Source organism: Oncorhynchus gorbuscha, linkage group LG25, assembly GCF_021184085.1.
Source record: "Oncorhynchus gorbuscha isolate QuinsamMale2020 ecotype Even-year linkage group LG25, OgorEven_v1.0, whole genome shotgun sequence".
Lineage (NCBI taxonomy): Eukaryota > Metazoa > Chordata > Actinopteri > Salmoniformes > Salmonidae > Oncorhynchus > Oncorhynchus gorbuscha.
The window spans coordinates 19,032,372-19,155,709 of NC_060197.1; the positions used below are offsets into that span (position 1 = coordinate 19,032,372).

The following is a 123,338-nucleotide window of genomic DNA, read 5'->3' on the forward strand; positions in this document are numbered from 1 at the left end:
ACAGCAAAAAATTGGACATCCGGAGTGCATCAAACATGACTTAGTGCTTGCTTATGGAAAAAAAAACGTTTTTTTCTGTATTTAAATGTTGCAACTTGCTGAAAACTGTCCACAATGTTCATTTCATCTCAAATATACAGCACAGCAAGAATTGGACATCCAGAGTGTATCATACATGATTTAGAGTGTGTTTATGGAAAAAAACGTTTTTTTTGTATTTCAATGTTGCAACTTGCTGAAAACTGTCCACAATGTTCATTTCATCTCAAATATACAGCACAGCAAGAATTGGACATCCAGAGTGTATCATACATGATTTAGAGTGTGTTTATGGAAAAAATAGTTTTTTCTGTATTTCAATGTTGCAACTTGCTGAAAACTGTCCACAATGTTAATTTCCTCTCAAATAGACAGCACAGCAAAAATTGGACATACGGACTGCATCAAACATGATTTAGAGCTTGTTTATGGAAAAAATGTTTTTTTCTGTATTTCAATGTTGCAACTTGCTGAAAACTGTCCACAATGTTAATTTCATCTCAAATATAGGGCACACACAAAACAAATTCCCCAAACACGGGGTCTCAAACACTCCGGAGAAAAGCCCACGAACGAAAACACGTCAACATCAAACGTGCACAGTAGCAACACAAAACAATCCCGCACAAAGAGCAGGCGGGATTGGAGAGGGTCCTGGAGAGAGTAGGGCATAGGCCGAAGCTGATGGTGGCCGATATCACCCAGCAACAGTCAACAAAGAGTTATTTGAAAGTTTAATGCGTAAAACCAGTAAATCAGACTTGTTGGAGACAAACGAGCAATGAAGGTGTTCTTTGGTAAAGATTGCCACTCCACCACCTTTGGAAGATCTGTCTTGCTGAAAAAGGTTATAACCAGAAAGGTTAACATCAGTGTTCAAAAACTCTTTCTTAACCACGTCTCAGTAATGACCAGCACATGTGGATTGGAGCTGTGAACCCACACCTTTAGTTGTTACATTTGAGGTAATAAGCTTCTAGTGTTAAGGTGCAGAAAACCCAGGCTTTTACAAGAGCAGAAATCAGTGAAGCACAAAAAAATAATTGTGTCTAGCGACAGAAGATGGGCTAGGATGTACATGCACATTTCCAGATATAATCAGCTGTAATACAATCAGAGCATGGCAGAGGACATTTGGATGTGCATTAGATGGCAACAAGATCATATTGTACAGCAATTGCTTCAGGTAACATGAATACAAAGCCGGCGAGAGGTGGTTGGAATAGGATGGAAGGCCAAGAGCCTGTGTAACCAATAGAGAGTCAGAGTCCTGAGTGTGGGAACAAACATGGTTGGGTAAACAAGCAAGTTCATAGTCAACAAAGCACGCAGAAGTCATGAGGCAAATAGCATAAAGCATAAAAAAATGTAGACCTCCACAAGTCTGGTTCATCCTTGGGAGCAATTTCTAAATGCCTGAAGGTACCACAATAGTATGCAAGTATAAACACCATGGGACCAGGCAGCCATCATACTCCTCAAGAAGGAGACACGTTCTGTCTCCTAGAGTTTAACGTACTTTGGTGCAAAAAGTGCAAATCAATCCCAGAACAACAGTAAAGGACCGTGTGAAGATGCTGGAGGAAACAGGTACAAAAGTATCAATATCCACAGTAAAACAAGTCCTATATCGACATAACCTGAAAGGCTGCCCAGCTAGGAAGAAGCCAAGTTGTAAGTCGCTCTGGATAAGAGCGTCTGCTAAATGACTTAAATGTAAATGTAAAATGTAAAGCCACTGCTCCAAAACCGCCATAAAAAAGCCAGACTGCAGCTTGCAACTGCACATGGGGATAAAGATCATACTTTTTGGAGAAATGTCCTCTGTTCTGGTGAAACAAAAATATAACTGTTTGGCCATAATGACCATTGTTATGTTTGGAGGAAAAAGGGGGAGGCTTGCAAGCTGAAGAACATCATCCCAACCGTGAAGCACATGGGTAGCAGCATCATGTTGTGGGGGTGCTTTGCTGCAGGATGGACTGGTGCACTTCACAAAATAGATGGCTTCATGAGGAAAGAAAATTATATCGATATACTGAAGCAACATCTCAAGACATCAGTCAGGAAGTTAAAGCTTGGTTGCAAATGGGTCTTCCAAATGGACAATGACCCCAATCAAACTTCCAAAGTTGTGGCAAAATAGCTTAAGGACAACAATGTCAAGGTATTGGAGTGGTCATCACAAAGCCCTGACCTCAATCCCATAGAAAAATTGTGGGCAGAACTGAAAAAGCGTGTGCGAGCAAGGGGGCCTACACACCTGACTCAGTTACACCTGCTCTGTCAGGAGGAATGGGCCAACATTCACCCAATTTATTGTGGGAAGCTCTTGGAAGGCTACCCAAAACATTTGACCCAAGTTAAACAATTTAGAGGCAATGCTAACAAATTCAAATTGAGTTTAGGTAAAACACACTGGGAATGTGATGAAAGAAATTTAAGCTGTTATAAATCATTCTCTCTACTTTTATTCTGACATTTCACATTCTTAAAATAAAGTTGTGATCCTGACCTAAAACAGGGAAGTTTTACTAGGATTAAATGTCAGGAATTGTGAAAAACTGAGTTTAAATATATTTGGATAAGGTGTATGTAAACTTCTGCCTTCTACTGTAGATTGGGGGTACCATAAGCCACTTTGGTGTCATCCTGTGGTCATCTGCCTCTGGTGTTGTCTCCCAGATGCCAGGATAATTAGGAAGCCTGAGGCCTTTGTTCTGTTCCTCCAGGCTATCTCTATCTCGGTGACACCCACCACATCTGTTCTATGGAATGCCAGCTGTAGGTTTTTTATCACCAATGCATCACTTAATCAGTTGCCAGCCCAAGATTCAAAAGACTCCTCTCAGTTAACTCAGAAAGGGAGAGAGTCCTAAGAACCTTAGTCTATTTCATAAAACAACCATATGGTGCCTAAATATAACAATATTGTATTCCTGCTACCACTTTCCCCCATTTTGAGAATTCTCTCAACTTAATAGTGGAATTACAAGGTTTAAAAATAAAAATGATCAGTTTAGTGCCTAATGAACTGAACCCAGGATCAGCATCATGATTCCACCATGTATAAGGCATCGCCTGTGGACTCTATGTGCCATTAGCATAAACCCACTATAGTTCCTGAGTATCATCTTTCTCATCAAAAATTTCAATTTGGTAATCGATCAAATAGATTAGGATCAGTTTCACTCTCAGAATCAACTCTCCATTCACCAAGGCATGCTGAGAATAGTCATTGGTCAACATTTTCAGTGCACAACAACCTCTTTACCTATGTCACAATCTGCATAACAACAATCAAAACAGTCAATCCATAATACATTAAATGTTCCACTCATATAGTTAATAACCTACTAAAACTTACTAAAATCCATTTGAATTTTATTCAACTTACTCAAATCAATTTCTGACGTACTCAAGTCAGTTTTAATTCAGCTTCCATATCATAGTTAAAACCTAATTAATTATCCAAACCAAAATGAAGAATGACATTGCTCGGTGATTCACCTTGGTTCTATCACTCAAAATTAAAAACCTCAACTTAACCCACATCAACACTGCAGAATGTATATTTATATTAACATACAATTATATTCATCTCATAATTCTAGTATTAAGTTTCTCATCCGGGTTATAATTACAGAACAGTATCTCAATGCATTCTTAGCCTCAATTACTTTAAATTTAGCAGTGTATAAACCTCAATCAACCTGATACCCCAAATAATAATTTCAGACAAGTCTAAAATGTTTCTTCAGATAGCTTCACAGTTCAAAGTGGATGGCCCATGACAATGTCCCAATTTCATTGTCTCACCTGAACCCCACCACAACCCCTACTATGTCTTGTTCATTTGCCAACCAGGGAACATTTTGTGAATGAATCACTCCACGTGGACATCTTTTGCACTCCTGAGAGAAAAGGCATGAGAGAAAAGGCAGTTGATAACTTCAACCGGTTGCTGTACATTGGTTGCTGGCTCGGACTCAGGTCTCTCGATAGAAGTGGTGCAGGACAGGGCCGTAGTGAATGCAATTTCTTCAGCCGGATAGAGGGGTTTTTGAGGTTCACACCATTTGGTCAAACTATCCCTTACATGCATCTAGATACCATCTCCACCATAACTTTGAGAAAGGACAGGTCTCATCTCTTCAGTGGGTCCTATGATTGAGTGTAGTCTGGCCCAGGAGTGTGAAGGTGAACAGAAAGGCACTAGAGCAACGAACCGCCCTTGTTGTTTATGCCTGGCCGGTTCCCCTCTCTCCACTGGGAATCTCTGCCTCTAACCCTATTACAGTACTGTCCATATGTAGCTCGATTTTGGTCACAGGTCCAGGAATGGCTGAAGAACTGGAACATTTACCTAGAACTAACACTGCAGATAGGATTACCGGCTGATTTGAAAAGTAATAATCAATGAATAATATAATTATTCTTTTTTCAAAATGATTATCTTTAATTTATAATCTGTAGAAGCTATGAGAATATTTTTATTTTTTATTTTACTAGGCAAGTCAGTTAAGAACAAATTCTTATTTTCAATGACGGCCTAGGAACAGTGAGTTAACTGCCTGTTCAGGGGCAGAACGACAGATTGAATTTCGTCTGGAGGAAGAGCAGAAAACCAGTAACAGGATGAGGAATAGGAAGAGGCAGAATCAGGAGGGAGAGATGGTAGGTTTTAAATTGGCCAGATATTTTTCATTAGTGAGGAGGAGAAAAAGACATTAGGACTATTGAGATGTTCCCCTTGTTTGGTTGTCACTCGCCGTTTACTGATGGACATGGTTGAAGTTGCACTCACTGCAGTGATGGTAGGGATGCCATAAGAATATAGCTTTTAAAAAGAAGGGGAACATACTGCTTGTAATTCAGACAATATGCTCATAAAAAAAGTATTGTGCAATGTAAACATGGAAATTATCTGGTTGTCTTGCCTCCTGATGTCATATTTGAAAGCTCAGCTCGCATTTCTGTTGTTTATGTGAGGAAGTTGTTTGACAGAGGCCCACACCATGGCAACCTGGTATGTAACAAGAAAAACAAAGGATAAACTATCATGAATGTAATAATTCAGCAAGAAATCGATTCAAACCTCACTGGATCAGGTTTTCCAATCATCTACTAATACAGGTCCTTCCCCCTAAGCATTTCCCTGGTATAGGCCTGAATAGATAACAGGATGGTCTCTAATAGTAGGTCCAGGTACAATCTGATCAGTCTAATGATAGACCCAGGTATTGGTAATCCCAGGTACAATATGATCACTCTTGATGACCAGAAGATTAATGGAGTTCACCTTTTTCCCATAATATTTTACAGATGATGTAACACTTGTCATAGGCTACAAACATAAATAAAAAAACACAAAACAAAGCTTACTTTAGCTTACTAGCTAGCTAAATAAACAGATTTGGAAAAGTTGTCTTACCTTGCTTGCAAGGTATTCCGAAAAATGTCTGTCTTCATTCTGGTGGCCTCCACCATTTCTCGTTCTTTGGTTTAGTTATTATTTCCGGTTTGTCGGCATTCGCCAGTGAATTCTATTGCACCTCAATCAGGCTATCGCCATTGTGGCTTGTACACAATTCTTACCGATGATACTGTATATACCAGCCTACTTGTATTACAGAAACATACAAAACATATTTTGCCAAGTTCTCTCTGTATTAATCCTGTTACCCAAATATAGCAGGTAACTTGTGTCTGTGTCGAATATGTTGTTGAGTTCAATTTAATATATGCTTTGACTGTTACGCGGAGCAGAGCAGGTGAACCCAAGAGCAGACTTCGACGAGGAGACTGGGATAAGGTGACCAGGGAAATAGAAAAAACAGGGAGAAGATGGGGTGCAGGCCAGGGAAAGCTCGGGCAGGATGCAGGGAGCCAGGTGCTGAGGCTGGAGCAAGGAGAGTTGGGGCTGGGTAGGCAGGTCCGGAGAGGAATCCAAAGAAGCAGTTGAGTGGAGGGTCCAGGACAGTGTAGTAGGACTGACAAGACGTGGGACTGGAGACAGGGACCAGCATCAGAGCTGACAGATCTGTAGCAGAGAGGAAAACAGCATCAGGCAAAGGAAAACAGGAACAACCCAAAAACAGGATCTATGCAGGAGCAAACGGCTAAAAAATGCAGACTGACTGAGCAGAGGTTACGATCTGGCGGCGTGGAAGTGGCAGGGCTGAGTATTTTTAGAGGCCTTGATTATGGAGCTGGTGGGGATCTCTAGCACATCTGTCTCCACCCACACAATCACACACACAGAGAGAAAGAGGGAGAGAGCACTGGGGGAGTGGCGGCAGGTTAGGGGGCGTGGCAGGCACAGATGTAACATTGACCAATTTCAGGTAACCTCAAGATGCTTGACTCACTTCAGGTGCTTTTGAAGAAATGCCCAGTCGTTTGTGCTTTACATTTGACTTTTGAAGTCACTTTATTGGACATAGATAGTAGTGTCTAATAAAAAAGAACAAAATTCTTTAAAGCATGTATTTTGTTATTAAAAACAACTGTGCATTTTTAGGCAGTTTCATTTCACAAACATTTAATCTACATTTCATGGTTTACAATACCAAATAATTTCATGGAGTGTACATATCGTTGTCTCTGATTGAGAACCATACTTAGGTAGCCTGTTTTCCCACTCTTGTTTGTGGGCGGTTATTTTCCGTTTCAGTGTTTTCCCCATACGGGACTGTTTCGGTTTTCCTTTATTCGCTTGTTCGTTTGTTTTCTATGTTCTGTGAAATAAATATGACGAACACTTACCACGCTGCATATTAGTCCGATATTTCCTACTCCTCCTCAGAAGAGGAAGACGACAACCATTACACTTGGTTAAGTCTTGGTGGTTCAAAACTTATTCCATTTAAGAATGATGGAGGCCACTGTGTTCTTCGCGACGTTCAATGCTGCAGAATATTTTTGGTACCCTTCCCCAGATCTGTGCCTCGACACAATCCTGTCTCGGTGCTCTGGAGATAATTTAGCTTGGTTTTTGCCTTTCCAAATCATGTACAATCAATTCAATTTACCACAGGTTTGGCCGAGGACCCAAGTTTTAGGATTACCCCTGGAGAATGGAATGCACAATGAGAATGGACTGTGGACTGTGAACTAGTTGCTGAATTCCCTCCTTTCCCTCAGTGTGCAAATCCCCCTAATATACATTCTCCATTTGTATTCTAGTTGTGCTTTGTGTGTGTGTTTGATTACTGAACTTGTTGACATGGAAAATGAAGAATGTGGGCAAAGCCAACCAAGCTTAATAACTAAACAGACGTGAAGCACAATGGTAGCACCAGTGAAACAGCTGGTGGAGGCGAACATTGCACAGTAGGCTATGCATCAGGAGCTGCTGGAGGAACAGCGTCAGCAGACCGATCTCCTGTGAGCTGAACTCCGCCAGCTGAGAGTCGCTCAGGCCTGCGTGGCTGCAGGTGCAGCAGTCTCTCGTCCCAAACCCAGTAGGTTAATACTGAAGCTGACAGAGCCTGATGACAGCCTAGGGAGAAATGGCCCCATGAGCAATGGACCAGCCTGGTAGCCTCCTTCCTGTCAGGCATGGCACAGAAGACATATCAGGATCTGACGGGTGACCAGGATACGCATTGCGAGGGGCTGAAAAAGGAAATCCTACGCCGGTATGGTTTCATCCTGATTAGCAGGGCACAAAGATTCCATGATTGGCGTATGATGCTACAACATCCCCCCCGATTGCAAATGAATGGTCTAATTAGGCTGGCCAATAACTGCTGAACCACTGATGCTCATGCCCATCGAGACAGTGCTCATTGATACATTTCTACGCTCTCTCCTGGTCAAAGCTAAAAAGTTAGCAAGCCAAGCTAACCCGCAGAGCACAGATCATCTGGGGGAACAAGTGGAAGGTCAACAGGTGTCTTTGGAGGTTCTGCGCGGTGGACAACCACAGAGGACTGAACTCTCCACTCGCCCGATGGAGCGGAGAAGGGTGGAGGATCACGCCGGGACCCCAGCCAGCTCCCTGAGATGAGCTCCCTTCCTGAACGATGCATCCCTGTGGCTTGCTGAAGGCATGCTGGGCTGAGGAGAGTGGTCCTTTCCCTGTCAACCCAGTAAGAGCCAACGGAAAGGACACCACGGCACTTTTGGACTCAGGGAGTATGGTGACCCTGATCCGACCTGACTTTGCCCAGTCCCCAAACCTGACTGACACCATGGCCATCACATGCATACACGGTGAGACCAAAGACTACCCTACCACACTCCTTCACCTACAAGACCACAAAGGGACAATACACAGGGCCAGTGGGAGTCATCCTGAACATGCCTGTGCCGGTCCTTATCGGGAGGATTTCCCGATGTTCCGCCAACTGTGGACCAGTATGTCCACAGACGTGGGGAACAATAAAGGAAGAGGAAGCCAGAGTGGTGGGAGGGATGCCAGAAGGAGGGATGCCTGGATGTGTGGATTCTAGGCGTCAACAAAACCCCACTCGTAGGGTGACTCGAGTGATTTTACTGGACGGGTGTGAAGAGATCAGTGGAGGATTACTGCCGCAATTGCCTGGAGTGCCAGCAGGTGGTGCCAAAACCACACTTTCGCAGCACCTTAATTCCCCTACCCATTATTTCGGTCCCTTTCAGCAGGATTGCAATAGACCTGGTGGGACCTCTACCCAAGAGCAACCGAGGGCACCAATACATCCTGGTGATTCTGGATTATGCCTCTGGGTACCCGGAAGCCATTACCCTGCGCACCATGGCCACCAAGGGAATCGCACGTGAGTTAGTCATGCTGTTCTCCCGAGTAGGCATCCCCTACAAAATATTAACCGACCAGGCAACCCTGTTCATGTCGCGAATCATGAAGGATCTCTGCAAACTAATGAAAATAACCCAATTGCGCACCTCAGTGTATCACCCGCAGACTGATGCGTTGGTGGAAAGATTCAATTGAACCCTGAAGCAGATTCTAAAGAATGTGATGGAGGCCGAAAGAATTGGGACCAGCTGCAACCCTACATGATGATCTTGATCCGAGAAGTGCCCCAAGCTTCAACAGGGTTCTCTCCCTTTGAACTCCTGTACGGGAGACGACCCTGGGGACTGCTGGACGTGGCTAAAGAAGCCTGGACACAGCAACCATTGCCCCATTGAACCATGGTGGAACACATGGAAGACATGAGAGACCGGATGGTAACCCTGTGGCATCTGGTACGGGAACACATGCTGGAGGCCCAGGAGGCCCAAGCGTAGGTGTACAACAGAGGGGCACAGCGGAGAGACTTCCTGCCAGGAGACAAAGTGTTGGTGTTGGTACCCACCTCAGAATGTACTTTTTTGGCCCAATGGAAAGTGCCATATGAAGTCCTCGAGAAGGTGGGGGAAGTTACCTATAGGGTCAGATAGCCAAGACGTAGGCATCTGACCCAGATTTACCATGTGAATTTGTTAGAGAAAAGGAATGCACGGGATATACTTTACTCTATTTCCCAAAGAAGGTTACCACAGAGACCAAGCCGGAGGAGGTGCCACTGGGGGATACAGCTGAGCCAAGTACAGAAGAAGGAGCTGACGGAGTTGGTCGGCCGGAACCAGGACATGTTCTCCAGTTAACCAGGACAAACCGATCTGGTACAGCACAGCATCCTCACCGAGCCTGGGAAAAAGGTGAACCTGAGACCCTACCGCATACCAGAAGCAGGGAAAGAGGCCGTTAGGACCGAGGTGAAAACAATGTTGGAAGATGACATTATCGAAGAGTCTAATAGTGAGTGGTGCAGCCCCATAGTGCTCGTCCCGAAACCAGACGGTACCATTCGCTTCTGTAATGATTTTAGAATGGTAAACGAAATCTCACAGTTCGATGCATACACCATGCCCCGAATTGATTAATTAACTAATCAAAAGGCTAGGGACCGCCCAATTTTTCAGCACGCTCGACCTGAGGAAGGGTTATTGGCAGTTGCCCTTTGCTCCCGAGGCGCGGGAGAAAACTTGTTTCGCCATCCCTGATGGGCTATTCCACTACAAGAAGTGGCCTTTGGGTTACACAGGGCCCCGGCCACCTTCCAGAGGTTCTCCGTCCCCATCGTGAGTACGCGGTGGCCTAACTCGATGATATTGTGATCCATGGCAGCAAGTGGGAGACACATCTAAACCAGGTGAGTGCAGAATTGCAGTCCTTATAGGGGCGGGGCTAACAGCTAACCCAAGGAAATGTTGGCTCGGCCTGCTGGAGGCTGAGTACACAATCGGGAGGGGATGTGTCAAACCCCAGGTGAAGAAAGCGGAGGCGATTCGGGTCTGGAAATGCCGATGCCCTCTCCAGGAGGGATGCTCTAGGGAGTTGGATCGTCCCTGCCTCTTGGTTGGAGCTGGGGGGGGAGATGGCCGGGAGAGGTTGAGGGGAGTGGTGATTGAAGGGAGATATCTTGCAGCCCGCTGGCTCCACCCCCGAGCCTTTAACCTCTAGTGACACCCCATCCCGGATCCGGGAGCGTAATCATCGACTGACACTAATTAGCATAACGCATCGGACATAAATATTACTAGAAAATATTCCTATTCATGAAAATCGCAAGTGAAATATATTGAGACACAGCTTAGCCTTTTGTTGATCACCCTGTCATCTCAGATTTTCTAAATATGCTTTACAGCCAAAGCAAGACAAGCATTTGTGTAAGTTTATCGATAGCCTAGCATAGCATTATTATCGTAACTTGGTCACGAAAATCAGAAAAGCAATCAAATTAAGTCGTTTACCTTTGATGAGCTTCGGATGTTTTCACTCACGAGACTCCCAGTTAGATAGCCAATGTTCCTTTTTTCCCAAAATATTATTTTTGTTGGCGAAAAAAAGCTCAGTTTGTTCTTCACGTTTGGCTGAGAAATCGACCGGAAATTTCAGTAACGACAACGCCGAAAAATATTCAAAATTAGCTCCGTAATATTGACGTTGTTTATAATCAATCCTCAAGGCGTTTTCAAATATCTATTCGATAATATATCCACCGGGACAATTGGTTTTTCAGTAGGACCGATTGGAAAAATGGCTACCTCTGTATTTTACGCGAGAATCACTCTGAGAGCCATCAGGTGACCACTTACACAATGTAGCCGCTTACAGGTAATTCTTCAACATAAAGGCGTAAAACTACGTCACAATGCTGTAGAAAAAGTAATCTGGTTGATAGCCCACTCAATAGGAAGCCATTGGAATGCAGAGCTTTCAAAACATGAGGTACTTCCGGATTGGATTTTTCTCAGGCTTTCGCCTGCAATATCAGTTCTGTTATACTCACAGACAATATTTTTACAGTTTTGGAAACTTTAGAGTGTTTTCTATCCCAAGCGGTCAATTATATGCATATTCTAGCATCTTGTCCTGACAAAATATCTTGTTTACTTTGGGAATGTTATTTTTCCAAAAATGAAAATACTGCCCCCTAGGCACAAGAGGTTAATGGACTTCCTGCCCCAATGAGGCAAGCCTGTGGATCATTAAGCCATGGAGTGCTTGGGGATAAAAGAGGAAGCGGGCTGCGCAAACAAGGAGAGGACTGAGAGGGAAACGTGTGTTATGTAGAATGTGAGAAGAGAGATAAGTATCTGTTTGATTAGCTGTTGTGACCTAGACTGTCTGATTACCCCAACTGAGTACAGAACCGGTTTGGCTGAGGACCCAAGTTTTAGGATTACCCCTGGAGAATGACATGGACAATGAGAACAGATTGTGGACTGTGAACTGGTTGCTGAATTACCCCCTTACCCACAGTGTGAAAATCTCCCTAATAAATTCCCGATATGTATTGTGGTTTGTGTGTGTGTTTGGTTATTGAACTTGGTGACGTGAAAACCACACCCCCTTGAGCCTGCCACAATAGATTTAAATGTACTGTGAATAGTTATATTAAAATGTTTACATGCTTTGCAAGTAGAAAGTCGATACAGCATGACTAATGCCATACTCTGCTTACTGCAATAATCATCAGTTTGAATTATTTTAGTGTGAATGTAAACGTACTTACTGTGTTTTTTGGTGGAAACTGTTGCGTGTGAAAATCCCAGCGGGGTTGCAGTTTTTAACCACAAACTGGTGAGCCTGTAACCTACTACCATATTGCGTTCAAAGGCCTTTGCATATTTTGTATTGCCCATTCACCCTCTGAATGGCACAAATACACAATCTGTGTTTCAATTGTCTCAAGGTGTAACGATCGTCATTGGTGGAATTAGACCAAGATGCAGCGTGGGGTAGGTTAATCATATTCTTTAACAGCCAAAGCAAGACAAGCATTTGTGTAAGTTTATCGATAGCCTAGCATAGCATAGCATTATGCCTAGCTAGCAGCAGGCAACCTGGTCACGAAAATCAGAAAAGCAATCAAATTAAATTGTTTAACCTTTTAGTCCACCAAAACCGTATGCGGGTTTGTGACTAGGGCTCAAGCTCATTAGCATAACGCACAATGCAAAAAAATATACCTAAAAATATTTAACCTCCACACATTAACAAGAAAAATATCTCAAATGAAAGATAAACAAATTGTTTATCTACCCAGCAAGTCAGATTTCTAAAATGTTTTACGGCGAAAACATAGCACATATTTATGTCCAACCACCACTGCAGACATACCTCATTAGCATAGCCAAGTAGGAAAAAATATGCAATCAACAAACGCAGGATTAAAAGAAAAATAATTTCACTAACCTTTTGAAATCTTCATCAGATGACAGTAATATAACATGTTACACAGTACATTCATTTTTTTCCAATAATATGCTATATATATCCATAAATCTCTGTTTACAATTACGCATCATTCAAAAAATGATACTGCAATGTCAGGAGAAATGAAATAGCTCCGGCAGATAACGTCAGCTAACAAGGAATACACATCATAAACTTTGACTAAATATGCATGTTTTACATATGTATAGCAAGATACACTTCTTCTAAATGCAAACGCTGTGTTACATTTAATTTTAACGTTACATTTTGCGTTCACTAGGCTATAATAGGGAGTCGGCGCTCCCACATTAGCATAATGACTCCTCTATCTTGGAGTCGACAGAAACCCAAAATTAACACGTAAATATTCCCTTACCTTTGCTGTTCTTCCATCAGAAGACCTGGAAGGGATTATACTCACCAAATTAGCGTTCAGTTTTCAAGTCTGCATCTTTCGGTTCTCAAAATAGCCACTTTTCTGTCAAAATGTAGGCAAAATTAAAGTGGATGCGCACCAAAACGTCGAAATTATATATTATATGTCGAGTAAACTTGTCAAACTATGTTCATAATTAAGCTTTAACATGTTATAAAGGTCTACAGCAATCTTGAGGGCGAACAGACACACACATGTCTTTTAATCGATCCTGAGGGAAAGAGAGAAAATGTGCAGAGCGCGCAAGGAGGTGCACTGTTTTTTGGCGTGACCGAGACCTTTCGGCACGCTCAAAGTCTCGTGAGCGCGTGATTCTCACAGTTACACGCCTCATTGGAAGCAGGCTTCGCTCTGAACACATACAGACTCTTCCCAGGGTTGTAACTGCTTGGTAAGTGCGTATACGATGACGTCAAAGTGGTGCCAACTTTTTCCATTACAAGAGAGACTTTGGGAGAATGCATGCCCTGACACTTCTGCTTTACATAGAGACAAAATTTAAACGGTTTTAGAAGCTTTAGAGTGTTTTCTATTCGATAATATTTTTTATATGCATATATTAGCAACTTTTGACAAAAATGTATCATGTTTTATATGGGTACCCAATTCCTCCAGAAGGGGCAGTAATCAGGGGTAGGCTTAACAGGTTAATGATAACCAGAAAAACAAGAAAGAGAGAACCAACAAAATGTACAGCCTTGTAGGGCTCAACAGCAACAATACAAGGACAAGATCCCACAACATAGGTGGGAGAAAAGGCTACCTAAGTATGATTCCCAATCAGAGACAGTGGTAGACAGCTGCCTCTGATAGGGAACCACACTCCGCCAAACACAAAGAAATACAACACATAGAATGCCCAACCAAATCACACCCTGACCAAACCAAATAGACATAAAAAGGCTCTCTAAGGTCAGGGTGTGACACAAGGCTTAAAAATCATTCTTTAACCTGTCTCCTCCCCTTCATCTCCACTGATTCAATTGGATTTAACAAGTGACATCAATAAGGGATCATAGCTTTCACCTGGATTCACCTGCTCAGTTTATGTCATGGAAGAGTAGATGTCCTTAATGTTTGTATACTCTGTGTATAAATACTTATGGTAAAATACTGATGTAACCTGGAGTAATTGTAACCAGTAGCAGCATAAATAGAAAAATAGTAATGCCAACAAATAGTCATTGTGGCAGGTAGCCTTAGAGTTATTGGGAGCAGGAGTGATGGTGATCATCTTGAGACAAGTGGGGGTTACAGACTGGGACAAGGAGCGGCTGAAAATGGCTGAAGATTCCTGCCAGCTGGTCTTTGTATCCTCTGAGAATGAGCCAAGGAATACCGTTTGGGCCTGTGGCCCTGCGAGTATTGACCCGATTAAAAACATTACTCACGTTGGCCTCGGAGAGCGAGATCACCCAGTCTTCTGGCACAGAGCGTGCCCTTGTGCACGGCTCAGTGCTGTTTTGTCAAAACGTGCATAAAATGCATTGAGCTCGTCTGGTAGAGAGGCATCGTTGGATAGATCACGGCTAGCTATTCCTTGTAATTCGTAAAGGACAGTAGCCCCTGCCACATGCGTTGCGCATCGGAGATGGTGTAATATATTCCTATTTGCCCTTTTGTCTGTTTGATGGCTCTGAGGAGATCGTAGAGGGACTTCTTGTACGTGTTCGTGTCCTCAGTCATAGCCTTGGGGTTGTCTGCGATAGCCTTGTGTGCAGTAGCTCGGTCCTTTAGTTTGGTGCGTACCTCAGTGTAAATCCAAGGGTTTTGATTGGGGAAGTAGTGAATCTTCACTGTTGGGACAACATCGGCGATACATTTCCTGATGAAGCCAGTGACGGAGTTAGTTAGCTCATTGATTTTGTATTTGTATTTATTACGGATCCCCCTTGGCAGCAGCTAAAGAGTCTGGGTTCCAGCAAAATTAAGGCAGCTATACTATTTTTAAAACATTACAATACATTCACAGAATCCTCGAGCTGACAAGGTAAAAATCTGTCATTCTGCCCCTGAAGAAGGCAGTTAACCCACTGTTCCTAGGCCATCATTGAAAATAATAATTTGTTCTTAACTGACTTGCCTAGTTAAATAAAGGTAAAATTAATGTTTAAAAATAATATCACAAAACGTTGTGTGTCCTCGATGATGCTATTGGCAGAGTCCAAACAGAGCTGTGTATGTAAATATTTTTTTTCCTAACGCCTACACCGTCAGTGTCACACACTGACCTTAGAGAGCCGTTTTATTTCTCTATTTTGTTAGGACAGGGTGTTTATTTATTTTTTATTTATTTTTTATTTCATTTTTTATTTCACCTTTATTTAACCAGGTAGGTGGGATCAGGGAATCGCCCGCAGAAAGAGCAACATCATTGGTATATACAGAGAAAAGAGTCGGCCCGAGAATTGAACCCTGTGGCACCCCCACAGAGACTGCCAGAGGACCGGACAACATGCCCTCCGATTTGACACACTGAACTCTGTCTGCAAAGTGAACCAGGCAAGGCAGTCATTAGAAAAACCGAGGCTACTGAGTCTGCCGGATTCGAGATGGTCAGTGATTTGGGGTGGGCATTCTATGTTGTCTATTTCTTTGTTTTTGGCCGAGTATGGTTCCCAATCAGAGGCAGCTGTCTATCGTTGTCTCAGATTGGGGATCATACTTAGGCAGCCCTTTTTCCCACTTTCTGGTGTGGGATCTTGTCCTTGTATAGATGCCTTGTGCACTACAATACTGCACGTTTGTTATATTCTTTGTTGTTTTTGTTGTAAGTTTCACTATTAAAAAATGTGGAACTCTACGCACGCTGTGCCTTGGTCCGATCCTTTCAACAAATGTAACAGTAAGAGTGAGCATTTCAATGGACAAAGGAGACTCAGGGAAATAAATTATTAAAATGTATATTTTGGAATTATGTTCAGTAAATTAACACACACATTGATTTATTAGACATACAGTGATGATTTAAAAATGTAATTAAAAATACTTCTGGTGGCTATAAGCATATATTAGAACATGGAGATAATAATATTAATATTAAAATACAAAAGAGAGGTAAGACATTGTACACACACACACACACACACACACACACACACACACACACACACACACACACACACACACACACACACACACACACACACACACACACACACACACACACACACACACACACACACACACACACACACACACACACACACACACACACACACACACACACACACACACACACGTGTTGAATAGGGATTAACAGAAAGAAAGAAACAACAGATAGTGTGGGAGAGTTTTGCAAACGTGTGAAGAGCTACGAGACGAGTGCACACACAGGAAATAGAGAGAAAGATTTTTATCTTTTTAACATCTCACTCCCTCAGACTCTTTCTCTGTAGAAATGTGTTTGTATTTATTAAGGATCTCCATTTGCTACTTCCAAGGCAGCAGCTACTGCCTTGGAAGTAGCAAATGGAGATCCTTAATAAATCTCCTAGCATGGTGTATCCAACCTTGGACAGAGGCAACCTCTATGTCCCCACATGCGTCCTCCATTGCCTGGAGAAGCGGCATGCGGGCATAGGGTTGGCGATTGTAATGATATTCGTCTGCTGTTAGAAGAGAGGCAGACCGAAATGCAGCGTGTAGGTTACTCATGACCTTTAATAAAGATAAAGCGGTACATGAAATAATTGAAAATACAAAAACAACAAACAAGTGAAACAAAATACAGCCTATCTGGTGACTAACACTAAGACAGGTACAATCACCCACGAAATACAACGCGCACTCAGGCTGCCTAAATACGGTTCCCAATCCGAGACAACTAGAATCAGCTGACTCCAATTAGGAATCGCCTCAGGCAGCCAAGCCTAACTAGACACACCCCTAATAATACACACTCCCAATTAATACAAACCCTAATACGAAAATACAACATATAAACCCATGTCACACCCTGGCCTACCCAAACATATAACAAAAACACAAGATACAATGACCAAGGCGTGACAGCGATCATACACTTTCATGCGCCAGGCTGAGAATAATTCCTCTGTGGGATTTAGAAAAGGTGAATATGGGGGTAGGTACAAAACTACAAATTGTGGATGGGTGGCAAACCAGTTTTGGACCAGAACAGCCTGGTGAAAACTAACATTGTCCCATAAAACCACAAATCTAGCAGGCTCCTGATCTGGATCAGGGACAAGCATTGTGTAAATTGCATCCAGAAAAGTATATGGCCAGTGTTGTATGGACCCAGTGTGGCATTGTGATGTAGGACCCCATCTGAGTGATGGCAGCACACATAGTTATATTACCCCCACGCTGTCCAGGGACATTGGTAGTTGCCCTCTGTCCTATTACATTTCTTCCGCTGCGCCTGGTTTTGGTGAGGTTGAAACCAACCTCATCCACATAAATAAATTAATGGCGAATTACATGGGCATCTAGCTCCAATACTCTCTGTAACAGACAAAAGGATATAATGATGAGTAAATATGGTATGTCTGAAGTACTGGAAGTAGTGTTGCATACATACCTCTACAAAGTCATGTCGCATATTCTTGACTCTGTCAGAGTTTCTCTCAAAATGGCACCTTGTAAAGTTGTTTCATCGTCACTCTGTGTCGTTGGAGGATGCGTTGTATGGTCGACAGGCTTACAGCATTTATGTTGTTAAATATGGTGTCATTATTCAAGATAGGCTCTCTTATTTCTCAAATCCTAATTGCATTGTTGGCCAAAACCATATTAATAATTGCAGTCTCTTGTAAATCTGTAAACAAGCGTCCTCGTCCTCCGTGATGTCTTTGCCTTCCCACTCTGTACAGAATTCAAACACAGTATGTGTTCAGCATAGAAACTGTAAACAATGTAAATGATAACCAACCTCCTTCATGCAATGCAGTGCAGTAAATGGATGGCTTACAGTTACAAATGTTTATGCAATACTATGCAGTCATACATATTTTACAGTACATTACTGTAATGCTAAAATAGTCATTAGATAGTTGCATACCTGTTCTCATTTCTGAAGGTTCGAATTATGGACGCCACTGTAAATCGACTCAAGTTGGGCTGGACTCTCAGTCCAGCCTCTCTCATGGTCAAACCGTGCCCTAATCTCATCAGAGATGGCTCTCCTTCCTTCTCTTCTTTGCCCTCGTCCTCTTCTTCCTTTTCCTCTCCCTCCTACTCCTCTTGCTCTCTGTCCATTGTTGGCATCCATTGTTCAAAACAGGTCATCTGACCTTTGACCTATTTATAGGCCTATACTACAGAAAAGCAATGATTGGTTAGTGATCAGTTAAGCTATTCGTTTTTGCACATGTGAGGAGTGTGTGTGACCTGGTGAATAAGTGTAGCATTTTGATTGGTTGTGTTTGGAAAAGGAAAGCAAGTTACTTCCTGTTAGATATTTGTGTTTTAGGTAGAGAATTGTGTGTAGTGTTTTGGAAAAAAGTGTTTTATGCAATTGACAACTGAGTCAAAGCCTGAGAAATAGCTTATGGTTTTGGATATTTGGTGTGTAGTTTTGCACTTTGAGTGAGAGGTTTCAAAAATCGTGTGACATGAAATTATTTTGTGTGTAAGCAGTTGGAAAAAACTGTAATGACTAATTTAATTATTGCCACCCATTCTTAAGATAACTGCAGCTCTTTGCTAAGTATTGCATTGATTTCACCTGCTGTAGTAACTAATATGTATAGTGTTGAGTCATCCGCATACATAGAAACACTGGCTTTACTCAAGGCCATTAGTAATGACTCATGTCATTAGTAAAGATTGAAAAAAGTAAGATTATACCTGGATTATGTTGGAGAGGCTTCCAATAAAGAACACCCTCTGTGTTCTGTTAGATAGGTAACTATTTATCCACAATATAGCAGGGGGTGTAAAGCCATAACACATATGTTTTTCCATCAGCAGACCATGATCAATAATGTCAAAAGCCGCACTGAAGTGCTCCCACAATTGTTTAATAATCAAATTCTCTCAGCCAAATATCAGTAATTTGTGTAAGTGCTGTGCTTATTAAATGTCCTTCCTATAAATGTGATGAAAGTATGTTGTCCATTTGTTTACAGTAAAATAGCATAATAGCATTGTATCTGGTCAAGCACAACTTTTCTCAAAAGTTTACCGAGGGTTGATAACAGGCTGATTGGTTGGCTATTTGAGCCAGTAAAGGGGGCTTTCCTATTCTTGGGTAGCATAACACTTTCTAGTAGGTTTAGATTGAAGATATGGAAAATAGGAGTGGCAATATTGTCCGTGATTATTCTCAGTAATTTTCCATCCAGTCAATACAGAGATATAGGGTTAGAGCTAGATTCAAACAGATTCTAGCCGACACCCACATAGTAGTTGTTTTGGAGTTGTCAGAGGTGAATTACATTAGAGCTGTCAAATCCACAAGTCGATCCTTGCATTACGCTATCACAAACACAGCAATTGAATGTAGTGAAACCACACCAGATTTATAATCCGACAAATCCCATGCAGCCGTGTTACAAATTCAAACACAGGATTGCCTTATGTTCTATTGTCTACTGAGGCGAAAGGTAGCCTAGTGGTTAGAGAGTTAGACTAGTAACTGAAAGGTTGCAAGATTGAATCCCTGAGCCGACAAGGTAAAAATCTGTTGTTCTGCCCCTGAACAAGGCAGTTAACCCACTGTTCCTAGGCTGTCATTGAAAATAAGAATTTGTTCTTAACTGACTTTTTATTTATTTTTTATTTATTTTATTTTACCTTTATTTAACCAGGCAAGTCAGTTAAGACTTGCCTAGTTAAATAAAGGTAAAATAAATAAAAAATACTCCTTGATTAAACTGAATGAAAACATGCACTACACTTTCTCTCGACCCGTTGAATTCCTAACCTGGTGGGGACACACAAGACCATCTGACAGCACAAGACTATTTGACAGCTCATACCGCCAAAAACATGCACAATGTGGATGTCGGTCAATGCGGGTTATTAAAGCTTGATCTGAATTAATTAAGGCCTTAGTCTTTACTGGAGATGATGTGGTCCCTGATGAGGTTAGGGTTAGGGATTGTCCATGATGAGGTGCCATGCATGTGTGAGATAGATAAACTTTACAGAAACGTACATATTAACCAATGGCATTTATTTATTAGCATTGGTAACACATTTTCATTTGTCAGTTAGAAATGATTTTACTTTAAAAATAAAGCATACTATTTATCGGCTGACATGAAACTATGTAGTTGAGTTGTAATCGAATATAGCAACAATACTGTCTTACAAATACATTTTAAACACCAATATAGAACATCGATACCACAGATGTAAAGAGATTTAAAGGATCACATTGAAGTTTTGATACTGAAACCAAATGCTATTTTCAAATTAATGACTGGCACAATGACAACATAAGAATACAGGCCCACATCAAGAATGTCTGTCTCTAGCGTAGTCTGTCTCCCTTTGTCTCTAAGCTGTTGTCTACTGTTGGTAATGATTCTCAGTTGTGTGAGTTGGTGGCGGGCTGCTAGGGTGTGCTTTCATGTTGCCAGGCTGTGTATGATTCTCTGTGGTGACAGGGTGCGTGTGACTCTGCATGGTTACGGGGTAGAGGAGAGATGTAGCAATGCCTTGGCCTGGTTTCTGGAAAGCTGTTATCAAGTTCTTCATTTTCCGAAAGTATCGTTTCTCCACACCGGGAGTAGTCTAGAAGAGAGATACAGAGAGGGTGAGGAAGAAAGAGGGGGAGAGAAAGGGAGATGGGGAGATAAAGAGACAGGATGAATCAGGAATAACATCAGTTAGTGTGGTGGTGAGAGCTTGAGAAAGATAGAGAGGGTGAAAAAGAGCGAAAAAGAGAGAGACAGGAGGTCTGGTGTCTTACCTCTGCTGTCCAGGAGCCTCCACCATCCAGGGACAGCCTATATGTGTATACATAGCCTTTATACCTGCACACACACCCACACAGTAAGTTTGACCATGCACATAGCAGACAATCAGTATTACTATGTGTGTGTGTGTGTGTGTGTGTGTGTGTGTGTGTGTGTGTGTGTGTGTGTGTGTGTGTGTGTGTGTGTGTGTGTGTGTGTGTGTGTGTGTGTGTGTGTGTGTGTGTGTGTGTGTGTGTGTGTGTGTGTGTGTGTGTGTGTGTGTGTGTGTGTGTGTGTGTGTGTGTGTGTGTGTGTGTGTAAAGTACTTTAAGTAAAAATAGTAGTTAAGTAGATTTTTGGGGTACAGAGCCTTCCCGAAAGTAATCACACCCATTTACTTTTTCCACATTTTGTTGTGTCACAGCCTGAATTTAAAATATATTAAATTGAGATTTTGTCACTGGCCTACATACAACACCCCACAACATCAAAGTGGAATTATGCTTTTACAAATGAATTTAAAATGAAAAGCTGAAATGTCTTCAGTCAATAAGTATTCAACCCCTTTGTTATGGCAAGCTTAAATTAAAATGCCCTTAACAAGTCACATAAAGTTGCATTGATTCCCTCTGTGTGCAATACTAGTGTTTAACATGATTTTTGAATGATTAGCTAATCTCTGTACCCCCACACATACAATGATATGTAATGTCCCTCAGTCGAGCAGTGAATTTCAAATTCAACCATAAAGACCAGGCAGGTTTTCCAATGTTTTCCAAGTGCACCTATTGGTAGATGGGTAGAAATAAAAAACAGCCATTGAATATCCCTTTGAGCATGGCAAAGTTATTCATTAAACTTTGGATGGTATATCAATACACCCAGACACTACACAGATACAAGCATCCTTCCTAACTCAGTTGCCGGAGAGGAAGGAAGCCGCTCAGGGATTTCACCATGAGGCCAAAGGTGACTTTAACACAGTTACAGAGTTTAATGGCTGTGATAGGAGAAAACGGAGGATGGATCAACAACATTGTTGTTACTCCACAATTAGGGCTGTTGCGGTAACCATATTACCGCCACACTGGCAGTCACGAGTCATGAAAGGCAGTCAAATTCCACGTGACAGTTTAGTCATGGTAATTAAGCTTCTCTAAGCTCTGAAGCTGTTGATCGTCATTAGTAGCCTACCAAACTTACTAACTGCCTGGTACTCAGCACTCTATTGTCCCTCTAATAACTCTGACAGCAATGCAAATGTATTCAAAAATAAAATCAAACACCATGTTTTGCAACATTTCAATAGGCTATGCAATTGCGCAAGAAAACAAGAGTGATGGCCTCCACAAAAAATAGGAGGATCAGCTTTCTATTGGCTAAGCCTACTCTATATATTTCTCAACTTTCCTAATATTAAGCACATTGCATATATTTTCAACAGGAGTATAGCCTACATGGCTGGCATGAAAATAAACCACAGGGAAAAGCGTCCTCCATTCACTATTTAAGCACATAGTGTTCTGATACAGGTGCATGATAATGGTCTATTCTAAATCAAAACTAATTTCACACATATATTATTTAGTATATGTAAAGACAAGATTAAATCAAGAATAGTCGGATGGTGGACAATACTAGCCTATGAATGATATATTATCACTTGTGAATGATGCCCAGCATAAGAAACAATGCCTTTTTTTTGCAACTTTTTCGAATCATAGTCTCATACCTCATGTAGCCTACCCCATAGGCCTATATGTTTTAATAAGGTTTGTAATCACAACTAAAATAGCCACATTTTTGCAACTTTTTCAAATCATAGTCTCACACCTCATGTAGCCTACCCCATAGGCCTATATGTTTTAATAAGGTTTGTATCACAATTAAAGTAGCCAAATAAAATTAGGCACATTAATCTGCTTTACAAGGGGTGTAGAGCCTAAGCAGCGTGTGAATTTCAAGTTTGGGGAAGATAATTGTCAACATAGAAATGCACCTTTATAATAAAAGCATTACATGCATAATTGTATTTGCTGTCACCTTTGATAATGGTGTTTTCCGCTAATGGAACATTTGCGCTTATAGCCTACCACCATATGCACATTGCTGCGCTTATAATGTGAAGAAATAGCCTAATAGTTTATCAAAATTTTAAGCTAAATGTTCTGATCTGTTGCGTCAGCCACATTGCGTTAAAAAAAAATTGATGATAGTGGTTGTATTAATTTGGGATCTTTTGTATCCCACAACTGTCCCAGACTATGTTTGAAATATTAATTTCTTCCACAGAATAGAATAGGTCCGACTTTTGTACTATGGGGGACAGTAGATTGACATAGGTTAGTGATCTTGCTGTTCATTAGGCCTACTAATATTGTTGGCTGACGAAAAGTAAATGTGGACAGTTCTTCCAATATCTTTAATATGCATCTTGGAATTGCATAAGGACAGGTGCAGTTGTGTCCCCGATGTGTTTGTCTTCACTTGTAGCACGTGAAATATACACAATTACATGACGTGCCTAATGGCCTCTTGCCGCAAAAGTCCTGGATTATTTTTAGGGTACATTATTGCCACACAAAGGGGATGCCACTGTGAAATTCTAGGCATTATCTCAGAGTATGCTAGTTTTTTTTTGTAACAGTATTTTTATTGAAATTTCACAATTTTCACCCATATTAAGAGATACAGAGACAAAGCACACAGAACAAAAAGTAAAACAGCCCCCACTTACCCATATTTACGTGCACATACATACATACATACATACATACATACATACATACATACATACATACATACATACATACATACATACATACATACATACATACATACATACATACATACATACATACATACATACATACATACATACATACATACATACATACATACATGCATGCATGCATGCATGCATGCATACATACATACATACATACATACATACATACATACATACATGCATGCATGCATGCATGCATGCATGCATGCATACATGCATACATACATACATACATACATACATACATACATACATACATACATACATACATACATACATACATACATACATACATACATACATACATACATACATACATACATACATACATACATACATACATACATACATACATACATACATACATACATACATACATACATACATACATACATACATACATACATGCATGCATGCATGCATACATACATACATACATACATACATACATACATACATACATACATACATACATACATACATACATACATGCATGCATGCACATACATACACATACATACATACATACATACATACATACATACATACATACATACATACATACATACATACATACATACATACATACATACATACATACATACATACATACATACATACATACATACATACATACATACATACATACATACATACATACATACATACATACATACATACATATACCCATGCATATACACACACCTATGCATACATACACGCACGCACGCACCCACCTATACATACGTACACCATTTCTCTTCCCGCTCTGTGCCTCTCTCACCCCATCACCATCATTGCGTCTCTCAATACATACATTTTAAACAAACTTACAAACAGAAATTTAAACAAAAAAGCTCAGTTTAAACCAAGAGGTTAGGTTCCACACATGGAACGTACAGTGTAGTTCTGAAATACATAGATCCCCGCCATTCTAAGAGAAACCTTGCAGCATAATGGTTGATACCTCAGGTTCTAGATAATTTAGATAAGGTTCCCATACTTTGTAGAACTGGTCTGTTTTAGAATGCAATGTACATGTCAGATATTCCAGAGGCACCCATTCAAATAGTATCTTATGCCAGTCTTTAATAGAAGGAACCTTATCACTAATCCACTGTAAAAGGATGTTTTTCCTCGCTGCGAAGGTAAGGATGTTGTAAAGCCTCCTTTTACAGACAGAAGTAACATGCCTACTAGGGAGACCCAACAGTAAAGAAACTGGGTCCAATTCTAGATCAACCCCTAGGATCTTTTCAATTTCTTGCAGGACACCAGACCAGTATCTTTGTATTTTGGTACATGACCATAAACAATGTGTTAGGGTGCCTGTATCAGTTTTGCATTTGAGACACTGAGGGGAAGAGGAAGTGGGGCTAAAAGCATGTCTGCGATTTGGGGATATATGCAATCTGTGTATTATTCTTAATTGTATTGCTCTAGTACGGTTACATATAGATATTGTTTTTGCATATCTCCAAATGTCCTCCCACATCTCTTCGTCAATAGTAACAGACAATTCTTTCTCCCACACTTGTTTCACCCTCTGTGTGTTGACAGCAGAAAAGGACCTTAAAGTATCATAAAACAGACTTACAGACATCTTCCTTTGTGGGAAAAAAAGCATTCTTTCAATGACAGACACATCAGGGTTACCAATTAAGATGGTGCTCTCCAGAATATAATGTCTTACTTGTAGGAAGCGGAAAAAGTCCTGCTTTGGGAGTCGATATTTCTCAACCATCTGCTCAAATGACAACAAAATCTTATCAGCAAATAAGTCGTTTAGCCTGCGTATGCCCTTATTAAGCCATAAGTTAAAGCCAGCATCCAGCAATCCTGGGCTGAAATCTGGGTTGTTAAGAATTGGGGTAAGAGCAGAGGTTAGTTTGGACCTTCCCAGGAAGCGTTGAACTGACCTCCATACTTTGAGTGTGTTAAGTGTAACTGGATTATTGCAGTGTTCTTCTACAGACTTGAAACTTCTGAAAAATAAAAGATCCTGTAAGGGGTATTTTGAAAGAGAAGTCTCAATGTCTAACCAAATAGAGGAGTCATCATTTGTGATCCAGTCAGAAATATAACAAAGGTGGGCACACCATTGATAGAACTTGATATTGGGCAGGTCCAAGCCGCCCATAGAACTTGGCAGCTGCAATATTGCCATCTTAAGTCTTGGCTTGCGCTTACTCCATATAAAGGAACTTAGCCATCCATTTACATCCTTTATTACCTTATTGGAGAGTAATACTGGGATCATTTGGATTGGGTAAAGTAGTCTGGGTAAAACGTTCATTTTCAAGAGGGATATTCTACCCAACCAAGAAATGGGGAGGGAGTTCCAGCGCTCCAGATCCTGTCTTATTGTATCAAACAAAGGAACAAAATTGGCTTTGTACATTAGCTGGAATTTAGGAGTTACAAATATACCCAGATACCTGAAACCTGAGGGAGACCATTTAAAAGGGTAGGGGGGAGAAGTATTAGGTACAGAATGCAGGCTACCAAGTGGCATAGCCTCTGACTTAGTAAGGTTAATCTTGTAGCCTGAGAATCCGCTGAATAATTCAATAATATTAATAAGAGGTGTAATTGAAGTCTCGGGACTAGAGATGAATATCAGGACATCATCAGCATACAAGCTTATTGTATGGTGAACATCACCAATGAGCAGCCCCTGTATAGCAGGCGTTACCCTGATGGCCTCGGCTAGTGGTTCCATAACGAGTGCAAAGAGGAGGGGGGATAAAGGACAGCCCTGTCTGGTACCTCTGTGTATAGGGAAGCTATTTGACCGTAGCCCATTAGTAAGGACAGCAGCCTGAGGATCATCATATAAAACTTTCACCCATTTTATAAAGTTGTCCCCCAGACCAAATTTATTTAGAGCAAATAATAGGTAAGACCACTCCACACGATCAAATGCCTTCTCAGCATCTAGGGAGAGCACAAGACCATCCACAGCACTTTGTTGGTAGGCTTGAATTACATTAAGAAGCCGCCTGACGTTGTTGCATGACTTACGGCCCCTAATGAAGCCAGTTTGGTCTCCTTTCACAATTAGTGGCAATGAGTCCTCTAATCTTGTGGCTAGAATTTTAGAAAGCAATTTTCTATCCACATTCAGAAGGGAAATTGGTCTGTACGAGGAACAAGACTCTGGACATTTTCCCTTTTTGAGAATAAGTGAAATGTTGGCTTCTCTCAGCGTTTGAGGGAGTTGGTCATTTGAAAATGAGTGGTTAAACATATCACGCAATGGCTCAAGGATCAGGCCATGGAACTCTTTATAGAACTCACTACAAAACCCATCTGGTCCTGGGGCCTTACCATTTTGCAGATTCTTAATTGCGAACATTATCTCTTCCTTGGTAATAGGGGCATTGAGGAGGGACCTCTGTTCTTCGGAGATAGTAGGGAGCTCAATCTTACCAAAGAAGTTCTCCATTAATTTGGGTGCATCTTTTGGCAGTTCTGAGGCATAAAGGTTTGTATAAAATTTCTTAAAAGAGTCACTTATCAATTTATTTTCATATAAATGATTACCATCAGAATCAGTAATAGTAGCAATTGACTGAAAGTCAGCCCTCTTTTTAGCTAGGTATGCCAAGTACTTTCCTGGCTTATCGCCATGTTCATATAGCTTTTGCCTGACAAATCTCATTTTCTTTTCAGCGTCCTGTGTTAGGAGAGAGTCTAACGTTGATCTAATGACTGATATTTCCTTTAATAGGGCAGGAGTGGGCGTTTTAATGTAGTCCTTCTCTTTAGTTCCTAATTCACCCTCTAACATTTTTTGCTTTTCCCGCTTTTTCCGTCTCTTAGTAGCTGTGTATGACATAATCAGACCCCTGGCATACGCTTTACAGGTCTCCCAAAGGAGCGAGGGGTTATCTGTTGATTGAGAGTTAATAGAGAAAAATGCTTTAAACTCTGTTATAAAATATGATGTGAATGTATGGTCTTTAAGAATGGTTGTGTTCAACCTCCAATGTCTTGACCGATTGAATGCCCCGTTGAGTTTTATGTCCAGGATCACCTCAGCATGATCAGATATGACTATGCTTCCTATCCTAGCAGATAAAACAGACTGCAAAGACGTCCTGGGCATAAAAAAATAGTCTATTCTAGTCTGACATCCATGAGGTGCAGAGAAAAAAGTGAACTCTCTGTTGGAGGGATGGAAAGCTCTCCAGACATCCGCATACCCCAGATCATCACAAATAGCTGTAAGTGACTTTGCTTGAGGAGAGAGTGAAGCTATACCGCTGGGAGACTTATCAATAAGGGGTTCAACAAGCAGTTAAAATCTCCTCCAACCACTGCAGTGTCTGAGTTTAATTCTGAAAAGTCTAGAAATGCTTTAGTGAGGAAATCAGGGGGTGAGCAGGGGGAAGTAAATATTCATTATGGAAATGTTCTGCCCTTGTAAAGTACCATTAATTATAACAAAGCGACCAAATTTATCTTTCACACAATTCAAGACCTTAAGTGGTAAGTTCTTTTTCACCAGAATTGCTACCCCTCTACTTCTGGATGTAAATGATGAGAAAAACACTTGACCAAATCCTCCTTGCTGTAATTTCAAGTGCTCCTTATCATCCAAATGGGTTTCCTGTAACAGGGCAATATCAATATTTTATTTTTTCAAAAAAGACAATACTTTCTTCCTCTTAATGGGGTTATGGCTCCCTCTAATGTTCCACGTGCATACACGCAGTCTGTTATCTGCCATTGCATCTTGACCATTCAATATTCAGACTGGATCCTACTGTAAAAGTGGGGTGGTACCTTTTTCCATGTGTTGAACTCTCCTCCATCTCACTGAGCATAAACAAAAAATATGAACCCTGAACTCGAACTATACTGAACCCAAAAATTAAACATGTAAAGATCCAAAAGGGGGTTTTCCCACTAGCTAACATACAGGGGATTTCCACTCTCAAATGTAGACTCTTAAGTCCGCATTGCCGCTCAATAGCCTCATCCTTTATATATATGGAAAATAAAATCAATAGAAGAAGATTGAGGCTATTCCACCTAAAACCAAGCCTGGGCACCAATATGGATTCACACATATCTCAGCCTGAGCTATAGTGGCTATTACTTTAGCAAGAAAAATAATAAAGATATGAATATTACTGAGCTGGAGTACGTGAGGACTCACACCACTGTTTCATGATCAGATTCAACCAAAAATAAACAAAGTTATCCAATGCTGTGGAGGCGCAGCTTAGAGTTATTTACCCGAGAGAGTCAATAAACGCAGCAGCCTCTTCAGGTGTGTAGAGCTTTTAGGTGATCCGTTGACCATAATCTTCAATGTGGCCGGGTACAACAGTGCGTAGTCCATCTTCATTCTCCTGAGTCGAGCCTTCGCCTCATCAAACGCTTTGCGTCTTCGTACAACCGCTGTGGAGTAATCATTGAAGAATGAGACCTTTGGACTTTTATGTTGACTACCAACAGAACCGATGTTTCTAGCCGCATCCATGACGCGCTGCTTGTCGGTGAAGTTGTGGAACTTTATAACCACCGGCCGTGGGCGCTGATTGGGGCCCGGTATCGGTGCTTGAGAGCGATGGGCTCTGTCCAGCTTCACACGACCAGCCTTAGTGTCCATTTGTAGGTAGCCAGGGATCCATTCCTCAAAGAATTTTACTGAACGTGTCCCTTCAGAATTTTCCGGGAGTCCCACAACACGAATATTGCATCTGCGTCCTCGATTATCCAAGTCGTCAATGTGCTCCGCCATTTCGCGCACCTGTTTCTCAAGTGCTTTTATCTTAGCGTCCATAGATGTAGTTGAAGTTTCCACTGCAGCAATTCTTCCTTCCGCCTCAACAACACGTTTCACAACGCTCTGTATTTCGGCTGAATGGCTTGCTATTGCTTCCAAGACCGTTCTTATTTTAGCATCGATCACTTTAGTAATGTTATCAGTCATCTTTTGAATTATCAGGTCCATTGTGCCTGGGTCCGCAATGGTGTTAGCTTCGCTAACGTTAGCTAGCTCCTCGTGCACATCCACAGGGGTGGTGGTTTTGGTCGACTTCTTAGTAGTTCTATTGGGCATGTTGTCGGAGATTTTTGCGAAATAGTCGTCAAGACTCATTATATGGTAACTTATTTAGCCAATTCTACCACTTTTTCAAGCTAGGAGATTAATGTAAGAATATAAATTTACGAATGCCACGAGAGCTCGCTGAAACACCGTGTTCTCTCTACGGCGCCATTTTGTTCCCCCCCAGAGTATGCTAGTTAAACGACTGATGTCGTGTGTACAGTCTGTGCAAAAAAACAAAGCAGAGCTCATGCCTTTCAAGCTACTTTTTTCAAATCATCATTCATCTTCTGCACATCTACCATTCCAGTGTGTAATTGCTATATTGTAATTACTTTGCCACCATGACCTATTTATTGCCTTAACTCCCTTATCTTATCTCATTTGCACTCACTGTATATAACTTTTTGTTTTCTTTTGTTCTACTATATTATTGACTGTGTTTTGTTTATTCCATGTGTAACTCTATGTTGTTTTATGTGTCGAATTGCTATGCTTTCTCTTGGCTAGGTCGCAGTTGCAAATGAGAACTTGTTTTCAACTAACCTACCTGGTTAAATAAAGGTGAAATAAAAAATGTTTTAACAATGCAGCCTTTCAATGTATTAAAAATCAAAACATATTAGCTCAACATTTGTAGAACAACTAAAGTTACATTAATAACTCTAAATTAAGCATATAGGAGTACCCATTTCTTTGTTAACCACTCAATACAGCATGTGTACACTCCTTCAAATCATTTGGAGAAAATATCCTTTCTATTTTATTCAGCATTGTTCAATTGTATTCTTCATAGTATAAAATAATGCCATGTCATGCTAAGATAATCTTGTCTGCTAAATGAACTAGTGTAGCCCATAGCCATTTGACATAGCTAAATCAGGACCTAACATAAGGACAACTCAGAGTATGCTATTCTGTTCTTCTGAAATAGACTACATGTTCTTCATATCATGCTTCTTTAGACCTGTATAAAATAAATAATGGATGTATTGTGAAGGTGTAGGCTATATTACATGGATTTATTAGACTTTTTAAAATGTAGATGTTCCAAAGGTCTGCATCAGTGGCTTGTTTGGAAGTCAGGAGATGCTAAAAGTGTTAATTAACGGTCAATTACCGTGAGATCGACAGTTATTTGCTTGACAATCACCGACTGACAAAATGTTGTGACCACCAGAGCCCTATCCACAATACTAACCTATTTGCCAGAGTGAAAAGAATGAAGCCTGTACAGAATAAAAAATATTCCAAAACCTGCATCCTATTTGCAAACAAGGCAATAAAGTAATACCACAAAAAAAATGTGGCAAAGCAATTCACTTTTTGTCCTGAATACAAAGTATTTTGTTTGAGGCAAATCAAAAACAAGACATTACTGCGCACCACTCTCCATATTTTCATGCATAGTGGTGACTGCATCATGTTATAGGTATGCTTGTAATTGTTAAGGACTGAGGAGATTTTTAGGATAAACAAAAAACGGAATGGAAGCTGCCTTCCAGTTTGCTTTCCACCAGACACTGGGAGATGAATTCACCTTTCAGCAGGACCATAATCTAAAACACAAGGCCAAATCTACACTGGAGTTGTTTACCAAGAAGACTGTGAATCTTCCTGAGAGGCTGAGTTACAGTTTTGACTTACATCTGCTTGAAAATCTATAGCAAGACCTGAAAATGGTTGTCTAGCAATGATCAACAACTAACTTGAAAGAGCTTGAACATTTTTGAAGAGAATAATGGGCAAATGTTGCACAATCAAGGTGTGGAAAGCTCTTAGAGACTTTTACCAGACACTCTTATCCAGAACGACCTACAGTAGTGAGTGCATACATTTCCATACTGGTCCCTCGTGGGAATCACATGTTTTCACTTTGTCATTATGGGGTATTGTGTGTAAATGAGTGAGATACAATTATTTGTTTTATCCATTTTGAATTCAGACTAACACAACAAAATGTGGAATAAGTCAAGGGGTATGAATACTTTCCGAAGGCACTGTATCTGCATTGTCCTATTTATATTTTTTACTACTTTTACAAACTATATTCTGAAAGAATTACTTTTTACTCCATACATTTTCCCTGACCCATACATTTTCCCTGACACCAAAAAGTATTTGTACATTTTAGAATGCTTAGGCAGGATATAATTATGGTCCAATTCACGCATTTACTGTATATGAGGTGTTGTCATCCCTACTGCTTCTGATCAGGAGGAGTTTGTAAATTATATTTGAGTGTTGGAGTGTTAAATGTACAAAATGCTGTCGGTTTGCTTAATATAAGTAATTTGATATATAGCATTTACTTTTACTTTTAAGTAAAACACTTTACTACTTTACCTCCACTGTACTTAAGTACATTTACAAACAGATACTTTGACTTTAACTCAAATAGTATTTTACTGGGTAACTTTTACTTTTACTTGAGTCATTTTCTATTAAGGTATCTTAACTTTACTCAAGTATGAAAATTTAGTACTTTTTCCACCGCTGCATCTTGTATCAAAAGGTTGGCTGGTCCTCATTGAAGTCCTATAGATCACTTCATTACTCCCTTTTTGTTACAAAGCTCTACTTTTTCCACCGCTGCATCCTGTATCAAAAGGTTGGCTGGTCCTCATTGAAGTCCTATAGATCACTTCATTACTCCCTTTTTTGTTACAAAGCTCTACTACACAAGCTTCCAACTGACCTAACTTGCTAGTATTAGAGTATGAGTTACTAAACCCGCTTGCAGGGTTGGTTAACTTCTGGTCTCGACCAATTTAGGTAAATCCTCCTTTAGTTTTAGTGCCCCCCATTGTTGGAATAAACTGCTAAATTACTTGCACCTTGATTCCCTGGTGCCGCCAAGTTTAGGCGGCACCAGGGAATCAAGGTGCAAGTTTAGGAGGTGCGCAGTTTAGGACTCTGATGTTAAATTCATTCCTTGAGGATTGCAGTTGTTTATTTTTTGAAAAAAAAAAACAAGAAAATCAGTTTTGCTTAATATTAAGGAATATAGCATTTTTACTTTTTACTTTTACTCAAGTACTCAAGTAGTACTTTTCTCACCACTGTACTTAATTATATTTAAAACCAAATACTTTTACACTTTTACTCAAGTATTATTTTAATGGGGTAACTACTTTTTGTTGAGTCAATTTCTATTAAGGTGCCTTTTATTTTACTCAAGTGTGACAATTTAGTACTTTTTCCACCACTGTGTGTGTAAGATACTCACAGCACACAGAGGCAGTAGAGCCCAGCTAGACTCTCACTGTTGCGTATCAGGTAGCTGCCGTCCCGTCCTGCTGTCCACAGCCTCATCTCCCCCTCCTCTCTGCTGATGGCTCCGTGGTACATGGCTAGTTTTTCCTGTTCCATGGCTGTGGACCACTCCACACTACTATACTGCTAACACTATCCTCTCAATAGAGTCAACTTTCAGCCTCCTAACCAAGCTCAGAACACCAGCTGACACCTCTCTTTCTGTAATGTCTGTAATGTGTGGATGCTGGCAGATCTCAGTTTCCTCTTATCTGAGTGCAGGCAAGCCAAGTATCTAACCTCTCACCTCTCTCTCTCTCTCTCTCTCTCTCTCTCTCTCTCTCTCTCTCTCTCTCTCTCTCTCTCTCTCTCCATTGCTCTCTCTTTCCCTCTCTCTCTTTCTCTCTCTCACACATTTAATTTCCGTGGTAGGTTTGCAGCTCTCTCAGGAAGTTAAGTCATACTGACAGGAAGCAACATCAAAAGCCTCAAACTGAATATTTCCACAACAATAGAGATAAAGAACAGGGGAAAAGATCAGTTTGACACTTCTGAATGAAAAAACTGATGATGCACTGCGCAGAGGAGTGTTGCCTGCTTAACCATCTCCGTGCAAAACATCTTTAAGGGGAAAGCAGACCGCACCAACAATTATTAGCAGTGGGTTGCCACAGGGAAATTAATATGAAATCCCGGCCAATGTTTTTTGGTCAGAGGTGATAGACAGACACCAGCATTGGTCGGCACGGTATACTTTCACCATTACTGACATGGTACAGCTCTAAAACATCATTAGTAACATCAAACATGTCTATAAAACATCCTTAGTAGTATCACACACACATCTAAAACATCACTACTAGAATCACATACAGATCTAAAACACATTAACATCACACACACCTCCACAACATCCTAAACAACATTATAAATGAATTAGAATTAGAATTATAAATAATGATATAATCAAATATATTTAATGTGCATTGATCCTGTTTGGGACAGGTGTTGGCAAGCTCCTGCTTCATTAATACATGTGTTTTGGTCCTGCTCTTCTCTACATAACTATTTGTCTGCCATCTTTGATACCATATCTCAAGTATTACAAGTGCCTTTTGCTCCTAAGGCCATAACATCATTATTTGGGATAATACCTGATACTATAACACTACCAAAATACATATCTGACTTTGTAGCCTTTGTGAGTTTGTTGGCAAGAAGGTTGATTTTACTTCTGTGGAAATCTCCCTCTCATTTTGTGTGGATTAAAGATGTCTTACACTTTATTAAATTGGAAAAGATAAAATATACACTACAGGATTCTTCTGACAAATTCTACCAAATGTGGCAACGTTTCTTTACCTAATGTAGAGACACTGCAATTTCCCTCTACTTTACAGTAAACTGCCTACCTAAGCTTTGTATTTAATTGATCTCCCTGTGAGTGTTTAATATTAGCCTGTCCTATTATAATTTTTCTATTTGTTTTGAAGACTAGCCATGTTTTTTTGTGCACTTTGTTGTTTCTAAAGTATGTTTTGTTATAAAAGTAATTACTTAAGTATTTTATATTTTCGTATGGGCATATACATTCCTAGCTCATTCAAAAAGCTTGTTGCTATGGTATTTCAAATGTATAAAACCACATGTGCAATGTACTGTATCTCAAGCATTGTTTACTGTAACTGTGAAAGAAAATACCATATATACAGTGCCTTGCGAAAGTATTTGGCCCCCTTGAACTTTGCAACCTTTTGCCACATTTCAGGCATCAAACATAAAGATATAAAACTGTATTTTTTTGTGAAGAATCAACAACAAGTGGGACACAATCATGAAGTGGAACGAATTTTTCAAAAACTGAAAAATTGGGCATGCAAAATTATTCAGCCGCTTTACTTTCAGTGCAGCAAACTCTCTCCAAAAGTTCAGTGAGGACCTCTGAATGATCCAATGTTGACCTAAATGACTAATGATGATAAATACAATCCACCTGTGTGTAATCAAGTCTCCGTATAAATGCACCTGCACTCTGATAGTCTCAGAGGTCCGTTAAAAGCGCATAGAGCATCATGAAGAACAAGGAAACACACCAGGCAGGTCCGAGATACTGTTGTGAAGAAGTTTAAAGCCGGATTTGGATACAAAAAGATTTCCCAAGCTTTAAACATCCCAAGGAGCACTGTGCAAGCGATAATATTGAAATGGAAGGAGTATCAGACCACTGCAAATCTACCAAGACCTGGCCGTCCCTCTAAACTTTCAGCTCATACAAGGAGAAGACTGATCAGAGAGGCAGCCAAGAGGCCCATGATCACTCTGGATGAACTGCAGAGATCTACAGCTGAGGTGGGAGACTCTGTCCATAGGACAACAATCAGTCGTATATTGCACAAATCTGGCCTTTATGGAAGAGTGGCAAGAAGAAAGTCATTTCTTAAAGATATCCATAAAAAGTGTCATTTAAAGTTTGCCACAAGCCACCTGGGAGACACACCAAACATGTGGAAGAAGGTGCTCTGGTCAGATGATACCAAAATTGAACATTTTGGCAACAATGCAAAACATTATGTTTGGCGTAAAAGCAACACAGCTCATCACCCTGAACACACCATCCCCACTGTCAAACATGGTGGTGGCAGCATCATGGTTTGGGCCTGCTTTTCATCAGCAGGGACAGGGAAGATGGTTAAAATTGATGGGAAGATGGATGGAGCCAAATACAGGACCATTCTGGAAGAAAACCTGATGGAGTCTGCAAAAGACCTGAGACTGGGACGGAGATTTGTCTTCCAACAAGACAATGATCCAAAACATAAAGCTAAATCTACAATGGAATGGTTCAAAAATAAACATATCCAGGTGTTAGAATGGCCAAGTCAAAGTCCAGACCTGAATCCAATCGAGAATCTGTGGAAAGAACTGAAAATTGCTGTTCAGAAATGCTCTCCATCCAACCTCACTGAGCTCGAGCTGTTTTGCAAGGAGGAATGGGAAAAAATGTCAGTCTCTCGATGTGCAAAACTGATAGAGACATACCCCAAGCGACTTACAGCTGTAATCGCAGCAAAAGGTGGCACTGCAAAGTATTAACTTAAGGGGGCTGAATAATTTTGCATGCCCAATTTTTCAGTTTTTGATTTGTTAAAAAAGTTTGAAATATCCAATAAATGTCATTCCACTTCATGATTGTGTCCCACTTGTTGTTGATTCTTCACAAAAAAATACAGTTTTATATCTTTATGTTTGAAGCCTGAAATGTGGCAAAAGGTCACAAAGTTCAAGGGGGCCGAATACTTTTGCAAGGCACTGTATATGTGGTATATACTATTTGTATTGGTATTTTCTTTCACAGTTACAGTATATATATATATATATATATATATATATATATGGGCTATTACAGGGAAGTATTGAGTAGAATGGAGTATTGTTTATACATTTATTTATTTATTGACAGTTGTCTCTTTTATATAAACACAAACATATGCAATATACAAAATGACAAAACAGACACATTTATCAACATAGATGTCTCCGATCAATACTATGAACCGACCAAGGGAAACCAGAACATCTAATTTCAGGGAGCTTCTGTAAATTGTTCCACATTAAGGGCCCAAATAAACTTTCAAGCAGCTTTACCCAACTATGTGGAGACCGAAGTGTTAACCAAGCCTGAGACCGGGTTTGGTAATTTGTAAGTCTAAATTGAATTAATGATGTAGTATGGGATAATACAAGGTAAATGGGTAATACAGGGTAGTATGGGTAATTACAGATTAGAATGAGGTAATACAGGGTGCTATGGGGTAATATGGGATAGTACAATGCTCTACTTTCCGGCTACCCGGATAAAGCACTAAATAAACTTCAGTTAGTGCTAAATACGGCTGCTAGAATCCTAGCAGCCGTATTCCTTAGCAAGGAACCACCCTTACTGTCTCTGCCTGGCCGGTTCCCCTCTTTCCACTGGGATTCTCTGCCTCTAACCCTATTACAGGGGCTGAGTCACTGGCTTACTGGGGCTCTCTCATGCCGTCCCTGGAGGGTGTGCGTCACCTGAGTGGGTTGATTCACTGATGTGGTCATCCTGTCTGGGTTGGCGCCCCCCTTGGGTTGTGCCATGACGGAGATCTTTGTGGGCTATACTCAGCCTTGTCTCAGGATGGTAAGTTGGTGGTTGAAGATATCCCTCTAGTGGTGTGGGGGCTGTGCTTTGGCAAAGTGGGTGGGGTTATATCCTTCCTGTTTGGCCCTGTCCAGGGTGTCCTCGGATGGGGCCACAGTGTCTCCTGACCCCTCCTGTCTCAGCCTCCAGTATTTATGCTGCAGTAGTTTATGTGTCGGGGTGCTAGGGTCAGTTTGTTATTTCTGCAATACTTCTCCTGTCCTATTCGGTGTCCTGTGTGAATCTAAGTGTGCGTTCTCTAATTCTCTCCTTCTCTCTTTCTTTCTCTCTCTCGGAGGACCTGAACCCTAGGACCATGCCCCAGGACTACCTGACATGATGACTCCTTGCTGTCCCCAGTCCACCTGGCAGTGCTGCTGCTCCAGTTTCAACTGTTCTGCCTTATTATTATTCGACCATGCTGGTCATTTATGAACATTTGAACATCATGTTCTGTTATAATCTCCACCCGGCACAGCCAGAAGAGGACTGGCCACCCCACATAGCCTGGTTCCTCTCTAGGTTTCTTCCTAGGTTTTGGCCTTTCTAGGGAGTTTTTCCTAGCCACCGTGCTTCTACACCTGCATTGCTTGCTGTTTGGGGTTTTAGGCTGGGTTTCTGTACAGCACTTTGAGATATCAGCTGATGTACGAAGGGCTATATAAATATATTTGATTTGATTTTGATTTGATTACAGTGTTGTATGGGGTAATATTGGGCAATATAGGGTAGTGTGGGATAATACAGAGTGGTGTGGGTAATACACTGAAATACAGGCTAGTATGGGGTAAAACAAGGTGGTATGGTTTAATAAATCAAATTGTATTTGTCACATGCGCCGAAAACAACAGGTTTTCACCTTACAGTGAAACGCTTACTTACAAGCCCTTAACCAACAATGCTTAAAGAATTTAAGATAAAAATAAAAAATAAAATAAGTGTTAAGTAAAAAATAGAAAATAGAAAATGAAAGTAACAAATTATTAAACAGCAGCAGTAAAATAACAAGCAAGGATATATACAGGGGGTACCGGTACAGAGTCAATGTGCTTGGGCACCAGTTAGTTGAGGTAATTGGGGTAATATGTACATGTAGGTAGAGTTAAAGTGACTATGCATAGATTATTAACAGAGAGTAGCAGCAGCGTAAAAGAGGTGTCTGTGTGGCCCTTTGATTAGCTGTTCAGGAGTCTTATGGCTTGGGGGTAGAAGCTGTTAAGAAGTCTCTTGGATCTCGACTTGGCGCTCCGGTTCTGCTTGCCATGCGGTAGCAGAGAGAACAGTCTTATGACTAGAGTGTCTGGAGTCTTTGACACATTTTAGGGCCTTCCTGTGACAGCGCCTGACACAGAGGTTCCAGGAACTTGGCCCAAGTGATGTACTGGGCCATATGCACTACGCCCTGTAGTGCCTTGCGGTCGGAGGCAGAGCAGTTGCCATATACCAGGCAGTGATGCTCTTGATGGTGCAGCTGTAGAAACTTTTGAAGATCTGAGGACCCATGACAAATCTTTTCAGTCTCCTGAGGGGAAATAGGCTTTGCGTGCCCTCTTCATGACTGTCTTAGTGTGTTTGGACAATGATAGTTTGTTGGTGATGTGGACACCAAGGAACTTGAAGGTCTCAACCTGTTCCCCTACAGCCCCAATCATCTCCTTTGTCTTGATCATGTTGAGGGAGGGGTTGTTGTCCTGGCACCACACAACAAGGTCTCTGACCTCCTCCCTATAGGCTGTCTCATCGTTGTCGGTGATCAGGCCTACCACTGTTGCATCATCGGCATACTTGATGATGGTGTTGGAGTTGTGCATATAGCCATCCAGTCATGAGTGAACAGGGAGTACAGGAGGGGATGAGTATGCACCCCTGAGGGGCCCCTGTGTTGAGTATCAGCGTGGCGGATGTGTTGTTCCCTACCCTCACCACCTGGGGGTGGCCTGTCAGGAAGTCCAGGATCCAGTTGCAGAGGGAGGTGTTTAGTCACAGGGTCCTTAGCTTAGTGATTAGCTTGAATGCTAAGCTGTAGTCAATGAATAGCATTATCACATAGGGGTTCCTTTTGTCCTTGTGGGAAAGGGCAGTGTTGAGTGCAACAGAGATTGCATCATCTGTGGATCTGTTGGGGCGGTATGCAAATTGGAGCGAGTCTAGGGTTTCTGGGATAATGGTCACTAATACATATTTTCACCAGCCTTTTAAAGCACTTCATAGCTACAGACGTGAGTGCTACGGGTCGGTAGTCATTTAGGCAGGTTACCTTAGGGTTTGTGTGCACAGGGACTATGGTGATCTGCTTGAAATATGTTGGTATTACAGACTTGGTCAGGGACAGGTTGAAAATGTCAGTGAAGACATTTGCCAGTTGGTCAGCGGATGCTCGGAATACACGTCCTGGTAATCTGTCTGGCCCTGCGGCCTTGTGAATGCTGACCTAGTCTAATGGTTTGCAAGCCCTGTCATATCCAACGAGCGTCGGAGCCGGTGTATTGTACGATTCAATCTTATTCCTGTATTGATGGTTCGTCTGACTGCATAGCAGGATTTCTTATAAGCTTCCGGGTTAGAGTCCCGCTCCTTGAAAGCGGCAACTCTACCCTTTAGCTCAGTGCTGATGTTGCCTGTAATCCATGGCTTCTGATTGAGGTATGTACGTACGGTCACTGTGGGGATGAAGTCATCGATACACTTATTGATGAAGCCAGTGACTGATGTGGTGTATTCCTCAATGCCATCGGAAGAATCCAGGAACATATTCCAGTCTGTACTAGCAAAACAGTCATGTAGCTTAGCATCTGCTTCATCTGACCACTTTCTTATTGACAGAGTCACTGGTGCTTCTTGCTTTAGTTTTTGCTTGTAAGCAGGAATCAGGAGGATAGCATTATGGTCAGCTTTGTACGCGTCTCTATGTGTGGAGTAAAGGTGGTCCAGAGTTTCTTTTCCCTCTGGTTGCACATTTAACATGCTGATAGAAATGAGGTAAAACTGATTTGAGTTTTCTTGCATTAAAGTCCCCAGCCACTAGGAGCGCTGCCTATGGATGAGCCTTTTCCTGTTTGCTTATGGCCGTATACAACTCATTGAGTTCTGTCTTAGTGCCAGCATCGGTTTGCTGTGGACAGCTACCAAAAATATAGACTCTTTTGGGAAATAGTGTGGTCTACAGCTTATCATGAAATACTCTACCTCAGACGAGCAAAGATTTTGTGCACCCCCTGTTGTTTACAAATATGCATATGCCTCCTCCCCTTGTCTTACCAGAGGCCTCTGTTCTATCCTGCCAAATAAGCTTAAAACCCGCCAGCCTTATGTTAATCATGTCATTGTTCAGCCACGACTCGGTGAAACATAACATATTTCAGTTTTTAGTGTCTCGTTGGTAGGATATACGTACTTGTATGTCATCTATTTCATCTTTCAGCTTTTCCTCCTGTGAATGATGGGGATGAGGGCCTTGTCGGGTGTCTGGAGTAAATCCTTCCCATCCAACTCATTGAAGAGGAAGAATTCCTCCAGTACGGGGTGAGTAATTGCTGCCCTGAAATCAAGAAGCTCTTTTCGGTCATGAGACAAGGTGTCAGAAACATTATAACAAAATAAGTTACAAATAACGTGAAAAAACATACACAATAACACAATCTCCTCAGCCATCTTCTTTGGCGCCATTGACTATAACACAGGCTAGTGTGGGGTAATACAGGGTGGTATGGCATAATACAGGGTAGTATGGTGTAATACAAGGTTTTATAGGGTAATGTCAGTAAATACATGGCAGGGTGTAGTAATATGTATTTATTCATGGGAGCTCAATTGAGACCAAGGTATCATTTACAATGGTGCACTGAGTACAAACAATGAAGAAAAGGAAAATTTCAAATAAAACAAAGAATAATAATTTTAAAAATACTACAAGGTACAATTACAATACTACAATTTCAACAAATTAACCATTACAATCAATCAAAACAACTGCAATCCTCAATTAATTTAACACCAGAGTCCCAAACTGCCCTTGGGTCACCAGGGAATCAGGATGCAAGGAATTTTGCAGTTTATTCCAACAATGGGGGGGGGGCCTCTAAAACTAAAGGAGGATTCACCTCAGGAGTTATATGTTCTCTCATACTTTTATACTTTAGCAACGAAGTTAGGTAAGTTGGAAGAATGTGTAGTATAGATTTGTAAATAAAAAGGGAGTAATGAAGTGATCTAGAGGTACTTCAATGAGGACCAGCCAACCATACCTTAATAAAAAATGACTAAGTAAGAGTAAAAGTTACCCAGTAAAATAATACTTGAGTAAAATTCTAAAAGTATCTGTTTTTAAATGTACTTAAGTACAGCGGTGGTAAAGTACTCAATTGTCATACTTAAAAGTAAAACTAAATTCTATATATTATAAGGACAGACAGGGGCACACTCCAACACTCAGACATACAAACTTAGTATTTGTGTTTAGTGAGTCTGTCAGCTAAGAGGCAGTGGAGATGACAACACCTTATATTGATAGGTGCGTGAATTTGACCATAATTCTATCCTGCCTAAGCATTCTAAATGTAAGTGCTTTTTGGTGTCAAGGAACATGTATGGGAGTAAAAATTACATATTTCCTTTAGGAATGTAGTAAAAGTAAAAGTACAGATACCCCCAATAGCTACTTAAAACTTCTTATGGCTGCAGGGGCTGAATAAGGTGCATAAAGTAAACGGCCTGCTCCTCAGTGTCAGTTGCTAATATATGCATATTATTGTTAGTATTGGATGGAAAACACTCTAAAGTTTCTAAAACTGTTTGAATGATGTCTGTGACTATAACAGAACTCATATGGCAGGCAAAATTCTGAGTTGAAATCAAAACAGGAAGTGAGAAATCTGAGCTTTGTATGTATTCACCAGAGTCCCCAATGAAATCCCCTTGAGATATTAATGATGTTGCACTGTCTAGGGGTTCCACTAGATATCAACCATCAATAGAAATTGTAATGAGACTTCTATGGTGTTGTGGGAGTGAATGACAGCAGAATGTATCAGGTGTCCATCAAGCAGCCATTTTCTGATCATGCTTATACCTCATGGTACCCACTTGCGTTCCATTGCCCATGAAGACAAGAATACTCCGGTTGGAACTTTATTGAAGCTATATGTTAAAAACATCCTAATGATTGATTCCGTACTTCGTTTGAAATGTTTCTTCGACTTGTATAACTTTTTGAAGTTTTTGTCCAATGTAACGCTGACCAGAATGAGTGTTTGGATATGTATACCAAACGCGCTAACAAAAGAAGGTATTTGGATATAAATAACGGATATTATCGAACAAAACAAACATTTATTGTGGACCTGGGATTCCTGGAGTGCTTTCTGATGTAGATCATCAAAGGTAAAGAAATATTTATCATGTAATTTCTTGTTTATGTTGACGCCATTGTTGCGGCTGTGGTGATTTTTACTTCTGAGCGCCGTCTCAGATTATTGCATGGGTTTCTTTTTCCGTAAAGATGTTTTAAAATCTGACACAGCGGTTGCATTAAGGAGAGGTATATCTATACTTCCATGTTGTCACGATCGTCATAAGAAGCGGACCAAAGCGCAGCGTGGTGTGAATGCATCATTTAATAGATGACAAAAACACGAAGTAAACTGTACAAAAACAATAAATAAATAACGACCGTGACGCTATCAGAAGAACTGTGCTGACACAAGCAACTAACATAGACAATCACCCACAAACCACAATGACAAAACAGGCTACCTAAATATGGTTCCCAATCAGAGACAACGACTAACACCTGCCTCTGATTGAGAACCATATCAGGCCAAACACAGAAACAGACAAACTAGACATCCAACATAGAATGCCCACCCAGCTCACGTCCTGACCAACACTAAAACAAGGAAAACACAAAAGAACTATGGTCAGAATGTGACACATGTGTATAACTTTTATTATCATCTACATTTATGATGAGTATTTCTGTTGAATCGATGTGGCTATGCAAAATCACTGGATGTTTTTGGAACTAGTGAATGTAAAGCGCCAATGTAAACTCAGATTTTCTGATATAAATATGAACTTTATCAAACAAAACATGCATGTATTGTGTAACATGAAGTCATATGAGTGTCATCTGATGAAGATTATCAAAGTTAGTGATGAATTTTATCTCTATTTGTGCTTTTTCTCTCTCTCTTTGGCTGGTAAAATTAGCTGTGTATTTCTGTGAGTTGGTGGTGACCTAACATAATCGTTTGTGGTGCTTTCCCCGTAAATCCTATTTGAAATCAGACACTGTGGTGGGATTAACAACAAGACTACCCTGAAAACGATATAAGATACATGTATGTTTGAGGAATTTTAATTATGAGATTTCTGTTCTTTTGAATATGGCGCCTGTACTTTCAATGGTTGTTGTCAAATCTCTCCCGTTAAATCTTAAGGTTCTTTGGGTCTCCACCGAATTAGGTAAATCCACTTTTAGTTTTAATGTTAACACTGCTGGAACAATTTGCAAAACTCATTACATTTAGATATTCTGGTGTCACTCGGGCAGTTTAGGGTGTTGATTGTGGATCTAGTCGCTGAGGAATGTAAGAGTTTTTCATAAATGTTGCATTTTGTATCGATTGCTATTTTCTTTTACATTGTATTGGTTGTTGTATTGTTGTGATCAGCACACCCTTGAGAATGAGACCATGGTCTGAATGGGTTTGTCCTGAATAAAAATAATAAAAATAAATAAAAAATCTTCCTTTACAGCTTTCTCAAGCTCTGTTATTAACCCTAATGATGAGGTGCGGGTGTGCGTAATGAAGGTTTCCAGGACCGGTGGTTAGTAGACTGGCGACATCCCTGGATTTACAGGCGAGGCAGAGGGGTGTCGTCGGGGACGGCATTAGCAAGGAGACTAGGAACCACCAACCTGAGGAGGGAAAAGTGAAAAGAGGTCAGGCGGAGCGGGAGACAGACACGATCACCAGGATGGAAAATGTTGCCTCACTGCGGTGGTGGTCCGCCTGCTCCTCCTGATGGCGGACATCGCGCTGGATCCTCACGTGAGCAGCGTCCCAAACCTAATTTGCGTGCCATCAGGGGCTTCGGTCTGGCTTGGGGTCCATGGTGTCAGGGCCGGCTGGTACCTCAGGACACACTGGAAGGGAGTCAAGCCGGTGGAGGAGTGACGAAGTGAGTTCTGGGCTTATTCCGCCCAGGGAAGAAACCGGGCCCACACCCTCTGCCGGTCCTGACAGTGACTGCTCAGGAACCTCCCCAGCTCCTGGCTTTTCCTCTCTACCTGCCCGTTGGACTAAGGCCGGTTGACGTGGCAGTGTAGCTTTGGACATTATCAATCATAGTCTTTCACACAATCCTGTTTTTCAATTCCAACTTAGTATTTTCCAGCGGAGTCTTTTGACTAAGTGTAGTGGCTAAATTATACAATATAATTGTCCCAATACAATTTCCATTCTAGGTGCTTTAGGCACCATGGAGAGTGGTGAAATGTTAGTCTTGACAAATCCAATGTCCAGAGTTTGATTCAACTTGAAAAATAATAATACATTTATTTGTCGCTCTTTTGGATACAGAAATGTATAGATTTCTACCCAAAATAATTCTGATCATTAAACTAAAGAAACAAACAGCATGGTAAACATGGTCTGGTATGGTCAAAAGACTGTGTGCTGCCATTCCAGTCACTCCCAGTAGGCCTTGGAGCATGTATGCCTTTTTTTCTTGACAGAGGATTAATGGCAAACACATACAACAGAAATGTATCATGAATTGGAAACATGCAAATATGATGGTGAAAATGTGGCGAATGTCACTTAATTTTGTGGAACGAGGCAAATAGAGAATTAAAGAATTGGAGAATTAGAGAATCAGATAATTAGTATCATGAGTAGACCTGACATTCCCACAACATTTAGTGACTGTTATAGTGGTTGTGGTTGGGTAGCTCAGAGTGTTTGGTGAATATCTGTTCTACTCCTTCCAGTGCTATAAAGCCCTGGTACTCTAGCTCCTCCCACTCGGGAAGTAGCCCACCCATCTGTATAACCCCACTTGGAGAGGAGGAGCAAGTACCGATACCACACACACACACACACACACACACACACACACACACACACACACACACACACACACACACACACACACACACACACACACACACACACACACACACACACACACACACACACACAGAGTTAAGCCGCTCCCATCATGAGGTGACCCACACAGACAGTTTCTCAAACTGTGTCATACACCTTGTTTCTCTCCAGGCTACTCTCTCTCTCTATCTTGCTCTCCCCCGTCTCTCTCTCGCTTACATACGGACATTGTTTTGTAAATCATGTCTCAGAGGCAGACCAAGCTAACTCAGAACCCTTTAGAGAAGATTTGGATTCCCTCCATGAGTAGCAAGCTGTACCGACGTAGAGGGTGTAAGTACACACATACACACAAATATACACATGTAAACAACAGACACACATACTGGTCGGTCTCTGTGTGGTTCATTACCTGTACAGGACAGGTTGGTGCTCGTAACAAACAGAAATTTGATATTGTTTCAAATTGTGTGTGTGTGTGTGTGTGTGTGTGTGTGTGTGTGTGTGTGTGTGTGTGTGTGTGTGTGTGTGTGTGTGTGTGTGTGTGTGTGTGTGTGTGTGTGTGTGTGTGTGTGTGTGTGTGTGTGTGTGTGTGTGTGTGTGTGTGTTGGGGCCAGGGTATGACTTGCAGTATGGAACACTGTACCTCTCTGAGAGAGACCTAAGGGCCGTTCACCCCTAAGACCAAGGCCATGTCTATGTGTGTAGTTGTGTGCGTACGTCTGTGCGTGTGTGTTACGTGGTCTATCCATTTGTCTAAAACTGATGTGTGTGTGTGTGTGTTCTTTGATCTTTGTATTACTCCAATACATGTGTATGTGTGTGCCATGTCAGTTTTTAATCCATCTGTGTGTGTATGTGTGTGTTTTTCAGCGTCCGTCCCTCAGTTCACTAACTCTCCTACCATGATTGTGATGGTGGGGCTGCCTGCTAGAGGGAAGACCTACATCTCCAAAAAGTTAACCAGATACCTCAACTGGATAGGAGTTCCCACTAAAGGTACCACATACACAAAATTAACCAGATACTTCAACTGGATAGGATTTCCAACAAAAGGTACCGCTACACATCACAATTTAACACAACACAATACCACAACATGTTAACCAGATACCACAACTGGATTGGCGTTCCAACTAAATGTACCATAAGACAACACGTCACACAACAAAACACTAAGTCTCAAACTCACTCAGGAAACGAACGCACAAGGTAAACTATTCAAGCTTCTGCAAAGGACAACAGAAAACAAACTTCTTTTAACCAAAAAATCTTGAGTAAATTGGACACACCTGAGTGGTTAATGTCTCTAGGACGGCCTCTGCCACCCTCTGGTCACAGGTGGAACCATGACAGTACCCCTTCTAGGATCGGACCCAGCCGCAGAGCCAGGGCGACCACCAAGCAGTTGGTTGAAGTTTTATTTTTTATTTTACTAGGCAAGTCAGTTAAGAACAAATTCTTATTTTCAATTACGGCCTAGGAACAGTGGGTTAACTGCCTGTTCAGGGGCAGAACGACAGATTTTGTACCTTGTCAGCTCTGGGATTTGAACTTGCAACCTTTCGGTTACTAGTCCAATGCTCTAACCACTAGGCTACCCTGCCGCCCCAAGTCCCAAAAGAGTCCTGGATCCAGGAGGTTCTGGGCAGCCTCCCACGCCCGCTCCTCTGTGCCTTGCCCTCACAGTCCACATTCATCGCAGGGTACCTCAGACCCAACGGGCATCCAACAGACGATGGACAGTGGACAGTGTAGGCCGGGCGACCATCAACAAGTCGAGGGGGCGGAGGGGCAGGTGTAGTGGGAGAGAAGGGACTGGTCATTACTAAATTGAGACGGGAGACATGGAAGGATGGACAGACCCTCATAGACCTGGGAAGCTTGAGACAATAGTTGACCGGGTTGATGTGACTCAGGATCTTGAATGATCCTATGTAGCGTGGTGCGAGCTTCTGCAAGTCCACCTTTAAGGGAATATCACGGGTGGACAGCGACACCCATTGACCCGGTCGGAGGAGCCGAAGAGGCCTTCGGTGCTGGTTTTCCTGGTCTTGGTGTCGGGCAGAGGAGCGGAGCCAGGAGGATCGCGCACTGATCCAGGTGTTGCGACCTCGTCAAAATGAACGCCTCGGCTGATGGCACCCCAGTTTCAGCCTCTTGTTATGGATACGGGGGGGCCAAACCCGAACCGTCATTCGAACGGCGACAGTCCAGTGGATGAGTTCCGCAGTGTGTTGTGAGCATACTCCACCCAGACGAGGAACTTTCTCCAGTTGCTGGCCTGGCTGGAGACAAAACAGCGGAGGAACTTTTCCAGCTCCTGGTTGGCCCACTCCGTTTACCCATTCTACTGTGGGTGGAATCCCAAGGAGAGAATCACCTATGCCCCCAACAGGGAGCAGAAGGTTTTCCAATACTGTGCGACAAAAATGAACGGCATCTTATTGGCATTGAGCCAACCGTATACACAATTGCAAATACCACTCAATTGGGTGGCAGTTGGTCAAACATATTGCAAGTGGAACATGTCAAATGCCACGTGTTATAAACCAAAAATCCACAGTAGGATGTCATATGTGAAATGATCTGAAAGTTAGGTCTCAAGGGTAAAATCTTCAATATTTTACAAAATTTTAAAACCTCGTAAAAAATGCGCTATGGATCAATTATGCATATGTAGAAACCGTATGGACATAGATTTGTTTTAAAATTATGCGAGTTTGTCCATAAGGCCTATGTTTTGTCCATTTACCATATATGATCATAGGTAGTAAGGTTCCAAACACCATAGTAACAGAACCATGTCCAAATTGCAAAGGAAATATAAATATTGAAAGTACTTAATCAGAATGTTAAGTCCATTTGCCATGTATGACCATAGGAAGTCGGCTTCGGAACGCAAAAGTCAGTGAACCATGTGCAAATGGCATTTATAATGTTGAGATGGCCTATATCAAATCAAATCAAATCAAATTGTATTTGTCACATACACATGGTTAGCAGATGTTAATGCGAGTGTAGCGAAATGCTTGTGCTTCTAGTTCCGACAATGCAGTGATAACCAACAAGTAATCTAACTAACAATTCCAAAACTACTGTCTTATACACAGTGTAAGGGGATAAGGAACATGTACATAAGGATATATGAATGAGTGATGGTACAGAGCAGCATACAGTAGATGGTATCGAGTACAGTATATACATATGAGATGAGTGTGTAGACAAAGTAAACAAAGTGGCATAGTTAAAGTGGCTAGTGATACATGTGTTACATAAGGATGCAGTCGATGATGTAGAGTACAGTAAATACATATGCATATGAGATGAATAATGTAGGGTAAGTAACATTATATAAGGTAGCATTGTTTAAAGTGGCTAGTGATATATTTACATCATTTCCCATCAATTCCCATTATTAAAATGGCTGGAGTTGGGTCAGTGTCAATGACAGTGTGTTGGCAGCAGCCACTCAGTGTTAGTGGTGGCTGTTTAACAGTCTGATGGCCTTGAGATAGAAGCTGTTTTTCAGTCTCTCGGTCCCAGCTTTGATGCACCTGTACTGACCTCGCCTTCTGGATGATAGCGGGGTGAACAGGCAGTGGTTCGGGTGGTTGATGTCCTTGATGATCTTTATGGCCTTCCTGTAACAACGGGTGGTGTAGGTGTCCTGGAGGGCAGGTAGTTTGCCCCCGGTGATGCGTTGTGCAGTCCTCACTACCCTCTGGAGAGCCTTACGGTTGAGGGCGGAGCAGTTGCCGTACCAGGCGGTGATACAGCCCGCCAGGATGCTCTCGATTGTGCATCTGTAGAAGTTTGTGAGTGCTTTTGGTGACAAGCCGAATTTCTTCAGCCTCCTGAGGTTGAATAGGCGCTGCTGCGCCTTCTTCACGACGCTGTCAGTGTGAGTGGACCAATTCAGTTTGTCTGTGATGTGTATGCCGAGGAACTTAAAACTAGCTACCCTCTCCACTACTGTTCCATCGATGTGGATAGGGGGTGTTCCCTCTGCTGTTTCCTGAAGTCCACAATCATCTCCTTAGTTTTGTTGACGTTGAGTGTGAGGTTATTTTCCTGACACCACACTCCGAGGGCCCTCACCTCCTCCCTGTAGGCCGTCTCGTCGTTGTTGGTAATCAAGCCTACCACTGTTGTGTCGTCCGCAAACTTGATGATTGAGTTGGAGGCGTGCGTGGCCACGCAGTCGTGGGTGAACAGGGAGTACAGGAGAGGGCTCAGAACGCACCCTTGTGGGGCCCCCGTGTTGAGGATCAGCGGGGAGGAGATGTTGTTGCCTACCCTCACCACCTGGGGGCGGCCCGTCAGGAAGTCCAGTACCCAGTTGCACAGGGCGGGGTCGAGACCCAGGGTCTCGAGCTTGATGACGAGCTTGGAGGGTACTATGGTGTTGAATGCCGAGCTGTAGTCGATGAACAGCATTCTCACATAGGTATTCCTCTTGTCCAGGTGGGTTAGGGCAGTGTGCAGTGTGGTTGAGATTGCATCGTCTGTGGACCTATTTGGGCGGTAAGCAAATTGGAGTGGGTCTAGGGTGTCAGGTAGGGTGGAGGTGATATGGTCCTTGACTAGTCTCTCAAAGCACTTCATGATGACGGAAGTGAGTGCTACGGGGCGGTAGTCGTTTAGCTCAGTTACCTTAGCTTTCTTGGGAACAGGAACAATGGTGGCCCTCTTGAAGCATGTGGGAACAGCAGACTGGTATAGGGATTGATTGAATATGTCCGTAAACACACCGGCCAAATTATGTATATATCACTATGTTAAACCCTGACTTAACCTAGAAGGTTTATTTGTCATGTTTGTTCACAGGAAGTCATAGGAAGTCAGAATTTCTTGTTGGTGCTGATTCCACATGTCCATTTCATAATAGGAAGTCCTTATCGATATACGTACGTTGTCAATAGATACTGTCGACTTGCAGAAGAGCATGTTCACACTGACAATATAGCATATGTGTAACGGATACTGTCCAATAGCAATATATTGGGGCGGCAGGGTAGCCTAGTGGTTAGAGCGTTGGACTAGTAACTGGAAGGTTGCAACTTCAAACCCCCGAGCTGACAAGGTACAAATCTGTCGTTCTGCCCTTGAACAGGCAGTTAACCCACTGTTCCTAGGCCGTCATTGAAAATAAGAATTTGTTCTTAACTGACTTGCCTGGTTAAATAAAGGTAAAATAAAAAAATAAAAAATAAATTGGCAATGGACACTCCACCTGCAGTATAACATGTTAAGACTGGTAATGTATTATGTGTATTGGACACTTCCCATTAGCAATACATTACAATGGGAATTTACCGTCACAAATTAGACATGCTCTAATATATTTCTGAAATGCCCAATTGCTCATTGAACTCGGGATGGCCTAGCAGTGATAGTGGTTCCTCTCCATAGCTCGTTTGTGTTGATTTCAGCCTGCCCATTAGGTCATCACCTAATTTCCGAATTAAATGTATTGGAAATGTACACTGTCCATTAGCAATACTTTACTATGGGCATTTACCATGGTGTTGGTGTTGATTTCAGCCTGTCCATTTGGTGATGGTAAATCCCTGTTTAAACTTTTAAAACTTTTTGGAAATAGACACTGCCCCTAAGACCCGAATTTAAGAGTAAATACATATCCTCCTTGAGACACCCTTGTACAGAATCCTGAGTTTCAAGTCTTTACTAATTTACAGAGAGTTGAATGCAGTGTTTTCACTAATTGTAGTTAAATATATTTTGGGGGGGTAAATTTAACAACTGCCGGTTACTGCAGGAAGTTTCAAATCAAATCAAATTGAAGACAGATTGATATGGCAACCTTAACCCACATAGTCATCAGGTTGAAGTTAGGGCAGCAGGCAATGTATTCCTATTGGGAGAGATGTCAATGTCAACTGTTAGAATAAATACTCCCTGTTTTCACTGTTATGGGTTAATTCCACATGGCCAGGGGTAGTCTTAGGAATGTTCCTACGGTTGAATTGTGTGTCTAACCTCAACGGTTCTACCTCTGTCACCCAAAAGCACCTCAAATTTAGGTCTGACCATGAGCTATGGTCAAGTGGGGCACCTCGTTGATCTCGGCACGGCCTAGAGCCTATGGTGATGTAATTTGTTTCCCTTTCAGTGATGATTTTAGCCTGCCCATTTGTTGATTTCATCCTTATTTGATGGTAAAGTTCATATTTCCTCTTTAGGATATGAAGGGGACCATTCAATCTTTTCATGTTGTTCTGTAGAGGTACATGTGACCCTGAACACGTGGAAAATACATTTTGAAAATTGCCTGCACAGAAGCAGAGTTAGAGCATAACCTGTAAACCCATGTTATCCTTGTTATCCTCATATATTTTGACACATGCAACCGCTCCGGGTTGGAGCGAGCGGTCGCATCGGCACTTCGCTCCGCAGGTAGTATAACTTTTTCATTACATTTCATTATAGCACAACGGTTTGATTTGTCTAATCTTAGCAATTTCTTCTTAGCTAGCTACATAGCCGTCTTTGTATCAAAGATAATTGCGTAATTATCGTATTTCGTCGTCCTAACGTAGTCTTCACTGCTCTGCCCAGCAGCTAGCCAGCTAGCAAACATCCACCGATTAGCTGCACTGTAGAAACACTCAACTGAACGACTTGATTAGTGTAGTGTTAGCTAGCTACATAGCTGTCTTTGCTGTCTTCGTATCCAAGATAATTGTGTAGTTTAGAGTGTGTAGTCTTAGAGTGATTATCTTAATTTACCGAGGTTAGCTAGCCAGCTATTTGTCGTCCTTAACGTAGGAGACTCTGCTAGCTAGCCAACAGCTAGCCAACGTCTTCTGAATAGAACTCAACAACCCGGTCGCATTCACAGGTAGTATCACATTTATTTCATTTCATTACAGTACAACGGTTTGATTTGTTTGATCGTAGCTAGCTACATAGCTAGCTACATAGCCGTCTTTGTATCAAAGATAATTGTGTAGTCTAGAGCGATTTTCTAGGTTAGCTAGCCAGCTATTGTCGTTCTTTTAACGCAATGTAACGTAATCAACACTGCTAGCTAGCCAGCTAGCCCCCGAATAGCAGCACTGTCGAAACTATTACACTCAACGGAACGACTTGATTAGTGTAGTGTCAACAACGCAGCCATTGCCAGCTAGCCTACAAAGTCAACAACGCAGCCACTGCCAGCTAGCCTACTTCAGCAGTACTGTATCATTTTAATCATTTTAGTCAATAAGATTCTTGCTACGTAAGCTTAACTTTCTGAACATTCGAGACGTGTAGTCCACTTGTCATTCCAATCTCCTTTGCATTAGCGTAGCCTCTTCTGTAGCCTGTCAACTATGTGTCTGTCTATCCCTGTTCTCTCCTCTCTGCACAGACCATACAAACGCTCCACACCGCGTGGCCGCGGCCACCCTAATCTGGTGGTCCCAGCGCGCACGACCCACGTGGAGTTCCAGATCTCCGGTAGCCTCTGGAACTGCCGATCTGCGGCCAACAAGGCAGAGTTCATCTCAGCCTATGCCTCCCTCCAGTCCCTCGACTTCTTGGCACTGACGGAAACATGGATCACCACAGACAACACTGCTACTCCTACTGCTCTCTCTTCGTCCGCCCACGTGTTCTCGCACACCCCGAGAGCTTCTGGTCAGCGGGGTGGTGGCACCGGGATCCTCATCTCTCCCAAGTGGTCATTCTCTCTTTCTCCCCTTACCCATCTGTCTATCGCCTCCTTTGAATTCCATGCTGTCACAGTTACCAGCCCTTTCAAGCTTAACATCCTTATCATTTATCGCCCTCCAGGTTCCCTCGGAGAGTTCATCAATGAGCTTGATGCCTTGATAAGCTCCTTTCCTGAGGTCGGCTCACCTCTCACAGTTCTGGGCGACTTTAACCTCCCCACGTCTACCTTTGACTCATTCCTTTCTGCCTCCTTCTTTCCACTCCTCTCCTCTTTTGACCTCACCCTCTCACCTTCCCCCCCTACTCACAAGGCAGGCAATACGCTCAACCTCATCTTTACTAGATGCTGTTCTTCCACTAACCTCATTGCAACTCCCCTCCAAGTCTCTGACCACTACCTTGTATCCTTTTCCCTCTCGCTCTCATCCAACACCTCCCACACTGCCCCTACTCGGATGGTATCGCGCCGTCCCAACCTTCGCTCTCTCTCCCCCGCTACTCTCTCCTCTTCCATCCTATCATCTCTTCCCTCTGCTCAAACCTTCTCCAACCTATCTCCTGATTCTGCCTCCTCAACCCTCCTCTCCTCCCTCTCTGCATCCTTTGACTCTCTATGTCCCCTATCCTCCAGGCCGGCTCGGTCCTCCCCTCCCGCTCCGTGGCTCGACGACTCATTGCGAGCTCACAGAACAGGGCTCCGGGCAGCCGAGCGGAAATGGAGGAAAACTCGCCTCCCTGCGGACCTGGCATCCTTTCACTCCCTCCTCTCTACATTTTCCTCCTCTGTCTCTGCTGCTAAAGCCAATTTCTACCACTCTAAATTCCAAGCATCTGCCTCTAACCCTAGGAAGCTCTTTGCCACCTTCTCCTCCCTCCTGAATCCTCCTCCCTCCTGAATCCTCCTCCCCCTCCCCCCCTCCTCCCTCTCTGCAGATGACTTCGTCAACCATTTTGAAAAGAAGGTCGACGACATCCGATCCTCGTTTGCTAAGTCAAACGACACCGCTGGTTCTGCTCACACTGCCCTACCCTGTGCTCTGACCTCTTTCTCCCCTCTCTCTCCAGATGAAATCTCGCGTCTTGTGACGGCCGGCCGCCCAACAACCTGCCCGCTTGACCCTATCCCCTCCTCTCTTCTCCAGACCATTTCCGGAGACCTTCTCCCTTAACTCACCTCGCTCATCAACTCATCCCTGACCGCTGGCTACGTCCCTTCCGTCTTCAAGAGAGCGAGAGTTGCACCCCTTCTGAAAAAACCTACACTCGAAACTACACACTACTACAGACTAGTATCCCTTCTTTCTTTTCTCTCCAAAACTCTTGAACGTGCCGTCCTTGGCCAGCTCTCCCGCTATCTCTCTCTGAATGACCTTCTTGATCCAAATCAGTCAGGTTTCAAGACTAGTCATTCAACTGAGACTGCTCTCCTCTGTATCACGGAGGCGCTCCACACTGTTAAAGCTAACTCTCTCTCCTCTGCTCTCATCCTTCTAGACCTATCGAATGCCTTCGATACTGTGAACTATCAGATCCTCCTCTCCACCCTCTCCGAGTTGGGCATCTCCGTCGCGGCCCACGCTTGGATTGCATCCTACCTGACAGGTTGCTCCTACCAGGTGGCGTGGCGAGAATCTGTCTCCTCACCACGCGCTCTCACCACTGGTGTCCCCCAGGGCTCTGTTCTAGGCCCTCTCCTATTCTCGCTACACACCAAGTCACTTGGCTCTGTCATAACCTCACATGGTCTCTCCTATCATTGCTATGCAGACGACACACAATTAATCTTCTCCTTTCCCCCTTCTGATGACCAGGTGGCGAATCGCATCTCTGCATGTCTGGCAGACATATCAGTGTGGATGACGGATCACCACCTCAAGCTGAACCTCGGCAAGACGGAGCTGCTCTTCCTCCCGGGGAAGGACTGCCCGTTCCATGATCTCGCCATCACAGTTGACAACTCCATTGTGTCCTCCTCCCAGAGCGCTAAGAACCTTGGCGTGATCCTGGACAACACCCTGTCGTTCTCAACTAACATCAAGGCGGTGGCCCGTTCCTGTAGGTTCATGCTCTACAACATCCGCAGAGTACGACCCTGCCTCACACAGGAAGCGGCGCAGGTCCTAATCCAGGCACTTGTCATCTCCCGTCTGGATTACTGCAACTCGCTGTTGGCTGGGCACCCTGCCTGTGCCATTAAACCCCTACAACTCATCCAGAACGCCGCAGCCCGTCTGGTGTTCAACCTTCCCAAGTTCTCTCACGTCACCCCGCTCCTCCGCTCTCTCCACTGGCTTCCAGTTGAAGCTCGCATCCGCTACAAGACCATGGTGCTTGCCTACGGAGCTGTGAGGGGAACGGCACCTCAGTACCTCCAGGCTCTGATCAGGCCCTACACCCAAACAAGGGCACTGCGTTCATCCACCTCTGGCCTGCTCGCCTCCCTACCACTGAGGAAGTACAGTTCCCGCTCAGCCCAGTCAAAACTGTTCGCTGCTCTGGCCCCCCCAATGGTGGAACAAACTCCCTCACGACGCCAGGACAGCGGAGTCAATCACCACCTTCCGGAGACACCTGAAACCCCACCTCTTTAAGGAATACCTAGGATAGGATAAGTAATCCCTCTCACCCCCCCCCCCCCTTTAAGATTTAGATGCACTATTGTAAAGTGACTGTTCCACTGGATGTCATAAGGTGAATGCACCAATTTGTAAGTCGCTCTGGATAAGAGCGTCTGCTAAATGACTTAAATGTAATGTTAAATGTAAATGTAAATGATGTCCAACTCGTTTAGAAGCCAGCTATCACATATTTCAGAGCCGGCCCAAAAATCACAGCGCCTTCTGTTAAAACCATAATAAAAACGTATAACACGTAGTTACATTCCAGCTCCGGGTCCAGTTCTGACATTATGTGTAGGTCTAGCTGAGGCGACACCAAATAACGAGTTTCGGCTCGATAGGTCTTTTGGAGCCCGAGCAGCGACCTTAATTTGTGCTGAAAATGCACTTTTTTCAGGTGTTGCTAAAAGGGCTATCGGACTGAAAAGTGTATGGTCCATCTCTATGGACCGAGGAGGTTTTAATGCACCTAGTCTTGTGATTATTCATCTTTGAAGTCTGTTCCATTTACAAGAAATGGCCATGTCCATTTGGTTATGAATGTAAATTTGCCATATACAGTCAGTCGCCATCTGGTGGAATTTTCCGGTACAGTAAAAAAAAATCTAAAAATAAATGCATGTATATCTTGGAAACCAAGTGTTTTGGAAACGTTCCTTTTTGACTTCCTGGAAGACCAGGCCTTGGGTGGGGGATGACCTGAGGCCGTCGGCCTATTTTAAATAGCACCTGCGGATATCTAGTTAGGGACCATCCATTTGCCCTATTTTTTAAAAATATTTTTTTATTTAACTAGGCAAGTCAGTTAAGAACAAATTCTTATTTTCAATGATGGCCTTGGAACAATGGGTTAACTGCCTGTTCAGGGGCAGAACAACAGATTTGTACCTTGTAAGCTCTGGGGATTTGAACTTGCAACCTTCTGGTTACTAGTCCAATGCTCTAACCACTAGGCGACCCTGCTGATGATTTTCATGCGTTATGTAGGGAAGTCCGTGTAGTCGAAAGACGGGTAATCATGAGATCAGCGGTATCCTTTGCTGAGGGCAACTTGGGGAAGGCCATGAAATGGGCTGCCTTGGGGAACTGACCACCAGGATAGTGGTAAGCCCTTGGGATGGGGGTAACCCTGTGGTAAAGTTTATGGACAGGTGGGACCAGGCCCGGCTGGTGTGGGTTTGCGATATGTTTCGATTGGCATTTACCATCACGAATTTGTCATGCTCAAAAATACTGCAGAAATGCGAAATTGACTGGTACGATGAATTCGGGATGGCCGGGCAGTGTTTCTGGTTCCTCTCCATGTGTTGATTTCAGAATGTCATTTTGGTGATGGTACCTCACTGTTTAAACATATTGCAAATGGACAAAAGTCAGCCAGCAAGTCACCGTCCATCAGTCAATTAGATGTCATTCTGACACCAAACTGATACAAAACTGACACCACACCCACTTTTTCCAACTCGTTTAGAAGCCAACTATCACATATTTCAGAGAAGGCCCATAATTCACAGCGGCGTTAGTTTAAAATTAAGACATAATAAAAACGTGAAACACATAGTTACATTCTAGCTGCGGGTCCAGTTCTGACATTATGTGTAGGCCAATGTGAGACGACCCCAAATCCAGAGTTTCGGCTTGATAGGTCATTCGGTGCCCGAGCAAGACCATAATGGTGCTGAAAATCTACTTTTTTCCATTCCTTGCTACGGGGTCCTTGAATGAGCAGAAACGTTAGGGTCCGTCTCTATGGGCCGAGCCTGTTTCAATGCACTTAGTCTTGCGACTCTGGGACATTTCAAAATGTCATCATTTTCGTAATGGTCCAAATGAATTGAAGATGTTGCAAATGTACGAGGCTGTTTCTCGGTACGAGAACCTTCTAGAGCCACGCAACTCACCACGCACTATCAACCTGAGGTCAAGAACAGGTTTCTAACGTTTCAGAACTCTAGGTCTGACGATTATTTTTTAGTTCGAACCTAGTTAACTATTGCAGGCAATGTCTGTCTATACGCACCACACTGTGTCCCTCTGTCCTAGCTGTGTGTGTGTGAGTTTTTCTTGGAAATTTTATGGGAGACATGACTGATTTACAGTTCATAGGGGTTGCTTAATCAAACATGAAGTTATGATAAGATCTGACCTTTTTAACCCTTCGAAACAGCCCCTATGACACCATTTAAGGCACTTCCGGTTGGCACAGGAAGCTATAAGTAAAGACATATCCTGACTGGTATATGCCTTTACAGAATCCTGAGTTTGAAGTGTTTACGTTAAGAACTGACTGATTTAAACAGGGTTAAATGCACTATTTATCACAAACTGCTGGTTTGTTTTCACCACTTCCAGTTGCTCCAGGAAGCATAGAATCAACACAGGTAGACCTCATAGTGGCCTGATGGATTGTCATCGAAGACAGTTTCATAAGACATTCATAACCCACGTAGGCTTCAGGCTGAACCTAGGGGAGCAGGCAATGTATTCCTATGGGGAGAGAAGTCATTGAAAACTGTTTGATGTAAACACCTTCTTTTAACTGTGAAGGGTTAATGCCACACCGTAGGTTCATTTACGTGAAGCGGAAAAATTATTGCTCTATTTTCATTTTTGACCTTTAATCCCGGAAAAATGGCCATAACTCAAAAACCTTTGAGGCCTCGACCCCATCTTGTTCGGGGCCAACTGCCCATTATGCCAAACCTATACTCACCAAGTTGTGTTTTCAAAGTCTTTTCCGTTTAGGAGAAAAGGCCACGTCGTGATTGGTGATGTTTTGTACATTTGCAATATGATTCCATTAGCCCTCTTGTGGGATTTACTTCCCTGGATGGAAGTTGTTTTGGAGGGCCAGTAGGAGCTACTCTTTCCTTTGGTCCCCCAAAAATATTCCAATGCCCCAGGGCAGTGATTGGGGACATTACAGTGTGTAGGGTGCAGTCTTTCAGATGGAATGTTAAATGGGTGTCTTGACTCTGTGATCACTAAAGATCCCATGGCACATATCATAGGGGTGTTAACCCTGGTGTCCTGGCTAAATTTCCAATCTAGCCCTAATCATCCCCAGCTTCCAATTGGCTCATTCATCCCCCCACTTCTCCCCTGTAAGTATTCTCCAAGTCATTGCTGAAAATGAGAATGTGTTCTCAGTCAACCTACCTGATTAAAATAATGGTTAAAAAAACACAACATAAAATGTGTGTGTGTGTGTGTGTGTGTGTGTGTGTGTGTGTGGTCCTGTCCTCTCCAGTCTTTAATGTAGGTCAATACCGGCGGGATGCGACCCAGTCCTATAAGAGCTATGAGTTCTTTAGACCTGACAACCAAGAGGCCATGAAGATACGCAAGTATGAACCAATCACAAAGCCTGTTATTAGAGTATAAACTAATGAGAGCCTGTTATGAGTATGAACCGACCAGACAGCCTGTTTGAATATGAATTAGTCTGTCCTAAGAGTATGATGCAAGCTCACTGTGTGTGTTTGTGTCTGTGCTCGTGCGTGCGGGTGTGTAGGGCCTGTGCCATTGCGGCTCTGAAGGATGTGTGTGCCTACTTCATGCAGGAACAAGGACAGGTGGCAGTGAGTAACCACCATGGAATCCTATGAAGCAATATGGGATCTTCATGAAACTATATTGTTTTATGCTAATACAATCCCTCAGAGAGAGAGAGATGGTTTAACAAGTAATGTATATTTTTTACAAAAAGGTAGGGGTCAAAATGATTGGAACCCCTGTGTTCAATACCTTTTAATACCTGACCTTGCGAGGATAACGGCACTGAGCCTTTTTATAAAATGTTTTATGAGAATGGAGAACACATTAGGGGAGATCTTAGGGGAGACCAACATTATTCGATTTTATACAGTAATTTTTGTTCATCTTTAACAAGGGTTTCAATCATTCCAAACTCCAATGTATATGAACCAATACGAATACATACTGTATGAACTAGTATAAAGCAATATTAACCTATATCAGGGATGGGCAACTTTGATGGGGGTGGGGGTCACAAAAACTCTGAACTCATCATAAGGGGTCGCAGTGGTTAGCGGGTCTGCGTACCGACATCCATACCCACACATGCAGTGTGTACATTGCTTGTGTGGATCCTAAGTTACATTTTTTGGGGGTCCCACCCCACCTTGCAAGCAAAACATTTTAGCGGCCCCCCTCTTGATAGCGGAGATAAGATTTAGCAATTTTATATAACATTTCATGCAATTCTACTTATTTTTACATTGGGCAAAGAGAGAAGATGTACAGCTTTACAGCAAATTTCCTGTGATTCTACACATTTTGCCGTAGGCTGGAGAGAAATGTTTTCCGTTTTTTATTTTACATTCAGTAATTCGACCATGATTACTTCAAGTTTAGATAGCTGGCTAGACTAACTTACCAATCTAAAAAAAAATGCTTACTAATTGAGTGACTCATTGAGTCAGTCATTGAGAAAAAATGCTGATGCACAAACAAATTTGGAAATTGCACCTATTCTAATGCTCAACAGTAAGTTGAGACCTCGACTGGGTAAAAAAAAAATTGTGATCGGGGGGATTATCAGCAGGCCTACAAAATGCCAGTTGCCCATCACTGATATATATTAAGCACTATGATGTATATGAACCTACATTATACTGTATGAACCAGTATGGTGTATATCAGGGGTGCCAAACTCATTCCATGGAGGGCTTAAAGGAACGAGTTTAACACCTGTGATCTATTTGAACCAGTTAGAATTTAGATGAACTAGTATGATGTACATGCCCTCAGGTGTTTGATGCCACCAACACCACTATAGAACGTAGAGAAGTCATTCTCAGCTTCGCCAAGGAGAACGGATACAAGGTCAGATGGAGTGTGTAGCTGTGTGTGTATTTAGCTGTGTGTGCGTCGCTTTCTGTGAGGCTGTGTGAGTAGCTGTGTTTGTGTAGCTATGAATTAACCAGGGCGACACATTGAGACCTAGGTCTCTTTCACAAACATGCCCTGGGAACAACAGTCACATCAGCACACACACAAATACAGTGAGGGGAAAAAGTACTTGATCCCCTGCTGATTTTGTACATTTGCCCACTGACAAAGAAATGATCAGTTTATAATTTTAATGGTAGGTTTATTTGTTCAGAGACAGAATAACAACAAAAAAATCCAGAAAAACGCATGTCAAAAATGTTATAAATTGATTTGCATTTTAATGAGGGAAATAAGTATTTGACCCCTCTGCAAAACATGACTTAGTACTTGGTGGCAAAACAGATCTTAGTCACTTTTAAATTGTGTTTACATATTGCATCACCCATTTCATATGTACAGTATATAGTACAGTGCTATTCTATGGATTCTTAGTCACTTTAACTGTTTGTAAATATTGCATCACCCATCTCATATGTATATTTACTGTACTACTATGCCACTGTATCTTAGTCCAATGCCGCTCTGACATACATGTATATATGTTTTATCCATTCCTTACTTAGATTTACATGCATTTTGGGTATATGTTGTGAAACTGTTAGATATTACTTGTTAGATATTACTGCACTGTCAGAGCTAGAAGCACAAGCATTACGCTACACCTGCAATAACATCTGCTAAACATGTGCATGTGACCAATAACATTTGATTTGATTTGAGTGAAGATGCAACCCAACGGATACTTTTACAAGACTTTGAAAACAGAATGTATTTAGTTTTGCCTGTATTAAGTACAAGCTTTACATTCGTAAAGGCTTCCTGAACAACTGCAAAATCAGACTTTAATCTTGACAGGGTTCCGGCGCCGACAGAGATGGCCGCCTCGCTTCGCGTTCCTAGGAAACTATGCAGTTATTTTTATTTTTTTATGTGTTATTTCTTACATTAGTACCCCAGGTCATCTTTGTTATGCTGGTGAATGAGGACCCAAAAGCGACTTAACAGAAACAGAGTCTTTATTCCAGTCTTAAACAAAAACGATAATCCTGGATATTATCTTAGGTAAATACAAAACAGGAAAACTGAAATCCACTCGTCAGTAGAGAGGAACGACTGGAGACGCGACCACAGACTGCAGGTCGCTTCGGGAAGGCACAGGCCGTAGCTGACATAGACACCTGCTCACACGCAGCATCTGAAGAAGGCAAAAACACGACAGGGCGGAACAAGGACACAGAACAGCAAACATCAAACAAGGATCCGACAAGGACAGAAGCGGAAAACAGAGGGAGAAATAGGGACTCTAATCAGAGGGCAAAATAGGGGACAGGTGTGAAAGAGTAAATGAGGTAGTTAGGAGAATGAGGAACAGCTGGGAGCAGGAACGGAACGATAGAGAGAGAGAGCGAGAGAGGGAGAGAGGGAGGGGGAGAGAGAGGGATAGAAAGAGGGAAAGAACCTAATAAGACCAGCAGAGGGAAACAAATAGAAGGGAAGCACAGGGACAAGACATGATAATCAATGACAAAACATGACAATCTTAGGTCATCTTAGGTTTCCTTACATACAGTCGAGAAGAACTACTGAATATAAGATCAGCGTCAACTCACCATCAGTACGACCAAGAATATGATTTTCGCGACGCAGATCCTGTGTTCTGCCTTTCAACCAGGACAACGGAATGGATCCCACGGTCTTCTGGTCAGACTCCGGAGACGGGCACATCGTGCACCACTCCCTAGCATTCTTCTCGCCAATGTCCAGTCTCTTGACAACAAGGTTGATGAAATCCGAGCAAGGGTAGCATTCCAGAGGGACATCAGAGACTGTAACATTCTTTGCTTCACGGAAACATGGCTCACTGGAGAGACGCTATCGGAGGCGGTGCAGCCAGCGGGTTTCTCCACGCATCGCGCAGACAGAAACAAACATCTTTCTGGTAAGAAGAGGGGCGGGGGCGTATGCCTTATGGCTAACGAGACGTGGTGTGATCAAAGAAACATACAGAAACTCAAATCCTTCTGTTCACCTGATTTAGAATTCCTCACAATCAAATGTCGACCGCATTATCTACCAAGAGAATTCTCTTCGATTATAATCACAGCCGTATATATCCCCCCCAAGCAGACACATCGATGGCTCTGAACGAACTTTATTTGACTCTTTGCAAACTGGAATCCATACATCCTGAGGCTGCATTCATTATAGCTGGGGATTTTAACAAGGCTAATCTGAAAACAAGACTCCCTAAATTGTATCAGCATATCGATTGCGCAACCAGGGCCGGAAAAACCTTGTTACTCTAACTTCCGCAACGCATATAAGGCCCTGCCCCGCCCTCCTTTCGGAAAAGCTGACCACGACTCCATTTTGTTGATCCCTGCCTACAGACAGAAACTAAAACGGGAGGCTCCCATGCTGAGGTCTGTCCAACGCTGGTCCGACCAAGCTGATTCCACACTCCAAGACTGCTTCCATCACGTGGACTGGGATATGTTTCGTATTGCGGCAGATAACAACATTGACGAATACGCTGATTCGGTGTGCGAGTTCATTAGAACGTGCGTTGAAGATGTCGTTCCCATAGCAACGATTAAAACATTCCCTAACCAGAAACCATGGATTGATGGCAGCATCCACGTGAAACTGAAAGCGCGAACCACTGCTTTTAATCAGGGCAAGGTGACTGGTAACATGACCGAATACAAACAATGCAGCTATTCCCTTCGCAAGGCTATCAAACAAGCTAAGCGTCAGTATAGACACAAAGTAGAATCTCAATTCAACGGCTCAGAAACAAGAGGTATGTGGCAGGGTCTACAGTCAATCACGGACTACAAGAAGAAAACCAGCCCAGTCACGGACCAGGATGTCTTGCTCCCAGGCAGACTAAATGACTTTTTTGCCCGCTTTGAGGACAATACAGTGTCTCTGACACGGCCTGCAACGAAAACATGCGGACTCTCCTTCACTGCAGCCGAGGTGAGTAAAACATTTAAACGTGATAACCCTCGCAAGGCTGCAGGCTCAGACGGCATCCCCAGCCGCGCCCTCAGAGCATGCGCAGACCAGCTGGCCGGTGTGTTTATGGACATATTCAATCAATCCCTACACCAGTCTGCTGTTCCCACATGCTTCAAGAGGGCCACCATTGTTCCTGTTCCCAAGAAAGCTAAGGTAACTGAGCTTAACCTCTTAAGTCGACCCTCTACTTTTTCGAACATTCTGTTAAAAATCGCGCAACATTTCAGCGCCCTGCTACTCAGGCCAGGAATATAGTATATGCATATGATTAGTATGTGTGGATAGAAAACACTCAGACGTTTATAAAACTGGTTAAATCACGACTGTGACTATAACAGAACGTGCGTTTAATCGAAAAGCGCAGGAAAACCTGATCACTGAAAATGGAAATAAATATCCTTGCGCTACTTCCAGGAATTGTTCAAAGTGAACCGAATTACATAAGACCGAGGTTTCAGTGCCTACAGCTTCCACACGTTGTCTAGCCTCTTATAGAGCTCCCCCTCTATACTGCCCCCGTTGGAGAAAGTGCGTGCCCATAGGAAACTGAAAATATTTTTTTACAAAATTGCTAATATATGCATATAAAAAATTATTATTGAATAGAAAACACTCTAACGTTTCTAAAACCGTTTAAATTATGTCTGTTTGTAAAGCAGAACTCTCAGGGCAGCCTTTCTCCCAAACTCTCTCTTGTCAAGAGAAAAGTTGGGTCAACTTTGACGTCATCGCCCCCACCCTTCCCAGGCAGCAACCGCTCCAAGAACAGTCTATCTGTTTAGCGCGATGCCTGCTTTCAAATGGCACGCTCATTGTGAGAATCCCACGAGCCCTGCACATTTGGCGCGCGAAATTGCTCGTGTCCCTCTGAAAAGCATGCACTCTATTGCGCGTGGCCGATTTGGAGGACGTCTTTTTTCCAAGATCCAGCATTTGAAGCCGGTTTGTCTATTAGCGCTGTCCTTTGTTCTACATGCTAACAACAGCATAAAGCTTGATTTTGCACATCGTTTGACCAGTTTAATCGACATATAATATGTAAATTGGAAGTTTTGGTGCGCAAGAGTGCTGGACCAGAAGTCATTTTTGATGCATTTCAGCCGAAGCTGTTAGCATATGCTAATACAGGGACACACAACGTGAAACCAAACGATTTATTGGGTAAGTATGACTCCTTCTACGTCTTCTGATGGAAGAACATCAAAGGTAAGGGAATATTTATGTGGTTATTTTGGGTTTCTGTGGACTCCAAACGTAGAGGAGACATACTGCTAATATCTGAGCGCCGACTCATAGTATAGCCCAGTGAACGATGCCTGTAACGTTAAAAATAAATGTAATACAGCGGTTGCATTAAGAAGAAGTGTATCTTTGTAAATATATGTAGAACATGTATATTTAGTCATGTTTATTGCTTGTTATCTGACGTTATCTGTCGGAGCTATCATCATTTCTCCGGACATTTGAGTAGCATGTTTTTTTTTTAAATGTCGTCAACCGAGATTTATGGATATAAATGGCATATTATTGAAAAAAATAATAATGTACTGTGTAACATGTAATATTACTGTCATCTGATGAAGATTTTCAAAAGGTTAGTGAATTATACATTTTTTAATCCTACTTATAAATTGTATTTTTTCTGGGACAAAATGGCCGCCGCTTGCCTTTTGTTTCGGTGGTGATCTAATATATGTGCTATGTTTTCGCCGTAAAACATTTTAGAAATCTGACTTGCTGGGTAGATTAACAAGATGTTTATCTTTCATTTGAGCTATTGGACTTGTTAATGTGTGGAGGTTAAATATTTTTAGGAATATTTTTTCGTATTGTGCATTATGGTAATGAGCTTGAGCCGTAGTCACGATCCCGGATCCGGGAGGGGGGGCACTAAGAGGTTGAAGTCTTGTCATTTGATTCAGCTTTGATTCTTGGTCAAACCGACACAAGGGAACCGATTCCCTCCGGTCTCCGACCGGATGTTTTGGTCGACCTCTCTCCAAGACATTTTTTCGACACGGACATCTTTAGAAATTACATCGCCTCCTGATGAATTTTATCGCTTATTAACGTTTTTTTCCGCTTTTTTTCCGTTTATCATACAGTCTACATAGAACAATATCTAGGCTATATATGGACCGATTTAATCGAAAAAAAGACCCAATAGTGATTATGGGACATCTAGGAGTGCCAACAAAGAAGATGGTCAAAGGTAATGAATGTTTTATATTTTATTGTGCGGTTTGTGTAGCGCCGAATATGCTAATTATTTTGTTTACGTCCCCTTGCGGGTCTTTTGGGGTGTTACATGCTATCAGATAATAGCTTCTCATGCTTTCGCCGAAAAGCATTTTAAAAATCTGACTTGTTGCCTGGATTCAAAACGAGTGTAGCTTTAATTCAATACCCTGCATGTGTATTTTAATGAACGTTTGAGTTTTAACTAATACTATTAGCATTTAGCGTAGCGCATTGCATTTCCAGAGCTCTAGATGGGACGCCTGCGTGCCAGGTAGGAGCAAGAGGTTAACGACTACCGCCCGGTAGCACTCACTTCCGTCATCATGAAGTGCTTTGAGAGACTAGTCAAGGACCATATCACCTCCACCCTACCTGACACCCTAGACCCACTCCAATTTGCTTACCGTCCAAATAGGTCCACAGACGATGCAATCTCAACCACACTGCACACTGCCCTAACCCATCTGGACAAGAGGAATACCTATGTGAGAATGCTGTTCATCAACTACAGCTCGGCATTCAACACCATAGTACCCTCCAAGCTCGTCATCAAGCTCGAGACCTTGGGTCTCGACCCCACCCTATGCAACTGGGTACTGGACTTCCTGACGGGCCGCCCCCAGGTGGTGAGGGTAGGCAACAACATCTCCACCCCGCTGATCCTCAACACTGGGGCCCCACAAGGGTGCGTTCTGAGCCCTCTCCTGTACTCCCTGTTCACCCACGACTGTGTGGCCACGCACGCCTCCAACTCAATCATCAAGTTTGCGGACGCCACAACAGTGGTAGGCTTGATTACCAACAAGGACGAGACGGCCTACAGGGAGGAGGTGAGGGCCCTCGGAGTGTGGTGTCAGGAAAATAACCTCACACTCAACGTCAACAAAACTAAGGAGATGATTGTGGACTTCAGGAAACAGCAGAGGGAACACCCCCCTATCCACATCGATGGAACAGTAGTGGAGAGGGTAGTAAGTTTTAAGTTCCTCGGCATACACATCACAGACAAACTGAATTGGTCCACTCACACATGTATCTTGCCTATGCTGCTCTGTACCATCACTCATTCATATATCTTTATGTACATATTCTTTATCCCCTTACACTGTGTATAAGACAGTAGTTTTGGAATTGTTAGTTAGATTACTTGTTGGTTATTACTGCATTGTCGGAACTAGAAGCACAAGCATTTCGCTACACTCGCATTAACATCTGCTAACCATGTGTATGTGACAAATAAAATTGGATTTGATTTTGATTTGACATAGCTAAATCAGCAGTCTGAGCAATTGTATAGTGTCATCTGCATACAAATAAAGATCACAATTTTTGACCATTCGCATTTATGTAAATCGTAAAAAGAACAGGTTCAAATACTGATCCCTCTGGAACACCTTTATGTACTTGAAGAACACAATAGTTATGTCTCTAAGATAGTCACGAAGCCAAGAACATGCGATAGAGCCAAGGCCTATCGATGACAGTTTCTTCAACAAAATATAATGATCAACAGTATCAAAGGACTTAGACAGGTCTATAAACAAAGCAGCACAACTAATTTGAGCATACAAAGCATTGACAAGGTCATTCACAACTAATGTGGTGGCTGTAATAGTGCTATGCCCTGGTCTAAATCCTGATTGGTTCACAATGAAAATACATTTATCAGTCAAAAAATAACAAATCTGCACATTTACCGATGACTCAAGAATCTTAGCTGGACAAGGAAGCTTAGAAATTGGTCGGTAATTGTCAAAGAGTGTCAACAGCATATCTCCATGCTTTGGGAATAATTCCTGAAGACAATGTCAAATTTAAAATGTGAGTTACTGAGGCAGCAATTGTGTAAAGAAGCAGTGCAGCTTGGCTGGGTCATATTTCGGCTCTCGACCTTCACCTCTCCCGAGTCCTTACGGGAGTTGCAGCAATGGGACAAGACTGTAACTACCAATTGGACACCACGCAATTGGGGATAGAAAATCAAACATGGAATTGCCTGAAAGAAAATACCAGAACAACATTTTCATTTTCAACAAATTACCTCCATTAAAATCCAGACCAACAGTTTCAGCGTCTTTCAGCAAATTACCTCCATTAACTACCCGCATGCGGGAGCGTAACGTAGCCTCAAACTAATTAGCATAAATCTTCCTAGAAAATCTTCCTATTCATGAAAATCACAAATGAAATATATTGAGACACAGCTTAGCCTTTTGTTAATCACACTGTCATCTCAGATTTTCAAAATATGCTTCACAGCTAACGCTAGACAAGCATTTGTGTAAGTTTATCATGGCATAATGCTAAGGCTCTGCTACCAGCAGGCAACATTTTCACGAAAATAAGAAAAGCAATCAAATTAAATAATTTACCCTTGAAGAACTTCGGATGTTTTCACTCAGGAGACTCCCAGTTAAATAGTAAATGTTCCTTTTTTCCAAAAATATTATTTTTGTAGGCGAAAATAGCTCCGTTTGTTCTTCACGTTTGGCTGAGAAATCGACCGGAAAATGCAGTCACTACAACGCCAAACTTTTTCCAAATTAGCTCCATAATATCGACAGAAACATGGCAAACGTTGTTTAGAATCAATCCTCAAGGTGTTTTCCACATATCTATTTGATAAAATATCCGTCGGGACAATTGGTTTCTCATAAGAAGCGATTGGAAAAATGGCTACTTGTGTACTTTACGCAAGATTTTCTGTGGGAGCCGTCATGTGACCACTTGCTAAATGTGGTCCCTTACGGCTATTCTTCAACATAAATGCGTAAAAAGACGTCACAATGCTGTAGACACCTTGGGGAATATGTAGAAAGCGTAAGCTCATTCGTAGCTCATTCACAGCCATATAAGGAGTCATTGGCATGCAGGGCTTTGAAAAATGGGGCACTTCCTGGTTGGATTTTTATCTGGGTTTCGCCTGTAACATCAGTTCTGTTGCACTCACAGACAATATCTTTGCAGTTTTGGAAACGTCAGAGTGTTTTCTATCCAAAGTTATATATGCTTAGTAGAGCATCTTGTCATGACAAAATATCCCGTTTAAAACGGGAATATTTTTCATCCAAAAATGAAAATTCTGCTCCCTAGTTATAAAAGGTTAATATCCAGACTACACTTAAGGTGAGTTGGCTTAAGAACTGAGACAAATATAGAGCCCGCGGAAATAGAATTGTGATCAAATGCATTAATTATATACATTTTATCAGTAATGGTGGCAAAGACAAGATTAATTTGATGAGGAAGAGAAGTATAGGTACAACCCTTCAGAGATTTAACACTTTTCCCGAATTTGGCCGAATTCCCTGCATAATCAGATAGGTAATCAAATAAATCAGATTTAGCTTTTCTAACTAGTTTCACACACAGATTTCTCAATCTCCTAAAATATTGCTATCAGGGTTTGAGTGTGTAAATCCAGTTCTGGCCCAAACAGCATTTATATTGCATATAACTTTGGCTAGCTCCAGTGTACACCAAGGGTTAGACCTATTTTTAACTCTGGTCTAATGTTCATTGCTCAGGTGTCTTGGCCCAAGCAAGTCTCTTCATATTATTGGTGTCCTTTAGTAGTGGTTTCTTTACAGCAATTTTACCATGAAGGCCTGATTGATGTCGAGATGTGGGCTGGTGACTCAAATGAACTTATCCTCTGCAGCAGCGGTAACTCTGGGTCTTCATTTCCTGTGGTGGTCCTCATGAGAGCCAGTTTCATCATAGAGCTTGATGGTTTTTGCGACTGCACTTGGAGAAACTTTAAAATGTCATAAAATTTTCCGGATTGACTGGCCATGTTTTAAATTAATGATGGACTATCGTTTCTCTTTGCTTATTTGAGGTGTTCTTGTCATAATATGGACTTCTGTATTCCCCCCTTACCTTGTCACAACACACGCATTTAAAACGCAATAAATTCCACAAATTAACTTTTATCAAGGCACACCTGTTAATTGAAATGCATTCCAGGTGACTACCTCATGAAGCTGGTTGAGAGAATGCCAAGAGTGTGCAAATCTAAAATCTTTGGTTACTACATGATTCCATATGTGTTATTTCGTAGTTTTGATGTCTTCACAGTTATTCTACAATGTAGAAAATAGAATAAAATAAAGAAAAACCCTTGAATGAGTAGATGTGTTTAAACTTTTGACTGGTACTGTAAGTTCAATCAAGGCTGATTTTGTAGGGTCCTTCAGATTTGGACGCATGGGTTAATTAATTAACTGGGTAAGATTTAAATTAACACACAAATCTTTTAAACATTCATAGTCATGGTTTCCACAGGCAATGTTAAAGTCCCCAATGATTAACACTTCAGAGGCTGAAAAGGAGGCTATTAAGTCTGTGAGCTCTATTAGCACACATTTCTTAGCAGAGGGTGGACAGTAACTCCCATGACTGTTATTGTAATGCCCGGGGTGTAGTGGAGGAAGGAGTCAGACGCAGGAGACAGAGAGTTCAGAGTAGGCTACTTCTTTATACACCGACCAGTTGAAAACAGACGCCACTCAAAACAAATGCCCCAAAACACAGGGGAACTAAACAGTCCCCAAAAACAGCTCACGTACACGAACAACCGTGACATACATGAGTGTACAAAGAGTACACATAAAACAATCCCGCACACCCAGCAGGCGGGGCGGCTGGCTAATAAAGCCCATCTAATAAGCCTAATTAACAATAGGTGTAACTAATAAACAGACAAGGAGGGGGAGGAAAAGATCAGTGGCAGCTAGTAGGCCGGTGACGACGAGCGCCACCCGAACAGGAAGGGGAGCCACCTTCGGAAGGAGTCGTGACAGTATACCCCCCCCCCCCGATGCGTGGCTCCCGCAGCGCGTCGACACTGGCCTCGAGGGGCGACCCGGATAGAGGCAATGGAAATCCGTCAACATTGACGGATCTAAAATGTCCCCCACCGGTACCCAGCTCCCCACCGGTACCCAGACGCTCCATGAACACCCTCCATACCCGGGACGTGAACTGGGGACCCCGATCAGAGACGATGTCCTCCGGCACCCCGTAGTGCCAGAAGACGTAGGCGAATAATGCCTCCTCAGTCTGTAGGGCTGAGAAAATCTACGGTAGAGTGTGAACCCACTGAATCAGTTGGTTCCGGACACCAAGCAGCACATACTTCCATCCACCCACTGAGGAGGCACGGGCTCAGCCCGTAATGCCCGCTCGATGTCCAAGTTCACCTCCCATACCACTGGTGCCATCAGCCTCGAGGCGGGTAGGATGGGAGTAGGTTCGGTGGACCGATCCTCCATGTCATGAAGGCGGGACAGTGCGTCAACCTTTACGTTCTGGGAGCCCGGTCTATATAACAGAGTAAACCGGAATCGGGTGAAGAACATGGCCCACCTTGCCTGATGTGGGTTCAGTCTCCTAGCTGCCCGAATATACTCCAGATTTTGGTGGTCGGTCCAGATGAGAAAGGGATGCTTAGCCCCCTCAAGCCAGTGTCTCCACACCTTCAGAGCCCTGACTACCGCTAACAACTCCCGGTCCCCCACATCATAGTTACTTTTTATTTTTTATTTTTTTTATTTCACCTTTATTTAACCAGGTAGGCTAGTTGAGAACAGGTTCTCATTTGCAACTGCGACCTGGCCAAGATAAAGCATAGCAGTGTGAACAGACAACACAAAGTTACACAAGGAGTAAACAATTAACAAGTCAATAACACAGAGAAAAAAAGGGGAGTCTATATACAATGTGTGCAAAAGGCATGAGGAGGTAGGTGAATAATTACAATATTGCAGATTAACACTGAAGTGATAAATGATCATGTACAGGTAGAGATATTGGTGTGCAAAAGAGCAGAAAAGTAAATAAATAAAAACTGTGGGGATGAGGTAGGTGAAAATGGGTGTGCTATTTACCAATAGATTATGTACAGCTGCAGTGATCAGTTAGCTGCTCAGCTAGCTGATGTTTGAAGTTGGTGAGGGAGATAAAAGTCTCCAACTTCAGCGATTTTTGCAATTCGTTCCAGTCACAGGCAGCAGAGTACTGGAACGAAAGGCGGCCGAATGAGGTGTTGGCTTTAGGGATGATCAATGAGATACACCTGCTGGAGCGCGTGCTACGGATGGGTGTTGCCATCGTGACCAGTGAGCTGAGATAAGGCGGAGCTTTGCCTAGCATGGCCTTGTAGATGACCTGAAGCCAGTGGGTCTGGCGACGAATATGTAGCGAGGGCCAGCCGACTAGAGCATACAAGTCGCAGTGGTGGGTAATATAAGGTGCTTTAGTGACAAAACGGATGGCACTGTGATAAACTGCATCCAGTTTGCTGAGTAGAGTGTTGGAAGCAATTTTGTAGATGACGTCGCCGAAGTCGAGGATCGGTAGGATAGTCAGTTTTACTAGGGTAAGCTTGGCAGCGTGAGTGAAGGAGGCTTTGTTGCGGAATAGAAAGCCGATTCTTGATTTGATTTTCGATTGGAGATGTTTGATATGGGTCTGGAAGGAGAGTTTGCAGTCTAGCCAGACACCTAGGTACTTATAGGTGTCCACATATTCAAGGTCGGAGCCATCCAGTGTGGTGATGCTAGTCGGGCATGCGGGTGCAGGCAGCGATCGGTTGAAAAGCATGCATTTGGTTTTACTAGCGTTTAAGAGCAGTTGGAGGCCACGGAAGGAGTGTTGTATGGCATTGAAGCTCGATTGGAGGTTAGATAGCACAGTGTCCAATGACGGGCCGAGAGTGTATACAATGGTGTCGTCTGCGTTGAGGTGGATCAGGGAATCGCCCGCAGCAAGAGCAACATCATTGATATATACAGAGAAAAGAGTCGGCCCGAGAATTGAGCCCTGTGGCACCCCCATAGAGACTGCCAGGGGACCGGACAACATGCCCTCCGATTTGACACACTGAACTCTGTCTGCAAAGTAATTGGTGAACCAGGCAAGGCAGTCATCCGAAAAACCGAGGCTACTGAGTATGCCGATAAGAATATGGTGATTGACAGAGTCGAAAGCCTAGGCAAGGTCGATGAAGACGGCTACACAGTACTGTCTTTTATCGATGGCGGTTATGATGTCGTTTAGTACCTTGAGTGTGGCTGAGGTGCACCCGTGACCGGCTCGGAAACCGGATTGCATAGCGGAGAAGGTACGGTGGGATTCGAGATGGTCAGTCACCTGTTTGTTGACTTGGCTTTCGAAGACCTTAGATAGGCAGGGCAGGATGGATATAGGTCTGTAACAGTTTGGGTCCAGGGTGTTACCCCCTTTGAAAAGGGGGATGACTGCGGCAGCTTTCCAGTCCTTGGGGATCTCAGACGATATGAAAGAGAGGTTGAACAGGCTGGTAATAGGGGTTGCGACAATGGCGGCGGATAGTTTCAGAAATAGAGGGTCCAGATTGTCAAGCCCAGCTGATTTATACGGGTCCAGGTTTTGCAGCTCTTTCAGAACATCTGCTATCTGGATTTGGGTAAAGGAGAACCTGGAGAGGCTTGGGCGAGGAGCTGCAGGGGGGCCGGGGCTGTTGGCCGAGGTAGGAGTAGCCAGGCGGAAGGCATGGCCAGCCGTTGAGAAATGCTTGTTGAAGTTTTCGATAATCATGGATTTGTCGGTGGTGACCGTGTTCCCTAGCCTCAGTGCAGTGGGCAGCTGGGAGGAGGTGCTCTTGTTCTCCATGGACTTCACAGTGTCCCAGAACTTTTTGGAGTTGGAGCTACAGGATGCAAACTTCTGCCTGAAGAAGCTGGCCTTAGCTTTCCTGACTGACTGCGTGTATTGGTTCCTGACTTCCCTGAACAGTTGCATATCGCGGGGACTGTTCGATGCTATTGCAGTCCGCCACAGGATGTTTTTGTGCTGGTCGAGGGCAGTCAGGTCTGGAGTGAACCAAGGGCTGTATCTGTTCTTAGTTCTGCATTTTTTGAACGGAGCATGCTTATCTAAAATGGTGAGGAAGTTACTCTTAAAGAATGACCAGGCATCCTCAACTGACGGGATGAGGTCAATGTCCTTCCAGGATACCCGGGCCAGGTCGATTAGAAAGGCCTGCTCACAGAAGTGTTTTAGGGAGCGTTTGACAGTGATGAGGGGTGGTCGTTTGACTGCGGCACCGTAGCGGATACAGGCAATGAGGCAGTGGTCGCTGAGATCCTGGTTGAAGACAGCGGAGGTGTATTTGGAGGGCCAGTTGGTCAGGATGACGTCTATGAGGGTGCCCTTGCTTACAGAGTTAGGGTTGTACCTGGTGGGTTCCTTGATGATTTGAGTGAGATTGAGGGCATCTAGCTTAGATTGTAGGACTGCCGGGGTGTTAAGCATATCCCAGTTTAGGTCACCTAGCAGAACAAACTCTGAAGCTAGATGGGGGGCAATCAATTCACAAATGGTGTCCAGGGCACAGCTGGGAGCTGAGGGGGGTCGGTAGCAGGCGGCAACAGTGAGAGACTTATTTCTGGAGAGAGTGATTTTCAGAATTAGTAGTTCGAACTGTTTGGGTATGGACCTGGAAAGTATGACATTACTTTGCAGGCTATCTCTGCAGTAGACTGCAACTCCTCCCCCTTTAGCAGTTCTATCTTGACGGAAGATGTTATAGTTGGGTATGGAAATCTCTGAATTTTTGGTGGCCTTCCTGAGCCAGGATTCAGACACGGCAAGGACATCTGGTTTAGCAGAGTGTGCTAAAGCAGTGAGTAAAACAAACTTAGGGAGGAGGCTTCTGATGTTGACATGCATGAAACCAAGGCTTTTTCGATCACAGAAGTCAACAAATGAGGGTGCCTGGGGACATGCAGGGCCAGGGTTTACCTCCACATCACCCGCGGAACAGAGAAGGAGTAGTATGAGGGTGCGGCTAAGGGCTATCAAAACTGGTCGCCTAGAGCGTTGGGGACAGAGAATTAGAGGAGCAGGTTTCTGGGCATGGTAGAATATATTCAGGGCATAATGCGCAGACAGGGGTATGGTGGGGTGCGGGTATGGCGGAGGTAAGCCCAGGCACTGGGTGATGATGAGAGAGGTTTTATCTCTGGACATGCTGGTGGTAATGGGTGAGGTCACCGCATATGTTGGAGGAGGGACAAAGGAGGTATCAGGGGTATGAGGAGTGGGGCTAGGGGCTCCATAGTGAACTAAAACAATGATAACTAACCTGAGCAACAGTATACAAGGCATATTGATATTTGGGAGAGACATACAGCGAGGCATACAGTAATCACAGGTGTTGAATTGGGAAAGCTAGCTAAAACAGTGGGTGAGACAACAGCTAATCGGCTAGCATAACAACAGCAGGTAAAATGGCATTGACTAGGCAACGGGGCCGACAGATAAAACAAACAAGCAGAATCGAGTACCGTGATTAATGGACAGTCCAGTGTGCATCAGCTATGTAGCCAAGTGATCAGAGTCCAGGGGCAGGGGGGCTGGCGGGTGTTATCCAGGTTAAGAGAACTAACAATGACTAAGTAGCTTGTAGCTAGCTAGCTGGTAGCTAAATAGCTTGTAGCTAGCTAGCTGGTAGCTAAATAGCTTGTAGCTAGCTGGTTAGCTTCTGGAGGTTCTTGGGTGTGTTCTGGGCTAAACAAGCTAAACAAGCTAAACAAGCTAGCAGTTAGCATGCCGAGTTAGCAAGCAAGGAGATAGCGAGGGCTAGAGAGTTAGCCTTTGGAGGACGTTGCGATGGGGTGAGTCTGTTTATTCCTCTTCATGCGGTGACATCGATAGACCGGTCGTGGTCAAGGTATTGTAGCCCAGGAGTATGCTAGGAGCTCTGGCCGGGCTAGCTTCAAGCTACGTGGGTGGAAACGCTAGCCAGGAGTAATCAACCAGGGTTGCTGTTTAGCTCGATAGCTAGTTGTGAAGATTCAGCTGAAGAATGTTCCGTTTGTGGTGGGAATCCGGGGGTAAAAAATAAAAAATAAATAGGTCCGTTATGCTCTGGTTAGCGTCGCGTTGTTCGAACTGGCGAGAGCTTTCCAAGCTAAAGGTTAGCTGAAGACCGATAGCATAGCTGGCTAGCTTCAGTTGAAGGGTTCCGGTTTCGGTTTCGAAGTAAATATAACTACTTTAGGAAAAGTAGCTACATTGGCGGGTTGCAGAAGAGTATTTGGAAGCTTAGGTTTAGCAAAATGTTTTTAAAGATATGCGAAGAAAAAATATCAAAAATATCTAAAACGAAAAAGAGACGATATTTACAGAGAGACGATACGACAGGACGAGTTACTGCTACGCCATTTTGGAATTACGCTCCGCTGGACTAAGCTTCCTCGAAAATAAAGCGCAGGGGCGGAGTTTTGGTGGCGTACCTGAGCGCTGTGATAGCACTGCACTCACCCCAGCCTCGGACGCGTCCACCTCCACTATTAAGGCTAGAGAGGGGTCCGGGTGCACCAACGGGTGCATCCGTGAACTGTGCCTTCAACCTACTGAAGGCTCTGTCCGCCTCTGCTGACCACCGCAAACGCACCGGGCCCCCCTTCGGCAGTGAGGTAATGGGAGCCGCTACCTGGCCAAAACCCCGGAAAACCTCCGGTAGTAATTGGCAAAACCCAAAAACCGCTGCACCTCCTTTACCGTGGTCAGAGTCGGCCAATTAAGCACAGCCTTAATGCGGTCACACTCCATCACCACCCCCGAGGTGGAAATGCGATAACCCAGGAAGGAGACGTCTCGTTTGGAGAACACACACTTCTTAGCCTTGACGTATAGGTCATGCTCCAGCAGTCTACCAAGCACCTTGCGGACCAGAGACACATGCGCGGGGCGGGTGGCGGAATATATCAGAATGTCATCGATATAAACAACCACGCCCTGCCCGTGCAGGTCCCTGAGAATCTTGTCTACAAAGGATTGAAAGACGGCTGGGGCATTCTTTAACCCATACGGCATGACGAGGTACTCATAGTGGCCCGATGTGGTACTAAATGCGGTTTTCCACTCGTCTCCATCCCGAATACGCACCAGACTATACGCGCTCCTTAGATCCAGTTTTGTGAAGAACTGTGCTCCGTGAAATGATTCCACCGCTGTAGCGATGAGAGGTAGTGGGTAACTGAACCCCACTGTGATGGATTTAGACCTCTATAATCAATGCACGGACGCAAACCTCCCTCCTTTTTCTTCACAAAAAAGAAACTCGGAGACGGGTGAGATTGAGGGCCGAATGTACCCCTGTACCAGAGACTCCGTGACATATGTCTCCATAGCCAACGTCTCCTCCTGAGACAATGGGTACACGGGACTCTTAGGAAACGCAGAGTTTACCTGGAGATCTATCGCACCATCCCCTCCCGGTCGATGAGGTCGTAATTTAGTCGTTTTCTTTTTTACTGAATATTCGGGGAACCGTGGAACCCTGGTCTGGACTTTCCGCTGACGTGGCACCGATGTAAACTCCCAGACACCTTCCAGAACACTCCTCTGACCACCCCTGGAGAACCCCCTGTCTCCACGAAATCTTAGGATTGTGCCGAGCCAGCCAGGGAATCCCCAGCACCAGTGGAAACGCAGGCGAATCGATAATAAAGATACTTATATGCTCCATATGATTCCTCTGCGTCACCATGTCCAGTGGAACCGTGGCCTCCCTGACCAACCCTGACCCTAATGGCCAGCTATCTAGGGAGTGCACAGGAAAGGGAGAATCTATCGGCACAAGCGGAACACCCAGCTTGATGGCGAGTTCACGATCCATAAAGTTCCCAGTTGCACCTGAATCGACTAGCGCCTTATGCTGGGAAGAGGGGGGAAAAAAATCAAGAAAAAAATCAAGACAAACATGTGACCAACAGGGGGTTCTGGGTTCACATTGTAGAAGCTAAAATCACAATTCATCCCATCATGAAAAATTTCATATTCAAACATTTAAATTGAGAAACATTTCCATGTGAATCCGAACTCTGATGTGTAGACTTTCCACTGTAGAGTTTATGTCATCTTATCATTGATGAGAATGTCTCAGATGACAACCGAACTGACATCATATTCATTAAGTACCACCGCATATGTTCAATTGTTCAGGTTACCAGAATATAGTTCAATACCCTCCCACCTACTGATGTTCCCAGAATCTCTGTTAACTTGTTATGGCTGCAATCCCCCTATCGCGATAAGTGTCATCAACACCCGCTGAATAGCATGGCGCTACATACAATAAATATATTACTATAAATATTTATATTAATGAAATCACAAGTGCAATATAGGAAAACACAGTTTAGCCTTTTGTTAATCCACCTGTCATGTCAGATTTTGAAATTATGCTTTACAGCAAAAGCAATCCAAGCATTTGTGAAACATGTCAAACGTTTTTTTTATAATCAAACTTCAGGTTGTTTTTAAAATATATAATTTATAATATATCAACTGCAAATGTCTTTCACAGTAGGAGAGGGGAAAACAATGGCTGTCCAAATTCTGTTGCGCAAGCAAAACTCATGTGACCACTTGACGTGATGTTTTCGTTCTGGCTCATTTTTCTAAATAAAAGCCTAAAACTATGTCTGAAGACTGTTGACACCTTGAGGAAGCGATAGGAAAAGGAATCTGGTTCATATCCCTTTAAATCCAGCAAAGGGAGGCTATGGAACATGGAGTTTTCAAAATAGAAGCCACTTCCTGTTTTGATTTTCCTCAGGGTTTCGCCTGCAATATCAGTTCTGTCATACTCACAGACCATATTTTGACAGTTTTGGAAACTTTAGAGTGTTTTCTATCAAATACTAATAATAATATGCATATATTAGCAACTGAGACTGTAGACCTGGCCGTTTACAACGGCATCTTTTCATCCAAGCTACTGCCCCTGCAGCCATATGAAGTTAACCAAGGGTTTTGCAAATGTAACCTCAGTAGGGTAGTGAGAGGAAAAAGGGGGGAAGAGGTATTTATGACTGTCATAAACCTATCCCCCAGGCCAACGTCATGACAGCACTGAGGCGGTGTGCAATAGTAGGAAGACCACTTTATGCAGCTCACCCTGCACTCTCAGCTCCAATGTAAATAACATGAGTAAGTCGACCTCTCATAAGCTTCCCAGTAAGCCTTAAAAACTATCAGATAACCCAGAAAAGTGCTACAAAATAGCCCATATTAACATATCTAGCCTAAGAAACAAGGTCCAATGAAGTCAATAACTTGCTTGTAACAGATGATATTCATCTTCTGACTATCTCTGAAACTCACCTAGATAATACCTTTGATGACAGTTGTGGGCAATACATGGTTATAACATCTACCGAAAAGAAAGAAATGCCAACAGAGGCGGTGTTGCTGTCTATTTTCAGAACCACATTCCTGTAAAGCTTAGAGACTATCTAATGTTAAATACTGTGCTGCCCACTCAGGAAAAAAACTACAAACTATAAGCAGTGCCTGCAACCTGGATCAGGTTGTCAGTCAACCTACCAGGGTAGTTACAAACAGCACAGGAATTAAATCATCAACGTATTGATCAATGTATTGATCACATCTTTACTAACACTGCAGATATTTGCCTGAAAGCAGTATCCAAATCCAAATACATTTTGTGATCACAAAATAATAGCCATATCTAGGAAAACCAAAGTTCCAAAGGCTGGGCCTAGTATAGTGTATAAGAAGTCAAACAAGAAGTTTTGTTGTGATTCATATGTTGATGATGTAAAGAATATTTGCTGGTCTGTGGTGTGTAATGAAGAGCAACCAGACGCTGCACTTGACGCATTTATGAAACTACTTACTAATAAGCACGCACCCATTAACTTCTTATGGTATAGGGGACGCTTGTGTCCCACTTGGCCAAAAGCTAGGGAAAATGCAGCGAGGCAAATTCAAATAAAATGATATAAAAATCTAACTTTCATTAAATCACACATGTAAGATACTACATTAAAGCTACACTCGTTGTGAATCCAGCCAACATGTCAGATTTTTAAAAGGCTTTTCGGCGAAAGCATAAGAAGCTATTATCTGATGATAGCACAACAGTAAACAAAAGAGAGAAAAGCATATTTCAACCCTGCAGGCGCGACACAAAACGCAGAAATAAAAATATAAATCATGCCTTACCTTTGACGAGCTTCTTCTGTTGGCACTCCAATATGTCCCATAAACATCACAAATGGTCCTTTTGTTCTATTAATTCCATCCATATATATCTAAAATGTCCATTTATTTGGCGCATTTGATCCAGAAAAACACTGGTTCCAACTTGCGCAATGTGACTACAAAATATCTAAAAAGTTACCTGTAAACTTTGCCAAAACATTTCAAACTACTTTTATAATACAACTTTAGGTATTTTTAAAGGTAAATAATCGATCAAATTGAAGACGGGATGATCTGTGTTCAATACAGGAAGAAAACAAACTTTCTTGCTTTCTGGTCATGCGCCTCTATCAAACAGCACACATGAAGTGACCCTTGTTCAAGATGGCCGTACTTCTTCATTACACAAAGGATTAACCTCAACCAGTTTCTAAAGACTGGTGGCATCCAGTGGAAGCGGTAGGAACTGCAAGCAAGTCCCTTCGAAATCTGGATTCCCAATGAAATCCCATTGAAAAGAGGGTGCCCTCAAACATTTTTTTTATTTGAATGGTTTGTCCTCAGGATTTTGCCTGCTATGTAAGTTATGTTATACTCACAGACGTGATTCAAACTTTTTTTAGAACATTCATTGTGTCATCTATCCGAATATACTAATAATATGCATATCTTATCTTCTGGGGATGAGTAGAAGGCAGTTGAATTTGGGCATGCTTTTCATCCAAAATTCCAAATGCTGCCCCCTATCCTAGAGAAGTTAAATAATGGATGAACCATGGCTGCCTTCCAAGCAATGGGAACCTCCCCAGAGAGGCGAGACTGGTTGAAAAGGTCAGAGATAGGTTTGGCGATGATAGGGACAGCAACCTTAAAGAAGAAAGGGTCTAAACCATCTGACCCAGAAGATCTTTTAGGGTCAAGTTTAAGGAGCTCCTCTAGTTCCTCGGACTCAGTGACCACCTACAAGGAGAAACTTTTTAGTCGAGGAGGGGAAAAAGAGGGAGGAAAATCGTGACTAGTCACCTTAGAAGGGGAGGGAGATGAGGAAATATTGGATGGCCGAGTCAAATAGGAATCCTGACTTAATGAAGTTGTGATTAAAGAGCTCAGCCATGGGCTTCCTGTCAGTAACAACCACATCATTAACTTTAGTAAGGTACATGAGCAGCTGTGAGGACGAGTGTTTATTCTCCAGGTCTTTAACTTTTTACGGATCACTGGGATGCTTACCGTCCCAACTGGCCAACATCCGGGGAAATTGCGGAGCGCGAAATTCAAATGACAGAAATCGTAATATTAAACATTCATGAAAATACAACTGTCACACATCATTTAAAAGCTTAACTTCTTGTTAATTCAGCCGCGTTGTCAAATTTAAAAAATGCTTTTAGGGAGAAAGCACACCATGCGATTATCTGAGGACAGCGCCCCGCACACAAAAGCATTAGAAGCAGAGGTGTCACAAAAGTCAGAAATAACGATAAAATAAATCACTTACCTTTGAAGATCTTCATCTGGTTGCAATCACAAGGGTTCCAGCTACATAACAAATGGGCCTTTTGTTCAATAAAGTCCTTTATATCAAAAAAAAGTATGTTTCATTGGCGCGCTAGACTCAGTAATACACCGGTTTCCCTCATTCAAAATGCATACAAATGAATCCCGTAAGTTACCAATAAACTTCTTCCAAACATATCAAACAATGTTTCTAATCAATCCTCAGGTACCCTAATATGTAAATAAACGATAAAATTTAGACTAAGAATACAGGAGACCATTACCGGAGATGAATAACGAAGTATGCACACACACCGGAACGCGCAACAAACACTACAGCTGAAATGGGAGCCACTTACTAAAACTACAAATTCTAGCTCATTTAAAAAAAACTGTTGACTGTTGACATCTAGTGGACGCCCTAGGAACTGCAATCTGGGAGGACTTCCTTTTATATTCCCACTGACAGCCATAGTAATCAAGGGTGAAAAAAATAAATTGTGATGGATTGTCCTCGGGTTTTTGCCTGCCATATCAGTTCTGTTATACTCACAGACATTATCTTAACTGGTTTGGAAACTTCAGAGTGTTTCCTATCCAATACTACCAATTACATGCATATCCTAGCATCTGGGCCTGAGTAACAGGCAGTTTACTTGGGGCACCTCATTCATCCAAACTTCCAAACACTGCCCCCTACCCCGAAAAAGTTAACTGTTTTCCAGCACTTCTTGGGGTTAGACCCACAGAGAGAGAACTGCTCCTTAAAGTAACTAACTTTGGCTTTCCGGAGAGCCTGAATGCACTTATTTCTCATTTGCCTGAACGAGAGCCAGTCAGCCTGAGTACGCTTGTGCCGAGTAACTCTGTAAGATCACAGTTGAACCAGGGGATCACTTTTTTTAAATTCTTATTTTCTTTATGGGGGCGTGTTTGTTCTTGTGACTCCCCATCCCGGGTCCGGGAGCGTAATCATCGCCTGACACCAATTAGCATAACGCAACGGACATAAATCTTCCTAGAAAATCTTCCTATTCATGAAAATCACAAGTGAAATATATTGGAACACAGCTTAGCCTTTTGTTAATCACCCTGTCATCTCAGATTTTCAAAATATGCTTTACAGCTAGACAAGCATTTGTGTAAGTTTATCATAGACTAGCATAGCATTATGCATTGCTAGCAGCAGGCAACCTTGTCACGAAAATCAGAGAAGCAATCAAATTAAATCGTTTACCTTTGATGAACTTCGAATGTTTTCACTCACGAGACTCCCAGGTAGATAGCCAAAGTTCATTTTTTCCTAAAATATTATTTTTGTAGGCAAAATAGCTCTGTTTGTTCTTCACGTTTGGCTGAGAAATTGCCCGGAAATTACAGTCACGAAAACGGCGAAAAATATTCCAAATTAGCTCCATAATATTGACAGAAACATGGCAAACGTTGTTTATAATCAATCCTCAAGGTGTTCTTCAAATATCTAATCGATAATATATCAACCGGGACAGGTGGCTTCTTAGTAGGAAAGAGAGAAACAATGGTCGCATTTGTCTATTACGCACACATCACTCTGAGAGCCTCCAGCTGACCAATGTTGTCGTTCATGCTCATTTTTCAAAATAAAAGCCTGAAATTATGTATTGTGACACTAGACACATTTAGGGAAGCCATAGAAAAAGGAATCTGGTTGATAGGGACGCATAGGAACGCAGAGCTTTCTAAATAAGAGTCCCTTCCTGATTGGATTTTTCTCAGGCTTTCGCCTGCAATATCAGTTCTGTTATACTCACAGACAATATTTTTACAGTTTTGGAAACTTTAGAGTGTTTTCTATCCTAAGCTGTCAATTATATGAATATTCTAGCATCTTGTCCTGACAAAATAACCCGTTTACTTTGGGAACGTTATTTTTCCAAAAATGAAAATAGTGTCCCCTAGATTCAACAGGTTAACTAACTTCTAGCCGAGCTTCAATGCAATACTACTCCGTGGCCTCCAACTGCTCTTCAATGCAAGTGTAACGACGTTCGTCTGTTGTATGAAGAGAGTCAGACCGAAATGCAGCATGTAGGTTACCCATGACTTTAATGAAGATAAATGCGGTACATGAAATAACTGTATAAGAAAACAACAAACGGAACGTGAACTAATTACAGCCTATCTGGTGACTAACACAGAGACAGGTACAAACACCCACAAAATACAACGCGAACTCAGGCTGCCTAAATACGGTTCCCAATCAGAGACAACGATAAGCAGCTGACTCCAATTGAGAATCGCCACAGGCAGCCAAGCCTAACTAGACACACCCCTAATCATACACAATCCCAATTACTACAAACCCCAATACGAAAACACAACATATAAACCCATGTCACACCCTGGCTTACCCAAACATATACCAAAAACACAAAATATAATGACCAGGGCGTGACAGCAAGTAAATCAAAATGCATGCTCTTCAACCGATTGCTGCCCACACCTGCCCGCCTGCCAAGCAAATTACTCTGGACGGTTCTGACTTAATATGTGACTTAATAAAATTACCTAGGTGTCTGGTTAGACTGTAAACTCTCCTTCCAGATTCACATTAAGCATCTCCAATCCAAAATTAAATCTAGAATCAGCTTCCTTCACTCATGCTGCCAAACATACCCTCGTAAGACTGACTTTCCTACCGATCCTTGACTTTGGCAATGTCATTTACAAAATAGCCTCCAACACTCTACTCAGCAAATTGGATGCGGTCTATCGTTTTGTCACCAAAGCCCCATATACTACCCACCATTGCGACCTGTATGCTCTCTTTGGCTGGCCTCGCTTCATTTTCATCGCCACACCCACTGGCTCCAGGTCATCTATAACTCTCAGCTCACTGGTCACCATAGCAGCACTCACCCGTAGCACACACTCCAGCAGGTATATTTCACTGGTCACCCCCTAAGCCAATTCTTCCTTCGGCCACCTTTCCTTCCATTTATCTGCTGCCCAATGACTGGAACGAACTGTATAAATCACTGAAGCTGGAGACTCATATCTCCCTCACTAGCTTTAAGCACCAGCTGTCAGATCAGCTCACAGATCACTGCACCTGTACATAGCCCACCTGAAATTAGCCCATCCAACTACCTCATCCCCATACTGTTATCTATTTTATTGATTTAGCTCCTTTACATCCCACTACCTCTACTCTCCTCTTCTGCACATCTATCACAACAATGTTTAATTGCTATATTGTAATTATTTCCGCACTATGGCCTATTCATAACGGAGGTACCGTTATCCTACCTCATTTGCACACACTGTATATAGGCTTTTTATATTGTGTTGTTGACTGTAGTATGTTTGTTTATTCCATGTGTAACTCTGTGTTGTTGTTTGTGTTACACTGCTTTGATTTATCTTGGCCAGGTCGCAGTTGTAAATGAGAACTTGTTCTCAACTAGCCTACCTGGTTAAATAAAGGTGAAAAAAATGGTAGTGGCAGCATCATGCCGTGGGGATGTTTTTCAGGATCAAGGCAAAGCTGAATGGAGCAAAGTACAGAGAGATCCTTAATGAAAAACTGCTCCAGAGCGCTCAGGATCTCAGACTGGGGCGAAGGTTCACCTTCCAACAGAACAATGACCCTAAGCACACAGCCAAGACAAAGCAGGAGTGGTTACGGGGCAAGTCTCTGGACTTGAACCCCATCGAACATCTCTGGAGATGTGAAAATAGTTGTGCAGCAGTATCTACAGAGAAGAATGGGAGAAATTCCCCAAATACAGGTGTGCCAAGCTTATAGCATTATACCCAAGAAGACTCAAGGCTGTAATCGCTGCCAAAGGTGTTTCAACAAAGTACTGAGTAAAGGTTTCAATATTTATGTAAATGTAATATTTCAGGTTTTATTTTTAAGGTATTTTCAAAAATGTCTAGAAACCTGTTTTTGCTTTGTCATTATGGGTATTGTGTGTAGATTAATGAGGGGGAAAATCAATTTAATACATTTTAGAATTAGGCTGTAACGTAACAAAATATGGAAAAAGTCAAGGGGTCTGAATACTTTCCGAATGTACTGTACAACACCTGTATGCTTATGAGCACATGCAGTACGATAGCTAGATTACAAGCCTGTTGATAGTATTGTAGGGGCTAATTACAGAGGTCTCCCTCTTGTAGCTACTGATTAACTTAGCATACCTTGGAGCTGCCACATGTGAAAGGCTCCAGGAACCCAAATTAATTGGGTGGATCCCATCCTCCTTAAATAACGTGTTTTGTTTCCAAAAGGTGTTGAAATTGTCAACAAAAGCTGCAATATTCAAGTAGCCATCTGTGAAGAGAAAGAATCCTGCTAAAGCGTCCAGTGCCACGATCCAGAGAGGAAACAGGGCCAGATATCATGGGCCTTTTATTAGTGTCTAAGCAGAGAATCAATCAGCTCTTTAAAATACAGATTCAACTGTTCCGAGCTGCGCTTCATAGTGTTTTAAAACCCACATGGACTACAATTAGAATCGATTTCCATGGCCTGGCATGGAACATTCGTGAGCAGCTTAGTAGTGTAATTCACTCGAGCTCCGGGATAGCACAGTATTTTTGCACCAGGAACAGTGAAATGCTTTTTCAAGGAGCAGCTCAAAATCACGTCTGTAGCTGTGTGGAAATGTGTGTCATTGTCCATCTCTCCAATCAATTTTTTTCTCCCTCTCTCCTTCCACAGGTCTTCTTCATAGAGTCGTTGTGTGACGACCCAGAGATCATTGCTGAGAATATCAAAGTATGTTTCTGTTTCTATTAAGTATACTAATCTCGCCTGTGAGTCTGTCTGTACTGATCTCTCGTGTGTGTGTGTGTGTGTGTGTGTGTGTGTGTGTGTGTGTGTGTGTGTGTGTGTGTGTGTGTGTGTGTGTGTGTGTGTGTGTGTGTGTGTGTGTGTGTGTGTGTGTGTGTGTGTGTGTGTGTGTGTGTGTGTGTGTGTGTGTGTGTGTGTGTGTGTGTGTGTGTGTGTACAGCAAGTGAAGCTGAGCAGTCCAGACTACGCGGGTTGTGATAAAGAGGAGGCGGTCGCTGACTTCCTCAAGAGGATTGAGTGTTACAAAGTTACATACATATCCCTGAACGATGAGAAGGACAGGTAACACGCACACATACACATACACACACAGGACTCTGACACTTCTCTCCCACTCCTCTTTCTCTCCTCGCTCTCCTCCCCACTAAGAGTTTGTCGTATGTTAAGATCTTCAACATAGGCAGCAGGAATCTAGTGGATTGGGTAAAGGGATTTAACATCTCTCTCCCTGTTCCCCCCCCTGCCCCATTTATTTTTCTCCCTCCTCCCCCTCCCATTCTCTCTCCCCTCTTCTAGGAGTCTGTCATATATAAAGATCTTTAATGTTGGCAGCAGGTATCTGGTGAACCGTGTGCAGGACCACATCCAGAGTCGTATTGTTTATTACCTGATGAACATACATGTAGCGCCACGGTTTATCTACCTGACCCGCCACGGAGAGAGTGAACTCAACCTTGTGGGACGCATTGGAGGAGACTCTGGCCTGTCCCCACGCGGTAACAAGGTAGGAGACTGGTCTGTCCCCAGAAGGAACCCAGGTAGGAGGCTGGTCTGTAAACAAGGTAGAGTCTGAGGTCGGTCCCTAGGAGGAAACCGGGTAGGAAACTGGTCTGTCCTCAGTAGGAAACAAGGCCGGATACTCTGGTCTGTTCCCAGGAGTAAACAAGGCCAGAGACTCGGGTCTGTCCCCAAGGAGGAAACAAGACAGGAGACTGGTCTATCCACAGAAAGCAAGATAGAGCAAGATAGAGAAAGCAAGATAGGAGACTGGGGTTGGTCCCCTTGAGGAAAAAGGTAGGGCAGTGGTCTGTCTCTAGGAGGGAAAAAGGTAGGATACAAGTAAGGGTCTTGTCTGTAGGCCCTGCATTGAAGATCAAAATTAGCTAAAGAAATTTGTGATAAATAAAAAAGTATACCAGTTTCATTTAACTTCCAAAAAATGGACAGCTGTGCCATATAGATTGCAATATAGCTGGGAAGACATTTTTGATGTACATATTACATGGTACATGGTTTATGAACCCGATACACAAAACAATGCTGGATTCAAAGAGTTTTTCAATTTAAATTAACCAATGGCATGTTATATTTTAGGGGGATACCACCATCCCAGCTCTGCAGATTTTGCTGCGAAGAGACAGAATGATTAGATCATTTGTTTTGGTACTGTCCATATGTGGCTTGTTTTTGGTCAAAGGCTCAGGAATGGCTGAAGAGTTGCAACATTTACCTGGAGCAAATTCTGCAAAGATCACTGGGCGATTTAAAAAATCATAGTCACTCGATCAATAATATAATTACAAAATATAGATTTTATTTAGAATCAGTAGAATCTTTGAGAATAGAAAGGTTCAGAACTTTTGTGAAACAGCACAGTTGAAAAATATATGTCAAATATAAATCAAATCTGGATGGTGTTCAGAAATAGATTGGAGACGAGAGGAGCTGAAGGATGGGACTAAAATCAAGCAAAAGATAACTATTGTAACATATATACTGTGTCCGTAAAATGTTTATAGTATGTATAAGCTGGAAGTAGAAGCCTAACCCGGAACCAAACCAGCTGCGCGTGAGCACCATCGTGTGAAATCGTACATACCACAGGGGACAGATCATGACACGCAGGTTAAAATATTGAAACAAACTCTGGACCAATTATATTAATTTGGTGACAGGTTGAAAAGCATTAAACATTGATGTTAATTTAGCATGCACTTGCTTGCTAATTTGTCCTATTTAGCTAGATTGCTGTTGCTAGCTAATTTGTCCTGGGAAATAAACACGAGTTCTTATTTTACCTGAAATGCACAAGGTCCTCTACTCCACAAATTAATCCACACATAAAACAGGCTTTTTTTTCTCTTGACTTTAAATTGCGATTGGTAACTTTCATAAATGAGGTGCATTACCGCCACGGACCTCATTCATCTTCAGTCACCTACGTGGGTAAAACCAATAAGGAGATGGCATGTTGGCTACCTGCTTCTATAAATCAATGAGGAGATGGGAGAGGCAGGACTTGCAGCGCGATCCGCTTCAGAAATAGAACTGACTTCTATTTTAGCCCTTGGCAACGCAGACATTCGTTGGCGCGCGCGAGCAGTGTGGGTGCAATAATTTATCAATATAGATTTCAAAATGGATTTTGCAATGCTCACGCACGAGTGGTGTAGTCAGCCTGTAAGTAATTGTTGTCCATTAGTTTACTCCAAATAGGGGAGGGATGGTAGGGTTAAGGGAAATAATTAAGGAAAAAATATATATATATATTTTTTTAGTTTATATATATAAATAAATATATAATATTTATATATTTACCCCCCAAAATATGGGAAATTGGAAATGATGCAGACAATACAAGCTGATCTACCCCCTAAGATTTTTTAAAAGTAGGATTACTGGTCTGTCCCTAGGAGGAAACAAGGTAAGAGATTGGGGTGTGTGTAGTTTGCCAGTGCTCTAGGAGGGTACATGCCAGTGTATCAAAGTCTAAAGGGTGTGTGTGTGTGTGTGTGTGTGTGTGTGTGTGTGTGTGTGTGTGTGTGTGTGTGTGTGTGTGTGTGTGTGTGTGTGTGTGTGTGTGTGTGTGTGTGTGTGTGTGTGTGTGTGTGTGTGTGTGTGTGTGTGTGTGTGTGTGTGTGTGTGTGTGTGTGTGTGTAGTTTGCTCTAGGACAGGATTTCCCAACCCTTACCTCTGGCTCCCCCAGACGTTCCACATTTTTTTTTAACCCTAAACTGCCGACTTGATTCAATTAGTCAAACACTTGCTGAAAAAAAAGTGAAACATCTAGGTTGGGAAACCCAGATCTCCGAATCCCTGTGTATCAGCGATCTAAAGGTATGTGTGTGCATACATGCATACATGTGTGTTTGTGTAGTTTGCCAGTGCTCTAGGAGGGTACATGCGTAACCAGCAGTGGAGGCTCCTCAGAGGAGGAAGGGGAGGACCATCCCCTTTTCATACAATTGTTTTATTGATACACTTAAGTGTATCCTTTTTAGATAAAGCTACACTAAATATATTCACATGTCACCAAATAATTGATAAAAAAACAGTTTTGCCATGAAGTTCTACTGTACAGTAGCCTCATCAGCACTCTGTTGGGTAGCACCATTGTATAGCCAGAGGACAGCTAGTTTCTGTCCTCCTCTGGGTACATTGACTTCAATACAAAACTGAAGAAGCTCATGTTTCTCACCCCCTTCCATAGACTTACACAATAATTCTGACAACATCCGGAGGATGTCGAATCAAAGTCAAATAGGGGGTGTACATATGCTTATTTTTGTCCAGTTTCACACATGTACAAATGTGTAAACTATAAAAGTGTGTGGTGTGAACTGGAAATGTGTTTTTTAAATATCCCACTCACCCTGAGACACCCTTAGAGAATGGGGTCACAGTATGAATCAGCAATTGCTGGCGACTCTGGAGAAATTCGAGCTAAGTGCCTTGCTCAAGGGCAGATCGACAGATTTTTTTTATCTAGACAGATTTTTCAACTTTTAGGGTTAAAACAAAAATGTCTGGGGTGGCCCGCGTAACCAGTGAATCTAAAGTGTGTGTGTGTGTGTGTGTGCGTGTGTGTAGTTTGCCAGTACTCTAGGAGGGTACATACGTAGCCAGTGTATCAGAGATTTGAAGGTGTGGACCAGCCACATGAAGAGAACCATCCAGACAGCTGAGGGTCTGGGAGTCCCCTACGAACAGTGGAAGGCCCTCAACGAGATAGACGCAGTAAGTGTGTGCGTGTGTTTAGTGTGTGTTTTGTGTGTGTGTGTGTGTACCTCTCTTCTTTCCTGTTTGTCAGGAGGGGGTGGGGTGTATGTGTAACCTCTCTGTCCTGCATGTCAGGGTGTGTGTGAGGAGATGACCTATGAGGAGATCCAAGACCACTACCCAGAAGAGTTTGCACTGAGAGACCAAAACAAGTACCGTTACCGCTACCCCAAGGGAGAGGTGAGGAGTGAGAGTATAATGTTTGTATACTATGTGTATGCTGTGTGTGTGTACAATGTGTATACTGTGTATAGTAATGTGTATACTGTATATAGTAAAGTGTATACCGTGTTTGGACCTCTTGGCGTAACTGTTAAAAGTGTTGGCTTGACAGTAGCTGGATCCAGGTTTGACTCCCAGTCGGGACTACCTCCCGAATATGCTACAATAAACTTCCATTGTCGGTTTCATTGATACTGACTCTAATTGACAACATTTTAGCTCTAACTCCTGAGTCCATTGAAAAGGATCAGCTTGAGCAAGGTAAGGTGTAGAATTACTGATCCACAAATAATATCCCCAGCAAAATACACATTCACAATCAGACATTGACTGATTGATTGGAGACAGTTTATGTCAATTAAAGAACATTTCCTGAGATATTCTACCTGCAGCAACACCAGTGGATAATGCTGGAAATAAAAGCAAAGTGCCCTAATTATGAAAGTGTTCCACATTGGATGCTTGCCCTGTGCATCCCACAGCTGTGTAAATTTGGCTGGATGTCCTTTAGGAGATACACACAGGAATCTGGTGACCGTGAAGAATCCAGCAACAATGCAGTTCTTGACACAAACCGGTGGCACTTACCACCTTGCCCCGTTCATAGACATGTTTTTTGTTTTTCACATTCACCCTTTGAATGGCACACATACACATTCCATGTCTCAATTGCCTCAAGCTTAAAAATCCTTCATTATTAACCTGTTTCCTCCCCTTAATTGAGTGGATATAATAAAGGGATCGAAGTTTTCCCCTGGATTCACCTGGTCAGTCTATGTCATGGAAAGAGCAGATATTCTTAATGATTTGTAGACTCAGTGTATATAATGTATGTTTTTCAGTCCTATTTGTATTTACTATGGATCCCCCAATAGCTGTTGCCAAAGCAGTGAAATAGGCTACTTTCTCATGTGAATTAATGAGGAGCACACCTCAATTGAAACTGTTGTTAGAAAATCATTTTAAATTGACAAGTTGAAACAGCCTATGTTTGAGACCAGCGCGTGTTAACTGTTCTGTTGAGTCACAATCACATTTTGGAACTGTGAGTGGATTCTAACATCATGCACATAAAAAAACTCACGCTGTGGCGACAGTTAGATATATTTGGAACTCACGCATGAAAAGGTTAAACACCTCTGTGTTGTGTTAGACAGGTAACTCTTTATCCACAATATAGCTGGGGGTCTAAAGCCATAAAACGTACGTTTTTCCAGCAGCAGACTATGATCGATAATTTCAAAAGCCACGCTGAAATCTAACAAAACAGCCCCCTATCATCAATTTCTCTCAGCCAATCATCAGTCATTTGTGTAAATGCTGTGCTTGTTGAATGTCCTTCCCTATAAGCGTGCTAAAAGTCTGTTGTCAATTTGTTTACTGTAATATAGCATTGTATGGTCAAACACGATCAAGGGTTGGAAACAGGCTGATTAGTCGGCTATTTGAGCTAGTAAAGGGGGTTTAACTATTCTTACGTAGGGGAATGACTTTTGCTTCCTTCTAACCCTGAGGGTGCACAGTTTCTAGTCGGCTTAAATTGAAGATATGGAAAATAGGAGTGGCAATATTATCCTCAGTAATATTCTAACCAAGTTGTAGGAACCCGGTGGCTTGTCATTGTTGATAGACAACAATCCTTTTTTTACCTCTTCCACACTCACTTTACGGAATTCAAAATTACAATTCTTGTCTTTCATAATTTGTTCGGATATACTTGGCTGTGTAGTGTCAGTGTTTGAGGACTTGGTGCAGTGCTTGGAACCAGTGACCATAGGGTTAGGGTGTATTGTGTGTAGATATAATGTCTGTATAATCAGACCACTTGATCTTTTCCACATTTTGGAACATTACAGCTGTATTCTAAAAAAGAATTGTGCAAATGTAAAACAAATAAAAACAGAAATACCTTATTTACAGAAATATTCAGACCCTTCGCTATGAGAAATTGAGCTCAAGTGCATCCTTTTTCCATTGATCATCCTTTATGTTTCTACAACTTGATTGGAGTCTACCTGTGGTAAATTCAATTGATTTGACATGAAAGGCACACACCTGTCTATATAAGGTCCCGCAGTTGATAGTGCATGTCAGCGCAAAAACCAAGCCATGAGGTTGAAGGAATTGTCCGTAGAGATCTGAGACAGGATTGTGTCGAGGCACAGATCTGAGGAAGGGTACCAAAATATTTCTGCAGCATTGAAGGTCCCCAAGAACACAGTGGCCTCCATCATTCTTAAACGTAAGAAGTTTGAAACCACCAAGACTTTTACTAGAGCTGGCCGCCCGGGCCAAACTGAGCAATCGGGGGAAAATGGCCTTGGTCAGGGTGACCAGGAACCTAAAGGTCAGTCTGACAGAGCTCTAGAGTTCCTCTGTGGAGATGGGAAATCTTTCGAGAAGGACAACCATCTCTGCAGCGCTCCACAAATCTGTCCTTTATAGTAGAGTGGCTAGATGGAAGCCACTCCTCAGTAAAAGGTACACGAGAGCTCGCTTTGAGTTTGCCAAAAGGAACCTAAAGACTCTCAGACCATGAGAAGCAAAATTCTCTGGTCTGATGAAACCAAGATTGAACTATTTTGCCTGAATGCCAAGCATCACATCTGAAGGAAACCTGGCATCATCCCTTCAGTGAAGCTTAGTGGTGGCAGTATCACGGGATGTTTTTCAGCGGCAGGGACTGGGAGACTAGTCAGGATCGAGGGAAAGATGAAAGGAGCAAAGTACAGAGCGATCCTTGATGAGAACCTGCTCAAGAGCTGGGGCGAAGGTTCACCTTCCAACAGGACAAGGACCCTAGCACACAGCCAAGACAATGCAGGAGTGGTTTCGGGACAAGTCTTTGAATGTCCTTGATTGGCACAGCCAGAGCCCGGACTTGAACCCAATCGAACATCCCTGGAGAGACCTGAAAATAGCTGTGCAGCAATGCTCTCCATCCAATCTGACAGAACTTGAGAGGATCTGCAGAGAAGAATTGGAGAAATTCCCCAAATACAGGTGTGCCAAGCTTGTAGCGTCATCGTCACGTCTACTCCCACTCCCCCACTTCGGTGTTCAACGTCGCCGATTTACTGACCACCGGTCCTGGCAAATATTATTACGTGCAACTGGCATCATTCATTATGCGCACCTGCTCCTCATGATGAGCCACACCTGGACTCATTACCTCACCTATATCTGGCACTCCCTTAGGTTTATTTCCCAGGAAGTATTCTCTTGTTTCTTGTATCATTCCATATTTTGTTTATTTTTAAACTCACCACCTGCACCGACTCCCAGCGTCTACGTAACAGATTACTGCCTCAACAAATGGAAGCAGTAGGAAATCAGGACATCTAATCGGATGGTCGACGAACAGGGATACCTACTTCGTCAACACCATAACCAGCTGGCGCAACTGGGGAAGGCTATGGAAGAGGTTCTTCGCAGTCTTCAACGTTTCAAATATATCAGAGAGGCTAGATTGACCACCAGTCAATCTAGCAAGCCAGCACACCAGTCCATTCAGCAGTCCACCCAGGTCAGCAATGACCATTTGTCCCTCCCGGAAAAATATGATGGGAACCCATCTAAATTCTGTGGCTTCCTACTCCAGTGCTTCCTCTATTTTGCACACCAGATGGGAGTCCCTACCACTGACAGGTCTAAGGTTGCCATGGTTATTTCTCTGCTGACTGGATGGGCATTGGAGTGGGTTACGGCCATCTGAGAGAGAGGAGAGGAGGAGCTGGATTCATATGAGGGTGTTCATGACTCTGTTAACCATGTTAGGTGACTGGGAATATGGCCGAATCGCAAACAGTGTAGTTATTCCCGCCATAAGGCAAAATGGAGTCGCAATTCAACGGCTCAGACACGAGACGTATGTGGCAGGGTCTACAGACAATCACGAACTACAAAGGGAAAAACAGCCACGTCGCGGACACCGACTTCTTGCTTCCAGACAAGCTAAAAACCTTCTTTGCCCCCTTTGAGGACAACACAGTGCCACGACGTGGCCTGCTACCAAGGACAGTGGGTTCTCCTTCTCCGTGGCCAATGTGAGTAACACATTTAAACGTGTTTACCCTCGCAAGACTGCCAGCCCAGATGGCTTCTTAAGCCGCATCTTCAGAGCATGCTCAGACCAGCTGGCTGGAGTGTTTCCAGACGTATTCAATTTTCTCTATCCCAGTCTCTCCCTATCCCCACATGCATAAAGATGCCCACCATTGTTCCTGTACCCAAGAAAGAAAATGTGACTGAACTAAATGACCATCTGTTACCATGAAGTGCTTTGAGAGACTAGTCAAGGATTATATCACCTCTACCTTAACTGACACCCTAGACCCACAATTTGCTTTCCGCCCAAATAGATCCACAGACGATGCAATCTAGTGCAATTTAGGGCTCACTGCACACTGCCATATCCCATCTGGACAAGACAATTATACCTATGTAAGAATGCTGTTAATTGACTATAGCTCAGCATTCAACACCATAGTATCCTCCAAGCTCATCATTAAGCTCGAGGCCCTGGGTCTGAACCCCGCCCTATGCAACTGGGTCCTGGACATCCTGACGGGCCGCACCCAGGTGATGAAGGTAGGAAACAATACCTCCACTTGCTGATCCTCAACACTGGGTTCCCACAAGGATGCCCCCTCTGTACTCCCTGTTCACCCATGATTGCGTGGCCACTCACGCCTCCAACTCAATCATCAAGTTTTCAGACGACACAAAAATAGTATGCCTAATTACCAACAATGACGAGACAGTCTACAGGGAGGAAGTGAGGGCCCTGGGAGTGTGGTGCCAGGAAAAAAACCTCTCACCCAATGTCAACTAAACAAAGGATCTTATCGTGGACTTCAGGAAACAGCAGAAGGAGCACCCCCTATCAGCGTACACATCACTGACAAACTGAAATGGTCCACCCACACAGACAGTGTGGTGAAGAAGGCACAACAGTGCCTCTTTTGGCTTGGCACCTAAAACCCTCACAAACTTTTACAGACGCACAATTCAGAGCATCCTGTCGGGCTGTATCACCGCCTGGTATGGCAACTGCACTGCCCGCAACCACAGGGCTCTCCAGAGGGTGGTGCGATCTGCCCGACGCATCACCGGGGTCAAACTGCCTGCCCTCCTGGACACCTGCAGCACCCGATGTCACAGGAAAGCCAAAAAGATCATCAAGGACAACAACCACCTGAGCCACACTGCCTGTTCACATCGCTATCATCCGGAAGGCGAGGTCAGTACTGGTGCATCAAAGCTGGGACCGAGAAGTTGTTTTTGCAGTCTCTATCTCAAGGCCATCAGACTGTTAAATAGCTATCACTAGCACATTAGAGGCTGCTGCCCTATAGACTTGAAATCACTGGCCACTTTTAATAATGTTTACATATTTTGCATTACTTATCTCATATATATATATATATATATATATATATATATATATAATATATATATATATATGTATATATATATATGTATACTGTATCTATCCTATTCTACTGTATTTTAGTCTATGCCACTCTGATATTGCTCGTCCAAATATTTATATATTCTTAATTCCATTCCTTTATTTTATATTTGTGTGTATTGTTGTGTAATTGTTAGATTATACTGCACTGTTGGAGCTACAAACACAAGCATTTTGCTACACCTGCATATATTTTTTTTGCTAAACACGTGTATGTGACAAATAATATTTGATTTGATTTGAACTTTGTGGCAACAGTTTTGGAATTGCCCTTTCCTGTGTCAGCATGACAATGCCCACGTGCACAAAGCAATCGCCCAATATCAGTGCCCAACCTCACCAATGTTCTTGTGGCTGAATGGAAGCAAGTCACTACAGCAATGTTCCAACATCTAGTGAAAAGCCTTCCCAAAAGAGTGGAGGCTGTTATAGCAGCAAAGGGTGGACCAACTCTATATTAATGCCCATGATTTTGAAATGAGATGTTAGACAAGCAGGTGTCCACATACTTTTGGCCATGTAGTGTATAATGTGTGTATCGTGTGTGTGCAATGTTCATATATAATACGTGTATATTGTGTGTGTGTGTGTGTGTGTGTGTGTGTGTGTGTGTGTGTGTGTGTGTGTGTGTGTGTGTGTGTGTGTGTGTGTGTGTGTGTGTGTGTGTGTGTGTGTGTGTGTGTGTGTGTGTGTGTGTGTGTGTGTGTGTGTGTGTGTGTGTGTGTGTGTGTCAGTCGTATGAGGACCTGGTGCAACGTCTGGAGCCGGTGATCATGGAACTAGAGAGACAGGAGAATGTTCTGGTGGTGTGCCACCAGGCTGTCATGCGCTGTCTGCTAGCTTACTTCCTTGATAAGAGTGCAGGTAAGACGGTCTAACCACAATCCCATAGCCTCTGACACTACACTACTACTATACTATATACCACTATCACACAGCTTGGGAACCTTTGGAACTCTGTCAATGTTGAAATTATCCAGCTGTCAGTCAGAAGAAATGTTTGAGTTCTGTATCCCCATCTATCTCTCTCTCCTCTTTCTCCACTCTTCTCCCATCTCTCTCTCCCTCCAGCGGAGTTGCCATATCTGAAGTGTCCTCTCCACACGGTGCTAAAACTCACCCCAGTTGCTTACGGTCGGTCTCTTTCTCTCTCTTTCTCTCCCTATGAATATTTAAGTAGAAATATTTAACAATGATAATGTTAATTGATATACTAATCAGCTGTAGTCCTGGGGTCTCTATTATTTTTCTCAGGTTGTAAGGTTGAGTCCATCTTCCTCAACATTGAAGCAGTCAACACACACAGAGACAAACCAGTGGTGAGCCAACACACATGCACACACTACATATAAAGTTCCCATTTCCAAATCCAACCCTCGTACCGCCTCATATGTACTAAAAGCGTCTAGCAGCAACCTGCTCCTGGCTTAACAGACTTGAACTGTCAGAAAATCTCATTTGTGGATCATACTTAAGCCCCTCTGGTTGTCAGGAGAGCCAATGCAGTGACGTCTCCACACCAAGCCCTACCTCGAACAAAATCCTGCAGAACCTCACCAAACGTAGTTTGCAGGTACACACACACAAACACACACACACATCATCAAACCTTCTCTTTCTCTCCGTCTGTCTTCAGAATGTTGACGTGGACAGAGAACCAGAGGAGGCACTACTGACAGTCCCAGACCACATATAGAGGAGGAGAGGAGAGGATGAGAGAGGGTCGACTGATGGTCCCAGATGACATCTGGAGGAGGAGAGGAGAGCTACGATATTGCGACACAATACAGGGAGAACCAATGAAGAGACACCATTGCCGTAGAGACTGAAGTGAAGCAATAAGAGAGACTGCTGGGAAATGGAGTTTAAAGGACCAGACTACATGAACCCTACACTATAATTCTCTGTCTAAACGGAGCTAGAAAACAATGCAACATCTCTCTCAGTGGAACCCTGTTAGTGACAGTAGAATGAAGTGAATTCAACAATTTGTCTGTCTGTGTCATTGAAAATAAGAATTTGTTCTTAACTTACTTGCCTAGTTAAATAAAGATAAAATAAATATATGTTAGGATCATGTTGTCCAGGATTTCACAAACTCGGTCCTCAAGACCCCAAGGGGTGCAAATTTTGGTTTTTGCCCTAAACAGCTGATTCAAATAATCGACTATTTATCAAGCTTTGATCATTTGAATCAGTGTTAGGGCAAAAAACAAAATGTGCACCCCTTGGGGTCCTGAGGACCAAGTTTGGGAAACGCTGATGTAGTCTATCAGGATAATCTAGTCTGTCTATGTGTTAGGATCGTGTAGTCTGCATGTGTGTTAGAATCATCTAGTCTCATCATACACTGGTTTAATTCTGCGCTCTGGTCTGGTCCATATTTCCATGCGTGTCCGTGTGTGTTGTTAGCATGTAGTGTGTGTTGTTTGCAAGTGGTGAGTCATGTAAAAGGTGTGACTGATTGAGGCTGGGATTCATTCTGAGGTGCGTTGTAGAGCGCATGACATATACTTAGAAATGATCAGTTGTCACCCTGTCCATATCCTCTGGTTCTCTAACTATACTACCATTTTCTTCCCTAATGCCATGCATTACCTTCCAAATCTGTCTGACCCTAACCGACTTAAAGAACATAGCAGAACAAGTCTCATTATGTTCTAGAAAGCCACTATGCGCACGCTCCAGGAAAGCTCGAGCCTTCCGCTCCTGCAACTCCCTGAGCTGCGCCTTTAGGGTTGCAGATCTCTCCCAGTCAAACGACCCGCCGAGGTTGCCTGCCTCGTACTCGAGTTCAATTAACCTTTGGATACGATCCACCTCCCTCCTCTCCTCCCTTTTTTTCCTCTTGCAATACCCTATTATAAAAGCCCTAATCCTCACTTTAACTAATTCCCACCACTCTAACACCCCCTCGCACATGGACCGGAGGCCTTCAAGCCTCCAAAAGAAACCATAAAACCCGTCAACAAAAGCCTGCTCCTCCAGCACATCCTGATCTAACTTCCAGTACCCCCTACCAAAGAGGCAGTCTGGCGACCCCACCTGCAAGAGCACCCCGTCGTGATCCGAAAAGAAAACAGGCAACAGCCGCCCAGACAACTTACCCAAAGACCTGGGTACAAAAATATAGTCGAGCCTCCGCTCAACCCCCCTGGAGTTGCGCCATGTAGGACCGGCCATTTTCGGAGTAGTGTGCAGACCACCATCAACCAGACCATGGCAAGCCATTCGCCCGGTAATGGCGCCTGCACTGCTATCCCCCCCTATTCCTAAATCTGTATTAAAATCCCCCCCTATCACTAATTTCCTATTTGTGACACACAGGGGCGTCCACCATCTCCCTCCTGTCTGCCACCACCTGTGGCCCATACACCACCACTAATATAAATGTACAATCCCTTATCGTGACATCCACCCCTATAACCCTCCCCTGCATTACCACAAAAGAATCCTCCACTTTTACCTCCCTGTGCCCACACAAAATCCCTACCCCCGATGAGTGCACCCCCAATACCCTAAACTGACTCCCCCTTGTCCCACTCTCTCTTAAACCTACTAACATCCACTCCACCCCTCAGGTGAACATCCTGTAAAAAACAAAAATCAAACCCCACACCCTCCAAATAACTAAAAACCGCCCTCCTCTTAACAAAATCCCTTAAACCCCTTACATTTAAACTAACAAAAGTAAAATTAGACCCCATGAAAGAATAAAATAAAAACATGTAATACACTCAAATTCTAAACCCAGACAGAAAAAAACAAAAACAGGAGACTCACCCGATGCTCCCCTGCTCCATATCTACCGGTGAGAACACCATCTGTACTCCCAACATCCCCCCCTCTTCCTCCATCTCACCAACCAAGGATGCAGGAATAGTGTTTGGCTCCAGGGTGCCCTGCACCCGTGGCACGCCTTAGGCTTGTCACAATCCCTCGCCTCGTGTTCCTCAGATCCACAAAATCTGCATTTTCTTGTGCTGCAAGAGGTGAATATGTGTCCGTAGGCCACACAGCGCCTGAAAAATGGGGGCTGACATGCATAAAACAACGTCCACCTGTCAGCCCCTAGGGAGAACATAGCAGGAGGATGGAGGTAGCCACCATGTCCCTTTGGGTCCTCTCTGAGGAGGGCCTGGAAGCCTCTCCTCCCATTCCAAAACCCAAGGGAGTCTTTGAGGTGCCTTGCTGAGGAGACGTTATCCATGTATCTCCCCCAAAAATCCCTCACCTCTTCGTCCTGCATGTGCATTTGCAATATGATTCTATAGTGAAAAAACATCACCAAAAGTTAAGAACAAATTCTTATTTTCTGCAGGATTTTTGAGCATGCCAAATTCGTGATGGTAAATGCACATTGAAACAAATTGCAAATGCAATTTGCAATATGATTCTATAGTGAAAAAACATCACCAAATGGACATGATGAAATCAACACAACGAGTGATGGAAAGGAACAACTATCACTGCCCGGCCATCCCGAGTTCATCAGCCCCAGTCAATTTTGCATTTCTGCAGGAGTTTTGAGCATGTCAAATTTCTTATGGTAAAATGCCCATTGAACCATGTTGCAAATGCACTTGCAATATGATTCAACAGTGAAAAAACATCACCAAATGGACATGATGAAATCAACACAACGAGTGATGGAAAGGAACAAACAAATGTCAAATTTCTTATGGTATTTGGCCCCAAAAAAAGTGACTTTTGACTTCGACTTTTGACTTCCTATGAAATCATATTGTAAATGGACAAATCATATTCCTTATGCACAAGTAAAACTTTTTTTTTTTAAATATGATAATAAAATACAACAAGTATGTTGATACAGTTCTTATACGTGTGTAATTGACACAAAATTTGAAAGAATTTCGAAAAACGGTCCAGAAAGCACTTTTTTAAGGGTGTGTGAAGTTTTTTACAAAATTTTGACATTTTTGACTTTTGACTTTTGACTTCCTATGAAATCATATTGAAAATGGACAAAACATATTACTTATGCGCATGTAAAAAATATATATATATGATAATAAAATTGGACAAAAGTATATTCATACAGTTCTTACACATGTGTAATTGACAAAAAAATTGAAAGAATTTCGAAAAACGGTACAGAAAGCACTTTTTTAAGGGGTGATAAGTTTTTGACAAAAAAATCATTTTTTCAAAATTTTACTTTTGGATGTTGACTTGGGTTACATATCCAATATGAAAAACCAAGGTGGACCTGTTGGATTTTTAAAGTGTTACAACTGGCAATTGCCATATGGCATTTGCAATACACTTTGCATGAATCAACGCCGATTTGGGTGGTATTGGACAATGTCTATATGGTTGTCCGATGCCAATGACTTCCCATTAATTTTTGTCCAATACAGGGGGGTAATTCCCTTACATAAACAAGGTTTCAATCATGTTTGATAAACTCAGGATGTATTTTTTTGTTCTGTTTAAACTAGATGATAGGAACACTGTGGACAATTTTCAGCAAGTTGCAACATTGAAATTCAGAAATAAGCACTTTTCCATAAACAAGGTCTAAATCATGTTTGATGCACTCAGGATGTTAAAAAAAAGTTATGTTTTAACTAGATGATAGGAACACTGTGGACAATTTTCAGCAAGTTGCAACATTGAAATTCAGAAAACGGCTATAGTTACAGATTGGTTGCCCCGATTTGAAATCCGACTTCGTCTCTGAAGAGCAGAGAAGCAGGGGAAGATTTTAGCTGGCCGGACTTTTTTTCCTCAAAATCGTTCCGAAAGTGGTCAAAACGAACGTTGTTTGTGGAAGTTTGAAAAACACGTGGTAATGCAGTTACAAAAACAGCTGTACCATATGTTCCATATGGAATATTTTGATTCTGCACACAGCTATGAATAGCAGAGAAGTAGACGGATATCCCATACACTCTAACTTTTTGTCTAACTTGTTGACGTATTGCTCAAAATGGACACTGTTTGCCAAAATGTTACAGAAAATGATCTTGGTGCTGTTACTTAAACTGCTGTAACTTTGATGTGACTATCATTTTTTCTCCAAACTCCAGATTTGAGTAGCGGAGAAGTAGACGAAATTGGAGAACTTGAAATATTTTGTCTAAGTGGTTGCAAAGTGGAGTTATTAGCTGATTTGTGTCAAAGGTAGCTTGATTTCACTTACAGAGAAAGTCAGTTGGAAGTAATGATGTCACAATGGGGCACTTTAGTATCTTGAGAAATCCAATGAAAGCGGATGGAGGACAAAAAGAGGACAAGAAAGTGAATAACGGAACAAGTATAACAGATATAAAAAATTCTGTACAAACAACTCGATCGCGACAGTTGCGGATTTGTTGATATTGGAACGGCATTGCTTAAACGGTGTAGGAGGAGTGTCTCCTCATGATTTTGGCTCTGCAGCATCTGCGAGTATCCTAGCCAACGGTATCGTTTTGGAATATCAGTATTGACACAGAGAGCTGTTTGTGAAGAGCAGGTGAGGGGTTAATTAAATCGCTCTCCCACGAGAACGGTAGACCCAATTTAAAAAGCGTTTCCGCCTTTGAGAAGCAGAGAAGTGGAGGAAGATTTTAAGCCAAACTATGTTTGTCAAACTGTTTGGTTAGTGGTCAAAACAATAGTTGTTTTGGAAAGTAATGAATTGCCTTGGTGCTGACATGATTTACAGACAATTGAAAGAGAGGCGATGAGTTACGAAAACGGCTATAGTTACAGATTGGTTGCCCCGATTTGAAATCAGACTTCGTCTCTGAAGAGCAGAGAAGCAGGGGAAGATTTTAGCTGGCGGGACTTTTTTCCTCAAAAACATTCCGAAAGTGGTCAAAACGAACGTTGTTTGTGGAAGTTTGAAAAAACGGTATAAATAAAGGTAAAATATTTTTTTTCAAAAACATTTATTTTCTGTCTCTCTAGGCAATATAGACTGGTCTCTTATTGGATAACCCTGCAGTGCATGAGGGGAGAACACATAGGTTGAGGCCAACGACGGGTACTCCCAGCCTCTGTGGTGGCAGCAATTACATTTAACTACCCTGACTCTAACAGCAGCTACATTGGATTCCAGAAACTTGAGAATGCTCATATACCATTATAGTTAAAAAATAATTGTTATATTAAATGTTATGTCATTAGAAACCACATAAAAACAATTACATAGTTACTATGCTATTCACACTGTCACTCAGCATTAGTTTGACCAGGGACTTACACACATATTCCTGGAGAAAAACCGTCTTGTAGGTTTTCACTCCAACATGTGAGCTTGATTAGGCTTGTGTTGGATTTAAAAAACCGATAGAACGGTAGCTCTCTAAGTTTTGAGAACTGTTGTGGGTATGTAAACACAGGGAAGATCCCAATTGCATATGATTTGCGTCTTCTCTCCCTCTCAAAACACATTGGATGTAACATTGTATTTTGAGAAGGACACGAGGAGAGAGGACTCGAGGAATATGGACTTGAGATCATCCCACAGAATCGTACTCATTACTCCATGTGCTGACTCATGCCTGTGAAGCAGCCCGTTTCAAAATATTCACCTGGTGCAAAACATGCCTACCCGGTGCCTGGGCCAGATTAATCAAATCCTCTCATTGAATAGAATGGGTGTTCCCATTCAAGACAATGATGGCATAATGGGTGGACTGCCGGCAATTGCGAGTGTAAGTAAAAGCCGGAAGTGTACCCGTCAGTCTGTGCTGTGATTTGTTGAATCAACTCAACTGACATTACAAAAAAAATTCAGTCCATTGCGTGAGCCACATCAGTTAGCATCATTTGAATGAACATTCTACATTACCATGGAAATTATTGCATCATGCACGTCAAGCGGTAACGATATGCCAAGTCTGCAACCAACAGGACCCTGAACAGCTTCTATCCCAAGCCATAAGACTGATAAATAGTTAACAAAATAGAAACCCGGACTATCTACATTGACCCTTTTTGAACCAACTTCTTTGACAAATCCCATGTGGTGTTAATACCGTGTATTATGTCACTTTATTCCTAGTTATATGTACATACAGTTGGAGTCAGAAGTTTACATACACCTTAGCCAAATACATTTAAACTCAGTTTTTTTGAACAATTCCTGACATTTAATCCAAATAAAAATATCCTGTTTTAGGTTAGTTAGGATCAGCACTTTATTTTAAGAATGTGGAATGTCAGAATAATAGTACAGAGAATGATTTATTTCAGCTTTTATTTATTTTTTATCACATTCCAAGTGGGTCAGAAGTTTACATACACTCAATTAGTATTTGGTAGCATTGCCTTTAGTTTAAATTGTGTCATACATTTCGGGTAGCCGTCCACAAGCTTCCCGCAATAAGTTGGGTGAATATTGGCCCATTCCTCCTGACAGAGCTGGTGTAACTTAGTCAGGTTTGTAGGCCTCCTTGCTCACACATGCTTTCTCAGTTCTGCCCACAAATATTCTATAGGATTGAGGTCAGGGCTTTGTGATGGCCAATCCAATACATTCACTTTGCTGTCATTAAGCCATTTTGCCAAAACTTTGGAAGTATGCTTTGGGTCATTGTCCATTTGGAAGACCCATTTGCGAACAAGCTTTAACTATCTGACTGATGTCTTGAGACGTTGCTTCAATATATCCACATTATTTTCCTACCTCATGATGCCACCAGTCCCACCAGTCATTATGGCCAAACAGTTCCATTTTTGTTTCATCAGACCAGAGGACTTTTCTCCAAAAAGGACTTGCAGATCGCGCTGCAAGTTCTGCCTCTCCCATCTACTCAGTGGTTTATAGAAGCACATACTCACGTGCCATCTCCTCATTGGTTATACCCACATGGGTGACTGAAAGACGAATGAGGTCAGTGGTGGTAATGCACCTAATTTATGAAAGTTGTCAATTAGAATGTAAAGTCAAGAGAAGAAAAAGCTTAGGAGGAGAGATGACTAGAAACGATTTGGTTGACTGTTTTTTGTGTAGATGAATTGTTGGAGTAGAGGACCTTGTGCATTTCAGGTAAAATAACAACTCAATGGTTATATCCCAGGACAAATTAGCAAGCAAGTGCAAGCTAGCTAGCTAAATTGCCATAAATGTTTAATGCTTTTCAACCTGTCCCCAGATTGATGTAATTGGTTCAGAGTTTGTTTTGATATTTGAACCTGCATGTCGTGATTGCGTTTGGTGTGGGGGGACAAGATAAATGTAGGCACAATGTAGAGGTGAAAATAATTACAATTAGCATTAATACTCGAGTGATAAATGTTCAGATGATGATGTGCAAGTAGAGATACTGGGGTGCAAAAGAGCAAGAAGGTAAGTAATAATATGGGGATGAGGTAGTTGGGTGTGCTATTTACAGATTGGCTGTGTAAATGTACAGAGCAGCTTACCGATCACTAACAGCTGATGCTTAAAGTTAGAGGAGGAGATATAAGACTCCAGCTTCAGAGATTTTTGCAATTGGTTCCAGTCATTGGCAACAGATAACTGTAAGGAAAGGCGACCAAAGTAAGTGTTGGCTTTGGGGATGAGCAGTGCAATATACCTGCTGGAGCGTGCTACGGGTGGGTGTTGCCATGGTGACCAGTGAGCTGAGATAAGGTGGGGCTTTACCTAGCAAAGTGTTGGGGGCTATTTTGTAAATTTCATCACCGAAGTCAAGGATCGGTAGGATAGTCAGTTTTATGAGGGTATGTTTTGCGGCATGAGTGAAGAAAGCTTTGTTGAGAAATAGGAAGCCGAGTCTAGAGTTAATTTTGGATTGGAGATGCTTAATGTAAGTCTGGAAGGACATTTTCCAGTCTAAACAGACACCTAGGTATTTGTAGTTGTCCACATATTCTAGGTCAGAAGCTTCCAGACTAGTGATGCTAGTCAGGCGGGACGGTGCTGACAGCAATCGGTTGAAGAGCCACAGAAGGAGTGTTGTATGGCGTTGAAGCTCGTTTGGAGGTTTGTTAGCACAGTGTCCAAAGAACGGCCAGATCTATACAGAATGGTGTTGTCTGCCTAGAGGTGGATCAGAGAAACGGAGCTATTTCGCCTACAAAAATAATATTTTGGGAAAAAAGGAACATTGGCTATCTAACTGGGAGTCTCGTGAGTGAAAACAACCGAAGCTCATCGAAGGTAAACGATTTAATTTGATTGCTTTTCTGATTTCCATGACCAAGTTACCTGCTGCTAGCTGGATAAAATGCTATGCTAGGCTATCGATAAACGTATACAAATGCTTGTCTAGCTTTGGCTGTAAAGCATATTTTGAAAATCTGAGATGACAGGGTGATTAACAAAAGGCTAAGCTGTGCCTCAATATATTTCACTTGTGATTTTCATGAATAGGAATATTTTCTAGTAATATTTATGTCCGTTGCGTTAAACTAATTAGTGTCAGATGATGATAACGGTCCCGTTCATGGGATGGGGTGTCACTAGAGGTTAAGGTGTCAACAGTCTTTAGACATAGTTTCAGGCTTTTATTTTGAAAAATGAGCGTGAAAGATCATATTGCGTAAGTGGATAGGTGGGGGCTCTCAGAGTGAGTTTTGCGCTACATTGTTTCTCCCGTTTGTTTTGAAAAACCTACATACCCGTTTGATATATTATCGAATATATATTTTAAAACGAACCTGAGGATTGATTATAAAAAATGTTTGACATGTTTCTGTGGACATTGTGGATATTATTTGGAATATACATCTGCGTTATCGTGACTGCCCTTTCCTGTGGATTTCTGAACATAACGCGACAACAAACGGAGGTATTTTGGGTATAAAAATAATCTTTATGGAACAAAATGAACATTTGTTGTGTAACTGAGTGAGTGAAAACATCCGAAGATCATCAAAGCTGACCTTAATGCTTAGTGTACATAATGTTATGTTAAGCTATCGATAAACTTACACAAACGCTTGGATTGCTTTTGCTGTAAAGCATCATTTCAAATCGGAGATGACAGGTGGATTAACAAAAGGCTAAACTGTGTTTTGCAATATTGCACTTGTGATTTCATGAATATGAATATTTTTTAGTAATATTATTTGACTGTTTCGCTATGCTATTCAGCGGTTGCTGACAAAAATGTTCCCGCTAAAGGGATGGGTAGTGTCAAGAAGTTAACTACCTAATTTTCTCAATAACAGTCTCTCTCTTTCACTTCATCCCACTCCCCCTTCTCTTATATCAGCTTTGTTGGTGAACCGCTCCCTTATCTGAACTGGCTGACACAGAGAGGTCATAGGTGAGAGGTAACTTGGTTGGGTCAACAGGAAGTATTATTAAAGAGATGCTTTACATTGAAATAGAGATGTAGTAGTCACAGAGTTAATGATCCAAGGTCAGTTTTGCATTTCACCTCCTGATTGTAACAACGTTCGTCTGTTGTATGAAGAGAGTCAGACCGAAATGCAGCGTGTAGGTTACTCATGACTTTAATGAAGATAAATGCGGTACATGAAATAACTGAATATAGAAAACAACAAACGGAACGTGAACTAATTACAGCCTATCTGGTGACTAACACAGAGACAGGTACAATCACCCACAAAATACAACGCGAACTCAGGCTGCCTAAAATACGGTTCCCAATCAGAGACAACGATAAGCAGCTGACTCCAATTGAGAATCGCCTCAGGCAGCCAAGCCTAACTAGACACACCCCTAATCATACACAATCCCAATTACTACAAACCCCAATACGAAAACACAACATATAAACCCATGTCACACCCTGGCTTACCCAAACATATACCAAAAACACAAAATATAATGACCAGGGCGTGACAGAACCCCCCCTCCCTAAGGTGCGGACTCCGGGACGCACCTCAAGAGCATAGGGAAGGTCCGGGTGGGCGTCTGTCCATGGTGGCGGTTCTGGCTCGGGACGTGGACCCCACTCCATTAATGTCCTATTTCCTCTCCTTCACGTCCTGGGATAATCCACTTTCTCCGCCGACCATGGCCTAATAGTCCTCACCCTGATCCCCACATAACTGAGGGGCAGCTCGGGACAGAGGGGCAGCTTGGGACAGAGGGGCAGCTCGGGACAGAGGGGCATCTCAGGACAGAGGGGCAGCTCAGGACAGAGGGGCAGCTCAGGACAGAGGGGCAGCTCAGGACAGAGGGGCAGCTCAGGACAGAGGGGCATCTCAGGACAGAGGGGCAGCCCGGGACAGAGGGGCAGCCCGGGACCGAAGCAGCCCGGTACTGAGAGGCAGCCCAGTACAGAGAGGAAGCCTAGTACTGAGAGGAAGCTCAGTACTGAGAGGAAGCTCAGGCAGGTAGTAGGCTCCGGTAAATCCTGGCTGGCTGGTGGAACTGGATGATTCAGGTTGTCTAGCCGATCTAGAAGATCTTGGCAGACTGGCACTTCTGGCGGATCCTGGCAGACTGGCACTTCTGGCGGATCCTGGCAGACTGGTGACGCTGGGCCGACTGGCGGCGCTGGACAGACAGGAGACTCCGGCAGCGCAGGAGAGGAGAAAGGCTCTGGCTGCGCTAAACAGGCGGGAGACTCCAACAGCGCAGGAGAGGAGAAAAGCTCTGGCTGCGCTAAACAGGCGAGGCGCACTGGACGCGCTGGGCCGACTGGGAGCACTGGCGGCGCTGGACAGACAGGAGACTCCGGCAGCGCAGGAGAGGAGAAAGGCTCTGGCTGCGCTAAACAGGCGGGAACTCCAACAGCGCAGGAGAGGAGAAAAGCTCTGGCTGAGCTAAACAGGCGGGAGACTCCGGCAGCGCAGGAGGGGAGAAAAGCGCTGGCTGCGCTGAACAGGCGAGACGCACTGGAAGCCTGGTGCGTGGTGCTGGAACTGGTGGTACTGGCGCGAGGACACGCACAGGAAGCCTGGTGCGGGGAGCTGCTACCGGAGGACTGGTGTGTAGAGGTGGCTCTGGATAGACCGGACCGCGCAGGCGCACTGGAGCTCTTGAGCACCGAGCCTGCCCGGCCAATAGGAAGGGCTGGTATGTGCCGCACCGGGCTATGCTCCCGCACTGAAAACACCGTGCGCTCCATAGCATAACACGGTGCCTGCCCGGTCTCTCTAGCCCAACGGTGAGCACAGGGAGTATGCGCAGGTCTCCTACCTGGCATAACTATTCTCCCTTCTAGCTCCCCCCCAATAATTATTTTGGGCTGCTTTTCCGGTTTCCTTGCCAACCGTGTTCCCTCGTATCGTCGGCTCCTATCTCCCGCTGCCTCTGCTCTCCTTAGTGCCTCCACCTGTTCCCATGGGAGGCGATCTCTTCCGGCCAATATCTCCTCCCAAGTGTAACAACCTTTACCATCCAACACGTCTTCCCATGTCCATTCTCCAGATAATTCATCCCCCCTTTGCTGCTCCAGCTGTCGCTGCCTGTTTAAACCAGCGCCTCTCTGTTTTTCCGGCGTGTCTTTTTCTTTGAATCGATTCGCCAGTAGCCCTCCTCGCACTGCTGAAGCGAATCCCAGACGGGCTCCTGCACTCGCTCTGGGTCGGCCGCCCACCTGTCGATTTCTTCCCACGTCGTATACTCCATGCTTCTGCTGTCCATAAAATCCTCCTTCAGATCCTGCCAGTTCACACGCTGCTCGGTCTGTGAGTGGTGGGTGTTTCTGTAACGACGTTCGTCTGTTGTATGAAGAGAGTCAGACCGAAATGCAGCGTGTAGGTTACTCATGACTTTAATGAAGATAAATGCGGTACATGAAATAACTGAATATAGAAAACAACAAACGGAACGTGAACTAATTACAGCCTATCTGGTGACTAACACAGAGACAGGTACAAACACCCACAAAATACAACGCGAACTCAGGCTGCCTAAAATACGGTTCCCAATCAGAGACAACGATAAGCAGCTGACTCCAATTGAGAATCGCCTCAGGCAGCCAAGCCTAACTAGACACACCCCTAATCATACACAATCCCAATTACTACAAACCCCAATACGAAAACACAACTTATAAACCCATGTCACACCCTGGCTTACCCAAACATATACCAAAAACACTAAATATAATAACCAGGGCGTGACACTGATGATATGATGACTGACCATGTTAGAATAAAAACAACAAAGCTTAATCATGCTTTCTCTACCCATCTGTCTCTCGTCTGCAGATATGCTTTGATGTGAGAGAGGAAGCCAGTCCCTGCATCGCCACCTCACCCGCTCTTAAAATAACCTTCTGGCCAACTGGGGGCCAAAGGTTGGACCCCGCTAGAGACACTATGTAATTGTGATTAACTGAGAGAATATTAGGGTTGCACTGTAATTCATTAATCATTTGCTGTCTTCACTGCTCCTCTACTCCTCTGTCTTCTACACCTCTCAATATTCCTCTCAATTGTAAATGTTTTGCTTGACTCGTTATGTTGTTATAATTACTTACATTTTCTTCCACCGTAATGTTTTGTCAGGCATCTTTGCTTAAGAAAGTCAGCAGTGATGGGTGGCTTGCGTCAAATTCGTCATTGCATTGATTGGTCATATAAAAACCTTGCGACCCAAATGCATAATGAGTGCTCTAACTCCCCCTTGCGGTGCACATTCGTCATAACGAAGAGACCAAGGCGCAGCGTGATATGAATACATTCTTCTTTATTTAAACGAAGAACACTGAACAAACTAACAAAATAACAAAATGAACGTGAAGCTATAACACGAGTGCTGACATGCAACGACACATAGACAATAACCCACAAAACCAAAATGGGAAATGGCAACCTAAATAGGAACTCCAATCAGAGACAACGATAAACAGCCGTCTTTGGTTGGGAACCAATTCAGGCCACCATAGACCTACATTTACATAGACAATCCCAAAACCCATAGATATACAAAAAACTAGACAGAACAAAAACACACATACCACCCTCGTCACACCCTGACCTAACCAAAATCGCCGGATGTCCTGGACTGGGAGCCATTGCTGGAGACCCCGGACTAGGGACCGTCGTTGGAGACCCCGGACTGTGGACCGTTGCTGGAGACCCCGGACTGGAGACCGTCGCTGGAGTCCCTGGACTGGGGACCGTCGCTGGAGTCCCCGGACTGCGGACCGCTGCTGGAGACCCCGGACTGGGGACCGCCGCTGGAGACCCCGGAATGGGGACCGCCGCTGGAGACCCTGGACTGGGGACCGTCGTTGGAGGCCCCGGACTGTGGCCCATCGTTGGAGGTTCCGGACTGTGGCCCGTTGAGGGAGGTTCCGGACTGTGGCCCGTCTTTGGCCTGACGCTCTGGACTGGGTACTGTCGCCGGACGCTCTGGACTGCCGAGGTGCACAGTAGGCCTGTTGCATGGTGCCGGCACTGCTAGTAACGGGGTGGGGACACGCACCTCAGGGCGAGTGCGAGGAGCAGGAACAGGGCATACTGGACCCTGGAGGCCTGGTGCGTGGTGTCGGCACTGGTGGTACCGGGCTGGTGACACGCACCTCAGGGCGAGTGCGGTGGAGGAGGAACAGGGCGTACTGGTCCCAGAGTGAGGACACTGATACTTTTAATTATGACGGAGCAGACAGCTTAACTGTTCCCGTGTGTGAACCCCAGGATAACTCTTTGATGAGTTATTAAATAAATTATTAATCTCAGCTGGAGTTTCTGTGGAAGAGAAAGCAGCTGTGAATGGTGGTTTCGTTAGGACAGAGAGTGGAGTTTGAGAAGCCCCGTTTATACCTGGTTATAACTTGTCACCTTGCTCCTGATCTTGTCTACATTCTGATTGCCTACACCTGTCTAAAAATGTGGGCACAATCAAAAGGCACATTGCGATCAGATCATTTTGCACACCTCGGGAGATAGTCAGACACATGTTGGCTGTAGTCCAAACATTTAAAAGACACACCCTATCCCCTCAACCCTCAAATTAAGTGGACACTTCTGATTATGTATCATGACGTCTGAGTATACACTTGCAGGGCAAGGGGTGAGGCAGGATGAAATTATTTTTAAATGGACCGCCCTTGACCGGAAATTTGTCACTCATTCATCCCGCTATGATTGTGTTTTCAGTGGGTGCATTATATGCACTACAGTCAATTATGATTGCATGTGTACTTACGTTAAATATATAATTATTAATATACGCCTACTGTATGATAGCTCGAAAATGAACTAGCTAAATAAAGTTAGTATGCCTAGCTGGAACTTCTAAAGAAGGAAAATTATTTATTTCTAGAATTTCCAAAAGCTAACTAATCAAAAATATCATTACTTTTGTGTTTGTGCCGTTATGTACATTAGTTGCACAATTTCTAACGGATTTAAATTCGTTTTTACTTACACTTGTATGTTGACTGCATATTGACGTTGAGGTTTTAATTTTTGGCAGACTTTTCTTAGCGGATGTGCAATCGTCGCAAATTGAATTCTGGGGAGATTGAACATAATTGTACACTCGCAAACTCAACTAAAAATGAGGGCTGAGGGCTTACGTTGCAAACTTCCCTTGCTTGGCTAATCATTTGGACCGCCCGCCAGGATGGTGACGGGGATCCCCCAAGGGCATAATAAGGTGAGGGTAAGTGTACGAGGGTGTGTCTTCCATGAGTTTGAACCTCAGCCATTGTGTCTGGATATCTTACAAGCAGATCTTGACAGAGAAACCATTGAAATCATTATAATTCGACACTCTAAAGTCTTTGTTAGGTAGAACCATTAACTGATTATATCAACATGTGTCTTACAATAAATACATATGATTTTGAAAGAATAGCTGTGAAATAATTTATATAAAAGAAAGGGACCAGGAAATCTGAGAGCGGACAGATAAGAGACACATTTTAATATAATGTGTTGATATATTTCTGTAAATGTGGGCACAATTGAATGTAGACAAGATTAGGACAAAGGACCCATGCTAGCACCAGGTATAATCAGGGCTAGATAGAGAGTGAAAAGAGAAAGGGATTGAAAGAGAGAGGGGGAAGATAGACAGAAAGAGAGGGTGAGAGATGAAAAGAGACAGCGCCAGTGGTGGAAAAGTAACCAATTGTCATACTTTAGTTAAAGTAAAGATACCTTAGGAGAAAATGATTCAAGTAAAAGTGAAAGTCACCCAGTAAAATACTACTTGAGTAAAAGTCTAAAAGTATTTGGTTTTAATTATACTTGAGTATCAAAAGTAAAAATCGTTAGGCAAATATTTGAATTTGAATTTAAGGATAGCCAGGGGCACACTCCACATTCCAGTAGGGATGATCATGATGTTATTTTTATTAGTACGTGAATTGGATTATTTTCCTGTCCTGTTAAAACTCCTTTGGGATAGAGGGCAGTATTTTGACTTCCAGATGAAAAGCATGCCCAAAGTAAACTGCCTGCTACTCTGGCCCAGAAGCTGGGATATGCAAACAATTTGTAGATTTCGATAGAAAACACTCTAAAGTTTCTAAAACTGTTACAATAATGTCTGTGAGTATAACAGAACTGAAATGGCAGGCGAAAACCAGAGAAGGAATTTAGCGAACAAAAGGACAATTTGTAATGTAACTGGGACCTTTTGGAGTGTCAACAGAAGATCTTCAAATGTAAGGAATATATTGTATCGCAATTTCTGACTTTCATGTCGCAACTCCTTGGTTGAAAATGATTTGTTATGCATTTGTGTGCTGGGCGCTGTCCTCAGATAATCGCATGGTTTGCTTTCGCCGTAAAGCCTTTTTGAAATCTGACACCTTGGCTGGATTAACAAGAAGTCAAGCTTTATTTTGATGTATAACACATATTTTCAAGAATGTAAAATATCTGAATTTCGCGCTCTGCAATTTCACTGGAGGTTGGCCAAGTGGGACACTACCGTCCCACGTATCATATTAAGCATAAAAAATGTAAGGAGTCAAATCAAATTTTATTGGTCACACACACATGCTTAGCAGATGTTTTTGTTGGTGTAGCAAAATGCTTGTGTTCCTAGCTTAAACAGTGTATTAGTATCTAACAATACACAACAATACACACAAATCTTAAAGTAAAATAATGCAATAAAGAAATATAAATATTAGGACGAGCAAAGTCGGAGGGACATTGACTAGAATCGAGTAGAATACAGTATATGCATATGAAATGAATAAAACAGTATGTTAACATTGTTAAAGTGACTAGTGTTCCATTATTAAAGTGGCCAGTGATTCTAAGGTGCAGGGTTGAGTAACCGGGTGGTAGACGGCTAGTGTTGGCATTCTGATGGCTTTGAGATAGAAGCTGTTTCTCAGTCTCTCGGTCCCAGCTTTGATGCACCTGTACTGGCCTTGCCTTCTGGATGATATCAGTGTGAGCAGGCCGTGGCTAATGTCCTTGATTATCTTTTTAGCCTTCCTGTGACATAGGGTGCTATAGGTATCCTTGGGGCAGGCAGTATGTCCCCGGGGATGTGTTTGAGATGGTTTGGGGTGAGTTGGACCGCGGAGTGAAGCAAAAGCAGCCAACAAGTGTCAGCACATGTGGGAGCTCCTTCAAGACTGTTGAAAAGCATTCCAGGTGAAGCTGGTTGAGATAATGCCAAGAGTGTGCAACGCTGTCATCAACGCAAAGGGTGGCTACTTTGATGAATCAAGGAGAGAGCAATCTCCATGCTAAATAGTTGGCCTGCACATGCAACTATGCCACAACAAATCAGACCCCATCTGACAATAAGCTACCGCATCAGAAAGACCAAAGCAAAGACATTTATTTACGAAGGGCTCCAAGGAATTCCTGTTGAAGTGGATGAAGTGCAGTGGAATGCCTTGAGGGGATGATCCCCAATAGTGGCCTCCTGATGAACCAATAGGAGAGAAGAAAGAGAGAAAAAGTAAGCTGCATGATGAGGAGATGAAGCAATAAGGAATACGTGCGTTTCACTCAAAGCAGGGCTTTTAATACCCAGCAGGCATGGCTGCTCAATGATATAGCACACTCCTTTTGACCAGGGCCCTGTGAGGCTTAGTCAAAAGTAGTACACTATATAGGGAAAGGGCTGGCATTTTCGATGCAGCCCAGATCCGGTGGTTGCTAATCGGATAAAGCCTGTAGCCTTTCTGATTCAGACATACCTCAGCCCAACCTCCCAGAATGCTCTGGATCAAACAGCACCCAGCTGCCAAGGAAACCTAAGATGCATGATGCAATTTAGGATTTTGATTGAAAAGGGGATAGAAATAGTATTTTAGGGTTTAACCCTTTTATGCGTGAGTTCCAAATATCTCTAACGGTCACCCCAGCGTTTTTTTAATGCATGTGATGTTAGAATGTTCTCTCCATTCCAGAATGTGATTGATATGTACATTTTATCCGCGCTGCCCTCAAACTACAGCATGCAGCCTGTTTATATTTATAGGTTGTTTCAACTTCACGTTCAAATTATTTTCTGACAAGTTTTTTTTTTCTAAAAACAGTTTGAATTTAGGTGTGTTCCGCCTCCTCATTAATTCACATAAAAATATTCATTTTTACTTTTGCGGACAATTACATTTTTGGGACATTTCTGCCACGGACACTTCCCAATTGTTTGTGCAGTTCACGTCTGCAGACATTCGCTCATCTCCCGTCAGAACAGGATCTGCACACGTGTTCACATTTTCCATTCCACATTTCTATTGTAGCGTACTGTATGTATGGAGCATAATATATTTGTGTATTTTCTTTATCACCGCGGACACGTGAGGTAACGTTACTCATTTTATAACCTTTATGGTGTTATAGTCAATCGTGCTTATGTAACCACATTCTTCTATTAGCTCTGTAAAACAATGCTAATTGCGTCAGAGAAGTATTATCTTATGTTGTATTTTGAAGCTACACGGCCTTATGACTCCCAAGTGGCGCAGCGGTCTATGGCACTACATCTCAGTGCTAGAGGCGTCACTACAGACACCCTGGTTCAAATCCAGGCTGTATTACAACTGGCTGTGATTGGGAGTCCTGTAGTGCGGCGCACAATTGGCCTAGCGTTGTCTGAGTTTGGCCGGTGTAGGCCATCATTGTAAATAATAATTTGTTCTAAATTACTTGCCTAGTTAAATAAATAAAAAATATGACCATGGTTTGTTTATTTGGTTTATAGCTCTGTTCTGCCCTGCCTTGCCCCCTTGTGGAGCTCAAAAGTTAGTATCTTAGTGTTATAACTGTTATAATCTGTGATTTTGTCAATGCAATAAACTATTTTTTAAAGCAGTGTTTATTATGTTACTTCTTTGTAGTATTGTTTTATTGCTATATCCTTATATTGTATTCTAATGAATAATTCCTCTTTATTCTGTACTTTCAGAAAACCACAAACATTATTTGCCAATATCATAACTGGAGCTGGACATCTTTGGAGCTGAAGAATGAGGACAGCTTTTGTATGCTAACGTACACTCCTTGACAGTTTTACTGGATGAAAACACAGCAAGAAAACACATATGCCAATATGTAATACTCATCTATTTTATTGCAGTATTGGTAGTTGGTTCAACAACTTGTTTTACTAGAGGACAAAAAACTGAATATGCATGACCCATATTTAATATCCATGCAGTGACTGAACAACAACTGCATTTCCACCCCCATCTCTAAAAGCATAGTATCATGGCTGGTCACCTGTCAAGTCACCTGTCAGGTCAGTCAGTCACTTATTGCTGCAGATGTGCTCAATAACGCATGTGATACTCCTCAAAGCATGGTGAAATACATAGAGGTGTATCATAAGCTAAACACATGTATTTTGTCATCTTCCTCTGCTTACTTCTCCCGGCACCAGACAGGCAGACTTTGCAATGCCTCCGTGTGTGACTACCTTGAGAAGCAGTTTGAGGGACTTTGCAGGGAAAATGCCGTGCAGTGAGGCGTAGGGGATTGTCTACAGCAGGACGACCCCCATTGGATCGGCGCCGAGCAGCTCTCTCATGAGGTTGGTAGGTAATTACTTTACCTATGAGGGAGTGGGGAGGATGAGGAAGGTTAGAGGATGATGAGGCAGTGGGTAGGTGGGTGAGATATTGTCACTATAATTGCATAATGGATTTGTATGTGAACTGTACATTCAATTACAAAAATACCTTGTTCAGTAATCATCTCACCTGTTAGTTGATGGTGAACTATTCTGCCGTTGAGGACAGCAGTGTCGATCAGATGGAAAAATATCTTCTTATCCTGTTGTGACTAGGGGGCAGTATTTTCATTTTTTTTTTAAACGTTCCCGTAGTAAACGGGATATTTTGTCAGGAAAGGATGCTAGAATATGCATATAATTGACAGCTTAGGATAGAAAACACTCTAAAGTTTCCAAAACTGTAAAAACATTGTCTGTGAGTATAACAGAACTGATGTTGCTGGCGAAATCCTGAGAAAAATCCTATCCGGAAGTGCCTCATGTTTTGAAAGCGCTGCGTTCCTATGCGTCCCTATTGACCAGTGAATGGGCTATCAACCAGATTACTCTTTCTCCTCAACTATGTCTCCCACCAGCTACTCTGTCAGAAACAACTTGAAGCACTCTGCCTCAGTTGGAAATGGCAAGGGACGTTGCACTCCAGACTGGGACTCGTCAAAGCAAACAGCAGAGCGAGGAGGGGTGAAATGACTGGTGGCCTTCCAGCTACCACAGAACTCCTGTACATCATCCACTGTCGGTCTGCCTCCATCACCACCAGCATCTTCAAAGGGACCTGGTACTTCGTCAGTGGACAAGGGATATTCAGATTCAGGGTTCTCAATGGCTACAAGGTTGGGGGGCAGCTCCTCACTGTCACTGTCAGAATCTGATTCCTGACTTTCATACTCAGACTCGTTGTCAGAATTTTAAAAAATCTCCAGAATTTCCACATTTGTGAGTTGTCTCCTTTTGAAAGACATTTTTAATGCTACAGCTTAGCTCACTATCTACATACATAAACAACAACACTGAATGGCGCAGAGTGGGAGGTTACATGGTTGACTGCCGGCAAGCGCCAATTGTATCAATAAATCACTATCAGAAAACGTTTTGTGTGGCAATTATTTGTGTATTTACAGTTTTATTTACATGTTTTCAATTCTAGGTGACAAATCATGCATTCCGATTCTTAAACAGATTGTAATGGGCACATATTATGTATGTAAAATACTTTTTTGAAGGTTGTACTGATTATGATGAGCTAAGCTAATTCCAGCTGTGTAGCCATGTTTGTTGACATACAATGCATTCTAGGTTTCACGTCTGTTTGACCAAAGATGTTATAACAAAATGAGGTGAGTAAGAGTTCACTAAATCTCTGAGGACTTCCGGAAATTAATGGTGGGATGTGAACGACGGTAGATGACACACCCCTTCAACATAAACAGACCAAACTCATCTCGTCCTCTCTTATTATCTTCAGTTTCTGTGAGGAAAAAATGCATGGCTGCGCACTGAAAGTAATCGTCGGATTACTTTCGATTTCTATAAAGTGTTTTACCTAGTTATTTCGATCAATGGTGAGCTCACCCGTGATGTGATTAATTATATATAGTAATTGCTATTAGCTAATTCATATTGTAGTTTATGTCAGTCGAGAGTTAGAAAATATGACTGCTTGTGTTGGGTCAATCTTTCCTCAGCGCTAGGACAAATGTAGCCTACATTTTTCCGGTTAGGATGATTGTGTTACTGTTGGAGGAAATTATAGTTGAAATTATTAATTATGTATACATTTAAATTAGAACCATTTATTTTAATACTATTATGTTGTGGTATGAAATGTATGGGTTTTTAGTTAAACTAGGACTGAAAATGTAGTTAAAACGAATGAATTGTCTGTACCTTGCGGGTTTAAGGGAGAAGAAGGGTATATCTCTTTAGACAGATAAGAATGTTCTTTGATGTTCCACTAGTGGAGAAGAGTATATCTTTTAGACAGATTGGAATGTTTGCTTTATGAGGGGAGTAGGAGACAGACCTTAAGACACTGCGCTATTGTGTGGATCGGAGAAAGTGTGAGAACTGATGACGTAATTTTTATCTTCTCTTTAAAATGTAATGTTCTTTGTATTTTAGGTCAGTACTCATCAAGAATAAATGCTGAACTTGTTTTTAAGACTGGTCTCTCACTATTTCATGCAAATAATACATTTACAACTTATTATGAAATAGATAGAGTGTGAATTTGGTTTTGGCTACAAAACATATAGGAATTTAGAATTCCTCTAACAGTTACACTATATTTACTTCTGTGAATATCTGAACATTGCATCCAAAAAATAAACTACTGACATTCTGGACATAACTTTGTAAGGACTGTGTTTGTGTAAATAGTTTCTGAAAAAAGTGTGGCCAGCTCAAACCCTAATTTTTGCGTCTTTCGAAACTGCCGTTCTAAAGAGCATTCTAAATGAGTGTTCTAATCACATGGGTGTGATCGTACACTTCAGGGACCACTGTAGAACGATCACACCTGTGTGATGGTACGTGTGAAAGGGTTAAGAGTAGAAGAATAGAAGATTGTATGCTCAAGACGGCAGTTAATATATTATATTTGATAAGAAGGGAAGATTCTGAGGATGAAGATAGATACATCTGGATAGAAGCAAGTTTCAAATTTATATGGGATATACATGGTATACACCGTCCAACAACATGCGTCCTTATTTTTTTATTTCACCTTTATTTAACCAGGTAGGCCAGTTGAAAACAAGTTCACATTTACAACTGCGACCTAGCCAAGATAAAGCAAAGCAGTGTGACAAAAACAACAACAGAGTTATACATAAACAAAGGTACAGTCAATAAGACAATAGAAAAAGCTATGTACAGTGTATGCAAGTGTAGAAGAGTAGGGAGGTAAGGCAATAAATAGGCCATGGAGGCCAAATAATTACAATTTAGCGTTAACACTGGAGTGATAGTTGTGCAGATGATGATGTGCAAGTAGAGATGCTGGGGTGCAAAAGAGCAAGAGGATGGGAGTACTTGCAGGTTCATTCTCCACAATGCAACAACAATAAGAAATAATAAAAGATGTAAATGTAAACATTACAAACATAAAGTAAATGGCTCATTAGAATGGAATAAATATTGTGTTTAATCAACGTTTCAGTAAAAGTGGAGGTTTTAGCCATACGGCTCATTTTCAACCGCAGTCCCTGTGCAGGTTATTAAAAACAATTACAACACAGACAATCATTGAGCAGTGAGCACACACAGAGCAACATAGGACAAGCAAGACGTAGCATACAGACAGAGCAACATAGAACAAAAAGCAACAAGACAAAATACATAAAAGCAACAAAGTGTTTCCACACCTCACAAGCTACAGACAACAGACAACATGGAAAGTGACAGTACACAGCTAGGGATTATGTTAAAAAATCTGATTGACGATATGATACACGTAACATTAGCTAGAGAGCTAGACAGCTAATGTTAACTAGCTAGCTAACAGTATGCTTTAAAAGAAACTACAAACCTCAGATTTCCCACTTCCTGGTTGGATTTGTCTCAGGTTTTCACCTGCCATATGAGTTCTGTTATACTCACAGCCATCATTCAAACAGTTTTAGAAACTCCAGAGTGTTTTCTATACAATACTACTAATAATATGCATATATCAGCATATGGGTCAGAGTAGCAGACACTCTGGGCACCTTATTCATCCAAGCTACTCAATACTGCCCCCCTGTCACCAAGAAGTTAAATGAAGAGTTGATGAACTGCACACTTTTTTTAATAGCATAATTTTTAATAGTTGGGCTTGGGGAGGGTATCAATTCAGGTCAAGTCATATTGCTCAAGTTCAAGTCAAGTCACGGGTCATTAGTGTTAAAGTCAAAGTTGAGTTGCAAGTCATCATATTTGTGACTCGAGTCTGACTCGAGTCCAAGTCATGTGATGCGAGTCCACAACTCTGATGCAGATCACTCAACACTATACACGTCATTTACTACATCAACTGAAATGGCTGCAACAGATAACAAAGAGCTGCAGTTAGTTTTGGAATGAGTAGCAAGGAATAAGTTAGTTCTAAATGTTTCCAAAACTAAAAGCATTGTATTTGGGACAAATCATTGTATTTGGGACAAATCATTCACTAAACCCTAAACCTAAACTACATATAGTAATGAATACTGTGGAAATTGAGAAAATTGAAGTGACTAAACTGCTTGGAGTAACCCTGGATTGTAAACTGTCATGGTCGAAACATATTGATACAACAGTAGCTAAGCTGGGGATAAGTCTGTCCATTAAAAAGCTCTGCCTTATTAACAACACTATCAACAAGGCAAGTCCTTCAGGCCCTAGTTTTGTCGCACCTAGACTAATGTCCAGTGTCACAAAGACTTTTTCTGTGGTTAAACCAACTAGGCTCGTAATTTAAAAATGTTAATCGCATTTACAGATGGAATGTTAATTAAGGCACATTTAAAGTTCACATGTTCCAGAAGGCATTTCTGCCGACAAAAATATTTTGATTAAAAAATGTTTACCTTCAAATGCCTCTCCTGTAAACTAATGATGTGCAACATATGCCAAGTTTCAAGAAACGAGTCACATACAGTAACAGTCAAAGGTTTGCACACATTTACTCATTCCAGGGTTTTTCTTTATTTGTACTATTTTCTAAATTGTAGAATAATAGTGAAGACATCAAAACTATGAAATAATGCATATGGAATTATGTAGTAACAAAAAACAGTGTTAAAACTTCTTGTGACCCACTGGAATTGTGATACAGTGAATTTAATTATAAGTGAAATAATCGGTCTGCAAACAATATTTGTTGGAAAAATTACTTGTGTCATGCACAAAGTAGATAACCGACTTGCCAAAATTATAGTTTGTTAACAAAAAATGTGTGGAGTGGTTGAAAAACAAGTTTAATGACTCCAACCTAAGTGTATGTAAACTTCCGACTTCAACTGTATGTATTGCACACACACATACACACTGTGTGTGTAATTGTTATGACTAGATGGGCTACATGCTTATCCTTGACTCAAATACTTGGGGCTCTATTCAATCCGAATAGCTTTTTCTCACATACCAAGGTCTGAATTTAATCCGTATCGCGGGAGATCTGCGTTAAAATTTACACTGCCTTTTAAATTAAATCAAGTTATAATGTAGATATTCCGCGATACGGATTGAATCCAACCCCAAGTCTTTGAGTATGAGCATGTAGTCATAACAAGTGCACACACAGTGCACGGCAAATTGATTAAAGATCCAATACAGCCATTTTTATTTCAATATCAAATCATTTCTGGGTAACAATTAAGTACCTTACTGTAATTGTTTTGAAATAAAATGGTTGAAAAAAGCTTTGTTTTGAATATGTTTGAAAATGCAATGGCAATTTTACATAAAACATTGTGTCAGTCGGAACGTACAGGTGTGTTAGGGAATGTGGAAATCCTTTGAAACAGAATGTCAGATGTTATAAACATAGCATAAAAGTCACATACCCTTCCCAGAGTGTTACTTTGAGTTGTTTAGTATGAGATACATCAAAGCTACTCAGGTTTACGGCCCTGTAGATGGGGTTTGCTTGTGCACTAAAAATGCCAACATTTGTCACAGAAGACCTTTTTAAATAATAGCCCTATTTTTGCAGGGACGTAATACTGCCCTATATAAAATATTAGCTAAATCTGAAGACCTTAGATCTTTTTATAATATTTTTCACTTTGTTAAACAAAGTAACAATGGAAAATCATGAAATAAAACAGTGCTGTGTATGGGGTAGAAAAATAATAATATTATAATTCATTTTTTAAATTATTTACACATTTTAAATGTCCTCAAATATTCATACTTAATCACTATTCAACCCTTAGGCTCCAGCTAAAATGGTATGAGTTAACAATAACCTAAATTAAATATCACCCAGTTCTTTTTAATAGGTAAAAGGAGAAATCTTATTTTAATGGCTGACATACTGTGCCCTGTTTGACCCAAAGCCAGTTTAGTGGTTTCCTCCCTCTATTCTCTCTGGTCATGTTGATTTAGAATAAGCTGAAACATATGGCTTTAAAGCAATCTGAAATGGTGTTCTATGACATTGCTTGCACGGCAACTATTTTATTAATCTATTTCCCTTATTATATTGAAAATAGATATCTAATAGATGGATGTTGCTTAATGGGTAACACTTTATTTTGATCATCTGTAGATGCTCTACAGACTGACTATATACAGACTATCAGCAACGTTTCAAATTACTATCTACTAACCCTAACTCTAAACCTCACCCTAACCGTAACCTTAGCAAGGAGTTGCTTATCAACAGATAGTTTGCATCTACAGATGGACTACCCCAAAAAAGTGTTACCACTTCATGCACCATAATACCTTATGCATATTATACATACAGTATATCTCAATATCTACACGTGATTTGACAATGTCTTATCATGGCAATCAACTATTTTGGGGATCACCTAAGAACTACCGTGTAACCTTTTAACCTTGATTATTTG

General features: G+C 42.5%; 2 protein-coding genes across 2 annotated transcripts; one reads left to right on the top strand and one right to left on the bottom strand.

The window, feature by feature from the left end:
• Window positions 1-20,317: 20,317 nt before the first annotated feature.
• On the bottom strand, window positions 20,318-33,449 carry sh2d1ab (SH2 domain containing 1A duplicate b). Its single transcript, XM_046329189.1, has 3 exons — window positions 33,143-33,449; window positions 21,076-21,139; window positions 20,318-20,897 (listed from the first exon to the last, which is right to left on the bottom strand). The coding sequence occupies exons 1-3, from the start codon at window positions 33,283-33,285 to the stop codon at window positions 20,673-20,675; spliced, it is 432 nt and encodes a 143-aa protein (XP_046185145.1). The 5' UTR covers window positions 33,286-33,449; the 3' UTR covers window positions 20,318-20,672.
• Window positions 33,450-45,576: 12,127 nt separating this feature from the next.
• Window positions 45,577-98,333, top strand: LOC124014050 (6-phosphofructo-2-kinase/fructose-2,6-bisphosphatase-like). Its single transcript, XM_046328729.1, has 14 exons — window positions 45,577-45,783; window positions 46,324-46,449; window positions 59,002-59,098; window positions 59,266-59,332; window positions 60,525-60,599; window positions 86,143-86,199; window positions 86,435-86,556; window positions 86,791-86,998; window positions 90,086-90,232; window positions 90,350-90,454; window positions 96,704-96,833; window positions 97,041-97,103; window positions 97,224-97,288; window positions 97,606-98,333. Exons 1-14 carry the CDS (start codon window positions 45,693-45,695, stop codon window positions 97,663-97,665), a joined length of 1,413 nt encoding a protein of 470 aa, XP_046184685.1. The 5' UTR covers window positions 45,577-45,692; the 3' UTR covers window positions 97,666-98,333.
• Window positions 98,334-123,338: the final 25,005 nt, after the last annotated feature.

Bases quoted from the DNA above. Each gene is read 5' to 3' on its own strand.
- LOC124014050 (XM_046328729.1), top strand. From the start codon at position 45,693: ATGTCTCAGAGGCAGACCAAGCTAACTCAGAACCCTTTAGAGAAGATT. The intron at 60,600-86,142 runs GTCAGATGGAGT...CTCCTTCCACAG, and splicing joins CCAAGGAGAACGGATACAAG to GTCTTCTTCATAGAGTCGTT. The intron at 86,200-86,434 runs GTATGTTTCTGT...GTGTGTGTACAG, and splicing joins TCATTGCTGAGAATATCAAA to CAAGTGAAGCTGAGCAGTCC.
- sh2d1ab (XM_046329189.1), bottom strand. From the start codon at position 33,285: ATGGAACAGGAAAAACTAGCCATGTACCACGGAGCCATCAGCAGAGAG. The intron at 21,140-33,142 runs GTGAGTATCTTA...GTGTGTGTGCAG, and splicing joins CTCTACTGCCTCTGTGTGCT to GTATAAAGGCTATGTATACA. The intron at 20,898-21,075 runs GTAAGACACCAG...TCTCTCTTCTAG, and splicing joins GAGGCTCCTGGACAGCAGAG to ACTACTCCCGGTGTGGAGAA.